The sequence below is a fragment of the Gossypium hirsutum genome, chromosome A13, assembly GCF_007990345.1.
Source record: "Gossypium hirsutum isolate 1008001.06 chromosome A13, Gossypium_hirsutum_v2.1, whole genome shotgun sequence".
NCBI classification, from domain to species: domain Eukaryota; kingdom Viridiplantae; phylum Streptophyta; class Magnoliopsida; order Malvales; family Malvaceae; genus Gossypium; species Gossypium hirsutum.
Window position 1 is genome coordinate 41,568,933 of NC_053436.1, and position 144,179 is coordinate 41,713,111.

The 144,179-nt window shown below is 35.0% G+C and overlaps 1 non-coding gene across 1 annotated transcript; it reads left to right on the plus strand.

Annotated features, from left to right (window-relative positions):
* The first annotated feature begins 29,003 nt into the window (after window positions 1–29,003).
* Window positions 29,004–29,110, plus strand: LOC121212866 (small nucleolar RNA R71). Its single transcript, XR_005908238.1, has one exon. It is a non-coding gene; the product is annotated as a small nucleolar RNA R71 (small nucleolar RNA).
* Window positions 29,111–144,179: the final 115,069 nt, after the last annotated feature.

The window sequence follows — 144,179 nt, forward strand, 5'->3', positions numbered from 1 at the left end:
GGGCCGAATAGGGTTTATAAGTTAATGGTATGCTATATATATATAGTTAAATTTGTGTATATGAAAGCGTGGTAAGTAATGTGAATTTTTGTTTGTGCATGCGAATTAGGTATTGGTATAATAAGCATAAAAGTTAGTCATGGCATATTTTATAAACATATTATGCATTGAAGTTATACGATTGTCAAATGTGACTATTAAAGAAGTAATGTTGAATAAGTAATTAAACAAATTCATTTGTTTTAATTAAGCTCATGAGAAAAGAGGATCTAAATCAGATAAGGGAAAGGAGAAAGCAATCGAGTAGCCTATCCGTAGTTGTTCAACTAAATCCGAGGTAAGTCTTTGAGTAATAGAACTTAGCTTAAGATTTGATAAACGATGATATATATTTATATGAACATAATAAATAAAATGTGACCTAATAGTTCTACTTGAATTACATATTGAAATAAATAAGTTTCTAGCATATAAGTTTAGTTATAATGAAGAATGATATGGAATACGGGTAAAGATGGGACTATGAATTGGTGTAATTACCTATAGTAAAATGATAAGGAATAAGTTACTTCTATGAGCCTTAGTCGATTGGTTATTAGAAAAGTGATATTTAAATTATGATTTGTATGTGATAATAAGAAGTACTAATATATGATGATATGTTTTAAACTATAATGGTAAGTTCTTAAGTGTTTGGACTTGGAAATTTAAGAGCAAATTGTAATAATCTGCTTAGGACAGCAGCAGTAGCGTAATTTTTGAAAATCACCATAAATTGTTGGAGTGGAATTAGAGACTGAATAAAATATGTAATCAAAGATCAATGAGTCTAGTTTCTTATAAAATAAACAGCGCAAGCAAAGGAATTTCCTATAGAGAGATATATAAAGTTGTGTGTGACAGTGTCAGAATGAATCTGAAATCCCCTATTCTGTCTTTAGAAAATCATTATAAATAGTAAAAAAAAATTATAAGATAAAATTTATATTCTTAGACTACTTAATGAGTCTAGTTTCAAATGAAATAAACCAGAACATATTTTGAAATCTGTACAATGAGGAATTTGATTTGTAGTGAAGAGTGGTCAGTATAGTCAAACAGTGAAATAGGGGAAACTTTAAGAAAATTCTGGTTTTGATTGACCACACAAAAAATCCTCAAAATTTTATTGATATAAGATATATGATTCTATTTTCGGGGAAAATTTATGGCACTTCATTTGGAGTTTCGTAGCTCTAGTTACAAATAATTTAATGATTATTGCTCAAGAAAACAACTTGTAGTGAATCTGTGATTTTGTTGTAAACATTGATGAAACTAATTGAGTTGCTTATAAGCTATTGCTGAATTGATGTACAAGATAAATATATAGGTGGTGAGGCCAAAAATGGCTAAAATTTAAATGTGTGCAAGTTATCCGAATGGCTATTTTATAAACGTAAGCAATGTATATGTAATATGTTTTGATAGTTTTATAAATTGAATGTGTGGTGACTTATTTGTTGTTTAGCCAAATGGTTGTCATGAGAAGAATGTAAGTCATGTGTGTATTTTCTTATTTAGTTGGAAGTTTATTGAAAGGGATATATATATAAATGTGTTAAAGTCGAATGATATTATGACATGAAGTTAAGGTACATGCTATATGCTTATATTCGAATGAGGTTAATGAATTACAATGGTGATAGTTTGTGTGAAATGTGGTAACATGTGATTAAATATACATGGAATTTGGAAAGTATCCGGGTTAAGACTCGCTGACTACGTGATGTGGCCTAATGGCTCTTGTGAAATGAGACTAGCTATATTGAGATACGAATAAGTTCGAATGAAGTGATACCTTATTAATGTGTTTTCGTGTTGGAAAAATCGAAGGTATGTGAATTGATGTGTATACAACTTTGTGAATTAACTATGATGATATATCCGGGCTTAAAGTCCCGCAGGCTTGGTACTGGTAACTGGATTCGGATTTTTTTTAAAACCTAGCAGGCTATGGCTAAGTGCCTTGAATTATTTCAAACCAAAGACCATTTGTATATCTTTAAGATAAGGATTTAATTAGTTTCATAAAAATTTACTAATTTGAGTTGTATTCGGTAGGATGTGCAAATACAAGGTATGGATTGCGTTTGGTCATTTATGTATATGTAATAAGGAATATGTTTGGTCCTTTATATACGTATACGAAACTTTAATACTTGTCATGATTTGATTATTTGAAATATTAATGTGAATACGAACTAAAGAACTAAGCTCCTAAATACTTATATACAATTATGTATGTGCACGAAATGAGTGCATATGATTAAGTGGTTAGAGGTATTGAAAGATTGAATTGGTAATTGGTGACTATGGAAACGGTAAGTGTACAAAGGTTAAGTATATGGTAAGTGATACTTACTTGCTATGTGAACTCGATTTCGTTTGTATTACAAATGTACTTGGGGAATCACTTATGAGATGGTTATAAGTTATATTCAACGAGTATTGACTCTATCAAAATATGGAAACCGAATGTGATTATAGTGTTATGTTTTAGTTCGACTGATTAAACTAAAAGTAGCATCGATGTTTTTAAATGCGAAGGGGTATATACTCTTAAATTTGGATGAAATAGATGAATTACATGTGCATACATATGGTTTAATCTATTTGACGGAATGGTGATATATCTTGACATTTCAAAACGTGATTTGTGTAAGGCCTAATCTTAAGCGACTTAGTAATAAATCAACAATTACGGATGATCAGCACATTAAGTTGGCCAGGTATGTATTATGTACTTGTGTAGGCTTATTAAGCCCATCGATACTTCACTTGGATTTTGTGTAAGTTATAAATGTATTTAATCCAGGAAAGTTAATTGTTTTACTTAAGACTTACTAAGCCTTGAAAGCTTACTTTGTTGTTACATTTCTCTGTTTTATAGATTATCAAATTTAGCCTTTGCTCGGGAATCGTCAACAACTCGTCACACTATCACTATCCACTGTTTGGTACTGCTATGTTTTGGATTATTTTATGGCATGTATAGAATAAGCTAGTAGCGGAATAATATTCTGGTTAATGTATATAAGCCATGCAAAAATGGCATCTTTTGAATGTGTACTTATAGAAGTTTAATTTTATCCCTGGCTGTATTTAGCATTTATCTAAATGAATGATCTTTATTTCAAGAAAAAGTTAAAAATTTTACTGTTCCGACATGAGTTACAAGTCTGGTAATACCCCTTTCCTATTCCGACAACGGTTACGGGATAGGGGTGTTACATTTTATTTGGTATCAGAGCCATGGTTTAGTCGATTCTAGGACTAACGTAGCACGTGCGAGTCTAGTTATACATGTCATATAATGATAAAATGATAGTGTGATGATTTCTGACAGAAAAAAATGTATTTTTCGTATTGTAATGAATCTCTATCCCTATCGAGCTATAACAAGCATGATGGCTGGTAATGTGTTTCAGACTCAAAGTTCAATAGGCTTGTGCCAGTGACGAGTTCAGGTTATACCTAGTGGGCTGAATGTTGGAAAACTATTAAAGTGACTAGAACTATGAAGCTTATGCTATACGGTATCCGAATTCGTTTACTAAATTAAGTTTGTTCAGGTATGTGAGTGTTATTTACGAAATGCGTATGGGAAATGATGATATATCTATGTGTTCAGTTTCCATAGAAATTTATATTCATAGAAGTGTATGTGGCACCCATGTGATTCGATCATTGAAATTATAGAAATTAAGTTGGATAGTGAAACGAAAATGTGATCTTTGTATGTGGCTATTGAACCGAAGATTGAATGGTTGATAAGCATGTAGTGCTTGTATTCGAGTAATGTTGTAACACCCTGAATTTGGGCCTAGAAGTTTTGGGCCTTGAGCATGGAGCGGTTGAAGGCAGCTTATAATATTCTGTTGTGCGTGAAAATTTCATTAATGAAGGCTTGTTTTAGTGGTTAAGTGTGCTAAGAAGTGTTGGAGAAGTCCTGGGTTCAAACCTGGACTCTAGCAAAAATTTTGGTTTAAGGTGAATCAACCCTAGGTGTAGTAGGTAGGCCTTAAGAATATTGTTGGAGAAATTGTGACACAAAAAGCCTTGTGGCTTAGTGGCAAGTAGCGTGTGGAGCATTTAAGGGGAGGCATGGGTTCGAATCCCATGGTAAGCAAAGAGCACTTATTTTGCTAACAGGGGGGCAAGAGTTGGTGTTGAATTTAAACCCTGATGATGGAGGGATCCCACATCGAGAAGCTAACATAAGAGTGGATGCGAAGCTGGCTTTAAATAGAGAGAACCATGAGGAGAGTAAGGTACCTTTCTTGGCTGATCCCTTTCGCTTTATGGCGTGCTCGTTTGGGTTGGGCGTCATTTAAGGGTGCTCAGAGCGTGGATTAACTCCAGTCTCCAATCAGGTGTGTATTTCTCACTACTCTAGCTGTAGGATGGCTACTTCGGGCCGCGATGGGTCGAAAGGAGCCATATAGGCCCAATGGGCCTACGGGCCCAATTGGATAAGTTGTTTGATTGTGTAGTAAATATTGGACTAGGCTAGGTGAATCTCATACCTGTGGCTAGATTTGGGCTAAAAGGGCCACACGAGCATGTGGGCCCATTTGGGCCGAGAAAGGGCTTTAGGCCCATTCGTATTGTTATCCCTGTTTAGAATACTTTAGTTTACCAAATTAACAAAATACCCCTGGTTTGTAAAATTACTAGAATACCCTTGGTTTATAAAATCACCAAAATACCCCTGGTTTGTAAAATTACCAAAATACCCTTGGTTTACAAAATTATCAAAATACCCCTAGTTTGTAAAATTACTAAAATACCCTTTGTTTATAAAATCACCAAAATACCCCTGTTTTGTAAAATTACCAAAATACCCCTCGTTTGTAAAATTATCAAAATACCCCTAGTTTGTAAAATTACCAAAATATCCCTGATTTGTGAAATTATTGAAATACCCTCGACCTGTAAAATTATTGAAATACCCTCGACTTGTAAAATTACCAAAATACCCTTGATTTACAGAATTATCATTTTACCCTCGATTTACAAAATTACCGAAATACCCTTGTAGGGTAGAAATACTGAAATACCCCTGTAGGGTAGAATTACCGAAATACCCTTATAGGGTAAAATTACCGCATACCCCTGTAGGGTAGAATTATCGCAATACCCCTGTAGGGTAGAATTATCGGAATACCCCTGTAGGGTAGAATTACCGAAATACCCCTATAGGGTAGAATTACCGAAATACCCCTGTAGGGTAGAATTACTAAAATACCCCTGTAGGGTGGAATTACAAAGATACCTTGTGGGGTAAAATTACCATTTTGCCCCTAAGGTGTTAAATGACTGTTTTGCCCTTGTGGCCAAGTGACTAACTCGGACTGTGTGGTTGACGAATTTGATTGTGAATATATGTTGGTATATGAATAACTTGACTGTGATTGTTTGATTCAAATATGGGCATGACATTCTGCATACATGACATGTTGCATGGGTTGGGATTTTGTACGGAGGAAGATCTAATCTGTTAGGATCGCATGGTTCCTTGACGACTGTGGATCCACCGAAGGCTTAAGAGCCGTATATTCGTACTGATTTGATAAGGTCGCACGGGTCGCCCAAGATGACTATGGACCGATCAATGGCTGAGTGTCGATCATATTTACCCGAGGCTGTGTGCCGACTATATTACCGTCGCTGATGGCTATGTGCCTAACATGATACAGCTATCGATGGCTTAAAGCCTTCTGATTATGGCTTCGTGTCAACCTACATATGGCTCTGTGCCAACCTGATTATGGCTGTGTGCCAAACGTATTTGCCTAAGGCTATGTGCAATATATGGTTATTGACGACTCTGTGTCGATCACATTTACCTGGGGCTGTGTGCCGGTTATCTTACTCTAGTTGATGGCTATGTGCCTAACATAATGCAGTTATCGATGGCTTTGTGCCACGTATTCTGTTAAGTGGCTTTGCTACATTATCTGTTTCTGGTGGCTATGCCACAAATGTCTATTCTGGTGGCTCGGCCACAATATCTATATTTGATGACTCTGTCACAATATCTAATAACTGAGTAGCTATGCTATAACTGTGGAGTGTAGGGCTAGGTGGGTTGAGCTATTCCCCACATGGAGTGTAGGGCTGGTACGGGTGGAGTGTAGCGGTTGGTTATAGGTTGGATTGGGTTGGGATTGCATTCACATTCTGATTTTAGATTCTCTTACTTGATACTGATTCTGATTTTGATTCTGTTACCAGATACTGATTCTGATTCAGATTCTGATTCTGTCACCTAATTCTGATTCTAATTCTGATTCTGATTCTGATTCTAGTTCTGATAATGTTTCTTATTCTGTAACGGGTTAAAGCCCATCTGGTACTGTCTGTTATAATGGGTAAGGCCCAATTGGTATTGAAACTATAAGTAAGGCTGGGGCCAGACTTTTAATTTTTTTATATGACTGACTGTTCCTTTTGTAGTAGGGGATTTCACACTGAGTTTTCGTAAACTCACCCCCTTTATTAACTTTTCAGGTAATTTCCAGCCTTAGACGGATCGGGGCTGCGAGGGGCTCGGAGGAAGCCACACACTGTTTATGTTACAATTTTGATTATTACTTTTAAATGTTTTATGTGGGTTGTAGTAAAGCCGTTGCAATTTTTTGGATTTCAAATTTGAAATTTTATTTATTGTTCTTATAATTCTAGTATTAGAACACGGTTTTCCAAAGCAACTACTGTTGTTCAAAACATCACGTAACCGCAATTATTTTTAAATTAAGCTTCTGCAACTGCCAGGATTTTTACAAAGTTGTTAAGAATGTTATTCAGCTGAGGTTTTCTAACAAGGTTTAAAAAGGGTGTAAGTTTTTAATTATTAAGAAGGGTTTTTAATGGAAACATGGTTTTCGAAAAACACTTCAATGTGACACGCTAGATTCGAGCCAAACTGCCAGGCTGGGTTTGGGGTGTTACAAATGTAAATGATATACTAATGTGTTATGTTATATATGTGTGTGTGTGCATTAGAATTGAGAGTTATATCCGGGCTAAGTCCCGAAGAGCATTCGTGCTGGTATTATATCCGGGCTGAGTCTCGAAGAGCATTCGTGCTGGTGTTATATCTGGGCTAAGTCCCGAAGAGCATTCGTGCTGGTGTTGCATCCGGGCTAAGTCCTGAAGGGCATTCGTGCTGGTGATGTGTAATCAGGCCTTCATGCCTAGCAGGCTTTGTGCTGGTGATGTGTATTTGGGCCTTCGTTCCTAGCAGGCTTCGTGCCGGTGATGTGTATTTGGGTCTTCGTGCCTAGCAGGCTTAATGCCGGTGATTCGAGCAAAGTTTAAGTGTTCATTACTATATGAATTCAAAGTTAAATGAAAGGACACGTTTAAAGTGTACTTATATGATGTTTTATAGACTTGGTTAAGTTATTTCAATGTGTAATAACGAATGAATATAGGCATTATGTGTGCGAATGAATTGAGGCACTGTGTGTGCGAATTCTTTAACCGAGCACTATAGTGTGCGAGATCGGTCAATGGGCACTGTGTGTGCGAATTCTTTAACCGAGCACTATGTGTGCGAGATCGGTCAGTGGGCACTGTGTGTGCAGATTTCGTTTCATGTAAGATCTCGTCTAGGACGACGACATTGATTTGTGATTGTGTGTAAGACCGTGTTTAGTACACTGGCATCACTTGTGTTAAGTTTTATGCCTATTCTACTGTATACGGGTAACTTTAAATATGATTGGATGTATTGAATGAACTAAATGTTCAGGTACGTGGAAGTTGATCTTCTTTTGGAAATAAGTTAAGTTGAATATTTAGATATGATAATGTTATAAAGGATATTCATTAGGATGTTTAAGAACATGTATACTTCTGGCCATGTTACGGCTTATATATATATGAATGAAAATATGGGTTATGAATATCTGAGTTGATGTTATGTATTTGTTTTAAAACAAGAGGACGTTATCCTAACGTAGTCGCTAGTAAGATTTTCAGGGACGAAAATCCCTAAAGAGGGAGAGAGTTGTGACATCCCTAATTTGACCCTAGTCGAGATGTGGTTTCGGGACCACAGAATCGAGTTATAAAATTTATTAAATATTAAAATTCATATCTACTATGTGTGATAGTGCATGTGTGAAATTTTGATGCTTAAATTCTGTTATTTGAATGTGAATTTTAGTCAAAGGGCTTATGTGAGACATTTGTGAAATAGGTTAGGTAAATATAAAGTGATCTATTAATGCATGTATTCAAAAATGTGGACTTGCATGTCAAAATACCCATTTTTGGGATAGTGGCCGGTCATGATATTGTTTTATATATAATATGTATTTTTGATTTAACATTTTATATTACAAATGAATTAATAAATAAAAAGGAGATATTAGTTAGTGGGAGGAGAAACCAAAGTTGGTTCATCCTTGTCCTCCATTGCCGTAGCTTAAAGTGAGGGAGAAGAAAATTTTGTTGTTCGATTTTTGGCTTAGATGATGGCTAGAATGAGGTATGTATTGAAAAATTCTTGAAAATTTATACATAATTGAGATGATTAGTTCAAATTTTACTTATCCCATAGATTAAACTTAGGTTTTTGAGGTTGGAAATTCGGTCAATAAGCTTGAAACTCATAGTAGATATTTTTTTGTGACATTAAGATGGTTGGTTATATATTGACTTATTAGCTTTGAAAGTTGAATGACATTGGTTAATTTGTTCATGTGGGTATTCGGCCTTGTGAATGTTATGGAATAAGTTTCAATTATGTACATATGTGATTTTTGAATAATCGGTCATTTATCTAGTATATGTATAAATGGTAAATTGTTTTTAACTTGAAAGTTAAGATTAGTGTATTCAAAGAGAGTTGCCGAATGTGGTCCTTGAAGATGTTTTAATGAATAAAATGCGTAGTTGAGTTATAACATTCGGTTAAGGATTAAGGGTTCTAGCAAGTTTGGTATAATGTATAGTTGTAAATCGCCTTGTATTTGACGTTTTCTTTTTTATGGATAGGAAACGGCTAATTAAGATGTTGTTGGATAAAATTCTAGTTAGGTTATGTTAAAGCATTCGACATTTCTTATAGTATTGTATACGAGAGTGGGAAAAGATTAGTAATTATTCTAAGTGAGTTATGATCTTAATAGGAGCAAAATAGAATCGGCTATAATTATGATGGAGTGATTCGGTCATTGTTTGGCATAGGTGAAACCATTATGAAATTGCTACTTTGATCTTGGAATGAAAATTTTAAATGGAGGTTAAATTTGTTTGGTTAGGGCCGAATAGGGTTTATAAGTTAATGGTATGCTATATATATATATAGTTAAATTTGTGTATATGAAAGCGTGGTAAGTAATGTGAATTTTTGTTTGTGCATGCGAATTAGGTATTGGTATAATAAGCATAAAAGTTAGTCATGGCATATTTTATAAACATATTATGCATTGAAGTTATACGATTGTCAAATGTGACTATTAAAGAAGTAATGTTGAATAAGTAATTAAACAAATTCATTTGTTTTAGTTAAGCTCATGAGCAAAGAGGATCTAAATTAGAGAAGGGAAAGGAGAAAGCAATCGAGTAGCCTATCCGCAGTTGTTCAAATAAATCCGAGGTAAGTCTTTGAGTAATGGAACTTAGCTTAAGATTTGATAAACGATGATATATATTTATATGAACATAATAAATAAATTGTGACATAATAGTTCTACTTGAATTACATATTGAAATAAATAAGTTTCTAGCATATAAGTTTAGTTATAATGAAGAATGATATGGAATACGGGTAAAGATGGGACTATGAATTGGTGTAATTACCTATAGTAAAATGATAAGGAATAAGTTACTTCTATGAGCCTTAGCCGATTGGTTATTAGAAAAGTGATATTTAAATTATTATTTGTATGTGATAATAAGAAGTAATAATATATGATGATATGTTTTAAACTCTAATGGTAAGTTCTTAAGTGTTTGGACTTGGAAATTTAAGAGCAAATTGTAATAATCTGCTTAGGACAGCAGCAGTAGCGTAATTTTTGAAAATCACCATAAATTGTTGGAGTGGAATTAGAGACTGAATAAAATATGTAATCAAAGATCAATGAGTCTAGTTTCTTATAAAATAAACAGCGCAAGCAAAGGAATTTCCTATAGAGAGATATATAAAGTTGTGTGTGACAGTGTCAGAATGAATCTGAAATCCCCTGTTCTGTCCTTAGAAAATCATTATAAATAGTAAAAAAATTTATAAGATAAAATTTATATTCTTAGACTCCTTAATGAGTCTAGTTTCAAATGAAATAAACCAGAACATATTTTGAAATCTGTACAATGAGGAATTTGATTTGTAGTGAAGAGTGGTCAGTATAGTCAAACAGTGAAATAGGGGAAACTTTAAGAAAATTCTGGTTTTGATTGGCCAAACCAAAAATCCTGAAAATTTTATTGATATAAGATATATGATTATATTTTCGGGGAAAATTTACGGCACTTCATTTGGAGTTTCGTACCTCTAGTTACAAATAATTTAATGATTATTGCTCAAGAAAACAGCTTGTAGTGAATCTGTGATTTTGTTGTAAACATTGATGAAACTAATTGAGTTGCTTATAAGCTATTGCTGAATTGATGTACAAGATAAATATATAGGTGGTGAGGCCAAAATGGCTAAAATTTAAATGTGTGCAAGTTATCCGAATGGCTTTTTTATAAACGTAAGTAATGTATATGTAATATGTGTTGATAGTTTTATAAATTGAAGGTGTAGTGACTTATATGTTGTTTAGCCAAATGGTTGTCATGAGAAGAATGTAAGTCATGTGTGTATTTTCTTATTTAGTTGGAAGTTTATTGAAAGGGATATATATATAAAAATGTGTTAAAGTCGAATGATATTATGACATGAAGTTAAGGTACATGCTATATGCTTATATTCGAATGAGGTTAATGAATTACAATGGTGATAGTTTGTGTGAAATGTGGTAACATGTGATTAAATATACATGGAATTTGGAAAGTATCCGGGTTAAGACTCGCTGACTACGTGATGTGGCCTAATGGCTCTTGTGAAATGAGACTAGCTATATTGAGATACGAATAAGTTCGAATGAAGTGATACCTTATTAATGTGTTTTCGTGTTGGAAAAATCGAAGGTATGTGAATTGATGTGTATACAACTTTGTGAATTAACTATGATGATATATCCGGGCTTAAAGTCCTGCAGGCTTGGTACTGGTAACTGGATTTGGATTTTTTTTAAAACCTAGCAGGCTATGGCTAAGTGCCTTGAATTATTTCAAACCGAAGACCATTTGTATATCTTTAAGATAAGGATTTAATTAGTTTCATCAAAATTTACTAATTTGAGTTGTATTCGGCAGGATGTGCAAATACAAGGTATGGATTGCGTTTGGTCATTTATGTATATGTGATAAGGAATATGTTTGGTCCTTTATATACGTATAAGAAACTTTAATACTTGTCATGATTTGATTATTTGAAATATTAATGTGAATACGAACTAAAGAACTAAGCTCCTAAATACATATATACAATTATGTATGTGCACGAAATGAGTGCATATGATTAAGTGGTTAGAGGTATTGAAAGATTGAATTGGTAATTGGTAACTATGGAAACGGTAAGTGTACAAAGGTTAAGTATATGGTAAGTGATACTTACTTGCTATGTGAACTCGATTTCGTTTGTATTACAAATGTACTTGGGGAATCACTTATGAGATGGTTATAAGTTATATTCAACGAGTATTGACTCTATCAAAATATGGAAACCGAATGTGATTATAGTGTTATGTTTTAGTTCGACTGATTAAACTAAAAGTAGCATGGATGTTTTTAAATGCGAAGGGGTATATACTCTTAAATTTGGATGAAATAGATGAATTACATGTGCATACATAGGGTTTAATCTATTTGACGGAATGGTGATATATCTTGACATTTCAAAACGTGATTTGTGTAAGGCCTAATCTTAAGCGACTTATTAATAAATCAACAATTACAGATTATCTGCACATTAAGTTGGCCAGGTATGTATTATGTACTTGTGTAGGCTTATTAAGCCCATCGAGACTTCACTTGGATTTTGTGTAAGTTATAAATGTATTTAATCCAGCAAAGTTAATTGTTTTACTTAAGACTTAATAAGCCTTGAAAGCTTACTCTGTTGTTATGTTTCTCTATTTTATAGATTATCAAATTTGGCCTTTGCTCGGGGATCGTCATGATAGCTTCGGTCAAAATACACTCGCGGGCATATCGACTGAGTCTCACAAATTTTCTCTCGTTCTCTATAACGATCATCCGACCCTGTTTCAACTCCAGAAATTATTTGCGCTTCTGGTCGAAAAATCTTTGGCTGATATATTTCTTATGGAACTTAGTCTGAAAGAATTCCAAGGTCACCCACTCTTTCGGAACCACTGATACTAGTGTATTCCACTAGTGATATGCGGTGTCTCACAGCAAAGATATGGCACATTTTAAGCACTCATCTGGGTACAAGATAGCTCATCAAACATACGAATAGTATTATCAAGCCAGAATTTAGCTCGCTCAGCATCATCATCATCAGTGGCTCTAAACTCTTCAGCCCCATGTTTTCTAATTTTATAAACAGGAGGCTTAAGAAATCTCAACGGATCACTCACTTGAGGTATAGCAGGTAACGAAGATGGATTAGTCAGGGGTGGAGTTTGTTGTGCAGCTGTGCTAGTCCAAATATACTGAGTAAATCAATCATTCATCATTTGGTAAAAGGCTTGTTTAGCCTCTCCCTCTTGGTTACTCGAAGTCGGTTAAGAATCAACTGGCGCTGTCCCTTGCGTGGGAGCAGGCGCTACACTCTTGACATCATTAGCTACAGATCTGTCGAGATCCATTTACTATATGAAAAAAAAATTCAAATGTTAGAAGTCCTCACACTATCGTAGTATATAATTTGGCATGTATGGCATGTATATCTAGACTCACATGTGCTACGTTAGTCCTAGAATCGACTAAACCGTATCTTTGATACCAATCAAATGTAACACCCCTAACCTGTATCCGTCACCAGATTAGTGTTACAAGGCATTACTAATCAAACGCAACTCAAAATAGACAATTGAACAATTTATACTTCGTAAATCAATCATATGAATACTCTCATCTTATTTAACATTTCAAATTTAATCTAAAATACACATCATATACCGAGCATATATCAACCAACTCAATAATTATCTTAGTGTCAAAATAATTTTATAACTAATGCTCATGTACACTTTAACAACAAATTGTGTATGCTACATAATCACCAACAATCAACTCATATAGTTATTTAATAACTATGGTATTTGAAATTATAACTATGAATCAAACAAGTTGCTTATTTAATTAATCAGTATCATTACACTCAAATAATTCATGTCATATCTATACAAATTAATAACCCAAATTCATAAGCAAAACCAACATTACCGAAGGTAATATATAAAACCCATCTCATTTCCTTATCTATACGGCTAACACAATTCATTTCGACATATTCGTAAGCTTACAATAACTAATGAATTTATATAGCCATACACATATACATATCAACCGTAATATAAGCGCATATATATATATACATGTAAAAACATATAAGAGCTCAACTAACATATCATGATCAAATACGAAAGCACACATTTCCTTTAGTCATTAATCCAACCTCCTTATATAAATCTAAGTCCCAATATGTCTGACTTCCCATAACAAGAAATCAAGTATCATACATATCATTAATATAGTCCATAAGTGAACATCGAATTTACCCCATGCATATATCTTTATTTTTATCTAGCTAATGCAAGATATATCTTAGCTCGATTAACGACCATTATATACCATATGACCGAAACACATAACAAACTTCACAAACATCTATATCTTGAATACACTCTCAATATAAGCTCAAACCAAGACCAAATATACACCAATTCATTTTTACCACATCCGAAATCATCAACCAACCCCAATACACAAACACATATCACAAATTCTAATCATCCATGGCACATAACTTAATAACCAAAATGGACTTAAACCATAATTAAACCAAAACTGAACTCAAGCATAGAAGTTAAGCCATTTTCGCATGGCTCAAATTATATATAGACCAAAATACAAAATTTCGAAAGTATAATCCAGCCTATACATGCCATAGTTCCAAAAATTCAGCTTATAAAATACTGAAGACAGTCAATAGTGTGATAGACTTTGCTGGCGATCCCCGAGCTCATAACTTGACTCCAAAATCTATAAAACAGAGGCAAAGATAAACACATACACTAAGCTATCATAGCTTAGTAAGTCATAAGCAAATAAATAATTCAATGTTAACATTAACTTAACTTAACTAACTAATTTATACTATCATATTCACATTTATTAACATGATCATAATTTCATATAGAACATAACTTCCATTTACAATTTCACATGGGCCGAATATACACTACCCTTTTACACTTATTCAAGCATCATTTCAAATATATTTACAATATACATTTCAAAGGCCGAATACACTTTCAAATTCACATACATTCTTTACTCATCTCATAAGTGATTTGTAACAAATATCAAGTACTTACTTACCTTATTTCAAGTAGGTATTAAGCTAACTCATACCTGGTCATTTAGCCTGTTTTACACATTCGATCTAACTTATCATTGCCTGATAAACCATTTGGAATTGGGTAGGACACTCGGATAATTACATATATCGCACAATGCCAACGTTCCAGATGTGGTCTTACATGTGATCACATATCAATGCCACTATCCCAGACAGGGTCTTACTCGAACACATATATCGGAGTCACATATCAATGCCAACGTATAAAAGGTGGTCTTATTCGAACAAATATATTGATGCCATGGTCTTACTCGCACATCACATATCAAAATCCTATGCTCATACGGGGCTTTCAAACGTCGTAACCTAGTCGAAACGAATTCATAAACATAGCTGCCAAGCTTGTACACATTCGGCTAATACATGTATTTATTCAAATATTCATTTTAGCATATATATTTCACATTTAATTAAAATTAGTAACGTCTATTTGCTTATAAACTTACCTTGGATGATGAAAAATCGGAACGGAATGGCTAGTTGACAACTTTAGCTTTCCCCTATCCAAATCTGATTTTCTCTTTTCTTGATCTAAATTAATATAAATTAAAATTATTTAATCAAATATTCAATCAAATTCATCCAAAAACATATAAATGGACAAATTATCATTTTACCCCTGACATTTTATACTTTTGACAATTTAGTCCAAATTGCATAAAACACAAAACATGCAAAATTTAAGTACACCCATGTTAGGCCGAATTTTACCCATGTTCATACAAGTCCATATATTTCATTTATTTCACATTTTAGTCCCTCAATTTATTATTATTGTAATTTAGTCCTAATTACTCAAAATCATCAAAAATTCCAATACAAAACATGTTAATCTATCACATATCTTTTATTTTCAACCATCAAACGATAAAAATCACAAGCTTTCAACAATGGCATAACTCAAAATATTCATCAATATCACAAATTCAAGCATGGGTCTTGTAGATAACTTAGCAACAATCTCAGAAACGTAAAAATTATCAAAAATCATGCTAGAACTTACCTTGAATCGAGCTTGAGAATGACCGAACCTAGGCTTTCTTTCTCTTTTATTTTGTTTCGGCAAGAACAAAAATATAAACACATATAATGGCTTTATAATTTTATGTTTTATGATATATTATAACTTATATTAACTTAATGTTTAATTTACATGTTTGACCTTAATAAATTTATAACAAAACCATATAATATATGCCTAATTGTAACGCCCCCACGCCCGAGACCATCACCGGAGTCGAGCTTGAGGGGTTACCGAACATAATTTATCAATTTAAGAACTTCAAATCATTTGTTTCTACATTCACAGCTTTCTAGCTACTCGCGTCACAGTTACAAGAAAAATCATATCTCAAGTTACGAAACTCGAAATCAAGATCCGTAAATTTTACCTAAATCTAGACTCATATATATATTTACTAATTTATTTCTATAATTTTTGGTTGGGCCAATTAGTACAGTTTATTAGTTAACATCTCCCCTATTTCAGGGTTCAACTGCTCTGACATCTGTGTATTACGAATCAGATATCTCTCAATACAGAATTTTAATGACTACGAGGTTTGTTTTTATTAAAACTAGACTCAATAAGGAATCTGTACATATAAATAAAAACTTCTAATTATTTGTTAAAAATTTATTATGAATTTTTAAAGTCAGAACAGGGGATCCAGAAATCACTCTGGCCCTGTTTCACAAAAGTTTAAATATCTCATAACATATAATTTATATGCCTGTTTTGTTAAATCCACATGAAAATAGACTCATTAGGCTTAAATTTCATAACTTAATAATTATTTAGTTCCATTTATACTATTTTTAGTGTTTTTTCAAATTCATGTCATTGCTGCAGCAATATTCTGTTTTAAGGCAAATTTCATCTTTTCATGAGTTGTTATGAACTAGATAACCTATTAAACTTCCATGATATCAAACATGATCTAAATTTAACCATCACCATGACTTATCAATATCAAACATGCCATACTTAAGTTTTACAAGCCATTTACCCAGATGAAAGTCCTTTGGATAGTGTGATCGAACCTTCGACCCGTCCCGATTCCCGAGCTGGCTTGTTCAAAACTACAGTAAATAAAGAGGAGGGAGTAAGCATAAATGCTTAGTAAGTTCATATGTAAATAACAAGTAACATAACAATACAAATATACCAAACAACTTTAGCATGGTACCACCAAAACATATATCACATCTTTAAACATCATTCATCATCTTACCACCTTATCGTTGTTGTATCTATTTTCAACTCGAGGGTTAAGAACATACCTGTCCAAAGTGTCCATTTCACAACACTTACCCAAAACGTCACTTATATCTTAAGTGCTCTTCCATTAAACTAGAAATTTCACTCGTTGAACACATCGGAATATAACTCGGATACATGGATAATTTGCACATAAGTGCCACATATGTAATCAAGAAATCATGTAACCCGCCCCTAAGTGAACTCGGAATCAACTCAATGAGCTCGGGCGTTCGCATCCATAAATGAACTCGGACTCAACTCAACGAGTTCGGACATTTGCATCCATAAGTGAACTCGGACTCAACTCAATGAGTTCGGATGCTCAACCATCCTAGTGACATGTCACTTGTATCCTAATCTATTCCTAAGGTTCAAACGGGCTTTTTTTCTCGATCTCACATTGTCGTCTTCCATGAAATATCGGAACCGATACTCGGTAGCAATTCATATTTATCAAGTAGTAAACATAATTTGCATATTAGTCAACATTAACCACAAAGCATAATATTTCACGATAAAAAAATCAACATATCATATAATTAACATCAATAACTTAAAAATAACAATTATGCTACATTATTTACACATGAACTTACATTGGTACCAAAATATAAAGATTTTGCAATTTATTCCACAATCTTTTTTTTCCTCGATCGCGACTTGAATCTCGTTTCTCTTGATCTATAATGCCAAATTAATCTTATTTAATACATACATTCACCAAAACAGCATTTAATACGAACTTTGGAAAAAATTACACTTTTGCCCCTAAACTTTTGCATAATTACACTTTTGCCCCTAGGCTCGGGAATTAAACTTTATTCCTTATTCTTATGTTTTACAACATGCTGATCACTTTTCCCTTCTATGGCAACATCAAATTCTCTCTCTAACATATACTTGTGACTATTAGGTATTTTTGCCGATTAAGCCCTTTTACTCGTTTTCACTCAAAACTGAGTAGCACAAGTTGTCTAACATAATTTAAAACCTCATATTCTATCATAAAACATCAAAATACACAAATTTCACCTATGGGTATTTTTCCAAATATAAACCCTAGGTTGAATTATTGCTAACATAAGCTTAATCGAGCTACCGGGATTCCAAAAACGTAAAGAACATTAAAAACGGGGCTTGGAATCACTTACTATGGAGCTTGGAAGCTTGAAACAAACCCTAGCTATGGAGAACCCTTGAAATTTCGGCCTAATGAAGAATATGGACAAAAATTGGCTTTTAATTTTGTTTTTAATTCATTTTAATAACTAAATGACCAAAATACCCTTACTACTAAACTTTCCAAAAATTCCTTCCATGTACTAATTTTGTCCATGAACTTAAAATTGGTCAAATTGCACTAATAGGTCCTTATGCTTCGACCTATCACATTTCTAAAATGTCACACATAAGTCCTATTGACTAAATTCACATGCAATCGACTAAATCGAAGCTTGAAATTTTCACACATTCATAATTACATATTCTAGACAATAAATATCACATTCAAACATTTCGGTGACTCGGTTTAGCAGTCCCGAAACCACTTCCCGACTAGGGTCAATTTTGGGCTGTCACAATCCACGTACTGGAGGCTTTGCCTCAACTTACTGATATTTTAGCAGCGTTGCTGCAACTGTGGAGCGTAGGGCTGGGTGGGTTGAGATATTCCCCACATGGAGTGTAGGGCTGGTACGGGGGCAGTGTAGCGGTTGGTGGGTTGAGTAGTCTCCCCAGATGGGTTTGCATGCATTACTACTATTGTTACCTATGTTACTGAACTGGGCCTATGGGCCACACTGTTATGTCAAAAGGGGCTAAGGCCTTGCTACTGTATTCTGAAAAGGGCTTCGGTCCACTGTGTACTGTTATCTGAATAGGGCTTAGACCCAATGGGCTCGAGCTGATTTGGGCTTTGGATGGGTTTCTGTATACACTGAGTTTTCCCAAACTCACCCCTTTTTCTTCCATCCTTGCAGGTGAGCCCTAGTTGGTGGACTTGGAGCTGGGCGGGATTCGGGGTGGCCACACGTTTTCTACAAATTCATTTTCTTCTGGTGAACTAGATTTTCCATATTTTCGTTCATGTTTTTGGGTTTTTTTTAAATGTAATAAGGCCGCTAAATTATTTTTATGGTTTGGTTTGTTTCTTTATTATTTAATTCCATTATGATAAAACTGAACTATGATAACTAACGAAATGGATTAGCTCTAGGACGCGTTTTCAAAAACATTAAGTGGTTTCAAAATAACCCGAATACAAGTAAGACTTCCGCTAAGCAAACGTTTTCAACCTTAATCATTTTCTTAAGATGGACATAACCAAACGATTTTCTAAAAAAATATACGAGATGTTAGAGTGTGGCAATGGCGGTGTGCATGTCTAGGATTGGATCCGAAGGGAGCTTGGTACTTAAGCAGTCCGACAGACTCACCTCCTCTTTTTCCTGGTTTCCTACCTGGTGCACAGCTTCCATTCACTTTAACCTACTTTTAAAAGTGTCTTTTACAACACCAACTAAGTTTTTTTCCAAACTAAGTAATACGGAATGTTTTGAACGCATCAATGTGGCGCATCAGATCCGGTCATAACGTCTAGGCCGGGTTTGGGGTGTTACATATAGTATAACATTACATACATTCATATAGTCAAACTTACCTTTCTGCAAGAATATATATTACCCTAATTCAATCTAACCATACCTTATACATGTATGTATTAAACATGTTATAACTTTATATTATCATACCAAAATATTCCATTACTAGCCATTCCAATGGCTAGATTACAAGCATCCATTTACATATCATCATTGGTAATATCTGGAAGTTCAAACGAGGACTATCGAGCAGCCCATAAAGAGCCAATGTAACAAAAAGTTCACAAAGAACCTTTAATCGGGATGCTCATAAGAGCTAAGGTGTGTCCATAACAAATGTAGGATCACAATCTATCTAGACACTCTGAAGAGCTATTATCGGGAACCTCGCAAGAACCTTATACGGGAAGCTCGAGAGAGCTTATAATGAGATGCTCATAAGAGCTATGGTGTGTCCGCAACATATGCTGGACTATAACTAATACGGGAAATCTTGTACCCATCGACTTTCATTTATTCAAATGGGATTTGACATTTATCAGGCATTATTGGATATTCAATCAATTTCACATACATGACAATTATACAATTCACATATACAACATTTAATTCAAACATAAAAATGTACATAATTTAATTACACAAACTTACCTCGATACTGGTTCGTATACGAAATCTACTAATCCAGCACTTTTTTCTTTTCCTCGATCTAACTTTGTATTTGAGTTTTTCGGATCCAATTAAGCCAAAAAAGCTTGTTTCCTCTTTCCTAGGGTTTCCATAGAAATTTTGGGGAAGATGATAAAAATAAGATGATATTTTCTATTTAATTTAATTATCATCTTTTAATTTTTCCACTTTCTAATTTAGTCCTTGCCTTTTTCTAATTTTCCATGGATGATTCATCAGAAATATCTACTAACTTTTCTTTAATGGTTTAATAATTACCATATACAGGCCTCAAGTTTTGAATTTCATAGCTATTCGGTACTTATAGCTACTAGAACTCAACTTTTGCATTTTATGCAATTTGATCATTTCCATAATTAAACACATAATCGATAAAATTTTCTTATCAGAATTTTCATATAACATTCCAATCATAATGCAGACCATATTAAAATAAATTTTCTTTTCGGCTCAGATTTGTGGTCTCGAAACCACTGTTCTGATTTTACTGAAAATGGTTGTTACAAAAAATAATGGTTTCGGGGCCACGAATCCAATGAGTAAGTTTGTAAATGTTATTATTTAATATTTACGAGTCAAATATGATATTAAAATAAATATTGAATTGGTAATTTATGCTATTTGAATGAATAATTAGGTTTAAGTGGTTTGACCCTAAAGTCAAGTGGTTTTAGAAAATGAGGTATCAAGACCTCGTTGCTATAAATGAATATTTATAGTGTGTTATTAAGGTTGTATTAAAGTTTCATTAAGAAATTTTAATGTTTAGATAGTTAATTAATTAAAAAGGACTAAATTGTAAAAGCTACAAAAGTTTATTTCTATTAATTAAATGGGTCAAATGTTATGAAAATGTGAACTAATGAACTTATGTGTTAATAACACCAATTTATTTTATAGTGGATGGCTTTGATGAGTAAATGCATGAAATTTGGTTGATTTTTGAAGGATAAATTAGTAATTTAGAAAATTATTAACATAAATTAAAAGAAAACAAAGGTGGTCATCTTCTTGCTTGATTAAAATGAGAGCTGAAAATTCCATGGGAGAGCATTGAAGGTTACGTCAAATATATTTCTTACATGCTTGTGATTTTGAGGTTTGTTTTTAGTAATTTTTACGTTTTTGAAATCATTGCAACTTAATTTAGCTAACCCGGGGTTCAATTTGTTTAATTGTTAAATATTTAGAATTTTACCATTGATGAATTTGAGATGCTTTTGAAAGTTTATGGTAGAATATTAAGCTTGGTTACTGCTAGATAGGACTATTTTGTAAAGTAAATTTTGGTAATTTTAATGTTTAAGGACTAAAATGAGAAATTAGTAAAAGTATAAGGACTTGCTGTAAATTGACAGTAAATATGGGTTGTAATAGGGTTCTAAACAATTCGGCTAAACATGAAATTGAATAAAAATGGTTAATTTGCATATTTTGGGTTTAGGGACTAAATTGTATAAAAGTAAAATATTGCGGGCAATTTTATAAAATGTTAAAAATGACTTAATTGCACAAAATAAATTGATTTTGCTGTTGGGATTAGTGAATTGAATGGAATTATTCTTTTAGATCAAGAACGAGTGGAAAATCGAGGAGAAGAGAAAATTACCAAATAACTCTTGTATTTAATCGTTGATGCAATTTAGTCTGGTAAGTTCGTATGAACTGTAATCATTATAATGTTATTTGAATTAAATGTTTACTATGTGTTTTTTAATGTAAATGAATCAATATATATGTGAATGTAACTACATTATGACGAGTTGACAAATATTGAGTCTCGGTTGAACCTTAGGAATTCTTTGGATACAAATGACATGTCATTAGGGATTTCAGGTTTTGGGTGCTGGGCTTGAATGTCCTACCGATGGTTGAGGTCCTGCATTTGTTGCAGATTCTCCACAACTCATGTGAGCAGCATCGTGTAGCTTACATTTTGACCCACAGCTAGTTTGAGCAGGCCCATTTTACAGCTCGTGTGGGCATTGATGTAAAGGAAATGTTATGATTGTATGTAAAGGCACGCTTCGTGTGAGCTTTCCTGAGTATCCGATATAATTCTAGATGGTTCAACGGATAAGAAAAGAGAATGAAACGGTAAGTTCATAATTGATATCTAAAATGATGTTTTAAAAAGAATGATGAATTAAATGATGTACTTATATATGGGAAATCTACTTATGATATGGATGAACTTATTTATATTATGGACAAGTGCACTAACTGTGATTTGATAATGTTGTTTAGGCTTATACTAAGCATTTAGATACAGTAAGTAAGCTAATGGAATGAAGCATGATCATATGGTAATGTTGTTGAATTAAATGTTCTGTTTATATATATATATTGTTGGTTTCATATGTATCATGAACAAGTATGCTAACTTGTGAGTTTGATGGTGTTATATAGGCTTTATTGATCTTATTGCATTGGTAAAGGTTTATACTTACTGTAACTGCCCGATTTAAGGCCAAAATAGAATAGTGGTTTCGAAACCATGAATTCGAGGTTGAAAAAAAAATTCTTTTGATTTAGTTTTAGTGTTTATATTATGATTGCATAATTGTGTGAAAATTTCGTTGCGAAATTTTATCAATTGGGTGTTTAATTTGACGTTTAGGACTAAATTGAAATAGGTGAAAAATGTGTGTGTTCTAGTTCATAAAGTACTTGATTGAAATGGGGGTTTTAAGTAGAGGTCCTTAAATGGCAATTAGACCATTATACTTTATATGGACAAAAATTTGGACATGGATGGAACTTTTAGAAAGTTTAGTAGTAAGGGCATTTTGGTCGTTTGTATATTAAATGAAATAAAATGGGAAAAATAACACAAAAATGTGTTCATCTTCATTTAAGCTTGGCCGAAACTTACATTTTATCCATAGCTAGGGTTTTTCCAAGCTTTCAAGCTCAATAGTAAGTGCATTCAAGCCCCGTTTTTAATGTTCTTTACATTTTTGAAATCTTCACAGCTCGGTCTACCTATTTCTACCATTATTTAGAGTTAGGGTTTATGTTTAAAAATTTACCCATGAATGATATGCATGTATTTTGATGTTTGATGGTAGAGTATGAATGTTTGAAGTTAGGAGAACGATCTTTTCTAAGCAATTTTTAGCAAAAACGAGCAAAACGACAAAATCGGTAAAAATACCTATTGTTGATAACTATGTGTTAGAGTGAGAATTCAATGTTGTCATAGAAGAGAAAAATGTTCAGCATGTCATAAAACATAAGAATAAGGGCTGAAATTAAATTTCTGAGCCTAGGGGTAAAATTGTAATTTTGTAAAAGTTAGGGGCAAAAATTTAACTTCTCCATAATGTGATTTTTGGATTGAAATAAATAGTATGAGTGTTAAATGAGCTAAACGTGTTGTTATAGATCAAGAAAGGCATGGAATCGACCTCGAACGGGGGAAAGAAAAGATTTTGGACTAAATTGCAAAATTCCCATATTTTGCACCAAGGTAAGTTTGTATGTAAATAATCCATTAACTTCATTTACATTCTCATATTTCAGCCTATTATATATATTTTAGCTGATTTTGAAGCATAAATCGATTATTGAAAGAATAGAAATAAGTAATAGAGAGAAATCCCGGTTGAACATTCGGAAAGATTGAATAATATAGATGGACTGTAGCTAGGTCACATGTATGGTGCTGAGTGCACATCATGTGTACAAGAGAGCTACGAGATACTATGTAGTAGCTAGGTCACATGTGTGATACGAGATGTATCCCATTTAGACAAGAGAGCTACGGGAGAGATAAATGTAGCTAGGTCGCGTGTGTGATCCCAAGTGAAGGACACCATGTAGACAAGAGAGCTACGAGATAAATTGGCTAGGTCACATGGGTGGTACTAAGTGTTCACCATGTGTACAAGAGAGCTGAATTATATGAAATATGATGGGTGGAGCTGTGTGCTGAAACCACCAAGTATCGAGAATTGATCCTAAGTGTTCAACGGGATGATTTTACGGTGACTTTGTAATCATGGACCTATACTTGTGATACATGAAATGTGGTGAAAATGAATTGTGATATGTATGCTAAATGAGGTTAATACAAAGAAAGTGTGAAAGAGTGAATTTACAATAATACTGTTTTGGACAGTCGCAGTAACGAGAATTTGAAAAATCACCAAAAATAGTAGGAATTTAATTAGAGGCTGAATGCGATATTAAATTAAATCTTAATGAGTCGATTCTCATGTAAGAGAAACAGACCAAGTAAAGGAACTCTATATTTTGAGATATTTATATTTGTGTGTGACTTGTTCAGAATGACTATGTGATCCCCTGTTCTAACTTTGATAAATCATTAGAAATTGTACAAACATAATTAAGAAATATAGTTTATATTAATAGATTCCTTATTGAGTCTAGTTTTAAATGAAACAAATTTCATGGCTATTTGACTTTTTTACTTGGAGAAAATCAATTCGTAGTGAACAGAGGTCAGATCCATCGAGCTGTATAACAGAGGAAGCTTTAACTAATAAACTGTACTAATTGGCTAGACCAAAAATTCTAGAAAAATTTTAGTAAGAAGTAATATGAGTCTAGTTTCAGGAAACTTTTACGGACTTGAATTTTGAGTTTGGTAACTTGAGTTATGGTTTATTTAGTGGACATGACGCAGGAGAGACAGCTTGATCAAAGTGGAGTAAATAGTGAAATTAAAAGTAGATACACTTGAGTTATTGTGTTAACATATTAGATCCTTTAATTATTATTTATATACTTACTTACTAAGCTATAAGCTTATTTTCTTTTCTCTCTTTTTGTCTTATAGTGTCGTCCAGCTTGCATAGGAGTTAAGGATCGTTGAAGATCTGCCCGCACTATCAATACTTTTGGGTATTTGAACTAAACTTTTGAATTATGGCATGTATAGTAGGCTTCGTTATTTTGTTACGTGTCATAATTGCCTAGGTTTAAAATATTGGTTACAGTATTTAACCAATTATTTTGTACAAAGTCATTGAAGTTGGCTAATATTGTTCAAGACATATGTTATAATGATACATTATCTAATTGGATGACATATTTCTATCTCGGTTTTGTTTAATGGTATGTGTTATGTTCTGGTAATACCTCGTACCCTGTTCCGGTGTTGAACATGGGTACGGGGCGTTACACTTACTCTATAAAGTTCATTATTGAAATGGTATATTATGTTTAAAGTTTATACGAGCTTACTAAGCATTCATTGCTTATGCAATTATTTTCCTTTTCTTTACAGATTATCGGAAGCTCAATCGATTGGAAGTTCGTTAGAGATCTATCACACTACCCAATGGAAGTTTGTTAGAAATTGCACTGTGCTGGAATCATCGTAGTTCGTCACTACGGTCTGGAGATGGAACGTTGAGCATAGTTCCATCGTGAGCTCGAGGTATGTTGGTTTGATGATCCCAAAGAACAGCTCCCAAGGGTCAGTGGTTAAGAGGGCCCGAATCGCATCAGCCAACTGAACTTATTCTACGGTAGCCCAGTCGATGCTGCGTCCCGCAATTAAAGGCCAGGCCCGAAGTATCTGGAAAAGTTCTTCCTGGTGCCCACGGGGAAACTGTAGGAGAGGGTGACAATTTTTTGCGGTTGGACCCGCAAAAGATGATGCTCCCTTCCGTTTCTTGGAAGCAGGGACAGCGATCTTCTTTCCTCGTGAAGACGACATTAAAAGCCTGTAATATAAAGAATAATAATAATAGGTAAACGAATTCGAAGAAGTAAAAAGTCATGAATTTGAACTAACTATTTTAGCCAAGACTACTAATATGAAGCAAGCTCAACCAAAATAACAATGAGAATGAGAATAGAAATGTAATGGGTATGAGGTTTTCCTAATCTCAATTTAACACGGAATGTATGATAACTAACCTAGGAATGCAAATTAAGTGATAGACATTGGCATGGTAATAGCATGAGAAGAAGCATAGTAATGTCATGACTAACCTAAGAATGCAAATTAAATGATAGAATAATGAGCAAAATGAAGAATAGTTCAAAAGATATGAAGATTATGTTGATACTAAGCATTAGAAATAAGTAAAATAGAAGTAAAAGGAGTAAACAAATGCTAGGGAAGAGAGATTGAGCGTCAAAAATGGAGTGGGAAGCGGCACACGGGCGTGACAAGGAGGCTATGTGGAGTTGCAGCGGCTAGGGTTAGGGTTTTTGAATGGGGAAGAAAGTGAATAGTGCAGGGTATTTATAGATTTTGGGCCACACGGTCAGGGCACACACCCGTGTTCCCCAATTTCAACCTGTGTGTTTTGTATTTTTCCTATTTGGGCGCGTCTGAAATTCGTCCCACGCCCATGTGCCTCAGACATGTGGGTTCACACGGCCGTGTCGCATGACCGTGTCTAGCTTCGTTCGCTTTTCCCACGCTCGTATGGGAAATCCCCATGCCCATGTCAATCTAACAGGTTTGACCACGGGTGTGAGACACGGGCGTGTCGCACGCCCGTGTTGTTTTGGTAGTCTCGACCATAGCCATGTCGAACGGTCGTGGCATTTTATCGTAGCCTGTGTTTGGGGAAATCCTTGCCCTGTTTTCACACGGCCACAAGCAAGCCGTGTGCTTGGCCGTGTCTTTGTGGAAAACCTGGGTTCGAGAGCTCCGTTAGTAAGTTAGATGTTGAAGACTAATTTTTAGAGAAGTTAATACAGTTACTGCTCAGGTTGCCTCTCGACAAGCGCTTATTTGTAGTCTATTCTTGACTTACCTCTCCTTGAATGATCATGGTGGTTCGAAGAGTTTATACTCCTCATTCCTGCTATCAATCTTAAAATAAGGTTTTAAATGGGTGTTGTTTACCTTAAAAGTGTCGAACTTGGGATGACTCACCTCCACCATACCAAATGGAAAAATACTTAGTACCGTAAGAGGGATTTCTTCACTCGGTGTGGTAGTGACAATGTGGGGATCAGAGACATCTAATAAGACTTTATCTCCAAATTTAAGTTGATTTGGAGAGGTATCAAGCTCGTCTTGGCGTAGTTTCGATTTATCGTGTGTTCTCAATTTATGTGTTCGCCAGTCATCTAGCTCCTCTATTTGCAGCCTTCATTCTTCATGAATAGATCCTTTACTATTGTTTGAGAGTGGCTCATGTACTTCCTTCAAACTTATCTCCTGCGAAGTGGGTTGTATCATGTGGTCAGGTTTAATAGAATGGTTTAGACGATCACCTTTAATTTCCAATGTGTTGTTAGAATTGCGAGCTTGAAGGGTGAGTGTTTCGTCTCCTACGCAAAGCATGAACTCACCTGTGTCAACATCAATAATTGTTTTAGCAGTTGCTAGAAAGGGCATTCCCAGAATTAAAGGAGTGTTGCTATCCTCCTCTATGTCTAAAACAATGAAGTCAATGGGAAATATAAATTTATCGATTTTTATTAGCACATCTTCAATAATACCCCTAGGAAATCTTATAGTTTTATCTGCTAGTTGAATGCTCATCCTAATCTGTTTGGGTTTCCTGAGACCTAGTTGCTTAAACATTTTATAAGGCATGACGTTGATACTAGCCCTTAAATCAGCTAATGCATTATTAACATCTAAACTACCAATTAAGCAAGGAATCGTAAAACTCCCTAGATTTTTTAGTTTGTTTGGTAGCTTATTTTTCAGAATAGTTGAGCACACTGCGTTTAGCTCCACATGCGATGCCTCGTCCAACTTCCGCTTATTTGCTAAAAGCTCTTTTAAGAATTTCATTGCATTTGGCATCTGCGATAGGGCTTCAATAAATGGTAAGTTAATATGTAATTTTTTTAAGAGTTTAAGGAATTTACCAAATTGTTCATCTGAGCGATCTTTCCTTGTCGCGTTAGGGTATGGCACACGAGGTTCATATTCGACATTCACCGTTTTGTTTATATTGTTATCTACCTCACCTTGACCTTTGCTTACCATAGTTTTTTCCTTCGGTTCTGGTTCATGCTCAACAACTCCTTCTTCATCTTGAATATTAATTGTGTTTAGATGTTCCCTTGGGTTGGGTTCAGTATTACTTGGCAAGCTACCTTGTGGTCATTCGGAAATTAGTTTGGAAAGCTGGCCTATCTGAGTTTCAAGCCCTTGGATTGACGCTTGTTGATTTTTAAGTGCTGTCTCGGTGTTATGGAAACGAGTTTCTAACACCAAAATAGACTTTGAAAGCATCTCTTCAAGGTTCGGCTACTTTTCCTGTTGCTAGGGTGGTTGTTGGTAGCCTGGAGGTGGTTGTGGTCTTTGATTTCCTTGACCGCTCCACAAGAAATTGGATGGTTCCTCCAACCTGCATTGTAAATGTTACTATATGGATTGTTTTGAGGTCGAGGATTATTACCCATGTAGTTTAATTGCTCGTTATCCATGTTGTGGCCATAAGGTTGGTATTCCCAATGGCTTGTTCCACCTCCACTTGCTTCGCACTGCATTACTGGGTGAACCTGCGAAGAACTAAGAAAACCATCAATCTTTTTATTTAAGAGTTCAACCTGATTAGAGAGCATGGTGACTGAATCGACGTTATAAACGCCGGCTTTTTTCGTTGGCTTTGTCCTTATGACTTGCCACTGATAGGTATTCAGTGACATCTCTTCTATAAACTCATAGGCATCTTCAGGTGTTTTATTATTGATGGTTCCACCAGCAGCTGTGTGAACCATTTGTCGAGTCAAAGGATTTATGCCATTATGGAACGTTTGAACCTGTAGCCAAAGCGGTAACCCATAGTGAGGGCACCTTCTCAAAAGGTCGTTGTATCTCTCCCATGCATCGTAGAGTGTTTCTAAATCCATCTGTATAAAAGAGGAGATATCATTACGTAATTTAGTCATTTTAGCCGGCGAAAAATATTTTAGTAAAAAATTTTTGGTCATTTGTTCCCATGTAGTAATTGACCTTTGTGGTAACGAGTTCAACCACTATTTAGCTTTGTTCCTCAATGAAAAAGGGAATAACCGAAGATGAATGGCATCATCAGAGACACCATTAATTTTAAATGTATCGCATAGTTCTAAGAAGTTGGCTAAATGAGCGTTGGGATCCTCATCCTGCAAACCATCAAACTGCACAAATTGCTGTATCATTTGAATAGTGTTAGGTTTTAATTCAAAAGTATTTGTAGCTATAGCAGGTCTAACTATGCTCGATTCAATTCCTGTTAAAGAAGGTTTAACATAATCATACATAGTGTGTGGAGCAGGATTTTGATTAACTGCAATTGTAGGAGGTAGCTGATTGCCTTGGTTTTCAGCCATCTCTTCGGTTGGGAGTTGAGTATCGTCTTCTTGCTCGTTCTCTGTGTATCTTAAGCTTTGCCTTATTTCTCTTTGATTTCTACAAACTGTATGATCAATTTCTTCGTCAAAAAGTAATAGTCCTGACGGGTTTCTTCTAGTCATAAACTATAAAACCTGCCAAGAGAAGAAAAAATTAAATTAATAAATAATAATAAAAAAATTAAATTAAATTGCAAGAAAAATAAATAGCTAAAGTAATAAAAATTGAGCGTTCCTAATATCTTAGTTCCCCAGCAACGGCATCAAAAACTTGATCGCGAGGTTTCGTGATAGGTTTTAAATATTTATAATTACTCATTCTTGAACTAATTATTATCACGATGTAGGCAAGTGTACCTATCGAACAGTAGTATAGTTTTAACAAGGCCGGATTGTCGAACCCAAAGGAACTAAAAGTACTAGTAATGACTGTCTTTTTATTATCTAACCTAAGAATTAAGAGATTTTTGTTTTAACTAACTAATTATCTAAACTAAGAACGCACAGAGAATGGAATTGGGGAATTGCTTTTGGAAAAATCGATTGAATGAAGACAATACCTAAGGAAAAATCCACCTAGACTGTACTTGTTATTCTGGCTCCAAATCGGACGATTTATTCATTTAACTTGTTCCTTGAAGATCCCTAGATTGAATAACCAAGTCTTTTCTCTAATTAACACTCTAGGGTTGCATTAACACGATCTATGGATCCCCTTATTAGGTTTCACCCTAATCCGGCAAAATCTTGTCACCCTATGTCTAGACGCGCAATCAACTCCGCTTAATTATGACAAATGTACTCTTACACAGGGTCTATTCCTCCTCTGAATAAGAGCTTATCTTGAATCGGTATCCTGGGATATCAAAACAAGAATTAAGAACACATAATTAAGAACAAGTCAAATATTTATCATACAATTTAGAAAATAATAACAAGATTCGTCTTAGGTTTCATTCCACTTAGGTATTTAGGGGATTTAGTTCATAACTAAATAAGAAAACATCTCAGAAGAATAAAGAATACAAAACACAAAGAAAAGTCAAAAATCCTGAAGGGGAATTGAGGAGAGATCTTCAGTCCTAATGATGAATTCGACTTCTGAGATGAATCAATCGACTTTCTTGGAGTAATTCCTTACCCCCTACTCTCCTCTTCTTTTCTTCCTTCTCTAGGGTGTATTTATAGGCTTTGGAATGCTTAAAAGCCCTCAAAATTAGCCTTTTCCGAATTAGACTCAACTTGGGCTCGACAGGGACACGCTCATGTAACACGCCCGTCTGCGATTACTTCAGGCCATGCTCAAGCCTGCCAAACTGACACAGCCTTGTGGTCTGCCCGTATGAGGAGGTCCAGGCCGTGTTGAGTTTGTACTTTGGCCCATTTTCTCCGTTTTTGGCCCGTTTCTCATTCTTTTCGCTCTCATATGCTCTCCTAAGTGTAAAACATGAAATTAAAGCATTAGGAGCATCAAATTAACCAATTCTAATGAAAAATATCCATAAAATGCGTTAAACATGGGGTAAAAATATGTATAAATTATGGTTTATCACATCTAATGATTTCTTTAGGGTGCAAGTCAGTGAGTTACACGACCTGACACATGGGCTTGTCCGGCAACTTCGAGAGTTACACGACCTGCCACGCAGGCGTGTGACACGGCCTAGCACACAGGTGTGTGACCTGGTCGTGTGACCCAACTTATAGAGTTACACAAGTGAGGAAATGGGTTGGGACACGGCCGTTGTCCCTAGTTCGATAGTTACACGGTCATGTGACCCATTTTTGTAAATTTTTCATCTTTTTCCTAAACTTTCCAAACTATTTCAAATTGGTCTCGAACTGTTTCTAAGTTATTTTTAGGGCCTCGAGGGCTCGATTTAGGGACAATATGCATGTGTATGAATGGTTTATGATGCGAGTGAATTATTAAATGATAAAATGTTCAAATGTTTTTGGTTGTACAATAATGCTCTGTAACCCTAATCTGCTGACAGAGGCGGGTTAGAGGTGTTACAAGAAAAACAAGCAAGATAAGCATTACAAATGTTTACTAAGCTCATAGGAAATTCATTTAACCTACCACGATAAATTTACAATTAAATTTTGAAAACCTAATGTAACAAGTATGGATATCATTTTGCATCTTGTTACATCCACAAGTACATCACTTAACACTTCCAGAAGTTAATACATTAAGCTTATAATATAATCGTTTATCTTTGATACTATCCAAAACACATTTAACCAATTATAACTCATTTCATTTTATTTTTTTATCATTCACAACCTAAAACAATATAACTTACCTTTATTCCTATTTAATTAAATGAGCTAGCTACTATAAAGTTCCCTATTATCACAATTTAGCAACAGGTGGGGTTATCACACACTAATCAAATAACATCCCCAACGATACTATTGAATCTATATAAAAAACATTCAACAATTACAACATTTATGTCATTCCATTCTCATGTATCAATTTCAAATTTAGTATACACATTATTTAGCCAATTTCATTTTATATCACATTTATTTTCATCACCTGAAGAATTATAGCAAATATGCCTCGAATACATAGGATAATAATGCTCACACGAGTTGTGAATCAGACAACAATATATGTAGGATCTTAGCCATCGTTAAGGTATACACCACCAGCACATAATACCTACTATAAAAGACCTTAATGACATGTCATTTGTATCCTAGCTATTCACTAAGTTCACACGGGCCCTGTAACACGTATTCAATCTTTTCCATTCTGTTGAACAATTTCATACACATATCAAATAACCATATACTTGTAACTTAAACCAATTGATACTTTCATAACCATTCCATATCATATAACTATTCGTATTAGCCACATATATCGTACTTTGCACTATAGTTCTTTCGATGCCAACAATTATTGTATTACAACAATTAAACTATCAAGTGATTAAATAATACAACAATAAAAAAATCATTAATAAATTAATTCTCATGCGAAACTTAAGGAACCAAAATCGACAACAAATATGAGACCACGAACTTTTAGGAAAATTTTCCTTTTTCCGTGTTTCTCTTCTGATTATTTCAAATCTCGATCTATAATATGATTTAATTAAATTAATAAATTTAAAACATCTCAAAACATCCTATGAAAATTGTAAATTAATTCAATTTCATTTTTCAAATGTGCCTTAATTTTTTTAATTTTATTCAATTTAGTCCCTATATCGACACTAACACAACTTTCATATTTGAGCTCTGATTTTTAAACCCATTTCAAATTCATCCTTAAATGGCCCTCTATTATCAATAATTATAGAAATCTCATATCAATTTTAAAATATTCACATTTTAGTCTTATTACATTTCTATGCTTAAAAACCTACCATTAAACATCAAAAACCTCAAAAACCATCAATTAAAAAATTTATAAACTTTAGAAGTTTTGAAAATAGAGATATGAGTTAGTTGGACCAAGCTGCAACGATCTCAAAAATATAAAAAATACAAGAAAGAGGCTTGAATTAATTGTCATTTACGGAGAAGAAAATGGCAAAATGTTAAAGCTCTAAAAATGGCTTCCAAGTCTTTCTCCCTTTGTTTTGTACGGTAAGAGGTTTAAGAAACAAGAAAAAAAGTAATGGACTTTAACTTTATTTTACTATTAACATATATTATTTAATAATTAAATATAATTTTACATATAAAATCCTTAAAAGAAAGGCACTAACCGTCCACTTCAAACTCAAATGGCTTAATTGCCATTTTGAACCTTGAAAATTTTTTATTTGAGTCATTTATTTGATAAAATTCTATAGCAATTAACTTTTACATTTTTTACAATTTAGTCATTTTTCCTTAATTAACTATCAGATCATCAAAATTTCCAGACCAAACTTCAATCCACCTATATAATAGCTTTGCAAATATTCAACAATAATATTTATCAGCTCAATTTATGAAAACGAGGTCTCGATACCTCATTTTCTAAAACCATTGACTAACTAACCAATTAGAAAAAATTGTTAGATCAAAATTCAATAAAACACTATTATAAACTCATAAATATTGTTAAATAATATTTACTAACATGACTATCAGAATACAGAGTTTCAAAACTGTCGTTTCTGGTACCATTAAAAAATAGCTATTACAGGGGGTGCATGGCGCGACACAACTTGGAAGTCTTCGCAAACTCGTCTTTTCATCTTTTCAGAGAATGTCAGAGTCTTCGGTTTGTGCTTAATCACCTTGATCTACCTCAAGGACTCCACAACTACTGTGAAAAGAAAATAGAAAGGTTTCAATTTTTTCAAATGAACGATTTGAAGACCTATTGATACTAACAACTGATTGCAAAGTTGATCATTCGGACTTTTCAATTCATAGATATGGATCTTAGACCTATGAATGGGGATATTCCCGAAACTCACAAAGAAAAAAGGAAGTGAGTTAGACAAAAAGAGAAGCAACTTGGACAAAAAGAAAACTACTATGAAAAGAAAATAACACACATAATTAAATATTTATAATACAATAAAAATAAACAATGAAAAATAATATTTAAAATAAAACAAAATCTAACAGAGAAGTCCTTTTTCGGTGTTGGGACAATCTGTATCGCCACCAACGAAGAACTTCCAACTGGTGTTTCAAACTTTGATTCATCGTTTGTTCCACTATCGATAAATCTGAACTAGTACTCTCGGTCAATTCCAATGATATCACCTTATCTTCGATCAGCGCAACATCCACATCACAAGCCACTTGGTGCTGAATCCGCACAAACCCCAATTTTTTTCAAGGTATTATTGGCTCGAGCTTTCTCTCCTCCATGTCGCGAGAAGCTTTGGTTGCCTGATATTTATCTTCATCATCGAACGAGAATGAGATAAACTCCTAGGTTTCTTTTGCTGACACCTCTTTGACTATGGCCATAAACTGTATTGACTCGTCTACACTTTTATTTAGAAATGGTTAAAGCTCCTCTACTTCTACTTTTACCTCTAATTCTACTACTACATCTACTTTTATGTCTACATTTATGTTAATTGGATCGAAGACATCTTCAGCTATATTCAATTAGTTCCTATTTCCAGATCCAAACTCTTGTTGACTTTCAAGATTTAAGATTTAATGAAAGATTTAATTACGGATGATTTTCGTTAATACATTGGTCCTTCAAATCGGAATTGGGTACATCATGTACAACCTCTTCCAACAGGGTATTTGCTTGAGACTTTTGTCGAATAAATTCTTCTAATTGATACTATTGTTGGATTCTCTTCGATTTAGCTTGGAATCCTTGCTCCCGACTTTCTTGTTCAGATGTATAGTCATACGAATCACAAGGAGTTTCGGTTAGATATTCAGATGTTCATAAAGGTTTCTCATGTATTTCTTTCATTGTTTCGTCTCTTCGTTGAAGCAATTCTAACATGAGTGATTTTTAGTTCTCCATAATATCCCATTTTTCGTATACTTCATGGTCATCCCATTGGTTCATCGAATCTCCATGTAACAAGCTGATTTTAGGCCTAATTAGAACAGTGGTTTCGAAACCACTAACTCGAGGTCCGAGAAATTATTTTTAATATTATTTTATGTGTTATAGCATATTTATATGATTGCATAAAAATTTTGATGAAATAATTTTAACGATTTCATGCTTAATTGCAAAAAAGGACTAAATCACATAAAGAGAAAAAGTTTTTTTTTGCTAGCTAAATTTGTTAAATAGCTAGAGAGCCATAATTAGGGGTCTTTATTGAGTAAATAGACCATAAATATGTTAGTGGCTGATCAAGGAGACAAAAATTATTGTAGGGTCAAAGTTAGGTAAAATGTTGGTGACTAATTTGACGAGAAATAAAATAAAAATAAAGAGAAAGTGATATCATCTTTTAACCTTCCTCCTCTCCACTGAAAATACCAGCAAAATAGGGGTTCTGAAAGCTTGAATTTTTCATCCATTCTTTGTAACGCCCCGTACCCGAGACCGTCGCCGGAGTCGAACACGAGGTGTTAACAGACTTAATTCATTACTTAAACAGCTCAAACAATTTATTTTTAAAATTTCCAGTCAAGCTAGCAATCTGCGTCACAGTCGCTTAAAAATTCATATCTCGAGTTCTGAAACTCGAAATCCAATTACGTAAATTTTAGCTGAAACTAAACTCATATATCTATTTACTAATTTTTTTCTAGAATTTTTAGTCAAGCAAATTAGTACAGTTTATTAGTTAAAGTCTCCCCTGTTTCAGGGTTTGACTGCTCTGACTTCTGTATATTACGAATCAGATATCTCTCTGTACAGAATTTAAATGACTATGAAGTTTATTTATGTTAAAACTATACTCAATAAGTAATATGTACATATAAAGAATAAACTTTAATTATTTTTGTAAAATTTATGATGAATTTTTCAAGTCAGAACAGGGGATCTAGAAATCACTCTGGTCTTATTTCACAAAAATTCAAATATCTCATAAAATATAATTTATATACATATTTTGTTAAATCCATATAAAAATAGACTAATTAAGCTTCAATTTCATAACTTACTCATCATTTAATTCCATTTCTACTATTTTTAGTGATTTTTCAAATTTACATCACTACTGCTGTCAGATTCTGTTTTATGGCAAATTTCACTTTACTAAGGATTTTCATGGACTAAATAGCATTTTAAACATACATAACATCAGATATGACTTAGATTGGCCATTCCAATGGCTAATCATTTACAAACCCTTTTCTTACCAAACCATAGCCATATCATAAGATCAATTACACAAAGTGAGTGTTTTGCCATACATGCCACATTCAAAATACACAAGCCATTTTATCAATTTAAGCCTTCGGATAGTGTGAATGAGTCTTCGACCTATCCCGATTCTCAAGCCGGCTTGTCAAAACTACAATGAAAGAAAAGAAGGGAGTAAGCACAAATGCTTAGTAAGTTCACATGCAAATAGCAAGTAACATAATCACACAATCTCACATAAAACATCATTTGCATAAACAACACCAAGACATTCATGTTTCATTTACATTTAATATCTTTCTACGATTTCATCATACCAAGTTTTCAACCCGATGGTTTAAGCACATACCTGTCAAATTTTCTCATTTACCACACTTACCAACATCTCACCTTCGTTTTAGGCCTTCCTCTTGTTCACGTAAGATTCACCCGTTGAACACATCGGAATATAATTCAAATACGCGGATCTCATGAACATAAGAGCCATACCCGCAGCTAGACAAACTCAATAGCCTGCGGAACTTATGTAGCCAAGCTACCATGTAACCCGCCCATAAGCGAACTCGGACTCAACTCAACGAGCTCGGACGTTCGCATCCATAAGTGAACTCGGACTCAACTCAACGAGCTCGGATGCCTAGTTACATCTCACGAACTCAGACTCAACTCAACGAGTTCGGAACTCAAATATCCTAGTGACATGTCACTTGTATTCTAATCTATTCCCAAGGTTCAAATGGGCTTTTTCCTCGATCACACATCTTTACCGTCTTCCACGGAATATCGAAATTGATACTTCGGTGATAGTTCATACTCATCAAGTAATTCACATAATTACATATTATTCAACAATAACCACAAAGCATAATATTTCATGATAATAATAAGCATCATATCATATAAACAACATTAAATTTCTTAAAATGACAATTATGTTACTACATTTACACATGAACTTACCTCGGTACAAAATTATTAACAATCGAGCCTATTCTTCGTAAACTTTGTTTTTCCCTCGATCGCGACTTGAATCTCGTTTCTCTTGATCTATAATGCCAAATTAATCTTATTTAATACATACATTCATCAAAATAGCATTTAATATGAACTTTGGCAAAATTATATTTTTGCCCCTAAACTTTTGCATAATTATACATTTTCCCCTAGGCTCGGGAATTAAACTTCATCCCTTATTCTTATATTTTATGACATGATGATCATTTTTCCCTTCTATGGCAACATCAAATTCACACTCTAACATGTACTTATGACTATTAGGTATTTTTACCGATTAAGCCCTTTTACTCGTTTTCGCTTAAAACCGAGTAGTACAAGTTGCCTAACATAATTTAAAACCTCATATTCTATCATAAAACACCAAAATACACAAATTTCACCTATGGGTATTTTTCCAAATATGAACCCTAGGTTGAATTATTGCTAGCATAAGCTTAATCGAGCTACTGGGATTCCAAAAACGTAAAGAACATTAAAAACGGGGCTTGAAATCACTTACTATGGAGCTTGGAAGCTTGAAACAAACCCTAACTATGGAGAACCCTTGAAATTTTTTCCTAATGAAGAAGATGGACAAAAATTGGCTTTTAATTTTGTTTTTAATTCATTTTAATAACTAAATGACCAAAATGCCCTTACTACTAAACTTTCCAAAAATTCCATCCATGTCCAATTTTTGTCCATAGACTTAGAAATTGGTCAAATTTCTATTTAAGATCTCCTCATTAATATTCCAAAACAATTTCATACTAAAAACTCCTAGAATGCAAGTTTTGCAAATTATTCGATTTAGTCCCTAATTTCAATTTAAGCACTTTAGGCATAGGATTTCATCAAGATATTTTCACACAATCATGCAATCATATCATAAACATCAAAATAATTATAAAATAATTATTTCTATCTCGGATTTGTGGTCACAAAACCACTATTCCGATTAGGCCTTAATTCAGGATATTACAACTCTCCCCCCCTTTAAGAATTTTCGTCCTCAAAAATCTTACTGGTAAACAGGTGTGGGTATTGGTTTCTCATAGTTTCTTCAGGTTCCCATGTAGTCTCTTCTACCCTGTGCTTTTGCCATAATACTTTCACGAGAGCGACACTTTTATTTCTTAATTGTTTGACTTCTCGAGCTAAAATCTTAATCGGTTCTTCTTCGTAAGTCATATCCGGTCGTAGCTCAATTTCTGTCGATGAAATTATATGTGACGGATCCGAACGATACCGACATAACATAGATAGGTGGAACACATCATGAATCTTCTCTAATTCAGGTGGTAATGCTAGCCGATATGCTACCGGTCCAACTTTTTCAATTATTTTATATGGTCCAATAAAACGCAGACTGAACTTGCCCTTCCATCCAAATCTAAGGACTTTCTTCCATGAAGACACTTTCAAAAATACCTTATCACCAACTTGAAACTCGATTTCCCTTTGTTTCAAATCCGCATAAGATTTTTGTCTATCTGAAGCAGCTTTCAAACAATCTCGAATCACTTTCACCTTTTCTTCGGTTTCTTTTATTAGATCAACTCCATAAATCTGATTTTCCTTGAGTTCAGTCCAATACAATGGCGTCCGACATTTACGACCATACAATGCTTCATAAGGTGCCATCTTCAAACTCGTCTGATAACTATTATTATAAGCAAACTCTACCAACGGTAAGTACCTTTCCCAACTACCTTGAAATTCCAATACGCAACATCTGAGCATGTCTTCATGAATCTGAATTACTCTCTCTGATTGTCCATTAGTTTGTGGATGAAAGGCAGTGCTGAAATTTAACTTTGTACCTAATGCCTCTTGCAACTTTTTCCAAATCCGTGAAGAAAATCTCGGATCTCTATCCGAAATGATTGACAAAGGTATTCCATGAAGTCTAACAATCTCACGGATGTACAATTTAGCCAACTTATTAAGAGAATAATCTGTACGTACCGGAATAAAATGAGCTGATTTAGTCAGTCTGTCGACTATTACCCAGATGGCATTTTTCTTCCCCGGAGTTAACGGCAACCCTGATATAAAATCCATAGTAATCCGATCCCATTTCCATTCAGGAACCATGATAGGCTGAAGTAATCCCGAAGGTACTTGGTGTTCAGCTTTCACTTGTTGACAAACTAAGCACTTTGATACAAACTCGGAAATATCTCTTTTCATTCCACTCCACCAGTACATTTTCTTCAAGTCATTATACATTTTCGTACTGCCCGGATGAACCGCCAAACAACCATTATGTGCTTCATGCAAAATCTTTTGAATCAACTCATCATTTTTCGGTACACAAATCCAATTTTTAAACATCAAGCAACCATTAGAACTGATTCTAAAATCTGATCCCGTATCAACTTCACACTGCTTTCTCTTGGCTTGCAAATCTTGATCATTTTTCTGAGCTTCAGAAATCTCTTGTAAAAACATCAGTCTTGCTCTTAACTCTGCTAGAATCGAACCATCATTTGATATCTTTAACCGAGTGTTCATAGTTCTCAAAGCAAATAGCAATTTTCTGCTTAAAGCATCGGCAACCACATTCGCTTTTCCCGGATGGTAATCAATACCAAGTTCGTAATCTTTCAATAACTCCAACCATCTTCGCTGTCTCAAATTCAAGTCTTTTTGTGACATCAGGTACTTAAGACTTTCGTGGTCAGTATATACTCGACACTTTTCACCATACAAATAATGTCGCCAAATCTTCAAAGCAAACACTATAGCAGCCAATTCCAAATCATGAGTCAGATAATTTCTTTCGTGAGATTTTAACTACCTCGAAGCATAAGCCACCACTTTTTCTTCTTGCATAAGTACACATCCTAAGCCATTTCGAGAACCATCACTATACACCACAAATTCTTTACCTGATTCGGGTTGTACCAACACTGGTGCTTCAGTTAATAACTTCTTCAATTCTTCAAAATTCTATTGACATTCTTCCGTCCATTCAAATTTAACATTCTTTAGGAGTAGTCTAGTCATAGGAGCAGCAATTATAGAAAATCCATTTACAAACCACCGATAATACCCAGCTAGCCCCAAGAAACTTCTAACCTCGGTTACATTTTTCGGTGGTTTCCAATCAACAATGGCTGAAATCTTACTAGGATCAACCCGTATACCATCACCAGAAACAATATGACCTAAAAATCCAACTTCCCGGAGCCAAAATTCACTTTTACTAAACTTAGCATACAGCTACTTATCTTTCAAAGTTTACAAAACTATCCTCAAATGCTCAGCATGCTCTGTCTCATCTTTTGAATAAATTAAAATATCATCTATAAACAGCACAATAAATTTGTCCAAGTATGGCCGAAATATGCGATTCATTAAATCCATAAACACAGCAGGAGCATTTGTCAAACCGAATGGCATAACTAAAAATTCATAATGGCCGTACCTTGTTCTAAAAGCAGTTTTAGGCACATCGGACTCTTTTACTCGCAGCTGGTAATACCCAAATCTCAAGTCAATCTTTGAAAACCATGTCGCTCCTTTTAGCTGATCAAACAAATCATCAATCCTTGGCAACGGATACTTGTTTTTGATTGTCATCTTGTTTAACTGCCGATAGTCAACACACAATCTCATAGAACCATCCTTCTTTTTCACAAATAACACGGGAGCACCCCAAGGTGAAAAAATCGATCTCACAAAGCCTTTATCAGTCAACTCTTGCAACTGTGACTTTAATTCTTTCAACTCTGCTGGTGTCATTCTATTTGGAGCTCGAGATCAGAGCTGTTCCCGATATCAAATCAATACCAAATTCTACATCCCTGACTGGAGGCAAACACGGCAATTCTTCTGGAAATATGCCCGCAAATTCACACACAACCGGCACTGATTCAACTTTCTTTTCAACTTCTTTTGTATTAATTACATAAGCCAAATAAGCTTCATAACCCTTTCTCAAATATCTCTGAAACGACATCGAAGAATTCATACTAGATAATGCCTCTGATTTGTCTAGTTCAACCAGTAATTACATCGGGTGATGAAGTATCTTCACGCGCCTTTATAGCATAAGTTATAGCTGGAGCCCTTGCTTCAGATTTAGCTGCTGAATCTCTGGCTACATTTTTGCTGCTTGCTTCATTTCCAGCTTTTCTCGAATATCTTCCCCTCGAGTCTGCACCACTAGCTTTTACATTCTGAAATTTTTCTTTCTCAGCTCTCTCTGGGCAGTCTATAATAAAATGATTCGGAGAACCGCACCGAAAACATTCATTCGCTCTACATGGGCCAAAATGATTTCTGCCACACTGCTGGCACTCAGGCTTAATTCATTACTTAAACAGCTCAAACAATTTATTTTTTAAAATTTCCAGTCAAGCTAACAATCTGCGTCACAGTCGCTTAAAAATTCATATATCGAGTTTCGAAACTCAAAATCCAATTCCGCAAATTTTCCCTGAAGGTAGACTCAAATATATATTTACTAATTGTTTTCTAGAATTTTTAGTCAACCCAATTAGTACAATTTATTAGTTAAAGTCTCCCCTATTTCAGGGTTTGACTGCTCTAACCTCTGTATATTACGAATCATATATCTCTCTGTAAAGAATTTAAATGACTATGAGTTTGTTTATATTAAAACTAGACTCAATAAGGAATCTGTACATATAAATAATTACATCTAATTATATTTGTACCATTTATGATGAATTTTTATAGTCAAAACAGGGGATCTAGAAATCACTCTGGCCCTGTTTCACAAAAATTCAAATATCTCATAAAATATAATTTATATACATATTTTGTTAAATCCATATAAAAATAGACTAATTAAGCTTAAATTTCATAACTTACTCATCATTTAATTCCATTTCTACTATTTTTAGTGATTTTTCAAATTTACATCACTGCTGCTGTCAGATTCTGCTTTATGGCAAATTTCACTTTACTAAGGATTTTCATGGACTAAATAGCATTTTAAACATACATAACATCAAATATGACTTAGATTGGCCATTCCAATGGCTAATCATTTACAAACCCTTTTCTTACCAAACCATAGCCATATCATAAGATCAATTACACAAAGTGAGTGTTTTGCCATACATGCCACATTCAAAATACACAAGCCATTTTACCAATTTAAGCCTTCGGATAATGTGAACGAGTCTTCGACCTATCCCGATTCTCAAGCCGGCTTGTCAAAACTACAATGAAAGAAAAGAAGGGAGTAAGCACAAATGCTTCGTAAGTTCACATGCAAATAGCAAGTAACATAATCACACAATCTCACATAAAACATCATTTGCATAAACAACACCAAGACATTCATGTTTCATTTACATTTAATATCTTTCTACGATTTCATCATACCAAGTTTTCAACCCGAGAGTTTAAGTACATACTTGTCAAATTTTCTCATTTACCACACTTACCAACATGTCACCTTCATTTTAGGCCTTCTTCTTGTTCACGTAAGATTCACCCGTTGAACACATCAGAATATAATTCGAATACGCGGATCTCATGAACATAAGAGCCATACCCGAGCTAGACAAACTCAATAGCCTGCGGAACTTATGTAGCCAAGCTACCATGTAACCCGACCATAAGCAAACTCGGACTCAACTCAACGAGCTCGGGCGTTCGCATCCATAAGTGAACTCGAACTCAACTCAACGAGCTCGGATGCCTAGCTACATCTCACGAACTCGGACTCAACTCAATGAGTTCGGAACTCAAATATCCTAGTGACATGCCACTTGTATTCTAACCTATTCCCAAGGTTCAAACGGGCTTTTTCCTCGATCACACATCTTTCCCGTCTTCCGCGGAATATCGAAATCAATACTTCGGTGATAGTTCATACTCATCAACTAATTCACATAATTACATATTATTCAACAAAAACCACAAAAGCATAATATTTCATGATAATAATCAGCATCATATCATATAAACAACATTAAATTGCTTAAAATGACAATTATGTTACTACATTTACACATGAACTTACCTCGGTACAAAATTATTAGCAATCGAGCCTATTCTTCGTAAACTTTGTTTTTCCCTCGATCGCGACTTGAATCTCGTTTCTCTTTATCTATAATGCCAAATTAATCTTATTTAATACATACATTCATCAAAACAGCATTTAATATGAACTTTGGCAAAATTACATTTTTACCCTTAAACTTTTGCATAATTACAGTTTTGCCCCTAGGCTCGGGAAATAAACTTCATCCCTTATTCTTATGTTTTATGACATGGTGATCATTTTTCCCTTCTATGGCAACATCAAATTCACACTCTAACATATACTTATGACCATTAGGTATTTTTACCGATTAAGCCCTTTTACTCGTTTTCGCTTAAAACCGAGTAGTACAAGTTGTCTAACATAATTTAAAACCTCATATTCTATCATAAAACACCAAAATACACAAATTTCACCTATGGGTATTTTTCCAAATATGAACCCTAGGTTGAATTATTGCTAGCATAAGCTTAATCGAGCTACCGGGATTCCAAAAACGTAAAGAACATTAAAAATGGGGCTTGGAATCACTTACTATTGAGCTTGGAAGCTTGAAACAAACCCTAACTATGGAGAACCCTTGAAATTTCAGCCTAATGAAGAAGATGGACAAAACTTGGCTTTTAATTTTGTTTTTAATTCATTTTAATAACTAAATGACCAAAATGCCCGTACTACTAAACTTTCCAAAAATTCCATCCATGTCCAATTTTTGTCTATAGACTTAGAAATTGGTCAAATTGCTATTTAAGACCTCCTCATTAATATTCCAAACATTTTCATACTAAAAACTCCTAGAATGCAAGTTTTGCAAATTATTCGATTTAGTCCCTAATTTCAATTTAAGCACTTTAGGTATAGGATTTCATCAAGAAATTTTCACACAATCATGAAATCATATCATAAACATCAAAATAATTATAAAATAATTATTTCTATCTCAGATTTGTGGTCACAAAACCACTATTCCGATTAGGCCCAAATTCGGGATATTACAACTCTCCCCCCCCTTTAAGAATTTTTGTCCTCGAAAATCTTACCGGTAAACAGGTGTAGGTATTGGTTTCTCATAGTTTCTTCAGGTTCCCATGTAGTCTCTTCTACCCTGTGCTTTTGCCACAATACTTTCACGAGAGTGACACTTTTATTTCTTAATTGTTTGACTTCTCGAGCTAAAATCTTAATCGGTTCTTCTTCGTAAGTCATATCCGGTCGTAGTTCAATTTCTGTCGGTGAAATTATATGTGAAGGATCCAAACGATACCGACGTAACATAGATATGTGGAACACATCATGAATCTTCTCTAATTCAGGTGGTAATGCTAGCCGATATGCTACCGGTCCAACTTTTTCAATTATTTCATATGGTCCAATAGAACGCAGACTTAACTTGCCCTTTCGTCCAAATTTAAGGACTTTCTTCCATGGAGACACTTTCAAAAATACCTTATCACCAACTTGAAACTCGATTTCCCTTCGTTTCAAATCCGCATAAGATTTTTGTCTATCTGAAGCAGCTTTCAAACAATCTCAAATCACTTTCACCTTTTCTTCAATTTCTTTTATTAGATTAACTCCATAAATCTGATTTTCCTTGAGTTCAGTCCAATACAATGGCGTCCGACATTTATGACCATACAATGCTTCATAAGGTGCCATCTTCAAACTCGTCTGATAACTATTATTATAAGCAAATTCTACGAACGGTTAGTACCTTTCCCAACTACCTTGAAATTCCAATACGCAACATCTGAGCATGTCTTCAAGAATCTGAATTACTCTCTCTGATTGTCCATTAGTTTGTGGATGAAAGGCAGTGCTGAAATTTAACTTTGTACCTAATGCCTCTTGCAACTTTTTCCAAATCCGTGAAGAAAATCTCGGCTCTCTATCCGAAATGATTGACAAAGGTATTCCATGAAGTTTAACAATCTCACGGATATACAATTTAGCCAACTTATTAAGAGAATAATCTGTACGTACCAGAATAAAATGAGCTGATTTAGTCAGTCTGTCGACTATTACCCAGATGGCATTTTTCTTCCCAGGAGTTAACGGCAACCCTGATATAAAATCCATAGTAATCCGATCCCATTTCCATTCAGGAACCATGATAGGCTGAAGTAATCCCGAAGGTACTTGGTGTTCAGCTTTCACTTGTTGACAAACTAAGCACTTTGATACAAACTCGGAAATATCTCTTTTCATTCCACTCCACCAGTACATTTTCTTCAAGTCATTATACATTTTCGTACTGCCCGGATGAACCGCCAAACAACCATTATGTGCTTCATGCAAAATCTTTTGAATCAACTCATCATTTTTCGATACACAAATCTGATTTTTAAACATCAAGCAACCATCAGAACCGATTCTGAAATCTGATCTCGTATCAGCTTCACACTGCTTTCTCTTGGCTTGCAAATCTTGATCATTTTTCTGAGCTTCAGAAATCTCTTGTAAAAACATCGGTCTTGCTCTTAACTCTACTAGAATCGAACCATCATTTGATATCTTTAACCGAGTGTTCATAGTTCTCAAAGCAAATAGCAATTTTCTGCTTAAAGCATCGGCAACCACATTCACTTTTCCCGGATGGTAATCAATAACAAGCTCGTAATCTTTCAATAACTCCAACCATCTTCGCTGTCTCAAATTCAAGTCTTTTTGTGACATCAAGTACTTAAGACTTTTATGGTCGGTATATACTCGGCACCTTTCACCATACAAATAATGTCGTCAAATCTTCAAAGCAAACACTATAGCTGCCAATTCCAAATCATGAGTCAGATAATTTCTTTCGTGAGATTTTAACTGCCTCGAAGCATAAGCCACCACTTTTCCTTCTTGCATAAGTACACATCCTAAGCCATTTCGAGAAGCATCAATATACACCACAAATTCTTTACCTGATTCGAGTTGTACCAACACTGGTGCTTCAGTTAATAACTTTTTCAATTCTTCAAAATTCTATTGACATTCTTCCGTCCATTCAAATTTAACATTCTTTCGGAGTAGTCTAGTCATAGGAGCAGCAATTATAGAAAATCCATTTACAAACCGCCGATAATACCCAGCTAGCCCCAAGAAACTTCTAACCTCGGTTACATTTTTCAGTGGTTTCCAATCAACAATGGCTGAAATCTTACTAAGATCAACCCGTATACCTTCACCTGAAACAATATGACCCAAAAATCCAACTTCCCGGAGCCAGAATTCACTTTTACTAAACTTAGCATACAACTGCTTATCTTTCAAAGTTTGCAAAACTATCCTCAAATGCTCAGCATGCTCTGTCTCATCTTTTGAATAAATTAAAATAACATTTATAAATAGCACAACAAATTTGTCCAAGTATGGCCGAAATATGCGATTCATTAAATCCATAAACACAGCAGGAGCATTTGTCAACCCGAATGGCATAACTAAAAATTCATAATGGCCGTACCTTGTTCTAAAAGCAGTTTTAGGCACATCCCACTCTTTTACTCCCAGCTGGTAATACCCAAATCTCAAGTCAATCTTTGAAAACCATGTTGCTCCTTTTAGCTGATCAAACAAATCATCAATCCTTGGCAACGGATACTTGTTTTTGATTGTCATCTTGTTTAACTGCTGATCGTCAACACATTGTAACACCCCGTATCCGAGACCGTCACCGGAGTCGAACACGAGGTGTTAATAGGCTTAATTCATTACTTAAACAGCTCAAACAATTTATTTTTAAAATTTTCAGTCAAGCTAACAATCTGCGTCATAGTTGCTTAAAAATTCATATCTTGAGTTACGAAACTCGAAATCCAATTCCATAAATTTTCCCTAAGACTAGACTCATATATATATTTACTAATTATTTTTAATGAATTTTTGGTCAAGCTAATTAGTACAGTTTATTAGTTAAAGTCTCCCCTATTTCAGGGTTCGACTGCTCTGACCTCTGTGTATTACGAATCAGATATCTCCCATTACAGAGTTTCAATGACTATGCCGTTTGTTTCTAATAAAACTATACTCAATAAGGAATCTGTACATATAAATCATGACTTCTAATTATCTTTGAAAAATTTATGGTGAATTTCCAAATTCAAAACAGGGGATCCAGAAATCGCTCTGGCCCTGTTTCTCAAAAATTTAAACATCTCATAAAATATAGCTTATATACCTGTTTTGCTTCTTTCATATGAAAATAGACTCATCAAGCTTCGATTCCATAACTTATTCATTATTTAATTCCATTTCTACTATTTTTAGTGATCTTTCAAATTCACATCACTACTTTTTTCTGAATCTATTTTATGGTAAAATTTACCTATTTCATGGTTTCCATGGATTAGCTAGCAATTTGACATACATAACACCAAATATGATCATAATTAGCCATTCCAATGGCTAATCATTACCAAGCATTTTTATACCACTCAATAACCATATCATAAGACCATATATACAAAATGATTATAATGCTATACATGCCATACTTAAAATATACAAGCCATTATGCCAAGATGGTATACGGATAGTGTGAGCGTGCCTCCGACCGTTTCCGATTTCTGAGCTGGCTTGTCAACACTACAAGGAATGAAAAGGAGGGAGTAAGCATAAATGCTTAGTAAGTTCACATGCAAATAGCAAGTAACATAACCATATAAGCAAACATAAAACATCATTTGCATAATCATCACCAAGACATTCATATCACATTTTCATTTATCATCTTACCATATTGTTGTTATATCGAGTTTTCAACCCGAGGGTTAAGTACATACCTGTTCAAACTATCCATTTCACAACACTTACCAGTACGTCCCTTTCATCTCGAGTATTCCTCCATTTGAGTAGAATTTTACCCGTTGAACACATCGGAATATAATTCGGATACATGGAAAGTTTGCACATAAGTGCCACATATGTAGCAAAGCTACCATGTAACCCGCCCATAAGTGAACTCGGACTCAACTCAACAAGCTCGGATGCCTAGTTACATCTCTCGAACTCGGACTCAACTCAACGAGTTCAGACATTCGCATCCATAAGTGAACTCGAACTCAACTCAACGAGTTCGGATGCCCAAATGTCCTAGTGACGTGTCACTTGTATCCCAATCCATTCCTAAGGTTCAACGGGACCTTTTTCCCAATCATGTGTCTCAACCATCTTCTACGGGATGCTGATACCGATACTCGGTAGTATTTCACATTTTCCAAGTATATCACATAATTTGACATATTATCAAACAATTGTCACAAGTATGATATTTCATAATAATTATCATATCATTTAAATAACATTAAAACATTTAAAATAATAACTATGTTACCAACATTTACATATGAACTTGCCTCGTATGCGAAAATGGCTACTTTTACCATTTCGTCCACAACTTGGTATTTTTCCCATTTTAGCCTGAATTTTAGTTTTCCTTGCTCTATCATTTAAAATATAGTCTAATTAGGACTCACATTATACAAATTGACCCAAAATCATATTTTGGAAAATTTACAATTTTGCCCCAAAGCTCGTAAATTAAACTTCAGCCTATTTTCTTATGTTTTATGACATGCTGATCATTTTTCCCTTCTATGGTAACATCAAATTCTCACTCTAACATGTACTTATGACTATTAGGTATTTTTACCGATTAAGCCCTTTAGCTCGTTTTCACTTAAAATCGAGTAGCACAAGTTGTCTAACATAATTTCAAACCTCATATTCTATCATAAAACACCAAAATACACAAATTTCACCTATGGGTATTTTTCCAAATATAAACCCTAGGTTAAATTATTGCTAGCATATGCTAAATCGAACTACCGGGACTCCAAAAACATAAAAATCATTAAAAACGAGGCTAGAACGGACTTACAATCGAGCTTGAAAGCTTCAAAAACCCTAGCCATGGTTTCTCCTTGCTATATTCGGCCATGGGGTTGAAGATGAGCGAAATTGGCCTTTAATTTTGTATTTTAATTCTTTTTACCCCTAAATGACCAAAATGCCCTTACTACTAAACTTTCCAAAAATTCCATCCATGTCCAATTTTTGTCCATAGACTTAGAAATTGGTAAAATTGCTATTTAAGACCTTCTAATTAATATTTCAAAACAATTTCATACTAGAAACTTCTAGAATGCAAGTTTTGCAAATTATTCGATTTAGTCCCTAATTTCAATTTAAGCACTTTATGCATAAAATTTCTTCATGAAATTTTCACACAATCATGCAATCATATCATAGGCCTAAAAATAATCATAAAATAATTATTTCTATCTCGGATTTTGTGGTCACGAAACCACTATTCCGACTAGGCCCAAAATCAGGATATTACAACTCTCCCCCCTTTAGGGATTTTCGTCCCCGAAAATCTTACCAGAAAAGTGGTCTTCACTTTTAATCTCATATTCGGTGCCAAAGAACTTTCACTTAGATTGTACCTCCAATACATCTCTTTAATTTCTCATATGATCTGAAAGCTTACAGTCTCAACTCTCAACTGTTCTTAAATTTTCAACCCTTCTCAGTTTCCCATGATATCATGACATAAAACCCAGATCTTAACTTGATTAATGGAGATTGGAATTCCAAGAAATCCAACAATCAAAGAGACCTGAAATTCCATAAATCTGATGAGTAGAAATTCATTCAATACCGATATGATTTATAGATCTCGCCAAACATTTAACAATAGGATACATCACATTTTCCTCTTTTCGCCATAGAAATAATTCTGGTATGGCCTCAAGAATAATCCTTCTCATTTCCATCCCAATATCAACACTAACAAGGATAATTTTGATATATCCCACTGCTCGGCTTTAACCCCTTTAACAACTCCGATTTTATGTAACATCGGATGCTCTAAACTATCACATTACCTCACTGTCTTGAAACACATCACAATTCATACAACAGTACATTACTGAAAGTCAGGAAGTCTTTACTCAATGTAGACTAGTCTAGTTCAGACACTTCAGGTACCAATATTCTCATCTATTCAAACTTTGTCAACATGTAATAAACTTTTCAGCTTTCACAAGACGAAAACCTTATCATTCGTAGTGATTTTAACTAATATCCAACTCTTTCTAATAAATATACACTTCTCGTTCAGACTATTTACTCTTTTACCAGTACAAAAATGAAATTATAATATCAGACTTGAGAAAAATAATCCTACCATAATTGTCACATGAAATCTTTCAAATAAATAATTCACCATACCGACTGAAACTCGCGCTTTTATCACTTATGCCTTTACTGATGTCAAATCCTTACACATAAATTAGAAAAAACCCCAATACTAAAATCACCACATTACCAAGATCAAATTAGAAGTATAGTCATATTTGACATGATTATCACGAGCTGAAGAATGCACTTCGAACACGAGTCATAATTGACAAATTATGGAACAAAGATAACAAGAAAACCGAATAAAGAAATCCAAGATAGAGAAACCCAGAATAAAGAAATCCAGAATAAAGAGATTAAGGATAAAGAAACCCAAGATACGATACTATGCCGGAGAATCGAAAACCAAACTCATAGAGAAAATACAGAATACCCCGATAATTCTTCAAAGAAAGAAAGTCCAAAAGAAAACATCATTTAATCCCATTGGAATCAAATATAACAAGAACAATATATCTTCTCATACGTATATATCAGATGAAGCATCAAGTAGAAGAAACAGAATCATAATATCATATGTATTCTCTCATCAATTCTTATCAGACGAAATGAAATAGAATACCCAATGAAATAGAGCAATATAAATTATAAACCAGTCAGACTACCAATGCTTTCATCCAACACCAGAATTAGAAGACATTCCCATATAACAAGAATTTTTTCAGAAGATCAATAGCCATAGAAATATTCTTGAGAACGGGTGAACACATAGAACATCTTAAAAGAGACTGCTAAATCTGTCCAGTCATAATTGTCACACTCAGATAGTTCACATTTCAAATATCATTTCCCCAACTAGTTCTGCCTTCACAAATTTCATATTAAACCATTCACTAAAGAATGCCAGTTCTGAATAAATTTCAATTTACACTTTTCTCGACCTTGCACCTGAGTAATTCGATTTACCAAAGAGAATTCCTTCTCTAACTGGGACAGTGCATAATTCCAATAATCTTTATATCAGTCCGATACTTTACTGGCTCTGACTTTACTTATCAGCTCATTTTCAATCTCTGATCATACTTATAATTATTCTATCACTGAACTCTTTGGGTTCTCAACCGGAACAAATCTCATGAAATTCCATTATAAGTACCACTTTGGTAAGGGGGAGGGGTTGTAGGACCTCTGACTCGACTTTCTTATACATACACATATGACACAACTCCCATCATCATAGCAACACCATCAAAATCATGTCATTCATTCATGTTGGCTTACACCAATTTTCCTATTGTCCCATTTAGACAATATACTTATGCATACATTCTATGTTTTCTAGATAGCTTTACTTATCCATTCATTTAATTAATTTAATTCATGCTCATGACATCATATAAGGCCAAAAAAACATAGATATTTGCATCACAATCACAACTTTCATTTCGTGCATCATCGTGTACATATCATTACAATCATATAATTCAGTCCAACAATTTAACATAGATAAGTTCATTTCATTATAATCCTTTATCTTATAAAAATTATATATCATTAGCATTCATCAACATTCGACATCCAAATCAAGACAAGGACATTTTCATTCGTATCATAATATTATGACTTTTATTCATACCTCTACTACTTTCTATTTATTCCGTTCATCTTATCAAGTAAGCCACGTACACTACATCATATGAGCATTAAGCAAATATGAATATTTATCACATATGTATCATAAACTTTTATTCATACTTTTCTGAACCGAGACTTATCATAATCATAATTTTATTCAAATACCTTCACATAACATTGAACATGGTCGGCGTAGCTCTGTTGGAGAGTACCCTGTCTAAATAAGATGGTACTCATACGCGTCGGAAGACATCACACCATCACAGATCAGTGGCATGTATAGCTAAACTTTTACACATGCTAGGTTAGTCCGAGAACCGACTAAACCTACTCTGATACCACTAAATGTAACACCCCGTACCCGAGACCATCGCCAGAGTCGAACACGAGGTGTTAATAGACTTAATTCATTACTTAAACAGCTCAAACAATTTATTTTTAAAATTTTTAGTCAAGCTAACAATCTGCATCATAGTCGCTTAAAAATTCATATCTTCAGTTATGAAAATCAAAATCCAATTCCATAAATTTTCCCTGAGATTAGACTCATATATATATTTACTAATTTTTTATAGAATTTTTGGTCAAGCAAATTAGTACAGTTTATTAGTTAAAGTCTCCCCAGTTTCAGGGTTCGACTGCTCTGATCTCTGTGTATTACGAATCAGATATCTCCCTGTATAGAGTTTCAATGCCTATGCCATTTGTTTCTAATAAAACTAGACTCAATAAGGAATCTGTACATATAAATCATGACTTCTAATTATCTTTGAAAAATTTATGGTGAATTTCCAAAGTCAGAACAGGGGATCCAGAAATCGCTCTGGCCCTATTTCACAAAAATTTAAACATCTCATAAAATATAGCTTATATACCTGTTTTGCTTCTTCCATATGAAAATAGACTCATCAAGCTTCGATTCCATAACTTATTCATTATTTAATTCCATTTCTACTATTTTTAGTGATTTTTCAAATTCATGTCACTACTTCTGTCTGAATCAATTTTATGGTAAATTTTACCTATTTCATGGTTTCCATGGATTAGCTAGCAATTTGACATACATAACACCAAATATGATCATAATTAGCCATTCCAATGGCTAATCATTACCAAGCATTTTTATACCACTCAATAACCATATCATAAGACCATATATACAAAATGATTATAATGCTATACATGCCATACTTAAAATATACAAGCCATTATGCCAAGATGGTATACGGATAGTGTGAGCGTGCCTCCGACCGTTTCCGATTTCCGAGCTGGCTTGTCAACACTACAAGGAATGAAAAGGAGGGAGTAAGCATAAATTCTTAGTAAGTTCACATGCAAATAGCAAGTAACATAACCATATAACCAAACATAAAACATCATTTGCATAATCATCACCAAGACATTCATATCACATTTTCATTTATCATCTTACCATATTGTTGTTATATCGAGTTTTCAACCCGAGGGTTAAGTACATACCTGTTCAAACTATCCATTTCACAACACTTACCAGTACGTCCCTTTCATCTCGAGTATTCCTCCATTTGAGTAGAATTTTACCCGTTGAACACATCAGAATATAATTCGGATACATGGAAAGTTTGCACATAAGTGCCACATATGTAGCCAAGCTACCATGTAACCCGCCCATAAGTGAACTCGGACTCAAATCAACAAGCTCGGGCGTTCGCATCCATAAGTGAACTCGGACTCAACTCAACGAGCTCGGATGCCTAGTTACATCTCTCGAACTCGGACCCAACTCAACGAGTTCGGACATTCGCATCCATAAGTGAACTCGGACTCAACTCAACGAGTTCGGATGCCCAAATGTCCTAGTGACGTGTCACTTGTATCCTAATCCATTCCTAAGGTTCAACGGGACCTTTTTCCCAATCATGTGTCTCAACCATCTTCTACGGAATGCTGATACCGATACTCGGTAGTATTTCACATTTTCCAAGTATATCACATAATTTGACATATTATCAAACAATTGTCACAAGTATGATATTTCATAATAATTATCATATCATTTAAATAACATTAAAACATTTAAAATAATAACTATGTTTCCAACATTTACATATGAACTTACCTCATATGCGAAAATGGCTACTTTTACCATTTCGTCCACAACTTGGTATTTTCCCCATTTTAGCCTGAATTTTAGTTTTCCTTGCTCTATCATTTAAAATATAGTCTAATTAGGACTCACATTTTATAAATTGACCCAAAATCATATTTTGGTAAAATTACAATTTTGCCCCTAAACATTCGCATATTTACACTTTTGCCCCAAAGCTCGTAAATCGAACTTCAGCCTATTTTCTTATGTTTTATGACATGCTGATCATTTTTCCCTTCTATGGTAACATCAAATTCTCACTCTAACATGTACTTATGACTATTAGGTATTTTTACTAATTAAGCCCTTTTGCTCGTTTTCACTTAAAATCGAGTAGCACAAGTTGTCTAACATAATTTAAAACCTCATATTCTATCATAAAACACTAAAATACACAAATTTCACCTATGGGTATTTTTCCAAATATAAACCCTAGGTTAAATTATTGCTAGCATAAGCTAAATCGAGCTACCGAGACTCCAAAAACATAAAAATCATTAAAAATGAGACTAGAACGGACTTAAAATCGAGCTTGAAAGATTGAAAAACCCTAGCCATGGTTTCTCCTTGCTATATTCGGCCATGGGATTGAAGATGAACAAAATTGGCCTTTAATTTTGTATTTTAATTCCTTTTACCCCTAAATGACCAAAATGCCCTTACTACTAAACTTTCCAAAAATTCCATCCATGTCCAATTTTTGTCCATAGACTTAGAAATTGGTAAAATTGCTATTTAAGACCTTCTAATTAATATTTCAAAATAATTTCTACTAGAAACTTCTAGAATGCAAGTTTTGCAAATTATTTGATTTAGTCCCTAATTTCAATTTAAGCACTTTATGCATAAAATTTCTTCACGAAATTTTCACACAATCATGCAATCATATCATAGGCCTAAAAATAATCATAAAATAATTATTTCTATCTCGGATTTTGTGGTCACGAAACCATTATTCCGACTAGGCCCAAAATTAGGATATTACACACATAATCTTATAGAACCATCCTTCTTTTTCACAAATAACACGGGAGCACCCCAAGGTGAAAAACTCGGTCTCACAAAGCCTTTATTAGTCAACTCTTGCAACTGTGACTTTAATTCTTTCAACTCTACTGGTGCCATTCTATTTGGAGCAATCGAGATCGGAGCTGTTCCCGAAATCAAATCAATACCAAATTCTACTTCCCTGACTAGAGGCAAACCCGGCAATTCTTCTAGAAATACGTCGGCAAATTCACAAACAATCGGCACTGATTCAACTTTCTTTTCAACTTCTTTTGTATTAATTACATAAGCTAAATAAGCTTCATAACCCTTTCTCAAATATCTCTGAGCCGACATCGAAGAAATCATACTATATAATGCCTCTGATTTGTCTGGTTCAACCAGTAATCACATCGGGTGATGAAGTATCTTCACGTACCTTTATAGCATAAGTTCTAGTTGGAGCCCTTGCTTCAGATTTAGCTGCTGAATCCCTGGCTACATTTCTGCTGCTTGCTTCATTTCCAGCTTTTCTCGAATATCTTCCCCTTGAGTCTGCACCACTAGCTTTTACATTCTGAAATTTTTCTTTCTCAGCTCTCCCTGGGCAATCTTTCATAAAATGATCCGGAGAACCACACCGAAAACATTTATTCGCTCTACATGGGCCAAAATGATTTCTGCCACACCGCTGGCACTCAGGCTTAACAAATCTCGTTTTTCCCACACTAGCCGCTGAAGTAGTATGAGATTTAGGACCCACATTTTTCTTCTTAGAATTTCCATATGATTGTCCAGCCGAAACCTATGAACAAGGATTCATATTTCTAGATTTTCTTGATTGCTGTGAGAATGAACTACTCGTCGGTCTTTTCTTCCAATTTCCAGTCTCAGCCTCTACCTTTTTCTTCTCTTTAAGTAGTTCTTCAGCCTTGCAAGCTCGATCAACCAGTACTACCATTTCTTTTAATTCAAGAATCCCAACAAATACTTTGATGTCTTCATTGAGTCCGTCTTCAAATCGTCTGCACATTTTAGCTTTTGTAGGAATATATTCTCTAGCATACTTACTCAACCTGACAAACTCCCTTTCGTATTCAGTAACTGTCACGTTCCCCTGCTTTAATTCAAGAAACTCTTTACGCTTCTGATCAATAAATCTTTCACTGATATATTTCTTCCGAAATTCTTCTTGAAGGAACTCCCAAGTTACTTTCTCTTTCGGTCTACTGAAGTCAATGTCTTCCACCATTGATAAGCTGAATCCCTCAACAATGATATAGCACATTTCAAGCATTCCTCAGGTGTACAAGAAAATTCATCAGATAGTCGAATAGAATTCTCGAGCCAAAACTCTTCTTTCTCGGCATCATCATCAATATTTGCCCTGAATTCTTTGGCCCCTTGTTTACAGATTCTGTCAACTGGAGTTCTGTGAAATTTCATCAGATCTACACCTTGAGGCATCGGGGGTACAGGTTGAGAATCGGGGGAGGTGGGGGAGGTTGTGCATTCGAGTTCGTACGAACGAACTCAGTATACCAAGAACTCAGTATACCAACAGTAGGAGGTGGATTTGCAGTTGGCACTACCCATTCAGCCGGAGCTGGTGCATTACTCTCTACATCATCAGCAGCAACTGGATCGGGATCCATTTACTATAAAAAAATCATTTAAAAGGTCAGAAGTTGTCACACTATCACAATATATATATCGCATGTATAGCAAAACCCGTACATACAACACATTAGTCCGAGAACCGACTAAACCTGCTCTGATACCACAAACTGTAACGCCCCGTACCCGAGACCGTCGCCAGAGTCGAACACGAGGTGTTAACAGACTTAATTAATTACTTAAACAGCTCAAACAATTTATTTTTAAAATTTCTAGTCAAGCTAGAAATCTGCATCACAGTCACTTAAAAATTCATATCTCGAGTTTCAAAACTCGAAATCCAATTCCGTAAATTTCACCTGAAACTAGACTCATATATATATTTATTAATTTTTTTCTAGAATTTTTAGTCAAGCCAATTAGTACAGTTTATTAGTTAAAGTCTCCTCTATTTCAGGGTTTGACTGCTCTGACCTCTGTATATTACGAATCAGATATCTCTCTGTACAGAGTTTAAATGACTATGAAGTTTATTTCTATTACAACTAAACTCATTAAGGAATCTGTACATATAAAGAATTGCTTTTAATTATTTTTCTACAATTTATGATGAATTTTTATAGTCAGAACAGGGGATCTAGAAATCACTCTGGCCTTGTTTCACAAAAATTCAAATATCTCATAAAATATATTTTATATACCTGTTTTGTTAAATCCATATAAAAATAGACTAATTAAGCTTCAATTTCATAACTTACTCATCATTTAATTCCATTTCTACTATTTTTCGTGATTTTTAAAATTTACATCACTGCTGCTGTCAGATTCTGTTTTATAGCAAATTTCACTTTACTAAGGATTTTCATGGACTAAATAGCATTTTAAACATACATAACATCAAATATGACTTAGATTGGCCATTCCAATGGTGAATCATTTACAAACCCTTTTCTTACCAAACCATAGCCATATCATAAGATCAATTACACAAAGTGAGTGTTTTGCCATACATGCCACATTCAAAATACATAAGCTAATTTACCAATTTAAGCCTTCGGATAGTGTGAACGAGTCTTCGACCTATCCCGATTCTCAATCCGGCTTGTCAAAACTACAATGAAAGAAAAGGAGGGAGTAAGCACAAATGCTTAGTAAGTTCACATGCAAATAGCAAGTAACATAATCACACAATCTCACATAAAACATCATCTGCATAAACAACACCAAGACATTCATGTTTCATTTACATTTAATATCTTTCTACGATTTCATCATACCAAGTTTTCAACCCGAGGGTTTAAGCACATACCTGTCAAATTTTCTCATTTACCACACTTACCAACATGTCACCTTTGTTTTAGGCCTTCTTCTTGTTCACGTAAGATTCACCTGTTGAACAATCGGAATATAATTCGAATACGCGGATCTCATGAACATAAGAGCCATACCCTCAGCTAGACAAACTCAATAGCCTGCGGAACTTATGTAGCCAAGCTACCATGTAACCCGCCCATAAGTGAACTCGGACTCAACTCAACGAGTTCGGAACTCAAATATCCTAGTGACATGTCACTTGTATTCTAATCTATTCCCAAGGTTCAAACGGGCTTTTTCCTCGATCACACATCTTTATCGTCTTCCACGGAATATCGAAATTGATACTTCGGTGATAGTTCATACTCATCAAGTAATTCACATAATTACATATTATTCAACAATAACCACAAAGCATAATATTTCATGATAATAATCAGCATCATATCATATAAACAACATTAAATTGCTTAAAATGACAATTATGTTACTAAATTTACACATGAACTTACCTCGGTACAAAATTATTAGCAATCGAGCCTATTCTTCGTAAACTTTGTTTTTCCCTCGATCGCGACTTGAATCTCGTTTCTCTTGATCTATAATGCCAAATTAATCTTATTTAATACATACATTCATCAAAAAGCATTTAATACGAACTTTGGCAAAATTACATTTTTTCCCCTAAACTTTTTCATAATTACACTTTTGCCCCTAGGCTCGGGAATTAAACTTCATCCCTTATTCTTATGTTTTATGACATGCTGATCATTTTTCCCTTCTATGGCAACATCAAATTCACACTCTAACATATACTTATGACTATTAGGTACTTTTACCGATTAAGCCCTTTTACTCGTTTTCGCTTAAAACCGAGTAGTACAAGTTGTCTAACATAATTTAAAACCTTATATTCTATCATAAAACACCAAAATACACAAATTTCACCTATGGGTATTTTTCCAAATATGAACCCTAGGTTGAATTATTGCTAGCATAAGCTTAATCGAGCTACCGGTATTCCAAAAACGTAAAGAACATTAAAAACGGGGCTTGGAATCACTTACTATGGAGCTTGGAAGCTTGAAACAAACCCTAACTAGGGAGAACCCTTGAAATTTCGACCTAATGAAGAAGATGGACAAAAATTGGCTTTTAATTTTGTTTTTAATTCATTTTAATAACTAAATGACCAAAATGCCCTTACTACTAAACTTTCCAAAAATTCCATCCATGTCCAATTTTTGTCCATAGACTTAGAAATTGGTCAAATTGCTATTTAAGACCTCCTCATTAATATTCCAAAACAAAATCATACTAAAAACTCCTAGAATGCAAGTTTTGCAAATTATTCGATTTAGTCCCTAATTTCAATTTAAGCGCTTTAGGCATAGGATTTCATCACGAAATTTTCACACAATCATGAAATCATATCATAAACATCAAAATAATTATAAAATAATTATTTCTATCTCGGATTTGTGGCCACGAAACCACTATTTCGATTAGGCCCTAATTCGGGATATTACATTCGTCACCCTTGCAAGTAAGTGATTTAGATGATTATTTTTTATAGTTTTTGTACTTTTGGGACCCTTGTAGCATAATCTAGCTAATGAGGGGACTATTTTGCAAAATGGTTGAAAGTCTAGGGTTTTTTCATGAGAGTATTCATGCAGTTTTCTAAATTTTTATGGAAGAAAATGAATCTTGGTTGTTAAATAAACAACTTTTGTGAAAGGATTTCCATGAAAACACCTAATAGGGACCATTTTGTAAAGTTTGTTAAATGGATGGGAATTGTGTGAAATAATTGGAATTTTGAGTGGCTACAAGAGTAATAAAGGTTTGGATAGGCTTGGTTATTGAGGAAATTTGATAAAAATCGTTTTACAAGCCTAGGGGCAAAATCATAATTTTTGTAGAAGTCTAGGGGCAAAATGGTCATTTTGCCAAAGTATGAATTATGGAACGCTTAATTTAATGTGATGATTAAATGAGTAAATTTTATTATTTTAGATCAATAAAATCGAGAAAGTACGTAGTTTAGGAGAAAAAGGGAATAATTAGCCATTTTTGCATTCGAGGTAAGCCTGTGTGACTGAATAAGCATGTTATCCATGTTATTGCTAATATACTTGAAATCTATCTTGTTATGATTGTATTGAATTATATGTTGATGATATTGACTATGAGAAAGTGATGCCAAATGTTAATAACATTTATGTGATGATTGAATACATTGGAAATTTGATGGAATATGATATTCCATTGAAACGAGTAAGTTGTGCGTAAATATTACAACTTTATTGTTATTATGCATTGAATGATTGATATTGCATAAAATGTTTGAATGTGACTATGAACAATGTATGATGAAAATTGATACGGGGGAAATCCCCGGTTGAACCGTAGGAATAGGTCAGATATTCATGCCATGGTACTATGGTGACATGTGCGCTAGTGTAAGACCATGTCTGGGACATGGCATCGGCCACATTTCATGTGCCAGTGTAAGACCATGTTTGGAACATGGCATCGACAATGTTATGAGAGCCAGTGTAAGACCATGTTGGACATGGCATCGACGTTGATTGAGAGCCAGTGTAAGACCATGTTGGACATGGCATCGGGGTTGATTGTGAGCTAGTGTAAGACCATGTTGCACATGGCATCGGCATGGAGACGAGAGCTAGTGTAAGACCATGTCTGGGACATGGCATCGGCCTCGACATGTGAGCTAGTGTAAGACCATGTTTGGGACATGGCGTCAACATCTTACCCTATTCTTGAGGCTTATTGAATATCCTGTAGTATTCCAAATGGTTCAACGGGAAATTACAATTTATGTCAGAATAAGAGAGGTTATAACCATGTCGTGAGTGGTACAGGTACTTACATGAAATTCATGAAATGCGTGCTCAATTTATGTTGTATGATCAGTAAGGAATGAAAATGAGTAAGCTGTGTTTATGATCTTGTTGAAAGGGTACAGATATGTACTAAAAATTCATGAGTGATGAGCTCGATGTATATTGGACTTTTGGTAAGAATGTAAATGAGTAAGTCATACCTATGAGAATGACATTGTGACGACCTTGTAAATATAAGGTCGATACCTATGGTGCATATTTATGTGGTAAATTTGATGGATGATTATGTGTAAGGATTTTAGGTCGAATTAAATTAGGAAATGATATGTTTATCGATTCACCTTGTGGCCTAATGAATATGAAAAGAAAAATTGATTGGCACAAAAGCCTATTTAAAGATAATTATGAAAGGGTAAAATTAGCATTGAAACAGTTTTGGACAGTAGTAGCAGTCCGAAGTTGAAAATCCACCAAAAATTGTGGAAATCGAGTCAGAGGCTCAATAAAATATGAAATTAAATATTATTGAGTATAGTTTCATATAGAACAAATGCAGTAAGCAAAAGAATTTTATATTATGAGAAATTTGAATTGTTGTGAGACAGAGTCAGAATGATTTCGAAATCCCATGTTCCGATTTGGAAAAATAATTAAAAATTGTAAAAAAATAATTATGGGTTATAATTTATATTATTAGAATCCTTAATGAGTTTATTTTCAAAATAAAAAAAGGAAAAATCATCTAAATTTCGTACGAGGAGATAATAAATTTTTAGTGAAGAGAGGTCAGAACTATCAGACAGCGAAATAGGGGTGACTTTAAAGAATAAACTGTACTTATTGGCTGGACTAAAAATTCTAAAAATTTTTTGGTAAGAAGGTATGTGACTCTAGTTTTAGGGAAAATTAGTGGATCTTAATTTGGAGTTCTGTATCTCAAGATATAAATAATTTAGTGACTGCAACTCTAGAGAACAGCTTGACTTGAACATAAGTATAAGTGCAAATATGGTTGTATTAACTCAAGAAGTAAGTTGATAAATTGCTTATTATTTTCATATGGTCTTACTAAGATATAAAGCTTACTCCCTTCCTTTCCTTTTATTTAGTGTTGTCAAGTTAGCTCGGGATTGGAGATCGTCGGAGGCAGCACCACACTATCAAGCCATCACCTTTGGAATATTGAAATATATATTAAGCATTTTGGAGTGAGTGGCATGTACAAGGGCTTAGTTTTTATAATATGTGTAATTATGATTAGCCGAATGTATTGGTCTATCTTGAGTTATTTGCATATGGCCAAGAGATTTGGCTCATATGGATTATTATTGTGAACCTATCTATCTATGCTATGTTTTAATGCTTGTGAATGTGTCTTAATATGGGATGCTAAATAATTGAAATGATGTCATGATATGTGTCCTTGGTGTGTATATAGATGTGAAAGATTAAGGGTAACTTAAATACTTGGAAAATAGCCTAAGTGTTGGCCACACGGGCTAAGACATGACCGTGTGTCTTAATCGTGTGGGAACAGGGCCTTAGCACACGGACGTGTGGCTTGGCCGTGTGGTTCAAATTTTTCACTGACGTCATATTCAGAGAGTTACACGACCTAAGAACACAGGCATGTCCCTGTGTCCACACGGGTGTGTGACCTTGTGTCATGGAAAAATTTTCTACGTTTTCCCAAAACTTTCTAAGGTTCTTGGTTTAGTTCCCAACTACTTTCAATGCATGTTTAGTGCTTCGTATGCCCGTGTATGGGACATTATGCGTGTGTATGAAAGGTTTTGATACGAATGAAATTTTGTAGCCCATTTTTTGCATGTTTGTGAACGATTAAGTCCGGTAATACCTCGTACCCTATTCCGGTGTCAGACACGGGTAAGGGGTGTTACACTCCATACCTCTCGGATGTATACTTGCTGGGCTTAGGTAAAAGTTCATTCAAACACTCAAGCGGCTCATATTTGTATTCATGACTCCATTGGTTTGTCAAAGCTTAGTACGACCAACTTGATTTGAATAGTTCATATTCTGAACTATAGAAATCAAAATTCATGATTAAATCCAATAATCAACAAGGTAAATAAAAATATTAAAAATAAAAATATTCAATTATGTACAAAAAAACTAAACACTATATGGCTTTTTCACCTTTCGATTAATATTATTTTACAACAATCAATCTAATAAAAATTTCACCGATGCAATCTCTTACAATAGCACCAACAACTTTACCACCTATAAATGTGTTATTGTTTATAGTATAAATATCACACCAATATATATATACTTAATTCAACGATGTCTGCAAGCATACAGGTCAAAGTGTACTATAGTAATGTTTAAAACAAAACATTGTTAAGTATTCTGAGGATCGTATATTTGGATTGCAGATTGGAAAAATTATTATTAAATCAATTAAAGAAAATAATTACTAACCTAATTGAGTCACCTAATTGAGTCATGAATTAGTAGTGTTGGTCCAAATTAATATATTAATTAAACTAATTAAATTAACTATCCTAAATTAATCTAATGGAATTTCCTATTCCTAGTGTCAACAATGCGAACCTTTATACTATGATTAATTAAATCCCTAATTATCTAATTAAATAATTAATTATCCTAGATTGATTTATTATTAACCTTAGCAAGAATACCCTTCCCGTCTCATCTACACTAAGGATTACCACCAAAGTTATCCTTCTTGTCTCTTCCTAGGCATATAGATACCCTCCCACTCTCATCGCTTGACCCAACTTATAAAATGTCTCGATATTCTATCAAGGGCATCACTCCCTAATATACTAATTGCTCTTGAATAAACAACCATGTAACAAATAAATTAGTTTATTAATCAAATCATGCAAGATATGATATAAGCATAATAGTTTATTCAATTATTCATACAAATGCTAATTGATCAAAGAAATGAAAATATAAATAAAAGAATAAAAGATAGGAGAAAGCTCATGAATATATACTAAAGCATGGATCCCATAGAAATCTCCACTCACATTTTTCTTCATATCAGAATAGAAAAGTTTTGACTACATGAACATAAAAAGAAAATACAAAGAAAATTGAATGACAAAAACTGTCTAGCGAATTCTGCCTACAATTCTGGTGACCCTAAGGTTATTTATATAGGCAACGGGATACTTGGTGACCACTCAACCCTAGAAACACTTAGATACCAATTAATGCAATATTCTGATAAAGGCTAGGGTCCAAATATGGAAATATCCCAACAGTGTTGTCCAAAGAATCAACCATATTTTGGTCTGCCTTTGTTGTGTCATTGTGACGTGAGAAGACTCCTCGTCACAACGTTGTTAACGTGAAATCCTTCATATATTCATCATGTTGTCGTGACGAGATGAAGCTCCTTGTCACAATGTCAATTGCTTTCTTGGCCTTGGTAGCTTTGTTGTTTTATCGAGTTCCCTTGTCTCATGGCCCAACCATTATTCTTTGTATTCTTGGACCTGAATTGGCATCATGCACACCTAAATAGCCCATTAGTCACTCATGAGGCCCGAGTCAGTCTTACAGGTCATCGAAATAGCAGAAAATGTGTAAAATGCTTATTTTTTCCTAACCTTCTAATACTGAAAATGCAATAAATAATTATAAAAGTGATAAAGAAAACAAGATCGTCAAGTGCTAAAATGACCTAAAAAAATTACTACTACATTTGTTGTCAGGTCAATCGTTATTCCGAAAAATATATTTAATTATTAGAGAATAAAAGTCTCTCTATTTTCAGGCAAAATAACAATACCTAAAAGTTGTATAAATAGCCTTACTAGAGTAATCTAATATAGGAAAAGAAGATAGAACCTTTGTTGAATTAGAGAAGTATTTCAAATAGAAAAACATTTCCTATTTAGACTAGGATTAGAGTGGGCGACTGGTTTTCCACAAATTGTAGTGGTAGATTGGGTATTTTTTGGCCCTTAATGAGCTTGTTTTCTAGGAATTTGAATATGTTTTATTACATTTTCACATTTCTTAAGTTAGGATTAAAATGTTGCAAAATAAGCATTTTTGTGCATTGTTTCGAGTTAGTTAACCTAATCGGGCTAATACCAGCCTTAAGGTAGTTTTAACAATTTACCTAAGTGTGAAATACACTTAATTTTAGGCCTAAGAGCATAAAGAATGGAAGCTAAGTCATAACACAGGCTTTCGGAGTTGCAACATAATTGAGCTGATCAAGGAATTCACATTCAAAGTTGTGTGTCGTGACACGCAGAAGTGTATGTCGTGACACAGGTGCAATGTGAAGCCTAAAATAAGCAAGGGCGTTTCTGTCTGCACAATACATATTTTTATGTAATTAAGGTTGGTGTTTACCCTAATTAGTGTTGCTAAACTCTCCTATAAATAGTTAATTTGGGGAAAGCTTTGGGAGCTTTTTGCCACATTAGTTTTAGGGTTTGTTTTAGTAGAATTAGGTCAGTTTAGGTTTTATTTCATTTTTTGTAAAAAGTTTTATTTCTTGTTCTTTGGCTTGGATTCAATTTGTATACTAGTCTTTGCAATTTAATATTTCAATCTTTCACAATTCCGATGAGATCTCGACCACTAGTAAATGATTTTGCTATTCTGAACATTCTATGTAACACCCTATACTCGATCGATCATCGGGTCTAGGTGCTAAATCTCACAATTAAAATTTATTACTAAACAAAATTTCTGACTTGACTTATTTACAACTTAACAACTCCAAATTTACTCCATTCATACCCTATAACTTTATTCTTACATGTTTTGAAAGTACAAACTTCAAATAAACTTTCAATTATACAAGCATTAAGGTTATTACAATCATTTTCCTTTACTGAGTAGGTATATATATACTTATTATGACTTGGAACTTAAATTTGATATAATTACACTTATTCAATCCCCAAAGCGTAGCCTCTAAGGATACCCCTCTTTGTGCATGTTACTGCTAAAACGCCATTCGCATGGACTTGGTGATGTCTGGCTTGTTCCCTCCACACAATCCTTAAGTCATCCCTTAATCCTACAATAATGGAAAAACACTCATAAGTTCGAAATGAACTTAGTGAGAATCTGTACAATAGTGTTCATAAATGACGCTTGATGTCTCAGGTAATAAAGAATTATTTGCGCATAATTAAACTCCCTGGGTAACATAGAAGGTTCTGTAATTTATTAGTGGAAGCCTTTATTTTGCAATTAGCCCATTAAAAGAAAAAATGGATGGTAATAGACATGTGTTATATGATTTTCATATTATTTCATTAAAGTTAATTTAATAAACTAATATAATATAACATATATCATAAAATAATAAGCCATGTTCATTCTATTCTTTTTAACTGAAACTAAAACAAAGAAAAAGAAAGAAAACCAAGCTAGGGTTCGGCATATATTCAAGCTCAATCAAGGTTCGTTTTTGTTCGGTTTTTGATAATTTCTACTTTTTTGAGATCGTTGCTTAGGAATCTTCAAGACCCATGATTTAGTTTTTTATTTTGATGAATATTTTGAGTTGTGCCATTGTTGATAGCTTGTGATTTTTCTTGTTTGATGATGAAATATGAAAGATATGTTTTAGATTAACATATTTTGTATTGGAGTTTTTGATGATTTTAAGTAATTAGGACTGAATTGCAAAAATAATAATTTGAGGGGCTAAAATGTGAAATAAATGAATTATATGGGCTTGTATCAGCACTAGGAACATTCAGCCTAAAATGGGTATTTTGAGATTTTGCATATTTTGTGTTTTGTGCAATAGGGACTAAATTGTAAAAATTGTAAATGTCAGGGGTAAAATGGTAATTTTCCCATTTATGTGTTTTTGGACTAAATTTAATGAAAATATGTTTGAATGAGCTTAATTTGAATATGTTTAGATCAAGAACCAAAGAAATCGGATTTGGATCAGGGAAAAACGAAAGTTGTTGACTAGTCGTCCCGTTCCATTTTACATCGTCCGAGGTATGTTTATAGGCAAATAGATGTGTTTAATTGTATATAAATGTTAAATATATATGTTGGTATGAAAAATATGAATTTATATATGCTTATGCTGAATATGAATAAGCTTGGTAACCATGTTTAAGCATTCATTTCGATCGAGTTACGACATCCGAAAGCCCCGTATGAACCTTAGGAATAGTTATGATACATATGTCATGACATAGGATTTTGATATGTGATGTGCGAGCAAGACCATGGCATTGATATGTGACTCCGATATATGTGTGCGAGTAAGACCCTACTGGGACAGTGGCACCGATATGTGGTTACATGTAAGACCACGTCTGGGACGTTGGCATTGTACGATATATATGTGATTATCCAAGTGTCGTATCCAATTTCGAATGGTTCAATGGGCATCGATAAGCTGAGATCAAATGTGTAAAAGTGAGCTAAATTGGTCAGGTATGAATTGGTTTATTACCTATTTGAAACTAAGTGAGTAAGTTACTTAATATTTGTTGTAAGACATGCTTGAAGTAAAGTAAGTGCATATGTAAATGTGAAAAAGGTATTCGGCCTTGTAAATAAATAATATGAACATTATTAAAACTATTTTTGAATATATGCAATTGGTGGTATATTCGACCATTGATATAAATATGTATATAATTGTTATACTTTCACTTATGAGTGTATGCACATAAGTGTATGTGTATTTAGTATGATAAAGATGTTTTGGCTTGGTCATTGAATAGTAGTTTGTTAATGTATCTTTATATATAAAAGTGTTCATTTGGTCATTACTATGCTTATGCATAAGAAGCTGTAAATTGATTCATGAGTATAAGTATTGTGTTCACATGATGATATTTAGCTTTGAAATTGAAGGATATTTTGCTTATATATATATGTATGTGTATTCGGTCATATAATATAAATATGTATGTGATCATTATGCTTGACCTATGAATTTATGCATATAAGAGTATATGTACTAGTTATGATAAAGATATTTTGGCTTGGGAATTGAATGATAGTTTGTTAAAATATATATATGTTCATTCGGCCATGAATAATATACATGTGAAAGTACATATAAAATACATGAATTTGTAAGCTTAAGGCTTAAAGTAACTATTATAGTATAATTTGGTTTAGTTTAAATAATTTGATTATGTAATTAAATTGTTTATTTGCTTATGACTTACTAAGCTATGAAAGCTTACTCCGTTTGTGTTCATGTTTACCTTTGTTTTATAGATTTTAGATTCAAGTTTCAAGCTTAGGAATCGTTAGAGAAGCTTATCACACTATCGACTGTCTTTGGTATTTTATAAGCTGAATTTTCAAACTTATGGCATGTATAGGCTAGATTGTAATTTGAAATGTTGGATTTTTGTTTTGTATAATTTAAGCCATGCTAAAATGGCCTAACTTCAATGCTTTATTACAGTTTTATTTGATTATGGCTTACGTTCATTTAGACATTATGCTATATGTCATGAATGAATGGTATTCATGATATCTATTTCGTGCATTGAAGTTGGTTAGTAATTTTGGATATATGCATTTGGTTGATTCGATTTTGACATATAGATAGATAAAAGTATGACTGAATTTGGTTGTTAATTTGGTTAAGGTGTTAGTCATGATTTGGTATTAAAAGTATGATAGGTTATGTTTGAAAATAGAAAAAGGTTTATTTTGATATGTCTATTACGTAGCAGATAAGATTTGTGTATGGGATATATGTTTATATTTGGTTATTGATTTATTCTTGTGAAGTATAGATTGTATCATGAATTGACTTGGAAGCTCATATAATGTACTTGTGTACTCGGTTATTTGGTGGAAATATATGGAAGGGTTAAGGTCAACTTGGTGATTCGGTACCTGTATATATAAATATATTTATATATGTATATATGTATACATATTGTTGTAGAAGATGAAATGGTTGACTCATTTATTAACTCGAAGTATATATGTAATAGGATAAAAGGTGGTGTTTCGGTTATAAAGTAAATGATGTTTGTGTTTGAGTTATAATATGTAATGCTTTAATTAGTAAAATGTATGTCAAGAATATGTGGTACATTGGAGTATGCTTATGTTATAAAATAATGATAGGTATGACTATTTGGATTCGATAATTATTTGAAAATCAATTAATGTGTACTAGTAGATCTTGGTGGCCGAATAGACATGAAATGAATATGTTTATGTATCATTTTCAAGTGGCACACTATTTGAACATTTTGGATACTTTATTTGAGTGGTTTAATTAGTTAAGTTGATAATATATTTTAGCATATGCTAAGTGAATTGGATAATTATTTATTCATGTTATGCAAATGTAGTAATAAGGCAAACGAATGTTACTATGGAATATTTCACTTATATGAAAGGAAATAATGTATGTTTGATTGTATAAAATGTGCGCATAACATTTGTTTGATAATTAAAATATTTTATATTTGAATTATTCAAATGTCATCAAAATTAAAGTATATATATTTGATAAGTATGTGAAATGATATGTATATAAAAAAAATTACTAGATGATTAACTTTATAAAGAAAGTCTGTTCTGAATTGTTTTATGATCAGTATTGCCTCGTAACCCCATTCCAATGACGGATATGGGTTAGGGGTGTTACATAAACATATATCACATATCTCATGAGCTCATAAATCACATGATTCCTAGTTACATGTCACTTGTATCCTAAACTATTCCTAAGGTTCAAACTGGATTTTTCCGATATCACTTCTCTGTCAAGCTTGCTCGTAATGTCGATCTCAATGTCCATAATACCAAATCACTTACTCATAAAGCAATCAAAGCATAACACATAATAACATTAAATAATTTGAATTCACATAATACTCAAGCATTAAAAATATAACGTAACATCACGTTATTTGTATATGAACTTACCTTGGTAGAAAATGATGAAAATGAGCCTATTCTTCATAAACCTTGTTTTTTCCCTGATCAAGACCCGAATCATGTTTTTCTTGATCTATAATGCCAAATTTAGCTTTTTTAATACACACATTGTTCGAATCGACCCATAACACATACTTTGGTAAAAATTACCTTTTTACCCCTAGCTTTTCACTGATTTACAAATTGGTCCTTCGGCTCATAAAATGAATTGCATGCATTTTCTTTATTTTCTAAGCCTAGCCAATTCATATTCCTACTCCTACCAGCCCACATTTTTCTTTATTTCACATATTTACTACCCATTTTACCACTTTTACAAATAGGTCCTTTTCATGCATTTTCATCAAAAATCACTTAGTAAAAGATGTTAAACACACATCAAACTTTCATATTCCTCCATTAAACATCAAAATACATGCATGTCACACATGGGTAAGTTTTTTAACATGAACCCTAGCTCAAAATAATGGTAGAAATAGCTAGATCGGTTGATGACAACTTCAAAAATGTAAAGAACATTAAAAACGGGGTTGGGATGCACTTATTATTGAGCTTGAAAGTTGAAGAAACCCTAGCTATGGTGAGCATGGAAATTTCGGCTATGGCATGGAGAAGATGAGCAAATTTTGCTTGATTTTTCCCTTTTTATTCTTATATTAACTAAATGACGAAAATTCCCTTAAGGCCTTTTTTTCAAATTTTTCCTATTCATGCCCATTTTTGTCCAAAATTTTAGAACTTGGTCAAATTACTATTTAAGGACCTCTAATTAATAACCCGTAGAAATTTCATGCTTAAAGCTTCTAGAACTCAAGTTTTGCAGCTTATTCAATTTAGTCCTTAACTTCAAATTGGACATTTTAGGCATAAAATTTCTTCACGAAAATTTCACACAAACATGCACTCATATCATGGTTCATCAAATAATCATAAAATATTTATTTCTACTTCAGATTTATGGTCTCAAAACCACTGTTCCAACTAAACCCTAATTTAGGATGTTACAACTCTCCCCCGTTTAGGGATTTCTGTCCTCGAAAATCTTACCATTGAAAAGGTTTGGGAATTGGTTCCTCATGGCCTCCTTAGGCACCCATGTAGCCTCTTCAACCCCATGTCTTTGCTATAACACTTTCACAGGGGCAATACTCTTGTTTCTTAGTTGTTTGACTTCCTGAGCCAAAATCTTAACCAGTTCTTCAACATAAGCCATATTCGGTCGAATCTCAACCTTTGTCGGTGAAATCACATGGGAAGGATTAGATCAGTAACGGCGCAACATAGACACATGGAACACATCATGAATCTTTTCCAATTCGGATGGTAAGGCTAACTAATAAGCAACTGGCCCTACTTTCTCGGTGATCTCATACGGTCCAATAAAAAATGACTCAACTTGCCCTTTTTACCAAATCTCAAAACCTTTTTCCATGGAGACACTTTAAAAAATACCTTATCACCAACTTGAAACTCAATCTCTTTTCATTTCAAATCCACATAGGATTTCTGTCTATTCGAAGGAGCCTTCAAACAATCACTAATTATCTTCACTTTCTATTTAGTTTCTTTGACTAAGTCAACCCCGTGAATCTGATTTTCTCTGAGTTCAGTTCAATATAGAGGTGTTCGGCACTTACACCCATATAATGCCCCATAAGGCGCCATTTTCAAACTCGACTGATACTGTTGTTGTAGGAAAATTCTACCAACGGTAAGTACCTTTCCCAACTACCTTTGAATTCCAATACACAACATCGGAGCATGTCTTCAAGTATTTGAATTACTTTCTCCGGCTGATCGTCGGTTTGCGGATGGAAAGCGGCATTAATGTTTAACTTCGTACACAAAGCCTCTTGTAACTTTTTCCAAAACCGCGAAGTGAACCTCGTATCTCTATCTAATTGATATAGGTACTCATGAAGTCTGACAATTTCACCAATGTACAAATCAGCTAACTTATCAAGTGAGTAATCAGTACGTACTGGTATAAAATGAGATGTTTTAGTTAATCTATCAACAATCGCTCATATGGTATCTCTCTTTCTTGGAGTTAAAGGCAACCCTGGCATAAAATCCATAGTAATCTAGTCCCATTTTCACTCCAGAACCATCATGGGCTGAAGGAAACCTGAAGGTACTAGATTTTCGGCCTTTTCTTGCTGACAAATTAAACATTTCGATACAAACTCTAAGATATCTCTTTTCATACTATTCACCAATACATTTTCTTCAAGTCGTTATACATTTTTGTACTGCCCAAGTGAGCTGTCAAACAACCGTTGTGTGCCTCATTTAAAATATTCTGAATCAACTTAGTGTCCTTCGGAACACAAATTCCACCACGAAATCTCAAACAACCATCGGAGTCACTTAGAAAATTCGGTTCACTGCTAGACTCACGTTGAAATCTTTTTGTAACGCCCCGTACCTGAGACCGTCGCCGGAGTCGAACACGAAGTGTTAACAAACTTAATTCATTACTTAAACAGCTCAAACAATTTATTTTTAAAATTTTCAGTCAGGATAGCAATCTGCGTCATAGTCTCTTAAAAATTCATATCTCCAGTTCAAAAACTCAAAATCAAATTCTGTAAATTTTCCCTAAAACTAGACTCATATATATATTTACTAATATTTTTTCTAGAATTTTTCGTTGAGAAAATTAGTACAGTTTATTAGTTAAATTCTCCCCTGTTTCAGGGGTCGACTGCTCTGAGCTCTGTGTATTATGAATCAGATATCTCCTTGTACAGAGTTTCAATGACTATGCCATTTGTTTCTAATAAAACTAGACTCAATAAGGAATCTGTACATATAAATCATGACTTATAATTATCTTTTAAAAATTTATGGTGAATTTCTAAAGTCAGAACAGGGGATCCAGAAATCGCTCTGGACCTGTTTCGTAAATATTTAAACATCTCATAAAATATAACTCATATACCTGTTTTGTTCCATCCATTTGAAAATAGACTCATAATTCTTCAATTCCATATTTTATTCATCATCTAATTGTATCTCTACTATTTTTAATGATTTTTCAAACTCAGTCACTGTTGCTATCTGAATCTATTTTATGGTAAATTTTACCAATTTCATGGTTTCCATGGATTAGCTAGCAATTTAGCATACATAACACCAAATATGATCATGATTAGCCATTCCAATGGCTAATCATTACCAAGCATTTCCATACCACTCAATAACCATATCATAAGACCATATATACAAAATGATTATAATGCTATACATGCCATACTCAAAATATACAAGCCATTATGCCAAGATGGTATACGGATAGTGTGAGTGTGCCTCCGACCGTTCCCGATTTCCGAGCTGGCTTGTCAACACTACAAGGAATGAAGAGGAGGGAGTAAGCATAAATGCTTAGTAAGCTCACATGCAAATAACAAGTAACACAACTATATACGCAAACATAAAACATCATTTGCATAATCATCTCCGAGACATTCATATCACATTTTCATTTATCATCTTACCATATTGTTGTTATATCGAGTTTTCAACCCGAGGGTTAAGTACATACCTGTTCAAAGTATTCATTTCACAACACTTACCAATACGTCCCTTTCATCTAGAGTATTCCTCCATTTGAGTAGAATTTTACCGTTGAACACATCGGAATATAATTCGGATACATGGAAAGTTTGCACATAAGTGCCACATATGTAGCCAAGCTACCATGTAACCCGCCCATAAGTGAAATCGGACTCAACTCAACGAGCTCGGGCATTTACATCCATAAGTGAACTCGGACTCAACTCAACGAGTTCGGACATTCGCATCCATAAGTGAACTCGGACTTAACTCAACGAGTTCGGATGCCCAAATATCCTAGTGACATGTCACTTGTATCCTAATCCATTCCTAAGGTTCAACGAGACCTTTTTCCCAATCATGTGTCTCAACCATCTTCTACGGAATGCCGTTACCGATACTCGGTAGTATTTCACATTTTCCAAGTATATCACATAATTTGACATATTAACAAACAATTATCACAGTATAATATTTCATAATAATTAGCATATCTTTTAAATAACAGTAAAACATTTAAAATAATAACTATGTTACCAACATTTACATATGAACTTACCTCGTATGCGAAAATGGCCACTTTTACCATTTCGTCCACAACTTGGTATTTTCCCCATTTTAGCCCAAATTTTAGTTTTCCTTGCTCTATCATTTAAAATATAGTCTAATTAGGACTCACATTATACAAATTGACCCAAAATCATATTTTGGCAAAATTATAGTTTTGCCCCTAAACTTTCGCATATTTACACTTTTGCCCCAAAGCTCGTAAATTAAACTTCAGCCTATTTTCTTATGTTTTATGACATTCTGATCATTTTTCCCTCTATGGTAACATCAAATTCTCACTCTAACATGTACTTATGACTATTAGGTATTTTTACCGATTAAGCCCTTTTGCTCGTTTTCACTTAAAACCGAGTAGTACAAGTTGTCTAACATAATTTAAAACCTCATATTTTATCATAAAACAACAAAATACACAAATTTTCACCTATGGGTATTTTTCCAAATATGAACCCTAGGTTGAATTATTGCTAGCATAAGCGTAATCGAGCTACCGGGACTCTAAAAACGTAAAAATCATTAAAAACGAGGCTAGAACGGACTTACAATCGAGCTTGGAAGCTTGAAAAACCCTAGCCATGGTTTCTCCTTGCTATATTCAGCCATGGGGTTGAAGATGGGCAAAATTGGCTGTTAATTTTGTATTTTAATTCATTTTACCCCTAAATGACCAAAATATCCTTACTACTAAACTTTCCAAAAATTCCATCCATGTCCAATTTTTGTCCATAGACTTAGAAATTGGTAAAATTGCTATTTAAGACCTCCTAATTAATATTTCAAAACAATTTCATACTAGAAACTTCTAGAATGCAAGTTTTACAAATTATTCGATTTAGTCCGTAATTTCAATTTAAGCACTTTATGCATAAAATTTCTTCACGAAATTTTCACACAATCATGCAATCATATCATAGACCTCAAAATAATCATAAAATAATTATTTCTATCTCGAATTTTGTGGTCACAAAACTGCTATTCTGACTAGGCCCAAAATCAGGATATTACACTTTTAGCTTGCAATTCCTTATCAACTTTCTGAGCATTACAAGTCTGTTGAAGAAAATTTGGTCTAGTTCTTAACTCGGCTATAATTGAACCATCATCAGACAAAGTCAGCCCTATATTCATAACCCTTAAAGAAAATAATGACTTTCTGCTCAAAGCGTCGGCGACCACATTCACCTTACCCAGATAGAAATCAATCCAAAGCTCATAATCCTTTAACAGTTCTAACCATCTCCGTTGCCATAAGTTCAAGTCCTTTTGAGTCATTAAGTACTTAAAACTTTTGTGATCGGTATAGACATGGCATTTCTCAACAAATAAATAATATCGCTAAATCTTCAAAGCAAACACTATGGTAGCCAACTCTAAATCATGTGTCAGATAGTTCTTCTCGTGAGGCTTCAACTGCCTCGAAGCGTAAGCTACAACTTTATCCTCTTGCATAAGTACACATCCCAAACCATTTAAGGAACTATCACTATAAATAAAAAATTCTTTACCTGACTCGGTTTGTACCAAAACTCGTGCTTCAGTCAATAACATCTTCAAATTCTCGAAGCTTTGCTGACACTTTTCCGACCAGTCAAACTTAACATCCTTTTGAAGCAATCTTGTCATGGGAATGGCAATCATAGAAAATCCTTTCACAAACCATTGGTAGTAACCGACTAAGCCCAAAAAGCTTCTTACCTCAAATACATTCCTTGGTAGTTTCCATTCGATGATAGAAGAAATCTTGCTAGGATCTACTCGGATACCATCACTTGAAACAATGTGGCCCAAGAATCCAACTTCTCGAAGCCAAAACTCGCTTTTACTGAATTTAGCATACAACTGTTTGTCTCTTAAAGTCTATAAAACAGTTCTGTAGTGCTCGGCATGCTTTGACTCATCTCTCGAATAAATCATAATATCATCAATAAACATAACAACAAACTTGTTCAAATATGGCCGACATATTAGGTTCATTAAATACATAAACACAGTAGGAGCATTCGTTAACCTAAATGGCATAACAAGAAATTCGTAGTGGCCATACCTCGTTCTAAAAGCAGTTTTAGGCACATCCGACTCTTTAACTCGCAACTGATAGTAGCCGGACCTCAAGTCTATTTTAGAAAATCATGACGCTCCTTTCAATTGATCAAACAAATCATCAATCCTTGGGAAAGGATACTTGTTCTTAATTGTTATCTTATTAAGTTGTCGGTAGTCTATACACAATCTCATAGAACTGTCTTTCTTTTTCATGAATAATACCAGAGCACCCCACAGTGAAAAGCTCGATCTCACAAAACCCTTGTTGGTCAATTCTTGCAACTATGACTTCAGTTCTTTAAACTCATTCGGGGCCATCCCTGGCTACACTTTTGCTACTAGCCCCATTACCAACATTTCTCGAGGGTATCCCCTTTGTAGCCGCACTACTCGGCCTTGTTGTAACGCCCCGTACCCGAGACTGTCGCCGGAGTTGAACACGAGGTGTTAACAGACTTAATTCATTACTTAAACAGCTCAAACAATTTATTTTTAAAATTTTCAGTCAAGCTAGCAATCTGCGTCATAGTCGCTTAAAAATTCATATCTCGAGTTCCAAAACTCAAAATCCAATTCCGTAAATTTTTCCTAAAACCAGACTCATATATATATTTTATAATTTTTTTCTATAATTTTTGGTCTATCAAATTAGTACAGTTTATTAGTTAAAGTCTCCCCTGTTTCAGGGTTCGACTGCTCTGACCTCTGTGTACTACGAATCAGATATCTCCTTGTACAGAGTTTCAATGACTATACCGTTTGTTTCTAATAAAACTAGACTCAATAAGGAATCTTTACATATATATCATGACTTATAATTATATTTGAAAAATTTATGGTGAATTTCCAAGTTCAGAACAGGAGATCCAGAAATCGTTCTGGACCTGTTTCACAAAAATTTAAACATCTCATAAAATATAACTCATATACCTGTTTTGTTCCATCCATTTGAAAATAGACTCATAATTATTCAGTTCCATATTTTATTCATCATCTAATTGTATCTCTACTATTTTTAATGATTTTTCAAACTCACATCACTGTTGCTGTCTGAATCTATTTTATGGTAAATTTTACCTATTTCATGGTTTCCATGGATTAGCTAGCAATTTAGCATACATAACACCAAATATGATCAAATTAGCCATTCCAATGGCTAATCATTACCAAGAATTTCCATACCACTCAATAACCATATCATAAGACAATATATACAAAATGATTATAATGCTATACATGCCATACTCAAAATACACAAGCCATCATGCCAAGATGGTATACGGATAGTGTGAGTGTGACTCCGACTGTTCCCGATTTCCGAGTTGGCTTGTCAACACTACAAGGAATCAAAAGGAGGGAGTAAGCATAAATGCTTTTAAGCTCACATGCAAATAACAAGTAACACAACTATATACGTAAACATAAAACATCATTTGCATAATCATCTCCGAGACATTCATATCACATTTTCATTTATCATCTTACCATATTGTTGTTATATCGAGTTTTCAACCCGAGGGTTAAGTACATACCTGTTCAAAGTATTCATTTCACAACACTTACCAATACGTCCCTTTCATCTCGAGTATTCCTCCATTTGAGTAGAATTTTACCCGTTGAACACATCGGAATATAATTCAGATACATGGAAAGTTTGCACATAAGTGCCACATGTAGCCAAGCTACCATGTAACCCGCCCATAAGTGAACTCGGACTCAACTCAACGAGCTCGGATGCCTAGTTACATCTCACGAACTCGGACTCAACTCAACGAGTTCGAATGCCCAAATATCCTAGTGACATGTCACTTGTATCCTAATCCATTCCTAAGGTTCAACGGGACCTTTTTCCCAATCATGTGTCTCAACCATCTTCTACGGAATGCCGTTACCGATACTCGGTAGTATTTCACATTTTCCAAGTATATCACATAATTTGACATATTAACAAACAATTATCACAGTATAATATTTCATAATAATTATCATATCTTTTAAATAACATTAAAACATTTAAAATAATAACTATGTTACCAACATTTACATATGAACTTACCTCGTATGCGAAAATGGCTACTTTTACCATTTCGTCCACAACTTGGTATTTTCCCCATTTTAGCCCGAATTTTAGTTTTCCTTGCTCTATCATTTAAAATATAGTCTAATTAGGACTCACATTATACAAATTGACCCAAAATCATGTTTTCGAAAAATTACAGTTTTGCCCCTAAACTTTCACATATTTACACTTTTGCCCCAAAGCTCGTAAATTAAACTTCAGCCTATTTTCTTATGTTTTATGACATGCTGATCATTTTTCCCTTCTATGGTAACATCAAATTCTCACTCTAACATGTACTTATGACTATTAGGTATTTTTACCGATTAAGCCCTTTTGCTCGTTTTCACTTAAAACCGAGTAGTACAAGTTGTCTAACATAATTTAAAACCTCATATTCTATCATAAAACACCAAAATACACAAATTTCACCTGTGGGTATTTTTCGAAATATGAACCCTAGGTTGAATTATTGATAGCATAAGCTTAATCGAGCTACCGGGACTCTAAAAACGTAAAAATCATTAAAAACGAGGCTAGAACGGACTTACAATCGAGCTTGGAAGCTTGAAAAGCCCTAGACATGGTTTCTCCTTGCTATATTCGGCCATGGAGTTGAAGATGAGCAAAATTGGCTGTTAATTTTGTATTTTAATTCATTTTACCCCTAAATGACCAAAATATCCTTACTACTAATCTTTCCAAAAATTCCATCCATGTCCAATTTTTGTCCATAGACTTAGAAATTGGTAAAATTTCTATTTAAGACCTCCTAATTAATATTTCAAAACAATTTCATACTAGAAACTTCTAGAATGCAAGTTTTACAAATTATTCGATTTAGTCCCTAATTTCAATTTAAGCACTTTATGCATAAAATTTCTTCACAAAATTTTCACACAATCATGCAATCATATCATAGACCTCAAAATAATCATAAAATAATTATTTCTATCTCGAATTTTGTGGTCACGAAACCGCTATTCCGACTAGGCCCAAAATCAGGATATTACACTTGTACTCTAAAATTTTAATTTTTCGATCATCTCGAGGAAGTCCTTGATATAGTGGTCTTGATAGCCACATCTAAAACAGGATCCGTTGTTCATCCTACACACACCAAGATGATGTCTACCGCAATTTGGCACTCAGGTTTAAAAGGTCTAGCATTACCCACACTAGCCACAGATGTAGCCTGAGATTTAAAACTCAAATTTTGCTTCCTACGATTTTCGTACGATTGCCCGACCGAAACATGAGAGCGAGAATACATATCTCTAGATTTCTTAGTTGAGAGGTGAAGACTTGCTCATCGGCCTCTTTCTTATATCTTTAGCTTCAGCCTTGGCTTTTCTCTTTTCCTTGGTCAGTTCCTTCGCTTTATAAGCCCAATCAATGAGCACAACAAATACCTTCAGCTCAAGAATACCCACTAACACTCCAATATCCTCATTAAGTCCGTCTTCAAACCTTCTACACATTTTAGCCTCCAAGGATACACAGTCCTGAGCATATTGGTTGAGTCGGACAAACTCTCTTTTGTACTTGGTCACTAGCATGCGGCCTTGTTTCAATTCTAAAAATTCCTTGTGCTTCTGGTCAATGAATCGTTCACTTATGTACTTCTTTCGGAATTCTTCTTGAAAAAATTCCCATGTGACCCTCTCTTGAGGTACCACAGATACTAGTGTCTTCCACCAGTGATATGCTAAGTCTCTCAACAAGGAAATAGCATACTTCAAACATTCTTCGAGTGTACATGATAGTTCATCAAATACCCTTATTGAATTCTCAAGCCAAAATTCTGCTTTCTCAGCATCATCCTCAACATTTGCTCTGAACTCTTCCGCCCCCTGTTTCTGAATCTTATTGACAGGGGTTCTATGAAATCTCATAAAGTCCATACCTTGTGGCACTAGGGGTACATGTTGAGGATTTTAAGTGGGTGGAAGGGGTTGAGCGTTCGGGTTCATTCGAACGAACTCCGTAAACCAGGCATTCATCATATGGAGAAAGGCTTCCCCTACCTCATCTTCTCCTCCCTAACTCACGGTCATGGGTCTACTCTCAACTGGTGCTGCCCCTTGAGCAAGAGCCGGCACATTACTTTCTACGTCATCAGCCTCAGCTTGATTGAGATCCATTACTATACAAAAAATAACTTAAAAGGTCAGAAGTCGTCACCCTATCATAACTCATTTATGGCATATATAGCTAGACTCGTACACCTGCTAAGTTAGTCCAGACCGGGCCATAAAATTTCATTCAAATTAAATTCATTCATAAATATGAAAATTGTCTCTTATATGGGCCTACGAGGCCCAAAAAATGCATCGGGAGTAGTTCAGGACTAAACTGAGAACTCTAGAAATATTTGGGAAAACTTAGAAAATTTTCATGAAATAGGGTCACACACATGTAGGTAGGCTGTGTGGTCACACACGCCCGTGTCCTCAGCCCATGTAACTCTCTGTTTATGATGTCATCACACAATTAAGGTCACACGGCCAAGTCACACGCCCATGTACTTAGGCCATGTGGCGAATTAAATTCCAAAAATTAAATGTAGACTTCACAAGGCCTGGGCACACATTCATGTCCTGAGGGCGTGTCCTTCACACAGCTAAGACACACGGCCGTGTCTCTGCCCGTGTGTTTACTACTGGGCATTCTGTTTTACCTAATTAGGGTGCAGGGGACACACGGCTAGATCACACGCCCATGGGGCAGACCGTGTGTCACACGCGACCTAGACACATGCACATGTGTCTCCCAGTGTGGACAAATTCTAGGCTAATTTCCAAGCCATTTGCCATCCTTAAATGCTCACTCACTTATACATTTTTTGACGGCATGCAACATGGAACTTTTATTCACTCAGACAGTCACAATCATGATTAATTCATGACTTTGTAATGTCCACATATCAAATGCTCAAACATCATGCTTTCATATGGCATTCCACACCAATTTCATATTAATTCATCCTTATAAACCTACATTCAACCTACTCAATCATAACATGAACATGGTCATACCTATTAGTTCCAATTCATTCATTAAGCATATGTGCCATTTATTATATCCATTTCCAACAAGCAACCACCAACCACATCACAAAGTATAAACACATTGCATGCATGCATAAATAATTAGGGCTACAACCCAAGAAGCAAATATAAGCCACATCTCGTGGCCTTATACAAAATTGATCTTAATACCAACATGAGCAAACTCATTTGGCTAGTCAATATGATACATAACAAAATGACCAAGTCCCCTATACATGCCATACTCTAAATGTTAAGACTAACTATACCCAAATGTGCAATTGATAGTGTGATCTAGTGTCCGACATCCTTCGATCCTCGAGCTCGCTTGGCAATACTATAAAGATAGAAAGGAAGGGGTAAGCATTATAACTTAGTAAGTGCATACACAAATAACATGTTATCTAAACAAGTAATTAACATAGATTTAATATAATAAACAAAATTTATAATTCATAAAATCATTTAAACTTACTCATCACATAAACAACTTTGTCATAAGTTCATCACATACCAAGGAATTACTCATGAGTTCGTTATACACCTGTATCAAAACTCATAACATAACCTCTTACTCATTCTTCTCATTGACTTACCCCTTGGGTCTTCTGTCAAGTTACTCGATAATTTACCCGTTGAACACTCGAAATACTATTAGATACACGGAAGGCTTGCACATAAGTGCCACATACGTAGCTAAAGCTACCTCATATCACATAACACATAAAAGCTCATTCTCGAGCTACTCACGGGTCTGCTCACACAAACTGTTGGTCAGGACGTAGCTACACGGGCTACTCACACAAGCTGTCAGGTATCCGCAACACATGTTGGACTTCCCAGCCACCAGTAGGATGTACAAGACTAGTACCTGGAACCACATAAACATATAGCTCATATCTCAAGAGCTCATAAATCACATGATTCCTAGTGACATGTCACTTGTATCCTAAACTATTCCTAAGGTTCAAACAAGATTTTTCTAATATCAGTTCTCTGTCAAGTTTGCTCGTAATGCTGATCTCAATGTCCATAATACCAAATCACTTACTCATGAAGCAATCAAAGCATAACTCATAATAGTGTTAAAGAATTTGAATTCACATAATACTCAAGCATTGAAAATATAACATAACATCACGTTATTTGTATATGAACTTACCTTGGTACAAAATGATGAAAACGAGACTATTCTTCGTAAACATTATTTTTCCCTCAAACAAGACCGAAATCACATTTTTCTTGATCTATAATGCCAAATTTAACTTATCTAATACACACATTGTTCGAATCAACCCATAACACAGACTTTGGTAAAATTACCTTTTTACCACTAACTTTTCACTTATTTACAATTGGTCCTTAGGCTCATAAAATAAAATGCATGCATTTTCTTTATTTCCCAAGCCTAGTCGATTCATATTCCTACTCCTAGCAGCCCACATTTTTCTTTATTTCGCATATTTACTACCCATTTTACCACTTTTAAAAATAGGTCATTTTCATACATTTTCATCAAAAATCACTTAGTAAAAGATGTTAAACACACATAAAACTTTCATATTCCTCCATTAAACATCAAAATACATACATGTCACACATGGGTAAGTTTTTTAACATGAACCATAGCCCAAAATAATGGTAGAAATAGCTAGATCAGTTGATGACAACTTCAAAATGTAAAGGACATGGAAAATAGGGCTAGGATGCACTTACTATTGAGCTTGAAAGTTGAAGAAACCCTAGCTATGGTGAGCATGGAAATTTCAGCTATGGCATGGAGTAGATGACCAAATTTTGGTGGCCACCATAGTGTTTGCTTTGAAGATTTGGCGATATTATTTATTTGTTGAGAAATGCCATGTCTATACCGATCACAAAAGTTTTAAGTACTTAATGACTCAAAAGGAATTGAACTTACGGCAACGGAGATGGTTAGAACTGTTAAAGGATTATGAGCTTTGGATTGATTTCTATCCGGGTAAGGCGAATGTGGTCACCGACGCTTTGAGCAGGAAGTCATTATTTGCCTTAAGGGATATGAATACACGGCTGACTTTGTCCGATGATGGTTCAATTCTAGCCGAGTTGAGAGCTAGACCAACTTTTCTTCAACAGACTTGTAATGCTCAGAAAGTTGATAAGGAATTGTAAGCTAAAAGAGTTCAGTGTGTGTCTAGCAGTGAACCTATGGTGACACGAATTATGGAACATTTAATGAATAAACTGAACTAATTTGCCAAACCAAATAAGTAAGACTTTCCGGCTACTAAAGATGACAATGCAACGAAAGCTAAATTTTGGCTTGAGAATACTATCAAAGTCCTTGATGACTTATCCTACACACCTGAGGAGTGCATGAAGTGTGTTGTATCACTTTTATGAGACTCGGCCTACCATTGGTGGAAGACATTTGTGTCAGTAGTACCAAAAGAGAGGGTTACTTGGGATTTCTTTTAGGAGGAGTTCCGTAAGAAATACATTAGTCAGAGGTTCATCAACCAGAAAAAAAGGAATTCCTTGAACTAAAGTAAGGTAAGATGAAAGTGACTAAATATGAACGTAAATTTCTCAGATTCAGTAATTATGGTTGAGAGTGTGTGTCTACTGAAGCTATTATGTGCAAGAGATTTGAATATGGGCTCAATGATGAAATTTGACTGTCAGTCGGTGTTTTAGAAATAAAAGAGTTTGTTATTTTAGTTGAAAGAGCTTGTAAGGTAGAGGAGTTGCTGAAAGGAAAGGGTAAAGCTAAAATTGAGATACAAGACACGAAGAAAAGACAGATGGGCAAGTCGTTTCAGTCTACATCCAAGAGGCCTAGAGAGTTCTCTACAAGATCTAAATTTTTAGCAGGGTATTCTAGCCGAAACAATGGTAGAAGATTTATGGGTCAGAAAGCTCAGACCACATCAATTGCGAGTGTTGGCAGTATTCAGCCTGATAGACCCGAGTGTCCTCAATGTGGTCGACGTAATCCAGGTCAATGTCAAGCAACTAATACTGGTTTTTTCTGATGTTGTGCTTCAGATCATTTCATTCGGGAGTGTTCCGAGATGGTTAAAAGAGAAGTAATACCGAGTGTAAGATCAGGAAATGTAACAGCCCGATTTAGGGCCAAAATAGAATAGTGGTCTCGAAACCACGAATCCGAGGTTGAAAGAAATTATTTTGATTAAGTTTTAGTGTTTATATTATGATTTTATAATTTTGTGAAAATTTCGTTGCGAACTTTTATCGATTGGGTGTTTAATTTGATATTTAGGACTAAATTAAAATAGGTAAAAAAATGTGTGTTCTAGTTCATAAAGTACTTGATTGAAATGGGGGTTTTAAGTAGAGGTCCTTAAATGGCAATTAGACCATTATACTTTATATGGAAAAAAATTAGGACATGGATGGAATTTTAAGAAAGTTTAATAGTAAGGGCATTTTGGTCATTTGTATATTAAGTGAAATAAAATGGGAAAAATAACACAAAAATGTGTTCATCTTCATTCAAGCTTGGCCAAAACTTACATGTTCTCCATAGCTAGGGTTTTTCTCAAGCTTTCAAGCTCAACAGTAAGTGCATTCAAGCCCCGTTTTTAATGTTCTTTACATTTTTGAAATCCTCGTAGCTCGGTCTACCTATTTCTACCATTATTTCGAGCTAGGGTTTATGTTTAAAATTTTACCCATGAATGATATGCATGTATTTTGATGTTTGATGGTAGAATATGAATGTTTGAAGTTAGGAGAACGATCTTTTCTAAGCGATTTTTAGCGAAAACGAGCAAAACGGCATAATCAGTAAAAATACCTATTGTTCATAACTATGTGTTAGAGTGAGAATTTGATGTTGTCATAGAAGGGAAAAATAATCAAAATGTCATAAAACATAATAATAAGGGCTGAAATTAAATTCTCGAGCCTAGGGGAAAAATTGTAATTTTGTAAAAGTTAGGGGGCAAAAATGTAATTTTTCCATAATGTGATTTTTGGATTGAAATAAATAGTATGAGTGTTAAATGAGCTAAATGTGTTGTTATAGATCATGAAAGACGTGGAATCGATCTCAAATGGGGGAAGGAAAAGGTTTTGGTCTAAATTGCAAAATTTCTATATTTTGCACCGAGGTAAGTTTGTATGTAAATAATACATTAACTTCATTTACATTTTTATATTTCAGCCTATTATATGTATTTTAGCTAATTTTGAAACATAAATCGACTATTGGAGGAATGAAAATAAGTAATAGAGAGAGAAATCCCGGTTGAACATTCGAAAAGATTGAATAATATAGATGGAGCATAGCTAGGTCTAATGTATGGTGCTGAGTGCATATCATGTGTACAAGAAAGCTACGAGATACTATGTAGTAGCTAGGTCACATGTGTGATATAGGATGTATCCCATGTAGACAAGAGAGCTACGGGAGAGATAAATGTAGCTAGGTCGCATGTGTGATTCCAAGTGAAGGACACCATGTAGACAAGAGAGCTACGAGATAAATTGGCTAGGTCACATGGGTGATACTAAGTGTTCACCATGTGTACAAGAGAGCCAAATTATATGAAATATGATAGTGGGGCAGTGTGCTGAAACCATCAAGTATCAAGGATTGATCTGAATTGTTCAACAGGATAATTTTACGGTGGCATTGTAATCATGGACTTATACTTGTGATGTATGAAATGTGGTGAAAATGAATTGTGATATGTATGCTAAGTGAGGTTAATACAAAGAAAGTGTGAAAGAGTGAATTTGCAATAATACTGTTTTGGACAGTAGTAGTGACATGACTTTCAAAAATCACCAAAAATAGTATAAAATTAATTACAGGCTTAATGAGATATTTTATTAAATCTAAATGAGTCTATTTTCATATAAAAGAAACATAGCAAGCAAAGGAACTCTATATTTTGAGATATTTATATTTGTGTGTGACTTGTTCAGATTGACTATGTGATCCCCTGTTCTGACTTTGATAAATCATTAAAAATTGTACAAAAATAATTAAGAAATATAGTTTATATGTCTAGATTACTTATTGAGTCTAGTTTTAAATGAAACATGTTTCATGGCTATTTGAATTGTGTACTGGGATAAATTTAACTCGTAGTGAACAGAGAGCAGATTAGTCGAGCTGTATAATAGGGGAACCTTTAACTAATAAAATGTACTAATTGGCTGGACCAAAAATTCTAGAAAACAATTAGTAAGAAATTATATGAGTCTAGTTACAGGAAAATTTTACGGATTTGAATTTTGAGTTTTGTAACTCGAGTTATGATTTATTTAGTGAACATGACGCAGGAGAGACAGCTCAATGAAAGTGGAGTAAATATTGAAATTAAAAGTAGATACACTTGAGTTAATGTGTAAACATATTAGATTCTTTAATTATTATTTATATATTTACTTACTAAGCTATATAAGCTTACTTTCTTTTCTCTCTTTTGTCTTATAGTGTCGTCTGGCATTGCTCGGGAGTTAAGGATCGTTGAAGATCTGCCACACTATCAACACTTTTCGGTATTTGAACTAAACATTTCTTTTGAATTATGGCATGTATAGTAGGCTTCGTTATTTTGTTACGTGTCATAATTGCCTAGGTTTAAAATATTGGTTACATTATTTAACCAAATTATTTTGTATAAGTCATTGAAGTTGGCTAATATTGCTCAAGACATGTTATAATGATACATTATCTATTTGGATGACATATTTCTATTTCGGTTTCATTTAATGATATATATTATGAGCTGGTAATACCTCGTACCTTATTTCGATGTGGAACACGGGTAAGGGGCGTTACATTTAGTGGTATCAGAGCTATGGTTTAGTCGATTCTCGGACTAATATAGTGTGTGTAAAAGTCTGGCTATACATGCCATAAATATACTGTGATAGTGTGGTGACTCTTGATTATTCTAAATTGTGTTTTGTTTTAATATAGTAATGGATCCTGATGGAACTGCGGCTGATGATGCTGCTAGTAATACGCCGGCTCCCGCACAAGGGACTGCGCCTGTAGAAAGTAGACCTGAGACATTGAGACAAGGAGATGAGGCTCAGGATGCCTTTCTCCAAATGATGAACAATTGGTATACTGAGTTTATTCGAGCAAACCCAAATGCTCAACATCCTCCACCCCCTCCCATAACTCAGACGGTTCCTATAGCTGCTCAATGCATAGATTTGGTAAGAATGAACAAGCCTCTGGTTGACAAGATTCGAAAATAAGGGGCCGAAGAGTTTAGAGCAAAGATCGATGATGATCCAGTGAAAACGGAGTTCTGGCTTGAAAATTCTACCCGTGTATTTGATGAGCTCTCATGTACACCCGAGGAGTGCTTAAGGTGTGATGTATCACTTTTGAGAGATTCAGCCTACCACTGGTGGAAGACTTTGGTAGCAGTGGTGCCAAAAGAAAGGGTTACTTGGGATTTCTTCCAGGAAGAATTCAAAAAAAATACATAAGTAAGTGATTTATTGATCAAAAACGGAAGGAGTTCCTTGAATTGAAGCAGGGCAAGATGTCTGTGGTAGAGTATGAACGCGAATTTGTAAGGCTCAGCAAGTATGCCCAGGAATGTGTGTCCATCGAGGCCATTTTGTGTAAAAGGTTTGAGGATGGGCTAAATGAGGACATTAAAGTGCTTGTGGGAATTTTGGAGCTGAAAGAATTTGTAGTATTGGTTGACCGAGCTTTTAAAGCCGAAGAATTGAACAAAGAAAGAAGAAAAACTGCTATTGAGGCTCAAGATGTTAGAAAGATGCCGATAAGCAAGTCATTTCAATCTCAATCAAAGAGGTCCAAAGAGACAAACCCTCGAATGACAGTTTCAGCTAGGGATTCACACAAAGATTGTGGTAGGGCATATTCGGGGTCTAAAGCTCAGGCTACTTCAGTGGCAAGTGCGGGTAATGTGCGATCTAGAAAGCCCGAATGTCAGCAATGTGGCAGGCAACATTTTGGTGAGTGTTGGGGAAACGAGCGAGCTTGTTTCAAGTGTGGTTCTCGAGAGCATTTTATCAGAGACTGTCCGGAGAAAGTTAAAGAAGAAAAATTTCAGAGTGCTAGACAGAGTACTACTGCTAGCAGAGGTAGACCACCGAGAAATACTGGAGGTGGAGCTAGCAGTAAAACTGTACTGAAAGATTCAGCAGCGAGATCAGAAGCTAGAGTGCCTGCTAGAGCTTATGCCATACGTACCCGAGAGGATGCATCATCTCCCGATGTGATTACTAGTACATTTTCTCTCTATGATGCTATTGTTATTGCATTGATTGATCCCGGGTCTACTCATTCCTATGTTTGTATGAATTTAGTATCTAATAAAAAGTTGCCTGTTGAGTTTACTGAATTTACGATTAAAGTGTCGAACCCCTTAGGCCAATATGTGTTAGTTGATAAGGTTTGCAAGAATTGCCCATTAATGATTAAGGTCATTATTTTCCGGCTAATCTGATGTTGTTACCATTTGATGAGTTTGACGTTATTTTGGGAATGGACTGGTTGACATTGTATGATGCCAAGGTAGATTGTAAACAGAAAACACTAGAGTTGAAATGTGAAAATGGTGAAACTCTGTGGGTTGAAACAGATGAATCAAATAAATTGCCTATGGCGATTTCACATATGTCTGCACAGAAATACATAAGGAAAGGATGTGAAGCTTATCTGGCCTATGTAATGAATACTGAGCTGTCTGAATTGAAGCTTGAATCAATACCGATAGTCTGTGAATTTCCAGATGTATTTCCAGAAGAATTGCCTAGATTGCCTCCGAACAGGGAGATAGAGTTTGCCATTGATTTGTTGCCGGATACTGCACCGATCTCGATTGCTCTATATAGAATGACCAACTGAATTAAAAGACTTGAAGGCTCAGTTGCAAGAGTTAACAGACAAGGGATTTGTGAGATCGAGTTTCTCTCCCTGGGGTGCTCCCGTATTGTTCGTAAAGAAGAAAGATGGCTCAATGAGGCTTTGCATTGATTACCGTCAGCTCAACAAGGTGACTATAAAGAACAAGTACCCGTTGCCGAGGATTGATGATTTATTCGATTAGTTAAAGGGGGCCACAGTGTTTTCAAAGATCGGTTTGAGGTCCGGTTACTACCAATTGAGAGTTAATGAGTCAGATGTGCCGAAAACTGCCTTTAGGACAAGGTATGGACATTATGAGTTCCTTGTGATGCCTTTCGGCCTAACAAATGCTCCAGCTATATTTATGGACTTGATGAACCGAATCTTTCGGCCATATTTAGATAAGTTTGTAGTAGTGTTTATAGATGACATCCTAATTTATTCTCGGGATGAGTCTGAGCATGCCGAACACTTGAGAACCATATTGCAAATCTTGAGAGAAAAGAAATTGTTTGCTAAGTTTAGTAAAAGTGAGTTCTGGCTTCGTGAAGTCGGATTTTTGGGACATATAGTCTCAGGTGATGGTATTCGGGTGGATCCGAGCAAGATTTCGGCGATCGTTGATTGGAAACCGCCAAAGAATGTATCCGAGGTTAGAAGCTTTTTAGGCTTGGCCGGGTATTATAGACGTTTTGTCGAGGGATTTTCGATGATTGCCTCTCCTATGACTAAGTTGCTGCAAAAGAATGTTAAGTTTGAATAGAATGACATATGTCAATAGAGTTTTGAAAAGCTGAAAACACGATTAACTGAAGCACCAATTTTAGTACAGCCCGAGCCAGGGAAGGAGTTCGTAATTTATAGTGATGCATCATTGACAGGCCTTAGATGTGTACTAATGCAAGAGGTAGCTTATGCCTCGAGACAGTTAAAACCGCATGAGAAGAACTATCCTACACATGATTTGGAATTGGCCGCTATTGTCTTTGCCTTGAAGATTTGGCGACATTATTTGTATGGTGAAAAATGCCGAATTTTTACTGATCACAAAAGTTTGAAGTATTTGATGAATCAAAAGGATTTGAATCTGCGACAACGGAGATGGCTTGAATTATTGAAGGATTATGAGTTAATGATTGATTATCATCCGGGAAAAGCGAATGTAGTTGTTGACGCTTTGAGTAGGAAATCTCTTTTTACTTTGAGAGCCATGAATATCGGGTTAGCATTGTCTGATGATGGGTCAATCATAGCAGAGATGAGGGCTAAATCGTTATTTCTCTAGCTAATTTGTGATGCTCAAAAGAACGATAGTGAGTTGCGAGCCAAGAGAACTCAACGCGAATCAGGTTGCGACTCAGATTTTCGAGTTGGACCGGATGACTGTTTGATGTTTTGAGACAGGATATGTGTACCAAAAAATGATGAATTGATTCAGAAAATATTACATGAGGCGCACAGTGGTTGTTTGTCGGTTCACCCTGGTAGCACAAAAATGTATAATGATTTAAAGAAGTTATATTGGTGGCCAAGCATGAAAAGGGACATTTCTGAATTTGTAACCAAGTGTTTGATCTATCAACAAGTAAAAGCTGAGCATCAAGTGCCTTCAGGATTACTCCAACCGGTAATGGTGCCTGAGTGGAAATGGGATAGGATTACCATGGATTTTGTAACCGGTTTGCCTCTGACTCCTAAAAAGAAGGATGCTGTCTGGGTAGTGGTTGATAGGTTAACAAAGTTGGCTTACTTTATACCATTACGTACCGATTACTCACTTGATAAATTAGCTGAATTATATATTGCTGAAATTGTGAGGTTGCACAGGGTACCTATGTCTATAATATTAGATAGAGATCCGAGGTTTACCTCGAGATTCTGGAAAAAGTTACAAGAAGCTTTGGGTACAAAATTGAACTTTAGTACCGTGTTTCATCCACAAACAGATGGTCAGTTGGAATGAGTAATCCAAGTACTCGAAGATATGCTTAGATGCTGTGTTTTAGAATTTGAAGGCAGTTGGGAGAAATATATATCTTTGGTTGAATTTGCCTACAATAACAGTTTTCAGTCAAGTATACAGATGGCACCGTACGAAGCCTTGTATGGTCGCAAGTGTCAGACTCCTTTATATTGGACCAAACTTAGTGAGAAACAGATTCACGGAGTTGATCTAGTTAAAGAAACCGAAGAGAAAGTAAAAGTAATTCGTGATTGCTTGAAAGCTGCTTCAGATCGACAAAAGTCATATGCAGATTTAAAAAGAAAAGAGATTGAATTACAGGTAGGTGATAAAGTGTTCTTGAAGGTGTCACCATGGAAGAAGATTCTGAAATTTAGAAAACGCAAGTTGAGTCCACGTTTTATTGGGCCGTACGAGATTACTGAAAGAATTGGACTAGTGGCATATCGGTTGGCCTTACCGGCAGAGTTAGTAAGAATTCATAACTTGTTTCATGTATCAATGCTGCAACGCTATCGTTCTGATCCTTCACATGTGGTTTCTCCAATAGAAATTGAGATTCGATCGGACTTCACCTATGATGAGGAACCTATTAAGATTTTGGCTCGAGAAGTAAAACAGTTGAGAAAGAAAAGTATAGCTTTAGTGAAAGTGTTATGGCAAAGACATGGAGTAGAAGAAGCTACGTGGGAACCGGAGAAAGCCATGAGAAAACTGTACCCAAATCTCTTTACCGGTAAGATTTTCAGAGACGAAAATCCCTAAAGGGGGGAGAGTTGTAACAGCCCGATTTGGGGCCAAAATAGAATAGTGGTTTTGAAACCACGAATCTGAGGTTGAAAGAAATTATTTTGATTAAGTTTTAGTGTTTATATTATGATTTCATAATTGTGTGAAAATTTCGTTGCGAAATTTTATCGATTGGGTGTTTAATTTGATATTTAGGACTAAATTGAAATAGGTAAAAAATGTGTGTTCTAGTCCTTAAAGTACTTGATTGAAATGGGGGTTTTAAGTAGAGGTCCTTAAATGGCAATTAGACCATTATACTTTATATGAAAAAAATTAGGACATGGATGGAATTTTAAGAAAGTTTAGTAGTAAGGGCATTTTGGTCATTTGTATATTAAGTGAAATAAAATGGGAAAAATAACACAAAAATGTGTTCATCTTCATTCAAGCTTGGCCGAAACTTACATGTTCTCCATAGCTAGGGTTTTTGCCATGCTTTCAAGCTCAATAGTAAGTGCATTCAAGCCCCGTTTTTAATGTTCTTTACATTTTAAAAATCCTCGTAGCTCGGTCTACTTATTTCTACCATTATTTCGAGCTAGGGTTTATGTTTAAAATGTTACCCATGAATGATATGCATGTATTTTGATGTTTGATGGTAGAATATGAATGTTTGAATTTAGGAGAACGATCTTTTCTAAGCGATTTTTAGCGAAAACGAGCAAAACGACATAATCGGTAAAAATACCTATTGTTCATAACTATGTGTTAGAGTGAGAATTTGATGTTGTCATAGAAGGAAAAAATGATCAGCATGTCATAAAACATAATAATAAGGGCTGAAATTAAATTCCCGAGCCTAGGGGCAAAATCATAATTTTGTAAAAGTTAGGGGGCAAAAATGTAATTTTTCCATAATGTGATTTTTGGATTGAAATAAATAGTATGAGTGTTAAATGAGCTAAATGTGCTGTTATAGATCAAGAAAGGCGTGGAATCGATCTCGAACGGGGGAAGGAAAAGGTTTTGGACTAAAGTGCAAAATTTCTATATTTTGCACCGAGGTAAGTTTGTATGTAAATAATACATTAACTTCATTTACACTTTTATATTTCAACCTATTATATGTATTTTAGCTAATTTTGAAACATAAATCGACTATTGGAGGAATGGAAATAAGTAATAGAGAGAGAAATCCTGGTTGAACATTCGGAAAGATTGAATAATATAGATGGAGCGTAGCTAGGTCACATGTATGGTGCTGAGTGCACATCATGTGTACAAGAAAGCTACGAGATACTATGTAGTAGCTAGGTCACATGTGTGATACGGGATGTATCCCATATAGACAAGAGAGCTACGAGAGAGATAAATGTAACTAGGTCGCATGTGTGATTCCAAGTGAAGGACACCATGTAGACAAGATAGCTACGAGATAAATTGGCTAGGTCACATGGGTGGTACTAAGTGTTCACCATGTGTACAAGAGACCCGAATTATATGAAATATGATAGTGGGGCAATGTGCTGAAACCATCAAGTATCGAGGATTGGTCCGAATTGTTCAACGGGATAATTTTACGGTGGCATTGTAATCATGGACTTATACTTGTGATGTATGAAATGTGGTGAAAATGAATTGTGATATGTATGCTAAGTGAGGTTAATACAAAGAAAGTATGAAAGAGTGAATTTGCAATAATACTATTTTGGACAGTAGCAGTGATGTGAATTTGAAAAATCACCAAAAATAGTATAAATTTAATTAGAGGCTGAATGAGATATTGAATTAAATATCAATGAGTCTATTTTCATATAAAAGAAACAGAGCAAGCAAAGGAACTCTATATTTTGAGATATTTATATTTGTGTGTGACTTGTTCAGATTGACTATGTGATCCCCTGTTCTGACTTTGATAAATCATTACAGATTGTACAAAAATAATTAAGAAATATAGTTTATATGTCTAGATTACTTATTGAGTCTAGTTTTAAATGAAACATGTTTCATGGCTATTTGAATTGTGTACTGGGATAAATTTAACTCGTAGTGAACAGAGGTCAAATCAATCGAGCTGTATAATAGGGGAAAATTTAACTAATAAAATGTACTAATTCGCTGGACCAAAAATTCTAGAAAACAATTAGTAAGAAATTATATGAGTCTAGTTACAGTAAAATTTTACGGATTTGAATTTTGAGTTTTTTAACTCGAGTTATGATTTATTTAGTGAACATGACGCAGGAGAGACAGCTCAATGAAAGTGGAGTAAATATTGAAATTAAAAGTAGATACACTTGAGTTAATGTGTAAACATATTAGATTCTTTAATTATTATTTATATATTTACTTACTAAGCTATATAAGCTTACTTTCTTTTCTCTCTTTTGTCTTATAGTGTCGTCCGGCATTGCTCGAGAGTTAAGTATCGTTGAAGATCTGCCGCACTATCAATACTTTTTGGTATTTGAACTAAACATTTCTTTTGAATTATGGCATGTATAGTAGGCTTCGTTATTTTGTTACGTGTCATAATTGCCAAGGTTTAAAATATTGGTTACATTATTTAACCAAATTATTTTGTATAAGCCATTGAAGTTGGCTAATATTGTTGAAGACATATGTTATAATGATACATTATCTATTTGGAAAACATATTTCTATTTCGGTTTCATTTAATGATATATATTATGAGCTGGTAATACCTCGTACCCTATGTCGATGTGGAACACGGGTAAAGGGCGTTATAGGCAATGCCCCTGCTAGAAGTAGACCTCAGAGAAGTTCAGGAATAGGAGCAGGTAGAGGTTCATCTAGAGATTCAGCAGTGAGACCAGATGTTAGAGCACCTGCAAGGACCTATGCTATCCATGCTCGTGAAGAGGCATCCTCCCCCGATGTAATTATAGGTACATTTTCTCTTCTTGATGTTAATGTTATTGTTTTGATTGATCCGGGTTCGACCCATTCCTATTTTGCATGAAATTGATGCCTAGTATGAACATGTCCATAGAGTCTACTAGATTTGTGATTAAAGTATCAAATCCATTGGGTCAGTATGTATTAGTAGACAAAGTATGTAAAACTTTCCCTTTGATGATTAGAGGTTACTATTTTTCGGCCGATCTCATGCTATTGCCATTTGATGAGTTTGATGTGATTCTTGGTATGGATTGGTTGGCTGCACATGACGTGATAGTGAAATAAGGAAAGAAATTCATTGAGTTGAAATGCGAAAATGGTGAAATTCTTCGGGTTAATTCAGATGAGTCAGATAGTTCAATTGCCATGATTTTTGTTATGTCTGCTCAGATATTCTTGAGAAAAGGATATGAAACTTATCTTGCTTATATGTTGAATACTAAAGATCCAGAGTTGAAAATTGAATCAGTGCCTGTGGTATGTGAGTTTCCTAATGCATTTCCGGAAGAACTACCTGTTTTGCTTCCTATCAGAGAAATTGAGTTTGGTATTGAATTGGTTCCGGGTACAACACCCATTTCTATTGCTCCTTATAGAATAGCTTCAAAGGAATTGAGAGAATTGAAAGTTCAGTTACAAGAAATAACAGAGAAAGGCTTTGCAAGACCCAGTTGTTCACCATGGGGTGCACCAGTGCTCTTTCCGAAAAAGAAAGATGGTTCGTTGATATTGTACATAGATTATCGGCAACTTAACAAGGTGACTATTAAGAACAAATATCCACTGCCTAGAATTGATGATTTTTTTATCAATTGAAGGGAGCTACTGTGTTCTACAAGATAGATTTGAGATCCGGATATTATTAGTTGTGAATTAAAGAGTCAGATGTTCTAAAAACTGCTTTCCGGACTAGTATGGCCATTATGAGTTCCTTGTGATGCCATTTGGCTTGACTAATGCTCCTGCCATTTTCATGGACTTAATGAATCAAATTTTCAGACCTTACTTGGATAAATTTGTAGTTTTGTTCATTAATGATATCTTGATTTATTCTCATGATAAGACGGAGCATTCAGAGCATTTAAGAATAGTTTTACAGACTTTGAGAGATAATCAGCTTTATACGAAGTTTAGCAAAAGTGAGTTCTGGTTACGGAAAGTTGGATTTCTTGGACATATAGTCTCAGGTGAAGGTATTAGAGTTGATCTGAGCAATATTTCAGCCATTGTTGATTGGAAGCCTCCCAGGAATGTATCAGAGGTCAGAAGTTTGCTTGGTCTCGTCGGTTATTATAGACGATTTGTAGAGGGATTTTCCATGATAGCTACTCCATTGACAAGATTTCTACAGAAAGATGTTAAGTTTGAATGGACTAAAAAGTGTCAGTAGAGTTTTGACAAGTTAAAGGCATTGTTGACTGAAGCTCCTGTCTTAGTACAACCAAAACCGGGTAAAGAGTTTGTGATTTATAGTGATGCGTCCTTGAATAGACTAGGTTGTGTACTTATATAGGAAGGAAAGGTAATTGCTTATGCCTCTAGATAGTTAAAGCCACATGGGAAAAATTATTCGGTACATGATTTAGAACTAGTTGCCATTGTATTTGCGTTGAAAATTTGGAGACATCACTTGTATGGTGAGAAGTGCCAAATATTTATTGATCATAAAAGTTTGAAATACTTGATGACTCAGAAAGATTTGAACTTGAGGCAAAGAGATGGGTAGAGTTGATTAAAGATTATGAACTAGTGATCAATTATCACCCGGGTAAGGCCAACGTAGTTGCTGATGCTTTGAGTAGAAAATCTTTATTTGCATTAAGAGCTTTGAAAACTAGTTTAACCTTATCGAATGATGGTTCTATCTTAGCCGAGTTAAGAGCTAAACCAATGTTTCTTGAAGAAATTTGTGAAGTTTAGAAAGATGACAGTGAGTTGCAAGCCAAAAGAGCTCAGTGTGAGTCGGGTATAGAGTCAGATTTTTAGATCAGTTCTGACGGTTGTTTAATGTTCAAAAATCGGATATGTGTACCAAATAATGATGAGCTTATTCAAAAGATTTTATAGGAAGCACATAACAATTCCTTGTATATTCATCCAGGTAGTACAAAGATGTATAATGATTTGAAAAAAAATGTATTGGAGGGTAGGAATGGAGAGAGATATCTCAAAGTTTGTTTCTAGATGCTTGATCTATCAGCAGGTAAAAGCCAAACATCAGGTACCTTCAGGTTTATTACAACCTGTGTTAGTTCCTAAGTGGAAATGGGACCAAGTTGCCATGGATTTTGTGACAGGATTGCTGTTGAAACTGAGAAAGAAAGATGCAGTATGAGTTGTGATTGATAAGCTAACGAAGTCGGCTCATTTTATTCCAGTTCGTATGGATCATTCACTTGACAAGTTGGTCGAGTTGTATATTTCAGAGGTAGTCAGTCTACATGGAGTATCATTATCGATTGTTTTAGATAGAGACCTGAGATTCACTTAACGGTTTCGCAAGAAGTTACAGGAAGCTTTGGGCACAAAATTAAGTTTTAGTACAGCTTTCCATCCTCAGACCGATGGTTAGTCAGAGAGAGTTATTCAGATACTTGAAGATATGCTCAGATGTTGTGTCTTAGAATTTCAAGGTAGTTGGGAGAAATATTTTTATAGTTACTAATAAAGTTTGAAAATGACACCTTATGGAGCTTTGTGTGGACGTAAATTTTGCACACCTTTGTATTGGACAGAGCTCAAAGAAAATCAGATTTACGGGGTTGATTTAGTTAAAGAAACTAAAGAGAAAGTGAAAGTTATCAAAGATTGCTTGAAAGTATCTTCAGATAGATAGAAGTCTTATGCAGACTTGAAAATAAAAGAGATTGAGTATCAAGTTGGTGACAAAGTGTTCTTGAAAGTATCCCCGTGGAAGAAAGTCTTTAGATTTGGCAAGAAAGGCAAACTAAGTCCACGTTTTATGGGGCCGTTTGAGGTGACTGAAAGAGTTGGACTATTAGCATATCGGTTAGCTTTACTACCAGAGTTAGAGAAGATTCATGATATGTTCTATGTGTCCATCTTACGTCATTACCGTTCTGATCCTTCATATGTGATTTCATAGACAGAGATTGAGATTCAGCAAGATATGACTTATGGTGAAGAACCGGTAAAGATTTTAGCTCAAGAGGTCAAGCAAATAAGGAATGAAAGTATTTCACTTGTGAAAGTATTATGGAATATTCATGGGGTAGACGACGCTACATGAGAGCCTGAAGAGGTTATGCGAAAATAGTATTCAAATCTTTTCATAGGTAAGATTTTCGAGGACGAAACTCCCTAAAGGGGGAGAAATGTAACATCCCAAAATAGGGCCTAAACAGAACAGTTCTTAAACAGAGCAGTGGTTACGAAACCGCGAATCCGAGATAGAAAAGTTTATTCTGATTAATTTTTATAATTTACCAAGTGATTAGATGCATGTGTTAAAGTATCGATGGAAAATTTTATAGATAGCATGCTTAATTTGCCTACTAGGGCTTAATTGCAAAAGTTGATAAAAAAGAGTTTTAAATGCTAAAAGATTAAGTTTTAGAGTATAATTGAAGTAGAGGTACTTAAATGGAATTAGACCATTAGGTTTTCATTGACAAAAATGTACATAGATAAAAATAATTAAAGTTTTAATGAATGGTATTTTAGTCATTTGGTAATTAAAGAATTAAAAAAGGGAAAAAGATGAAAAAATGTGCCCATCTTCTTCATTAGGCTGAAATTTCAAGGGTTCTTCATAGCTAGGGCTTTGTCAAGCTTCCAAGATTCATAGTAAGTGATTCCAAGCCCAGTTTTTTATGTTTTTTACATTTTTGAAGTCCCGGTAACTTGATTTAGCTTATTCTAGCAATAATTTAACCTAGGGTTCATATTTGGAAAAATACCCATCGGTGAAATGTGTTTATTTTTATGTTTTATGGTAGAATATGAAGCTTGAAATTATGTTAAACGACTTTAGCTAAGCGATTTTAAGCGAAAATGAGTAAAACGACATAATCGGTAAAAATACCTAATGGTCATAAGTACATGTTAGAGTGGGAATTTAATGTTGCCGTAGGTAAATAAATGATCAATATGTCATAAAACATAAGAATTAGGGATAATGTTTCATTTCCGAGCCTTGGGGCAAAAGTGTAAATGTGCAAATGTTTAGGGGCAAAATCGTAATTTTTCCAAAGTTAGAGTTAAGGACTGTTTTGATAAATGTGAATATTAAATAAGTTAAATTTTCTATTATAGATCAAGAAGAATGAAATTCGAGGTTAGACCAAGGAAAGAAAAAGGTTGAGGATTAAATCAAAATATTTGATCGTATTTTGTATCAAGGTAAGTTTGCGATAAATAAATACAATGTTTTATTATTTATAATTAATAATGTTATTTTTCAGCATCTATATATTTATTTTGTAACTTTATTCCTTGATGATTCAAGTAAGAATTGATGGAGAAATGATACTTAAAAGTCCTGGTTGAACCTTAGGAATGTGTAGGATACAAATGTCATGACATTAGGGTTTAAGGGTACCAAGTAAGACCATGCCAAGGCATGGCATTGGTAAGCTTTACAAGGCAAGGAAATCATGTAAGACCATGTCAAGACATGGCATTGATAAACTACTATAAGGCAAAGATCCCATGTAAGACCATGCCAAGGCATGGCAATGGTGAGTTCATAAGGCAAGGATACCACGTAAGACCATGTCCAGACATGGCAATGGTAAGTTTAAAAAGGAAATGTACCTGATGTGAACAAATCATGATAAGTTTTATAATTTATAATTGATCGTTCTTGAAAACTAACTATTATCACGACAAAGGCAAGCACATCTTATCGAACAGTAGTATAGCTTATGGCAAGACCGGGATGTCGAACCCAAAGGAACTAAAAGTACTAGTATTAACTTTCTTCTTATTATCTAGCCTAAAAATAAAGGGATTTGTTTTATCTAAACTAATTACTAAACTAAGAATACACAGAAAGTGAATTGGGGAAATAAGTTTTGGGAAAACTGAATGATTTGGACAATACCTAAGGAAAAATTCACCTATACTTCACTTGTTATTGACTCTAAATTAGACAATTTATTCATTTGACTTGATCCGTAGAAATCCCTAATTTATATTATTATCTCTCTCGAGACTAACAACATCTAACCCTAGGTTGATTAATTGAAATCTCTTTCTAATTAAAACCCCTAGTGTTGCATTAACTCGATTTATGGATTCCCTTATTAGGTTTCACCCTAATCCGACAAAATTATGTCACCCTATCTCTAGGTGTGCAATCAACTCCGCTTAATTATGTTAGATCTACTCTCAGACAGGGACTTTTGCTCCTCTGAATAAGCACATCAAAACTTGAATTAATATCCTGGAATATCAAAGCAAGAATTAAGAACACATAATTAAGAACAAATTAAATATTTATCATATAATTCAGATAATAATAACAAGATCCGTCTTAGGTTTCATTCCCCTTAGGTATTTAGGGGATTTAGTTCATATTTATGAAAGAAAACATTTCAAAAGAATAATGATAACAACACATTAAGAAAACCAAAGAACTCTTGAAGGGAATTGAAGGGAGATCTTCAGTCTTGAAGGTGAATCCGGCTTTTGAGATGGATCAATCAACTTTTTTTGAGTAATTTCTTGCCTCCTACTCCCTGTGTCTGTTCTAGGTACCTCCTGATGTGTTTATATAGGCTTTAGAATGCTTCAAAACCCTCAAGAGTGGCCTTTTCCAAATAGGACTAGACTTGGGCTCGACAGGGACACGCTCATGTGACACGCCCGTGTGCAAGTGCTTCAACCCATGTTTGAGTCTGTTAAATAGACACGGGAGTGTGGTCTACCCGTGTAAGGAACTCCAGGCTGTGTTGATTTCCCACGTTGGCCCATTTTCTCTGTTTTTGGCCCGTTTCTCACTCTTTTTACTCTTTTATGCTCACCTAAGTATAAAACATGAAATTAAAGGATTAGGAGCATCGAATTCACCAAATCTAAGGATAATTCATCCAAATATATGCTAAGTATGGGATAAAAATATGTATAAATTACGGTTTATCAGTACCCGTGTATCCTTAATATTCCAAATGGTTGAACAGAAAATTCAAAGAGTGTACCAAAGGGAATGTAAGATAAGTCCATGTTCGAAAGGTTTAGGTTATCTTGATAATTCATTTAGAATGTTGTTATTTATTTACATGCAAAACTACTAGGCTTTATGCTTACTCCCTTTCTTTTCTCTCTTTTTTATAGTATCACAAAGCCAACTCGAAATATCGTAAGGACGTCAAAGATGTCTTCACACTATCAACAAGCTATCTCAGTATTTTGTGACTAGAAATACTTTAAGTTATGGCATGTATAGGGACTTGGCTATTGTGTCTATATGTCCTTATCATATGATTAAAGAATGGCATGTGAATACTTGGTAATGATTAGCTTATGATATAGTTAAATAAGAACATGTTTTGGTATTATGTATGCCTAAATAAGGTTTGATGCAAAGAAATTATGGAGTAAGAATTGGCCATGGAACAATTAGAAAACAGCAGTAGTGACGTGGTTTTGAAAAATCAGTAAAAATTGTAGAAATGTAATTAAATGGTGAATGAGATATATAATTAAAGCTTATTAAGTCTATTTTTATAGCAAAGAAACAGAGCAAGCAAAGGAAGTCTATATTCTGAGATTTTTAAATTTTTGTAAGACTGGTTTAGAGTGACTTCGTGATCCCCTATTCCAACTTTGGAAAATCACTAGAAATTGTACAAAAATAATTATAAGTCATAGTTTATATTTGTAGATTCCTTAGTAAGTCTATTTTCATTAGAAATAAACAAAAACATTATCTGAATTTTGTATAATGAGATAATCAATTTTTAGTGAAGAGAGGTCAGGTCCGCTGAACTACGAAACAAGGGAACATTTAATGAATAAACTGTACTAATTGGCCAAACCAAAGCATTATGGTAAGAAGATATATGAGTCTAGTTTCAGGAGAACTTTAAAGATTTAAATTTTGAGTTTCGTAACTCGAGTTATAATTAATTTAGTGACTATTACGCAGATGGATAGTTTTATTATGAATAGTGAAATAAATTATTTTGATTTGTGTAAGTAATCGGAAAATTTTTAATGTTCCTGGTTTGGTCACAAACCGTTCCAATTGCACGTTTTAAGGCATCGAGTGCCCTTTTTATGGATTTATTGGATGAATACGAGCGAATTAAATTTTAAAAGTAAAATAAAAAATAAAAAATAAAAAAATTTATGCCCCGAACAAGTAAGATAAGTCTAGTAACGCCTCGTGCTCGACTCTGGCGACGGTCTTGGGTAAGGGGTGTTACATTGTAAAATCTAGATTTATAAAAAATCTTATATAAAATATGATGTAAAATCTAATTTTATGTTGTTGGTTGTTAGAAGAATCAAGCTAAAATTAGCATATGGAATGTATATAAATACCTTATATGGTGGCTTTGGAAAATAAACTAGAGATTGAATAAAATTTAATTTGTTTTCTCTTATCTTGTTCCATATGCTATACCATTTGCTAGACCATTCTACCATTCGATTTCTTCTTATTTTTGGTTTAACTACTTTGTAAGCTCTTCTCCTTTTCACCTATCACCATTTCATTCAAACCCACTTTCAAATCCCACTTGAGTATGATTAATTCCATGCTCAACTAATTTTCTTTTAGCTTTAGCGTGGATGTCATTCCGACCAAAAAAATCGTGAGATATGAACCCATGCTAAAAACCTTTTCAACATGGTATTCACTATTTATCCGGTATATGGGATAGTCACAACCGTCTCTTACAGTTAATTCAATTTCAATTCAAAAAGCGTGCATTGGGTTGGAATTGTTTGGTGTATAGTTGGGAAAATGAGACGATCATCTGCTGAGTTTAAATGCCCGTGAACAAATTGGCGTATTCAATTGGAAAAAGCTAGATAGATTCTGCAAAGGGAGATAGTGATTGAATTTAAACTACCCATGCGGTTGAGGCTATTAATTCGAGTTGGGCTTTTCAGATCGTAAGGCTGTCAAGATCTTAAATTGCGAACGCGTGTTAAGTGGTTAGATAATCGGTAAGGTTGGTTTGTAGGTTGTAACAACCCAATTTTCAATAGTGCTGGAAATAATGGTTTTGTGACCACAATTTCGACGGGCGAGTTAGCATTTTAATATTTATTTAATGTTTATGAGTATTTAATAAGATTATATTAAAATTTTGTTAAGAAATTTTAAGGTTTAAATTGTTAATTAGATAAAAAAACTAAATAGAAAAATATGTAAAAGTTTATTTCTATTGTTAAAAGGATCAAAGGTCTGTGAAATTTTAAACTAATTTACTTGGATGGTAATTATACCATATGACATGTTAGTGGATAGTTATGGACAAGGTTTAGTTGAAATTTCAATTAACAAAAGGGGAAAATGGTAATTTAGTATAAAAATTAAACAAGCTAAAATCATCATCTTCTTCATTTAGACATACAAAATTGAATTCACCATAAGAGGGTTGAAAAAGCTTCGGCCAAGCATAGTCTCTCATGCATGGTATGATATTTTGTCCCGTTTTTAGTAATTTTTCCATTTTTGAGCTTGTTTTAGCCTAATCTAGCTAGCCTGAGGGTCAATTTGTAAAATTCTTAAAAGTTTAGGGACTTTCTATGGGTGAATTGAATGTGTTTTGAACTTAATTAATAGATTATTATGGTTGGTTGCTTAATAGGAATATTTAGTATAGTAATTTTAACTAGTTTGTTAATAGTTATAATTTTTAAAGTGGCATGGTTTAATTGCTATTATTCAAATGTTTAGGGGCCGTAGAGGGGCCATCAGAATTTGGCACTAGTGTTTTTTACTGTTGTTAAAATTTTGTCAATTTTGGACATAAGGACTAAATTGAATAAAAGGTAAAAGTTTAGGGTAAAAGGGTAAAATGTATTAAATGGTTAATTGCATTAATGTAAGTGCTTTAAGATGTTAAATTGGGTTAATTGAATTAATTTATTATATTTATATCAAGAAACTGATCAGTCTCTTGATAACCAGGGAAAGCGAAAAGCTATCGAATAATCGTCATCACGTAATATTAGCTACCGCACGTTGTACATTTGTATTATTATTCCTATGTTTATAATAACTTTTACTTATTACACATTTTATTAAAATTAAATATAAGTTATTATTTATTGATTGATTGGAAAATAAATAGTAAATGAATATAGTAGATACGAGATGTACTTTATTTAGCAAGCCTTGAGCTAGTGATTGTTTAGCAGGTCTTGAGCCGATGTTTAGTTAGCAAGCTTTACGCTGGTGATTTTTTATCTTCCTTTGAGCCAGTGATTATTTAGCAAGCCTTGAGCCGGTGTTTATCTAGCAAGCTTTGACACGATGATTATTTAGCAAGTACTATGTACCGGTGATATAGACAGCAATGATGGCTTGAGATCCTACATGTGTTGCGAATACTCTGAAGCTTGTGTGAGTAGCATCGTGAGTCAGTTAAAGATCTAAAGTTAACTCGAATAAGTATTATTATTTTGAGTATCTTAACTCGAATAAGTATTATTATTTTGAGTATCTTAAATTAGATGTTATTATAATGATGATTTGATTTATAATCGTTTATCATGTTGTATATTAATGATATAAATTATCCAGGTTTAAATGTTTCGAAAAGTTGAAACGATGGTATATAGTAAGAATTTTTAGTTACATGCTTTGTATGTTTTGTAATTAAGTAAAAGGTATGTGATGTTTGTTTTATGAACTTACTAAGCTATATGAAAGCTTACTTTGTTCTAGTTGTATTTCCTTGTAGGTTATCAGACTTTTTCTGTTGAATGGAAGTTTTTCAGATCACGCTCTCCTGCAATTTATTCGGTAGTTATTTGTTAATTTTGCTCTGGTTATAAATGGCATGTGTATAGGATTATGTTATGTCAAGATTGTGAATGCCTTGTTATTTTGATTGTAAATGTCTTTATGTGTAAAGTTGACATATGTTTTGCTGAAGGTAACCTTTAGTAATGTATGTTAATAGTCATTTTTTGTAATGGTACTTAGGTTGGCATATGATGTCAAGCTTTGTTCTTAATGTTGTTGGTTCATGATACTTAAATGGATGAAATGAATGGATTTTAGAACTTTGTATGCAAACTAATTTGGTATGAAATGTGATTTTTGGTTTCGTAATTGGATTGTGGTGTCATTGAGGGCACATTGGTTTGGCACTTACGTTGTATGTTTTTGCTATGTTTTGGATTTGTTTGAATGCATTTAAAGGTATAAAAATATTTGGTTTTAGGTTTGGTTTGTTACCCAAGTAATATGTGAAATTTGCCTTGATTTTTAAGTCATTTTTAGGTACACACAGCCTGGGACACGGGCTATCACACGATCATGTGTCTTGTTATCTTCCATTGTAGGGTGGTTAACATTGGCACAGTCAGTTACATGAGCTAGAGACACAGTTGTGTGACCCTTAGTCACACAAGCACAATGAGTTACATGACCTAGGGCCACAATCGTGTGACCCTGAAGAACACAAGCATAGTTAGTTACACGGTTTAAGCACACAGGCATATGTCGGTAGCCACACAGCCACGTTTGAGGCCAGATGGGCTAGCCCTTTTTCACACAGCTGTGTGATCCCTGTTTTCACTTTTCACTTAAAATTTTGTAAAAGTTTCAATTTAATCCAGATTTGATCCCATCTTGTTTTACATGTTCTACAAGCTCAATTTAGGTCCCAAATTGTTTGAAAAGCATGGAAATGATTGGTGATGAATTATTTTGATTATTTTGATTTAAATTATGAATTATGTTAAAGTTTTATTGTTGTAATATCTTATAGCTCGGGACAGTAACTAGACCAGGTATAGGGTGTTACACAAGTCATACCAAAACCAACCACACAAGGAAAGGTTGGTAGTTAGGGCGTCATTGATCGCTATAACCAGCTTATCGTTTGGAAAAGAAAATCTACTTTCAAGGATTGATTCGCTTTCGGAGTGTACTGAGATTGAGGCTAAACATTCACATATCGATTTATAAATTTGATTTAATTTCCTTTTTTTTTGAAATCATAATTTTGTTACTATTTTATATTTTTTCTATTATTTTCTTTATCAACTAAATTTCCCCCTTTTATTTATTTTACAACTTTGCACACACAAGTCGGGGGCACAACAGCTGCCTAGAATCAGAAATTTGGTCGCGTAAATAGGAAAATTAGTAATCCTAGTCCCTTTGGGATCGACCCTATTTCTCTATACTACTATTTAATTAAGTTAGAGCATAGGAAATTATATTTGGTGGTTTCGACGTCCATCAAATTTTGGCATCGTTGTCTTAGACTGGAAATTATTATAATTTTCATTTATTTTACTCATGACCAAGTCAAAACCAAAAACCTTAAAGTTTAAACCAGAAACTAAGAAATTAACTCGAACGCTATGAAAAGATGATATTCAATGAGGAAAATAACTGCAACTGAGAGAAGGCGAATATGAACACTACCTTACACGGAAGAAATAGATGACACACTCAATGAACCAGAAGAAATGACGAATCAAACCATTCGACAACTCGTTGTGGCACAGGATAAGCAACATCTGTTATGCATAACTTATCTGACGGAAGGAACACTATTTAAATTAAAGTCGGGCTTAAATCATTATTTTCACACTTTCCGTGGTTTGAAAAATGAAAAGCCCCACACTCAACTTAAGGAGTTCTACATGGTTTTCTTAAGCATGAAACAACAGGGAATAATCGAGGATCAAATTAAACTTCAAGCTTTTCCTTTTTCGTTAGCTGACTCTGCTAGAGAATGATTATTTTATTTACCTCTAGGATCTGTTAATACATATTCTGATATGTCTCGCTTGTTTCTTGACAAGTTCTTCCCAATAGCTTGAGCAGTCGAATTGAGGAGAGGTATTCTCAGAATACAACAAAAGGAGACCAAATCACTTTATGACTATTGGGAGCAATATAAGAAGTTGTATGCAAGTTTCCCACAACATGGCCTACATGAACAATCATTCTTCAATATTTCCATGAGGGGTTACTCCCTATGGAAATGAAGATGATTGATGTCGCTAGTGGAGGACACTTGTTAACATGACTCCTCATAGAGAAAGGGAATTAATTTCGACCATGGCTGCGAATTCTCAACAGTATCGACCAACTATAGAACCTATGATAAGTGTTCATGGGTTAAGTACTTCTATCCTTAGAAGATAAAATTAATAAACTCACTAATGTAGTTCAAAATTTTCTTGTAGGACAAATGAACCCAACTCGGTTGTACAGGATTTATGCCATGCATGATCATCCAACTGAATTGTGTCCAATTTTACATGAGGACACAACAACACAAGTATATGTCATTCGAAACTTCCCAAGCCCACCTCAAAGACGTTATGAACCACATTTGAATACTTACAATGTAGCGTGGAGGGACGACCCAAATCTAATTTATGGATCAAATCAATGTTACAACGAGTCGTACCAAGCAAGGCCACCTCTGCCTCAATAGTATCAACCCCCAAAGTCATCTATTGTACCCATAGTAAAGAGATTAGTTGTTAGCACTAAAATATTTCAACAAAAAACTAAAGCCCACTTATAAGAAATGGATCAGCAAATAAGTAAGCTTAAGCTTACAATTATTCATTTGGAGACCCAAGGGAAACTTCCATCTCAAACTGAGTTGAACCCACGACAAAATGTGAGTGCTATGACCATAAAAGATGGAACATTTTTGGAGCCACTACCTGGCACAAGTCGTGATCACAACATTGAACAAGAAGAATAGAAACTTAAACCAGTAGCTCCCACAAAGTCGACACCACTTAAACCACTCGTGGTACCACCTATATTCCCTAGAAGGCTCTCTCAATGTAAAAGGGAGTGAGAAGAAAAGGAGATCATTGAGATGTTTCAAAAGGGAGAAATTAATATCCCCTTGCTCGATGTGATAATATAAGTTTCACACTATGCAAAATTCTTAAATGAATTATGTACTGAAAAGAAGAAACTTCAAGGTAACAAAAGGGTAAATGTAGGAGAAAATGTCTCTGTGGTTTTACAAAGGAAAATTTGCCCAAGTGTAAGGACCAAGGTATGTTTTCTATATCTTGCAAAATAGGTAATGTTGGCATAAAGAAAGCCATGTGTGATTTAGGTGCCTCTATATCAACGTTATGTCTTTATCTATTTTTAAATTACTAAACATAGGTCCTTTGAAAGAAATAGGGGTGATCATTCAATTGATAGATAGGTCAGTTGTGTATCTTGAAGGGGTGTTGGAAGATTTCCTCATCAAGGTAAATGAACTAATTTTTCTTGCAGATTTTTACATCATTAGCATTGAGGATGACAACTCAAAAAATTCTTCTGATATTCTACTCGAGAAACCATTTTTAAGCACTGCACGTACGAAAATTGATGTTTAAAGTGGAACACTCACTATGGAGTTCAACACTGAAGTGGTCAAATTTAATGTTTATTTGACAATGGGTCGACCCAATGCAATTTCAAATGTCTCTAGTATTGATATTATTGAACCATTAACAAAGTTGCATTTTGAATATCATAAAGAAGATAAATTACAAACTGTGCTATGTAAGAATTTAGATCTTGATGCTATGGAAGAACATGAAGAATTGTTTATGATCAAAGAACCAATACGTGAAGTTGTCATTCGCATAGAGGCATTGAAATTAGAGCTCAAACCGTTACTAGAACTGTAACAGCCCGATTTAAACCCTAATCAGAACGGTGGTTTCGGGACCACGAATCCTGGTCAGAAAAATATTTAAAAATTATTTTCTGTGTTTATTTTGTATGAATTTGAAAATTTGAATTTGAAAATTTATCAAAAATTATGTAAGTTGAATTAAATTTCATATAAATTATGTAATTAAAGATTAATGAGTCTATTTTCATATAAAGGAAACTGGGGGAGCAAAAGAGTTGTATATTATGTGATATTCTAATTTTTGTGAGACTGTGTTAGAATGAATTCGAGATCCCCTGTTCTAACTTGGAAAAATTGTTAAAAATTGTAGAAAACTAATAATGAGTTATAATCTATATTCTTAGAATATTTGATGAGTCTAATATAAAAACGGGAACATTATCCGAGTCTCGTACTATGAGATAAATAAATTTTAGTGAAGAAAGGTCAAAGCTGTTAAACAGCAAAATAGGGGAGACTTTGAATAAACAACTGTACTTATTGGTTGGACTAAAAATTCTAAAAATTTTATGGTGGAAAGATATATGAGTCTAGTTTCTGGGAAAATTTACGGATCTTAATTTGGAGTTTCGTAACTCTAGATATAAATGATTTAGTGATTGTTACTCAAGAAAGCAGCTTAACCAAAACATGTGTAAATGTACAATTGGGTTAGTTTTACTGTGGAAACCATGTTAGTAGATTGCTTATTATTATTTCATGTGAGCTTACTAAGCATAAAGCTTACCCCCTCCTTTCTATTTCTTTTAGTGTTGTCAAGTTAGCTCAGGGTTGGAGATTGTCGGAGGCAGCATCACACTATCAAGCCAACACCTTGACAGTATAAACACATATGCTAGAATTATCAAGTGAGTGGCATGTATAGGGACCTAGTTTTATAACATGTATTATTATAATTTCGTCAAATATATTGGTCTTTAGTGAGCTAATGATTCTGACTTATAAATCTAGCTATTTATGTTATGTTTGATATTGGTGATGTACATATGCATGGTTGGTAATAAGTTGTTTAAGTTGTTTAATTAATGAATTAAGTCCGTTAACACCTCGTGTTCGACTCTGGTGACGGTCTCGAGTACGGGGCATTACATTTAGTGGTATCAGAGCTATGGTTTAGTCAGTTCTCGGACTAACCTAGCATGTGTAAAAGTCCAACTATACATGTCACCGATCCGTGATAGTGTGATGTCTCCCGACGCGTATGAGAGTCATTTTGTTTAGACAAAGGTACTCTCCAACCGAGCTACACCGACCATGTTGAATGTGATGCTAAAATATTTGAGTAAAGTATAGTCATGACGAACTGAAACTTGGAAAGGTACGAATGAGGATTCATGAAATGTGTACATGGTGAAAAGAGTTTATCTATGATTAATAGATAATTCTATGATGTATATGATCGATATATTTGAACAAATGCATGTGTTTGAGTAACTTATCAAAAATATTGATAAGATGAATATTCATGCATATTGGTTGGGATGATTATGATTGGTAAGCTCGTATAACTTGAGTAAATGTATTAAATTGCTTGGACTGATATATATGATTGTAATAATATGTATATGATGATGTGTAAGATGAAAGTTTAGACTGTGATATACTTATCCATTTTTGTTTGGCCCTTATATGATATTATGTGCTTGACTTGTCTGATTTAATGAATGCATAAGTAATATTATCTAGGAAACATTGAAATACATGTATAAGTACACTTGTTTAAATAAGGTAACTAAAAAAGTGAGTGTAAAATCAATATGAATGTTAGTTACTCAAAATGAATGACATGATTGAAATATGATTGCTATGATGAAAATTGTGTTACATTTGTATATGAGAGTTGAGTCAGAGGCCCTACGACCCCTCCCCCTTACCAAAGTGGTGATTTATAAGGGAAATTCCTGAGATTGATGTTGAATGAGTTTCCAGGTGAGAAACCAAAGAGTTCAATGATGAAATGGTTATAAGCATGATTAGAGATTGAGAATGGGTTAATAAGTACAGACATGAGCTAGAAAGATATCGGATTGACCGAAAGATTGTTTAACTTTCGCAACATCGTAGTTAGTGAAAAAGTTAATTTTGGTAAAATGATCTATCCTGGTATGATGTCGAGAAATGTATTGATTGCAATTCCCCCATGAACTGGTTTTCTTAGTAAAGGGAATATTATGGAATTTGGGATGGTAGAAATAGTTAAAGGAATAATGTTTGAAATAAGGAAATGTTCCCTGATCTTAACGTTAGACGAATGTGTTGTTAGTCTAATTGGATTATAATCTGCATGGTTCTGTTTTTCTCTAGTATTTTGTTATATTCCGCCTGTTGGGAATCGATGAGAAATTGTGTAGGGTGCCAAGATTCTATTTCTACCGATCATTGCTCGGATTGATTTTATATATATATATGAGAAGCATATAGTTCCGGTCATATTTGTTGTCAGTGGTTTGGAATGATGTTATTCTGGATTTTTTTTTCTTTGAAAAAACCATTGGGGTCTTTCATATTTTTATAAGTCTGGTTCTCGGTCTTCTGATACAGTGCTGTAAATTGGATTCTCGTATCATGGATTTCTTTATCTTGGATTTCTTTATTCTTGGCTTCTCTGTTTTAGATTTCTCTATCTTGGTTTTTCTGGATATTTTATCTTGTAACTTGTTGATCATGGCTTGCATTTAGAGCATGACCTTCAGCTTGTGATTGATGTATATAAAGAACAAATATGACTATACCTCTGAATTGATCCTGATAATGTGGTGAAATTTCAAGTCCCAATGTGTATGGTGGATTTCTTTTCTCAAGTAAGTTAATCAGAGTTAATGTATTCAGTTGAGGTATCAGTATTACTTATGCTAATGCATTTGTTATGGTATTCGATTGGCATGATGAGTGAATTTGGAATGATGCATGTTGAATCATTCTGTTGACTAGAAGAGAGAATTTCTTGAAATATCAATTATGGATGAATAAGGTCGACTTGATTATTCAATCTGAATGGAGTATATGTCTAGAATTTAATGAGATGTGCATGCTTGAGAATAAGATTTTATTTCCTCACGAGTAAAAAGATGAATAGTCTAATTAAGAAGTGTATGTTTCCTAGAAGAATCGTATACAATAAGAAGATCTGATATTGATAATGTGAAGATAATCTGAGTATTAAAAAAAATGTTGAAACGATCATTGTTTATCTTTGAGTACAAATTCTTGAAATGTTGAAAGTTTAAAGATGTATAGCAAGAATCATTAATTATTTCATGTCTGGATCATTCCTATCCTTGAAAGAGAAAAGTGATATGTAGCGTTGTTAAACGTATTGAGACGTGTAAATTATGCTGGTATACCCAAATGTCTGCTCACTAGATTTATAGAATTTCATGTCTTTATGAATGTTGGATATCATGGAATTTTAATATCCACAAATCGGATTGAGATCTGGGATTCATATCATGATTTTTTTGGGAAAGCCAGAGGAGGCTCTGAAATGAAAGGTAACTAAGAGTTGAATTGGACTGTGTCGAATTATAAAGAGTATGAGGCCGAGATGAACTGACTAGTTTTTCTATTTGAATCCAAAAATATTCTGGTGCGAATGTATATGTAACATGATGGTTTGGATCAAACTTTTGAGTACATGAGCTTTCTGGTACAGATTAAGTTTTGGTGAAAGTATTGTAAAGTGAATACCTCTTATGATTTTTGTATGTGAAATTTAAAGAGATAGGCAGTAAAAGCACAGCTTGAGTGAAAGTTCTTTGATATCGACTATAGGATTGAGGAATCCAAGTGAAAAACCACAACCACTTTCCTGGTAAGATTTCGAGGACGAAAATCCCTAAAGGGGGAGAAATGTAACATCCTGATTTTTGGGCCTAGTCAGAACAGTGGTTTTGGGACCACAAATCCGATGAGGAAAAATTCATTTTATTAAATTTTTATGGTTTATGATTTCACGGAATGATTTCGTGAAAATTTCGTTCAAAAATTTCGACGTTTGGGAACTCAATTTGGTCAAAAGGACTAAATTGTAAAAAGTGCAAAAGTTGAGTTCTACATGTTAGAAGTGTCTAATTGTTATGATTTTTTAAATTAAATGTCCTTAAATGGTAATTAGACCATTTTGAAGTTTGTGGACAAAAATGGACATGGTATGATAGGTTTTTAAAAGTTTTTCATTAAGGGCATTTTAGTAAATTGGTAATTAAAATGAATTAAAAATGCCAAAATAAGCCAAATTTGCTCATCTTCTTCTCATGGCCGAATTTTTCATGAAAAACACCATGGCTAGGGTTTTCATGCTTTCCAAGCTCATTTGTAAGTGATCCTGAGCCCCGTTTTTAATGTTCTTTACATTTTTGAAGTCCCGGTAACATGTTCTAGCTATTTCTACCATTATTTTGAGCTAGGGTTTGTGTTTAAAAATTTACCAATGAATGATATGCATGTATTTTGATGTTTAATGGTAGAATATGAAGCTTGAAATTGTGTTAAACAACTTTTGCTAAGTGATTTTACGTGAAAACGAGTAAAATGACATAATCGGTAAAAATACCTAATGTTCATAAGTACATGTTAGAGTGAGAATTTGATGTTGCCATAGAAGGGAAAAATGGTCAGCATGTCATAAAACATAAGAAAATAGGATGAATTTTAATTTCTGAACCTTGGGGCAAAAGTGAAAATATGCAAAAGTTTAGGGGTCAAAATACAAATTTGTAAAAATATGATTTTTGGACCCGTATGAATAATGTGACTAATTATTAGGCGAAATGTGATATTATAGATGAAGGAAATTGAATTCGGGCTTAAATCGGGAAAATATAAGGTTATGGACTAAAATGGTAAATTACCGTTTCTGGATCGAGGTAAGTTCGTGTGTTAATAATAATGCAATACCATGCATGAATTGTAATTCTCTATTGATATGGCATAAATTGTATGAGTTAATATGTTTAAGAGAAGTTGATGGATGGTATGTATGATATGGAAAAATGTAATGCTTGTTGTGACATGTGAAATTGAATGGCAAATTATTGTTACATGACTTGAGTGTTAAATTACTATTACCTAGGTTGTATCAATTGCTACACGGCTGTACCTGATGAGATTTCAACAAGTTTGTACGTAAATAATTTATCGATTCTTTTTATTTTCTTATATTTTGTTATCATATGAAATGTGGCTGCCTATAGAATGACTATTTGTTGTAAATTGCAAATTGAAAAAGGACTATGAATAAATTTGTAACATGTTGGAAATTGAGGAATTTCCCGGTTGAGCCTTCGGAATAGAAATGATACAAATGATCTATTGTGAGGTCGCATGTGTAGTACTAAGTGCAGGCTACTATGCGTACCCGATAACCTCGATCACGTGTGTAGTACTAAGTGCAGGCTACTACGTGTATCAGATGGTTAGGTCACGTGTGTAGTACTAAGTGCAGGCTACTACGTGTACCGGATAATTGGTCGCATGTGTAGTACTAAGTGCTGGCTACTATGCGTACCAAATAGCTTTGGCTATAAGTGTGAAAATATGTGCAGGCATCTGAGTATCAGTTATTATTCCGAAGAGTTCAACGGGAAAATCGATTAATTAAAAAAATACATGTGAACATGATTATATGATGAATAAGTGCAGGTATATGTTTAAGAAAATTTTGAGCAATATGATCGATATTTGAGTGAACTTCGATAAGACAAAATAGATAAAGTGAAATTCTGTAAGAGTGAATTTTAGTAGTAAAACAGTGTTGGGCAACAGCAGTTGTGTGAATTTGAAAATTTACCAAAAATTATGTAAGTTGAATTAAATTTCATATAAATTATGTAATTAAATCTTAATGAGTCTATTTTCATATAAAGGAAATAGAGGGAGCAAAAGAGTTGTATATTATGTGATATTCTAATTTTTGTGAGACAGTGTCAGAATGAATTCGAGATCCCCTATTCTAACTTGGAAAAATTGTTAAAAATTTTAGAAAACTAATAATGAGTTATAATCTATATTCTTAGAATATTTGATGAGTCTAATATAAAAAAACGGGAACATTATCCGAGTCTCGTACTATGAGATAAATAAATTTTAGTGAAGAAAGGTCAAAGCTGTTAAACAGCAAAATAGGGGAGACTTTGAATAAAAACTGTACTTATAGGCTGGACTAAAAATTCTGAAAATTCTACGGTGGAAAGATATATGAGTCTAGTTTCTGGGAAAATTTACGGATCTTAATTTGGAGTTTCGTAACTCTAGATATAAATGATTTAGTGATTGTTACTCAAGAAAGTAGCTTAACTAGAACATGTGTAAATGTACAATTGGGTTAGTTTTACTGTGGAAAGCATGTTAGTAAATTGCTTATTATTCTTTCATGTGAGCTTACTAAGCATAAAGCTTACCCCCTCCTTTCTATTTCTTTTAGTGTTGTCAGGTTAGTTCAGGGTTGGGGATCGTCGGAGGCAGCATCACACTATCAAGCCAACACCTTGACAGTATAAACACATATGCTAGAATTATCAAGTGAGTGGCATGTATAGGGACCTAGTTTTATAACATGTATTATTATAATTTCGTCAAATATATTAGTCTTTAGTGAGCTAATGATTCTGCCTTATAAATCTAGCTATTTATGTTATGTTTGATATTGGTGATGTGCATATGCATGGTTGGTAATAAGTTGTTTAAGTTGTTTAATTAATGAATTAAGTCCGTTAACACCTCGTGTTCGACTCCGACGACGGTCTCGGGTACGGGGCGTTACATTTTCAATTAGAAAAAGCTAGTTGGATTCCATCAAGGGAGATAGTGATCAAATTTAAATGACCCACGTAGTTGAGGCTGGAAATTTGAGTTGGGACTTTCTAGATCACAAGGTTGTCGAGATCTTAAATTATGGACGTGTGTTACGTGGTTAGATAATTGGTAAGAGCTGATTTGTAGGTTGTACCGAAACCAACTACACAAGGAAAAGCTGGTGGTTGGGGTGTCCTTGATCGCTATAACTAACTTGCCGCTTGGAAAGGAAAATCTACTTTTAAAAATCGATTCAATTTCGAAGTGTACCAAGATTGAGGCTAAGCATTCACATATTGACTTACCAATTTGATTTGATTTCCTTAATTTTATTTTGCAATCATAATTTTGTTTTTATTTTATTTTATATTTGTTTATGTTATTTTCTTTATCAACTAAATTTCCCCCTTTTATTTATTTTACAGCTCTACACGCACAGGTCTGGGCATGATAGCTACCTAGACTAAAAAATTTGGTCATGTAAATAGGAAAATTAGGAATCCCTATCCCTGTGTGGTCGACCCTCCTACACTATACTACTATTTAATTAAGTTAGAGCATAGGAAATTATATTTGGTAGTTTCGATGCCCATCACTTTCCAAGACTCTTTCTAGGTTGCTTAATCACTCTCTAAACGAGTCTCCATATATCGAGAAATCATCTATGAAAAACATCCAACCTGTCTTCCAACATGTCAATGAAAATTGTTGTTATGCACCTCATAAAAGTAGTTGGGCGTTACATAGCCCGAAGGGCATCATTCTTAATGCATATGTCCCAAATGGGCATGTGAATGTTGTTTTTTCTTGATCGTTCAGATGTATTTGAATCTGATGATACCCCGAATACCCATAAAGAAAATAGTAATACTCTCTTACGGCCAATCTGTCTAACATCTGATCAATGAAGGGAAGCGGGAGGTGATCCTTTCTGGTTGTGTTATATAGTTTCCTGTAATAAATACATTCCTGCCATTCGATCCCTATTTGATTTGGAATTAACTCACTTTTCTCATTTTCCACAACAATTAAACCACCCTCCTTTGGAACCCACTGTGTTGGACTTACCCATTCACTATGAAAAATGTTGTAAACTATTCCATTATCCAACCATTTTAGTAGCTCTTTTTTCACCACCTCTTTCATTGTTGGATTAAGACACCTTTGCACATCTCCCACAAGCTTCTTTCCTTCCCCTAATCAAATTTTATGTTAGCATAATGTTGACTTATCCCCTTGAAGTCAGTAATCATCCATCCAATTTCTTTCTTATGTTTTTTTTAAAACATCCAATAATGCAATTTCTTATTTTACGAATAGATGAACAACAATAATTACAAGTAAGGTGTTGTGATCCCCAAATACCCATATTTCAAGTGTGCAGAAAGTGGTTTCAATTCTAGAGTGAGTGATTTGATAATTAATGGGACCATTTTATCCGGTGAGTCTTCCAATAGGCCCAATGGTTCCTTACAGTACTTCCACCAGTCGTCAGCAAGTTCATCTTCCATCACATCTTCCTCATCTAATGTACTATTGTTACTATCACTAAACTGTTCACTCTTTTTTCTGAACCATTGTCATTTGGTTATAGATCAATCTACTGATTAAGACCCATATTTCTTCCAACTACTTCGTCTTGAATCTCTGCTTGGCTTTCTTCCTTGATAACCACTATTTCATTTATTGATTCCAATTTCCTAATTCTTTCCCAAGTATGATCATGGGTTGCTTTGGTCCATAAGCTATCCCATTCTATAATGTCAAATTCCCTTTTACTTTAGTTGTCTAAACCTCCATAAAAATGTTACAATTGTAGTGTTAGACCAATACCACTTCCAAGTACTCTCCGAAGAATACTTTTAAACTTTTCCCATGCATGACCTAAAGTTTTTGTTAGATCTTGTACAAAGTCGAATAACTCATCGTAAGTGTGGAGAACTGCAGTTATTGGTATGGTTCTACGCCAGAACAACTGTACAAATTCTTCTAAAGATGTAATGGTTTCTAGTGGTGAAGCTTCTAACCATGCCTTAGATTTACCTTTAAGTGCAAAAGGGACTAACAGTAGCTTAATTGCTTCATTTAAAACTCTATCATATGCAATCTTGCTACATAGATGTTTGAATTATTTGAGAAATGCCACTAGATCTGAAACTTCACTGTTATCAAACTAAAGATTCGTTGAAACCCATTTGAATAGTGTTTGGCTGATCTTGAATTGGGGTTTGCTAATAATAGGTATCGAAATTCTATGTTTGAGCCAACTCATTTCAAAAGGTGTTTGTCCAAACAGTATTGTTATTCTACATATAAACAAAGCTTTAGCCAATTAGTCTATAATAATAGTGTTAGAAAAATAAACAAATAAATAATTTAATACAGTATCTATAAATTTTGGTTTTCCTAATTAGCCTACTAGCATGCAAAATTAACAATCGAATCTAATGTTGAAACCTCCCCAGCAACGATACCAACAACTTGACTATGCCCCGACATTTATGCACAGGGGCTTGTAAATCTACAATTAAATGTAAGGATTGAAGTGCGGTATCTACAAATATACAGGTCAAATTGTAATATAGTTTTAGTCTTTATAACGAAACACATAAAACTATTCTGAGGATTGTACCCAAGGGAGACTTGACTAAAATAAATTGTAATCCGCAAACTAATAAGTCTAACTAGTAACAACATATTAATTATATTATGACGGGCAAATAATAAAGGGATGATATAACAAAACATAAAACAAGAACTAAAGAAAATAATCAAATTCCAACCAATTAATGTGGATAGAAGATTAACTCATTTCCATGTTCGTGGTTAACTTTAGATTCAAGTTTTAACAATTTAGCTAGCAATTAACCTAATTAATACCTTCCAGCCTATAATTAAACTAACTATCAGCTTAAATTACTTATCTTTCGACTTGATAACTTAAATCGGGATAGATTAAGTGTTCCTCAGCAAACTATACTTTCGAACTCATCTACCTAAGTTACTTTCTAGGGTCGTCAATCCTAGGGTTTAATTTTGCTTAACCTATACAAACTAAATTGGAGTAAACCTTCAAGACTTAGTCAATCACTCCCACATCCACTGGTCAATCTTCCTAAGGATTTCAATTCATGCTTGTGCTAGATACAAATTTCCCTAATTGAATTTTAAACATTCAATTGAAAGTAAAAAGAAGAAAAAGGAAAAGAGAAATCTAGATTCGAAGTTGTCTGTCGATGATTGATCCATAAAACTTGTAGAATATACGTTGATTTTGAGTGTAACACCCATTACCCGTATCTGACATCAAATCAGGGTGCGAAACATTATCGGACTAAAACTCAAACTGTAATGCCCCAAATCTTTAATAATTGTTTTCGTATGGTTGTGACACACAACTGTGTATCTGCTTCAGTGGTTAAGTGTTTTGGGAAGTGCCTGAGAAGTCTTGGGTTCAAGCCTAGGCCTTTGCAAAAATTTTGATTTTAAGTAATAAACCCTTTCTTTTAGTTAGTAGGCTTATAAACTAATGTGAGTGTTGCATGAAAGAAAGGGCCTGCTGGTCTAGGGGATAAGTGGTGTGTCACTGTTACTAAAGGTCTTGAGTTCGAGTCCTACTACCCACAAGGTGTGTTTATTTTCCTGCTCTGCCGTGTGGGAAGTTGAGGTTGACCGAAACTCTAATACTTGAGTGGAGTTTGAATTCGGTGGTTGAGAAGATAATGGTGGAGTTATTTTAGGAGGTTTATGTGGGATTTGAAAGTGGTAGAGTGGTGCCAAAATTGGCTAGTAAGTGCACAGAAATTTCAACTGAATTAGCCATTCTCTCAATTGTTAATTTTGTCTATTCTTTCCACTTTGTGGCTTCTACCAAATAGTTCACTATTGCTTCTTTACTTTTCTTTGTTAAGCCCGTATGTTGATTGACCATTCGAGTATTCTTGTGTTGCATTTTGTGCTCTCTTTTTTACCAACACTTTTTTCCTCCCTCCACAACCCATTAGTGAATACCCTTGTTTCTTCTTCCTTGCCTCAAATTGATTTGCTTTGGCTGAACCTCTTCTCTTATTTTTTTCTTCCCCTCATTCAAGGCTTCTGTATTAACTAATCCCCACTCTTTTCCACACTGTTACCTTGATTGATTCCTTCTTACTCTTTTTCCCTCTCTTCATCTTAGTATTGTAGCCGAATACCTTCTTCTCTCCTTCTATACTTTCAGTTTTAGACTATTGATGTTCAACTAATCAGGTGTGAAGGTACATGGTTATTCCTTTTCTCTCTCTTTCTCTCTTCTGTTTCACTAATAGTTTCACTAATATGGGCATGAAAGCTACAAGTGTTCCATTTTGCCTCTATCGTTTGTAAACTTCTGGCTCTCATGGGTGTAGGCCGAATATTCTTCCCCTCTAGTCTGGACATTACGTTTTCAGTAAGTGATTGTCCAAGTAGTTCAAACTATTCTATTGTTTGATGGTTGATAAGTTTTTTTAGAGTGCAAGAAACCCCTAGAGCCTTGTGATTAGATATCTTGCAACATTTTCAGGGTGATCGATCAAAGCGAGTGATAGGTAATTTCTTGAGCAAGTGTTAGCTAGGGTTCTTTTCAATTCGTTGGAGAAGTGTTTAACTGAATTTCTGATTGTGATAGGTTTGGAATACTCGTGGGCCAGTAACGCATTTTTACAATCAGGTGTAATCACACTGCCATTATCATAAATCAGCAAAAGCCAGAATAGGTGATCGTTGACACTATACAAACTTGTGCCCGCTCATGTGGTAGTTCGAACGCATAAACGTTGGCGTTTGATCGTAAAGGCCACCGTGAGTGATCTCATGGGCTTAGGCCAATTTGGGCCATATTGGGCTGTAATAAGCCGTGCAGGTCACACACACTTGTAGGCCACGCACGACTAAACCACATGAAAGTATGGAGAATATTGGGCTGTGCTATGTAGTTCACATGGCTAGGGCCACTTTTGGGCATAGTGGGCCACACGGACGCGTGGGCCTACATGGGCCCCCATTATGGGCCTTGGGCCCATTTTTACTGTTTGACTGTTAAGGTTGCATGGGTCACTCGAGACAACTGTGGACCTACTTTTAGGGTCAGTAAGCATACCTCGACCCCAAAATTCATAAATGACTATTATGCCCCTATGAGGTAAAGTGACTATTTTGCCCTTATGGGTTGTATGATTGTACTACGCATGCCATTTTATATATATGTTGCATACATGCATGATATTGTGATGTGTTGCATGGGTATGGGTTATTATGATTAGAGGAAGTGTACTATTCTGGCAGCTCTGCTGCACTTTCTGTTAGTGTCGCAACCGGTGCTATTTTTGGTGTGTAGGGATGGGTGGGTTGATTTTTTCCCCACATGGTGTGTAGGGTTGGACGGAGTGGTGTGTAGAGGTTGGCTGGGTAGGATTTCTGATTGCATATCTGTACTATGACCGCTACTGAATTGGGCTAAGGCCCACATTGATTCTGATACTGTAATGGGCTAAGGCTCTAACTGAAATTAAACTGTTACTGAAGCGGGCTTAGGCCCAGTCTGTAATTGCCTACTGTATGACTGACTGTTGTTAAGAGATTACACACAGAGTTTTCATAACCTCACCCTTTTTGATTTCTGCGCAGGTAATCCTTAGGCGGAACGGTGCTGCGAGGGACTCAAAGGTGGCCACATAACCGCATTTGCTTCCCTTTTTAACTTTTAATTTTTAAGTAATTTAATTTGGGTATTTGTTTGTAATAAGACCTCTTTAAGTTTTTATTTTAATTTGGGATTTATAACTTTGATTCATATCTGCTAAGTAGTAGGCTACGGGTTTTAAAATATATATATAAACGTTTTCCAAAACACCACGTTTATGCAATATATTTTGAAAGCTTCCACAACGAACATTATTTTAAAGTGTAATAACAATCTAATAGGATCATTTTAATAAACCGATTTGAGTCTTAACAATGAACAAGATATCCTAAATTTTTTTTAAGAGCGCAAAGAAGTTTTAATATAGAATGGGTTTCCAACGAAATTATGTTTTTCAAAAAAACCCTTCGATGTGACATCGCAGATTTGACCATAATGTCTAGGCTAGGTTTGGGGTGTTACATTTAGTGGTATCAGAGCCAGGTTGCAAAACTCGGCTGTGAATTTGAGTTTTTCTAAAAATATAAAATTTCCAAAAAGAACTGTTTCAAATGGTTGGAAAGTATTTTTGAAGTGTTTCTAAATGTGTGGTTTATCGAGTCTTTGGCACCAATTCTGTAAGTTCTCTGAAACTACTATTTGTTAAATTGAAATACTGAGATTACTGTAGGCAATAGGCTGTACTAAAATATTCTATTTAGGGTAACCTAAAACTGTAGTAAATACTACGATCTACAAAAACAAAACTCTGAATTACTGATAATATTTTCCATAAAATATCCGTTAATAAAAATGGAACTGTAAAACTGATGCATAAAATTGTTAACACAGATAAAAGCATAAATTGATAATGAGCAAGAGAGGTACTCATGGAAGAGGTACAAAAGGCCAAGGCGGAGGCCGTAGAGGTGCTCGGGTCGGGTCTTCGTCATCAGGCCACATGGCTAACGTTGAAGCTAGAGAGGCACCAGCTTCACTTGTGACTGAGACGGGGTCTTATAATTGTGTAGCTAGGGATGATGCACTGTCCCAAGCTATGTTGCGAATTCTGGAAAGGGTCTCTGGGCCCAATACTGGTATTATGGACCGTAGGTCGGTTACAGAACGACTTCGGTCCAATGGAGCTGAGATTTTTAGGGGCATCACTAGAGTTGCCCCTAATGTGGCTAAATATTGGATTGAGGCCACAAAGAGAATAATGGATGACCTCAACTGTACCCCTGAGCAGAAACTAAAAGGTGTGGTGTCACTACTGCAAGATGAAGCCTATCAGTGGTGGCTTATAGTTAAAGAGGGTACTCAGCCCGACCAGTTGACTTGGGAATTTTTCAAGTTTACCTTCCAGGGAAAATATGTGGTCGCTAGTTATGTGGATGCTCGGATGAGGGAGTTTCTGAATTTGGTTCAGGGGGATAAATCTGTGGCTGAGTACGAGGCTAAATTTTTGCGACTTAGCCGTTATGCGCGTGGGATAGTGGCTACTAAATATGAGTGTTGTGTTTGATTTGAGGACGACCTCAGGGATGATTTAAGTGTTTTGATAGCTCCACAGAGGGAGTGAGATTTTGCTATATTAATGGAAAAGACGAAGATCGCTGAGGACATGAGAAGGACGAAGGTAGGAACAATAGGGATTCGGAGCTCTCAAGTTCATTTATGAGGCCTAAGAAAAAGGCCAAAGTTGTTGGCCTGGTCAAAGTCGGGGTCCCTGTTGCTGCTATTGGATCGTAACCCTCTATTGAATATGGGAGACGCCATTAGGGCGAGTGCTAGAGAAGGACCAGTACATGCTTTAGGTGCGGATCTTTGGATCACCTTATCAAAGATTGTCCATGGAGGACTGAGCAGATGCAAGCTACTAGTTTGGGTAATTTACAGTCGCCAAGGGGTGTTCAGCAGCCACCGAGAGGCAATGGCTAGGCCAGAGGTGGTAATGGTATGGGTCGTGGTCAGAGGGCACCGAGCAGAGGTGCTGGTGGTACTGAGGCAAGGCAACCAGCTCTGGTTTATGCTGCACTTCGTTGGGAGGACAGAGACGCTCCAGATGTTATTACGGGTACGTTCTTTATTCATAATGTACCTTATACTGCACTGATTGATGTTGGGCCTACGAATTCTTATATAGTATGTATTGTATCTGAAACTTTGGGTATAATGGTTGAAATTACTGCAAATGAGGTCACTGTGTTGAGTCTGTTAAGGCAGTCTGTGAGGGTAAATAAATTGTTCAGAGATGTGCCTTTGGAAGTTCAAGGAACTATCTTTTTGGCGAACTTAATGGAACTCCTTTTCAGAGAATTCGATTTAATACTGGGAATGGCCTGGTTAGTTAAAGATCAGGTGGACTTGGAGTGTACTACCAAACGGATGGTACTAAAAAATGCGGAGGGTGACGAGGTAGTGGTAATTGGAGAGCGTCAGAATTATCTGTCGAATTTGATTTCTGCACTAAGGGCCAAGAAGTTGGTTTGTGAGGGTTCTGAGGCGTATCTAGCCTACATCGGTATTTCTGATCTTGAGGTTTCTTCTGTTAAAGATATTAGAATAGTTAAGGCCTTTTCAAACGTGTTTCTTGATGAGCTATCGGAGTTACCTCAAAACCGAGAAGTTGAGTTTGGGATTGAGCTCCTACTAGGTACAGCTCCGGTGTCCATCACCCCTTATAGAATGGCATCGAAGGAGCTTGTGGAGTTAAGGCTTAGATTCAAGAATTACTGGATTGAGGGTTCATCCGCCCTAGTTTGTCTCCATGGGGAGCACCAGTCTTATTTGTGAAAAAGAAGGATGGATCCATGCGTATGTGCATTGTTTACCAGCAACTAAATAAACTAACTGTTAAGAATAAGTAACCTCTACCGAGGATTGACGATCTATTCGACCAGTTCTGTGGTTCTTTAATTTTCTCTAAGATAGATCTTCGATCTGGGTACCATCAACTAAGAGTCAAAGAGGTTGATGTTTTTAAGACAGCATTCAGGACTTGTTACGATCATTATAAGTTTCTAGTGATGCTATTTGGACTGACAAATGCACCAGTAGCTTTTATGGATTTGATGAACCAAGTATTCCAGCCCTATCTAGATCGGTTCGTAGTGGTGTTTATAAATGATATTTTGGTGCATTCAAAAACTAAAGATGAACACGATGCACATCTCTGAATTGTTCTGCAGATTCTGAGGGAGAAACAACTGCATGCCAAGTTCAGTAAGTGTGAGTTTTGGTTACGTGAGGTAACATTTCTGGGTCATGTGGTATCTTCTGAAGGGATTAGGGTTGACCCTCGAAAAATTAAAGTTGTTTTGGATTGGAAGCCACCTAAGACGGTATCTGAAATTTGAAGTTTTCTGGGTCTGGCAAGGTATTATAGACGGTTTGTTCAGGGGTTTTCATTAATTGTTGCACCTCTGACTAAGTTGTTGCGTAAGGGTGTGCTGTTTCACGAGATTGATGCTTAGAAAAAATGTTTTGAGAAACTTAAGAAAGTTCTTACTGAGGCCCCTGTCTTGATATCTCCTCACCCAGAAGGAGCTAAATCTTAGGCAACATAGATAGATTGAGCAGCTTAAGGATTATGATTGTTCAATTAAATACCATCCTGGTAAAGCTAAAGTGGTGGGTGATGCACTGAGCCGTAGGGCTATGACATATCTGAGGGCAATGTTTGCTCGTCTTAGCTTATTTGATGATGGTAGTCTGTTGGTTGAACTTCAGGTTAAACCGATATGGATTGAGTAGATTAAGGGTAAATAGTTAGAGGATGAGTCACTGGGTCCTCAATTCTGACAAATTGTGAGTAGGGAAACTTCAGATTTTGGACTGAATAGTGAAGGGGTTTTGTGTTTTCGTGGGAGAGTCTATGTGCTGAGGGATACTGATTTGAGGTGGTCTATACTAAGAAAAGCGCATAGTATTCCTTATACCATGCATCTCGAAAGGGAATAAGATGTACCGAGACCTTCGGCAGTTATATTGATGGCCAGGTCTTAAGTGTGAAGTTATTGACTTTGTGAGTAAATCTTTGACTTCCCAACAGGTTAAGGCTGAACATCAGTTACCTTCTGGATTGCTTCAGCCAGTTAAGATTCCACTTTGGAAGTGAGAGAGAGTAACTATGGATTTCAGAAGTGGGCTACCCTTAACACCTACTAAGAAGGATTCAGTATGGGTCATAGTGGATCGATTAACCAAATCTGCCTATTTCATACCTGTTCGTATTGATTACTCATTGCAGAAGCTGGTTAAACTGTATGTGTCTGAGATAGTGTGATTGCATGGGGTACCGATTTCTATAATATCTGATAGAGATCCTCACTTTATGTCTCGGTTCTGGAAGAAGCTGCATGAAGTATTGGGTACAAGATTGGACTTCAGTACTACGTTCCATCCTCAGACAGATGGTTAGTCAGAGAGGGTGATTCAGGTACTAGAGGACATATTAAGGAGTTATGTGATAAAGTTCTAAGGCAGTTGGGAGGATTATTTGCCTTTAGCAGATTTTGCATATAACAATAGCTACCAGTCTAGCATACAGATGGCACCTTACGACGCATTATATGGTTGTAGGTGTCGTACTTCTTCGTGTTAGACTGAGTTGGGTGAACGGCATGTTCTGGGCCCTGAGTTGGTTTCTAATACCGAAGATAAAGTTAAACTAATTTAGGATCGAGTGAAGGCAGCATCAGATAGACAGAAGTTGTATGCGGATCTAAAACATAAGGAGATTGAGTTTTCTGTAGAGGACTTAGTGTTTCTCAAGGTCTCGCCATGGAAGAAGGTACTGAGGTTTGGACGGAAGGGCAAGCTAAGCCTTAGGTTCATTGGACCTTACCGCATACTGAGACGTATGGGACCAGTTGCCTATCAAATTTGTTACCTCCAGAGTTGGACCAGATTCATGATGTGTTCCACGTCTCTATGCTAAAGCATTATTGCTCTGATCCAACACATATTATCTCGACTGAGGAGATAGACGTTAGTCTGGATCTAACTTTCGAGGAGGATCCAGTTCAGATTCTAGAGCGTGATGCAAGATTGTTAAGGAAGAAGTCTATCCCACTAGTTAAGGTATTTTCGCAAAATCACAGCTCAAAGGAGGCAATATGGGAACCCAAAGAGGCGACATGACAATAACACCCTTATCTATTTTAACCAGGTAAATTTCGAGATTGAAATTTTCTTTTAGGGGGTAGACTTGTAATGCCCCAAATCTTTAATAATTGTTTTCATATGGTTTGACACACAACTATGTATCTGCTTTAATGGTTAACTGTTCTGGGAAGTACCTGAGAAGTATTGGGTTCAAGTCTGGCCCTTTGCAAAAATTTTGTTTTTAACTAATAAACCCTTTCTTTTAGTTAGTAGGCTTATAAACTAATGTGAGTGTTGCATGACAGAAAGGGTCTGCTGGTCTAGGGGATAAGTGGCGTGTCACTGTAACTAAAGGTCTTGAGTTCGAGTCCTGTTGTGCACAAGGTGTGTTTATTTTGCTGCTCTACCATGTGGGAAGTTGAGGTTGACCGAAACTCTACTAGTTGAGTAGAGTTTGAATTCGGTGGTTGAGGAGATAATGGTAGAGTGATTTTAGGAGGTTTATGTGGGATTTGAAAGTGGTGGAGTGGTGTCGAAATTGGCTAGTAGGTGCACAGAAATTTTGACTGAATTAACCATTCTCTCAATTGTTGATTTTGTCTATTCTTTCCATTTTACGATTTCTACCAAATAGTTCTCTATTACTTATTTGCTTTTATTTGTTAAGCCCATATGTTGCTTGACCATTCAGGTATTCTTGTGTTACGTTTTGTGCTCTGTTTTTTACCAACACTCTTTTTCTCCCTCCACAACCCATTGTTGAATACCCTTGTTTCTTCTTCCTTTCCTCAAATGGGTTTGCTTTAGCTAAACCTCTTCTCTTCTTTTCTTCTTCCTCTCATTCGAGGCTTCTGTATTAACTGATCCTCACTCTTTTCCACACTATTACCTTGATCGATTGCTTCTTGCACTTTTTTCCTCTCTTCATCTTAGTATTGTAGCCGAGTACCCCATTCTCTCCTTCTATACTTTTAGTTTTGGACTATTGATATTCGACTAATCAGGTGTGAGGGTACGTGGTTATTCCTTTTCTCTCTCTTTCTCTCTTTCGTCGCACTAATAGTTTCATCTAATATCTGCCTATTTTATTGTTGTCTGAAAGGTACAAGTGTTCCACTCAGCATGTTCGGTCTCATCTCTTGAATAGACCAAGATGTCATCAATGAACACAACTACGAACCGATCCAAATATGGTCTGAAGATCCGATTCATCAAATCCATAAATACTGCCGGGGCATTAGTGAGCCCAAACGGCATCACTAAGAATTCGTAGTGACCGTACCTCGTTCTGAAAGCAGTTTTGGGTACGTCTGAATCTCGAATCCGCAACTGATAATAACCCGATCTCAAATCTATTTTTGAGAACACTGAGGCCCCCTTTAGTTGATCAAACAAATCATCGATACGCGGTAATGGATATTTATTCTTTATCGTCACTTTATTCAGTTGACGATAGTCAATGCACAACCTCATGGTTCCATCCTTCTTTTTACGAACAATACTGGTGCACCCCAAGGTGAGAAACTTGGCCGAGCGAAACCTCTATCCGTCAATTCTTGCAGCTGAGCTTTCAACTCTTTTAACTCGGTTGGTGCCATACGATACGGAGCTATCGAGATCGGCGTAGTCCCAGGTACAAGCTCAATACCAAACTCTACCTCCCGAACAGGTGGTAAACCCGGTAATTCTTCCGGAAAAACATCCGGGTATTCACAAACCACCGGCACAGATTCGGGTTTCTTTTCTAATTCTTTGTCACCAAGTACATACGCAAGGTATGCTTCGCACCCTTTTCTTACATATTTCTGTGCCAACATTGCTGATATAACAGCTGGCATCCCCTCCAAGTCCGCGGACTCAATTCGGACTACTTCGTTACTTGCGCACCTCAAATCAATAGTCTTGCTCTTGCAATTCACAATCGCATCATGCACGGTCAACCAATCCAACCCAAGGATAACATCAAATTCATCAAACGGCAAAAGCATCAAGTCCGCTGGAAAACAGGAACCTCGAATTGCTAGGGGACATTTCTTACACACTTTGTCGACAAGTACATAACGACCCAAGGGATTTGACACCCGAATTACAAACTCAGTAGACTCAATAGGTAAAGTCTTACTGGATGCTAAGGTTTCACATATGTAAGAATGAGTAGAACCGGGGTCAATCAAAGCAATTACATTAGTATCAAAGAGAGTAAAAGTACCAGTAATAACATCAGGCGAAGAAGCATCCTCGCGGGCACGTATAGCATATGCTCTAGCAGGTGCACGAGCCTCGGATCTGGTCGTAGCATCTCTAGATCCTCTCTGACCACCACTAGCATTGCCCATATTTCTAGATGGTCTACCTCGAGCAGTGGTAGCACCCGGTTTCCCACTCTGATTTACATTCTGTTCGGACAGCCTCGGGCAATCTTTAATGAAGTGGTCCACTGATCCGCACTTGTAACAGGAGCGGTCATGGAATCTACAACTCCCCAAATGCCATTTACCGCAATGTCGACATTCCGTTCGGCCTCGACGTTCATTCCCAACACTGGCGACTGAAGTGCCTCGTGTACCCACAGGGGGTCGATCACGATCTCGTCTAAAAAGGCTCGAAGTGCTTTTAGACCGGCCCACATCATCTCGAAATTTCTTCGATGCCTGTTGAAGAGACTTTCCCGAGAATCTTTTACGAAACTCCCCGGTTCCCACATCAACTTTTTGTTTTTCCTTTCTAAGCTCTTCGGCTTTACAAGCTCGCTCGACAAGTACTACGAACTCTCGTATTTCAAGAATGCCAACGAACATTTTTATATCTTCATTCAGCCCATCTTCGAAGCGTTTACACATGACAGCCTCGGACGAAACACATTCCCGAGCGTATCTACTAAGTCTAACAAATTTTCGCTCGTAATCAGTAACTGACATAGAACTTGCTTAAGCTCGAGAAATTCCTTCCGTTTTTGATCAACAAATCTCTGACTGATATACTTTTTCCGAAACTCAGTTTGGAAAAACTCCCAAGTTACTTGCTCCCGGGGCACAACAGAAGTCAGAGTACTCCACCAATAGTAGGCAGAATCACGTAGCAAGGAGATAGCACACTTTAGGCATTCATCGGGTGTACAAGATAGCTCATCGAGTACCCGGATAGTGTTGTCCAACCAAAATTCAGCTTGCTCGGCATCGTCGCTATCCGTAGCTTTAAATTCAGTAGCCCCATGTTTTCGGATTCGGTCAACTGGGGGCTTATTTGACCTTATTTGGTCAGTTACCGGTGGTATTGTAGGTGCGGGGGTGGTGTTTGTCGGGAATGGAGGTTGTGGAACAGCCGTGTTAGTTCGAATGTATTGGTTGAACCAATCATTCATCACGCTATAGAAAGCTTGTCTAGCTTCATCATTCGGGTTACTCGCATTAGGTTGAGAGTCCACCGGCGCTGTCCCTTGTGCGGGAGCAGGCGCTACACTCTCAAGATCATCAGCTACCGCTCGGTCGGGATAGGGATCCATTACTATAAATAAACACATTTGCAAATGTCAGAAATCACCACACTATCAATTAATCACATAAAATGGCATGTATAGCTAGACCCCAACACATTACGGTAGTCCTAGAATCGACTAAACCGTAGCTCTGATACCAATCAAATTGTAACACCCCGAACCCGAGACCGTCACCGGGGTCGAATACGAGGTGCTGACAGACTTTTAAAAATTTTTCCAGACACTGCCCAGTCTGAGTACTAGTCGCTTCAAAATTCATATCTTGAGTTTCACAACTCGAAAATCAGTTTTGTGATTTTTCCCTGAAACTAGACTCATGTCCCCACCTATATATTTTTTTCTAGAATTTTTGGTCGAGCCAATTAGTACAGTTTATTGGTCAAAGTCTCCCATGTTACAGGGGTCGACTACACTGACCTCTTCCCATTACGACTTGGATATCTCTCTGCACAGAGCTTCAATACTGATGCCGTTTGTTTCTATGAAAACTAGACTCAGAGAGGAAACCATGCATATATGGTATGACCCCTAATTATCTCTGGTCAATTTATAGTGAATTTCCAAAGGCGGAACAGAGAATCCAGAAACTGTTCTGGCCCCGTTCCACAAGAACCCGAATATCTCTTACTGTACTGTTCATATGATTGTTTCGTTACTTCCATATGAAAGTAGGTTCATCAAGGTTCGATTACATAATTTATTCACTATTTAATTCCACTCCTACGAATTTATGTGATTTTTCAATTCTACACCACAGTTGCTGTCAAAATCTGTTTTCAAGGTAAACTTTACCTATTTTGTGGTTACCATGGACCAACTAGGGTTTTGCCATACATAGGTCCACATGTGATCATATTTAGCCATTCCAATGGCTGATCATTAGCCCAACACTTCCATTTCAATCCATAGTCACATCGTGAAACCATATATATACATACATAAACACAAATGGTCTAATGCCATACTCCACTTCTACAAGCCATTTTCGCATGGCTTTACACACATACATCACAAAAGAACTTAAACAACAGGGGGTAGTCCTATACATGCCATATCCAGAGTTCAACTAAAGAGTACCAAAAGAGCTTGATAGTGTAGATGACTTCGACTTCGCTGATCCCGAATCCGATAGCTAACGAACAAAATCTATAAAACAGAGAGCCAAAGCAACCGGGTAAGCATTTTAAGCTTAGTAAGTCTCAAGTAATGAAATCGGCTTTAACTACAGTATTACATTCATATAGCTAACTAAGTCACTTTAATAACACACATTTACATAATCATACTTCATCAACATATATACACAAGGTATCAACCTTTCTAAAAGCCGAAAAATTCGTTAGCCGATCACACGAATACTATTTAAAATGAATCGACTTTTCCAATGCACATGCAAACATACCGTATCGTTCGGGTTGGTCGAGCATATTTATTAAATTAGTTACAGCACAAAACGCTCACATTCAAACCCAAGTTTCTTCGGTATTTAACCGAATACAGCCGCAAACATATTTGCCTTCGGGTCTTAACCCGGACATATGAACTCGCATAATTGCCTTCGGGTCTTAGCCCGGATATATCATCCCGCATAATTGCCTTCGGGTCATAGCCCGGATATATCAACTCGCATAATTGCCTTCGGGTCTTAGCCCGGATATGTCAACTCGCATAATTGCCTTCGGGTCATAACCCGGATATATCAACTCGCATAACTGCCTTCGGGTCTTAGCCCGGATATGTCAACTCGCATAATTGCCTTCGGGTCTTAGCCCGGATATAATCCAATGTTCATGCACACATATGTCAATAATCATAACACATCCATATCATTTCTTCGTTACTAAGGCTCAAACACAAAACATTTATTAAACCTTTCAAATTTCGGCTCAGTAGCCGCACACAAAGAGCATAATTTCAATTGGCTTTATAACATAGTCTCTAAGCACATTCGACTATCCGTCATAGTATGACTATTCATTTCAATATAATTCAAGTAGGGTCATTACTCGAAGACTTACCTCAAATGTCGTCGAACGACTTCAACGGCTATTCAATTACTTTTTCCTTCCCTTTATCGGATCTAGTTCCCCTTTGCTCTTGAGCTTAAGTTCAACAAAATTTAAAATAGTCATTAATCGACTATTCAAGTATTACTTTCAGAATAATATATATATTGATCCGACTTTCACACACATAGATTATAGTAAGCTTTATATTAATCAATAAATAATTCATCGGCAAACTTTCATTAATGTTTACAACAGAATCACATATTCACTACGAGCTGTTTTCCTGAGCAGTAGTTACTAAATTACTTATAACTGGAGCTACTAAACTCCAAATCACTTGCCGTTAATTTTCCCTGAATATAGACTCGTATATCTTCCATCCATAAAATTTTCAGAATTTTAGGCTTGGCCAATCAATACCAGATTTTTCTTAAAGTTTCCCCTGTTCACTGTTTGACTATTCTGACCACTCTTCACTACGAATCCAATTTCTCACTTTACAGAATTCAAAATGTGTTGTATTTGATCTCATTAGAAACTAGACTCATTAAGGAGTCTAAGCATATAAATTTTATCTTATAATCATTTTTGTACAATTTATAATGATTTTCTAAAAACAGAACAGGGAATCCAGCAGTCATTATGACTCAGCCCCACGATGCTTCAAATATCTCAAGATCGGTAACTCTTTTGTTTTTATAGTTTCTTTTGTAAGAAAATAGACTCTTCAAGCTTTAATGACATAATTCACTCAGCTTCTAATTCAACTCCTATAATTTATGGCGATTTTCCAAAATCACCTTACTGCTGCTGTCCCCAAACAGATTATTACCAAATCAAATACTAACATTAGCATTTCACCTTAATAGCTAGCTTACCAAGCCTTGATTTAACATATAATTCACACATATCACATTCAGCTATATATATATACATTTATCATATTTATTATTAACAAGGAATGCTCATGACAAATTTACTCCCAATCGCATCTCAAAATTCATCAAGCTTAGAACACATTTACTAATTAAATTCGGTAGTTTTATCACTTTGCTAACCACTTATACATATAATTCAATTCAACATTATAACCCATTATCACCCATTTAGCCGATTATAGAGAATTAAACATAATATCTCTAGGATATACTCTACATGGCCGAATACACTACATTAATTTCCAACATTACCTATGTAATTACCTATAGGTTCTTATACCTTAAATTCACACATTTAGCCTTTTAATGCCTATTGATCAATCCTTTGGTCCTATCAAGAACCATTTAACATGCAAGGAACATAATCATAGAGGAAGAAATTTACATTCTATATAGGCTCAATCTTTGACCGAATGTACTAGGCTCCTCTAAGCCACTCATCCAAAAATCTTTACCCCATTCTAGTCACTCTCCCATTGTTCCATACAACATGAGATAACCCCTAATTCCAACACTTAATCATTTGGCATATTGCTCAATTCACCATAAGAAATCTCAACTTCCTTGACATTACCAAGAGTGCATCCACCATTGAACTTAGCATATTATAAAGCCAAATCAACAAATTCAAAGCTTACCTCCTAATAGCTAAAGATGAATGCCGAATTGCTCTAGGTAAGTTTTCCCCTTCCTTTTTTTCTCCTTGTTTCGGCTTGAGGGAGGTATGAGAAGAAGATGAACACCATCCTCCTTCTTCTCTTTTATTTAATTCCTTTTATTTCAATTATTAAATCATATGCTAATACAAAATTATTTTAATTTTTGAATTAGTGGAGCATATTCCTTCCTTGGCCGGCCACTATATTTAACATGGGTAAATTGACATGCAAAACCACTCCTTTCAATGCATGTACTATTAGACCATTGTAAATTAGCCTCTCACTTTCCAACAAAGTTTCATATAAGTCCATATAACAAAATTCACATAAAGATGATCAAATTAATGCATGAAACTTTCACACATGCATTTACTCACATTATAAACACAGAATATAGCTTTTAATTATTTATAAGACTCGGTTTAGCAGTCCCGAAACCACTTCCCGACTAGGGTCAGTTTTGGGCTGTCACAAATCAAATTGTAACACCCCGAACCCGAGACCGTCACCGGGGTCGAATACGAGGTGCTGACAGACTTTTAAAAATTTTTCCAGACACTGCCCAGTCTGAGTACTAGTCGCTTCAAAATTCATATCTTGAGTTTCACAACTCGAAAATCAGTTTTGTGATTTTTCCCTGAAACTAGACTCATGTCCCCACCTATATATTTTTTTCTAGAATTTTTGGTCGAGCCAATTAGTACAGTTTATTGGTCAAAGTCTCCCATGTTACAGGGGTCGACTACACTGACCTCTTCCCATTACGACTTGGATATCTCTCTGCACAGAGCTTCAATACTGATGCCGTTTGTTTCTATGAAAACTAGACTCAGAGAGGAAACCATGCATATATGGTATGACCCCTAATTATCTCTGGTCAATTTATAGTGAATTTCCAAAGGCGGAACAGAGAATCCAGAAACTGTTCTGGCCCCGTTCCACAAGAACCCGAATATCTCTTACTGTACTGTTCATATGATTGTTTCGTTACTTCCATATGAAAGTAGGTTCATCAAGGTTCGATTACATAATTTATTCACTATTTAATTCCACTCCTACGAATTTATGTGATTTTTCAATTCTACACCACAGTTGCTGTCAAAATCTGTTTTCAAGGTAAACTTTACCTATTTTGTGGTTACCATGGACCAACTAGGGTTTTGCCATACATAGGTCCACATGTGATCATATTTAGCCATTCCAATGGCTGATCATTAGCCCAACACTTCCATTTCAATCCATAGTCACATCGTGAAACCATATATATACATACATAAACACAAATGGTCTAATGCCATACTCCACTTCTACAAGCCATTTTCGCATGGCTTTACACACATACATCACAAAAGAACTTAAACAACAGGGGGTAGTCCTATACATGCCATATCCAGAGTTCAACTAAAGAGTACCAAAAGAGCTTGATAGTGTAGATGACTTCGACTTCGCTGATCCCGAATCCGATAGCTAACGAACAAAATCTATAAAACAGAGAGCCAAAGCAACCGGGTAAGCATTTTAAGCTTAGTAAGTCTCAAGTAATGAAATCGGCTTTAACTACAGTATTACATTCACATAGCTAACTAAGTCACTTTAATAACACACATTTACATAATCATACTTCATCAACATATATACACAAGGTATCAACCTTTCTAAAAGCCGAAAAATTCGTTAGCCGATCACACGAATACTATTTAAAATGAATCGACTTTTCCAATGCACATGCAAACATACCGTATCGTTCGGGTTGGTCGAGCATATTTATTAAATTAGTTACAGCACAAAACGCTCACATTCAAACCCAAGTTTCTTCGGTATTTAACCGAATACAGCCGCAAACATATTTGCCTTCGGGTCTTAACCCGGACATATGAACTCGCATAATTGCCTTCGGGTCTTAGCCCGGATATATCATCCCGCATAATTGCCTTCGGGTCATAGCCCGGATATATCAACTCGCATAATTGCCTTCGGGTCTTAGCCCGGATATGTCAACTCGCATAATTGCCTTCGGGTCATAACCCGGATATATCAACTCGCATAATTGCCTTCGGGTCTTAGCCCGGATATGTCAACTCGCATAATTGCCTTCGGGTCTTAGCCCGGATATAATCCAATGTTCATGCACACATATGTCAATAATCATAACACATCCATATCATTTCTTCGTTACTAAGGCTCAAACACAAAACATTTATTAAACCTTTCAAATTTCGGCTCAGTAGCCGCACACAAAGAGCATAATTTCAATTGGCTTTATAACATAGTCTCTAAGCACATTCGACTATCCGTCATAGTATGACTATTCATTTCAATATAATTCAAGTAGGGTCATTACTCGAAGACTTACCTCAAATGTCGTCGAACGACTTCAACGGCTATTCAATTACTTTTTCCTTCCCTTTATCGGATCTAGTTCCCCTTTGCTCTTGAGCTTAAGTTCAACAAAATTTAAAATAGTCATTAATCGACTATTCAAGTATTACTTTCAGAATAATATATATATTGATCCGACTTTCACACACATAGATTATAGTAAGCTTTATATTAATCAATAAATAATTCATCGGCAAACTTTCATTAATGTTTACAACAGAATCACATATTCACTACGAGCTGTTTTCCTGAGTAGTAGTTACTAAATTACTTATAACTGGAGCTACTAAACTCCAAATCACTTGCCGTTAATTTTCCCTGAGTATAGACTCGTATATCTTCCATCCATAAAATTTTCAGAATTTTAGGCTTGGCCAATCAATACCAGATTTTTCTTAAAGTTTCCCCTGTTCACTGTTTGACTATTCTGACCACTCTTCACTACGAATCCTATTTCTCACTTTACAGAATTCAAAATGTGTTGTATTTGATCTCATTAGAAACTAGACTCATTAAGGAGTCTAAGCATATAAATTTTATCTTATAATCATTTTTGTACAATTTATAATGATTTTCTAAAAACAGAACAGGTAATCCAGCAGTCATTATGACTCAGCCCCACGATGCTTCAAATATCTCAAGATCGGTAACTCTTTTGTTTTTATAGTTTCTTTTGTAAGAAAATAGACTCTTCAAGCTTTAATGACATAATTCACTCAGCTTCTAATTCAACTCCTATAATTTATGGCGATTTTCCAAAATCACCTTACTGCTGCTGTCCCCAAACAGATTATTACCAAATCAAATACTAACATTAGCATTTCACCTTAATAGCTAGCTTACCAAGCCTTGATTTAACATATAATTCACACATATCACATTCAGCTATATATATATATACATTTATCATATTTATTATTAACAAGGAATGCTCATGACAAATTTACTCCCAATCGCATCTCAAAATTCATCAAGCTTAGAACACATTTACTAATTAAATTCGGTAGTTTTATCACTTTGCTAACCACTTATACATATAATTCAATTCAACATTATAACCCATTATCACCCATTTAGCCGATTATAGAGAATTAAACATAATATCTCTAGGATATACTCTACATGGCCGAATACACTACATTAATTTCCAACATTACCTATGTAATTACCTATAGGTTCTTATACCTTAAATTCACACATTTAGCCTTTTAATGCCTATTGATCAATCCTTTGGTCCTATCAAGAACCATTTAACATGCAAGGAACATAATCATAGAGGAAGAAATTTACATTCTATATAGGCTCAATCTTTGACCGAATGTACTAGGCTCCTCTAAGCCACTCATCCAAAAATCTTTACCCCATTCTAGTCACTCTCCCATTGTTCCATACAACATGAGATAACCCCTAATTCCAACACTTAATCATTTGGCATATTGCTCAATTCACCATAAGAAATCTCAACTTCCTTGACATTACCAAGAGTGCATCCACCATTGAACTTAGCATATTATAAAGCCAAATCAACAAATTCAAAGCTTACCTCCTAATAGCTAAAGATGAATGCCGAATTGCTCTAGGTAAGTTTTCCCCTTCCTTTTTTTCTCCTTGTTTCGGCTTGAGGGAGGTATGAGAAGAAGATGAACACCATCCTCCTTCTTCTCTTTTATTTAATTCCTTTTATTTCAATTATTAAATCATATGCTAATACAAAATTATTTTAATTTTTGAATTAGTGGAGCATATTCCTTCCTTGGCCGGCCACTATATTTAACATGGGTAAATTGACATGCAAAACCACTCCTTTCAATGCATGTACTATTAGACCATTGTAAATTAGCCTCTCACTTTCCAACAAAGTTTCATATAAGTCCATATAACAAAATTCACATAAAGATGATCAAATTAATGCATGAAACTTTCACACATGCATTTACTCACATTATAAACACAGAATATAGCTTTTAATTATTTATAAGACTCGGTTTAGCAGTCCCGAAACCACTTCCCGACTAGGGTCAGTTTTGGGCTGTCACAACTCTCCCCCACTTAAGAAATTTCGTCCCCGAAAATCTTACCGGTGAATAGCTAGCTTATGGGTGAATAGCTATCATTTGTGTACTTCCGGCTCTTATGGGTGTAGGCTGAATATTCTTCCCTTCTTGTCTAGAGATTACGTTTTCAGTAAGTGATTGTCCAACTAGTTCAAACTGTTCTGTTGTTTGATGGTTGATAAGTTTTTTTGGAGTGCATGAAACCCTTTGGGCCTTGTGATTAGATCTCTTGCAACAGTTTCAGGGTGATCGATCAAAGCGAGTAATAGGTAATTTCTTAAGCAAGTGTTGGCTAGGGTACTTTTCAATTCATTGGCTAAGTGTTTAGCCAAAGTTCTGATTGTGATAAGTTTGGAATACTCGTGGGCCTGTAACACATTTTTGCAATCATGTGTGTAATCACACTACCATTATCATAAATCGACAAAAGCCGGAATAGGTGATCGTAGACACTATACGAGCGTGCGCTCGCTTGTGTGGTAGTTTGAACGCATAAACGTGGGCATTTGATCGTAAAGGCCACCATGAGTGACCTCATGGGCTTAGGCCGATTTGGGCCATATTGGGAAAACAAGTGCCGCGCGGGTCCCACGAACTAGTGGGCCCCATACGGGTAAACCACATGAAAGTATGGAGAATATTGAGCTGGGCTATGTAGTTCACAAGGCCAGGGCCATTTTTGGGCATAGTGGGCCACACGGGCACGTGGGCCCACATGGGCCTGTATTGTGGGCCTTGGGCCCATTTGTACTGTTTGACTGTTAAGGTTGCACAGGTCGCTCGAGATGATTGTGGACCTATCGTTGGGGTCAGTAAGCATACCTCGACCCTAAAATTCATAAATAATTATTATCCCCCTATGAGGTAAAGTGACTATTATGCCCTTATGGGTTGTATGTCTGTACTGCACATGCCATTATATATATATGTTGTATACATGCATGATCTTATGACGTGTTGCATAGGGATGGGTTATTATGATTGGAGGAAGTGTACTGTTCTAGCAACTCTGCTGTAGTTTCTGTTAGTGCCACAACTGGTGCTATTTTTGGTTTGTAGGGATGGATGGGTTGATTTTATCCCCACATGGTGTGTAGGGTTGGACGGAGTGGTGTGCAGAGGCTAGTTGGGTAGGATTTCTGATTGCATATCTATACTGTGACCGCTACTGAATTGGGCTAAGGCATACACTGATTCTGATACTGTAATAGGCTAGGCTCTAACTGAAATTAAACTGTTACTGAAGCAGGCTTAGGCCCAGTCTGTAATTGCCTACTGTATGACTGACTGTTGTTAAGAGATTACACATAGAGTTTTCATAAACTCACCCTTTCTGATTTCTGCGCAGGTAATCCTTAGGCGGATCGGTGCTGCGAGGGACTCGAATGTGGCCACACAACCGCATTTGCTTCCCTTTTTAACCTTTAATTTTTAAGTAATTTAATTTGGGTGTTTGTTTGTAATAAGGCCTCTTTAAGTTTTTATTTTAATTTGGGATTTATAACTTTGATTTATATCTGCTAAGTATTAGCCTATGGGTTTTAAAAAATATATATAAACATTTTCTAAAACACTATGTTTATACAACATATTTTGAAAGCTTCCACAACAAACATTATTTTAAAATGTAATAACAATCTAATAGGATCAACATTTTGCTAAACCGACTTGAGTCTAAACAATGAACAAGATATCCTAAATTTTCGTTAAAAGAGCAAAAAGGTTTTAATATAGGACGGGTTTCCAATGAAATTATATTTTTCAAAAAAACACTTCGATATGACATCGTAGATTCGGCCATAACGTCTAGGCTAGATTTAGGGTGTTACACAAACGAACATTCAAAACCGAGACATGAATTTCCACTCAAATTTTAAAAATTTTCATAAACATTCATATCATCCCTTAACTAGCCTATGAGGCCCAAAACGTGCTTTGGAAGCGTTTCGGGACTAAACTAAGAACTTTCAAATTTTTTACAACACTTAGAAAATTTTCATGCTGTAGAAGGTTACACGCCTGTGTGGGTAGGCCGTGTGGTATCACACGCCTGTGTGGCTTTGGACACGCCCGTGTCCTCAGCCCGTGTAACTCTGCCCGTGTAACTCTCTGTTTATGACATCATCAACAAATTAGGGTCACACGGCCAAGGCACACGCCCTGGGCAGACGCCCATGTCCATGGAGCATGTCCTTCACACGGCTGAGACACACGGTCGTGTCTCTGCCCGTGTGGCCAATTCAAAGCTAAAATTTACAGTACAGGGGACACACAGCCATATCACACACCCATAGGGCAAGCTGTGTGTCACACACAGCCTAGACACACGCCCATGTGTCTACCCGTGTGGACAAAAATAAGGCTATTTACCAAGCCTTTTTGCCACCCTTACTTGCACTAACCTACACAACATCAAACAACACCAAGCCAAGCATATACACACTACCAATTCAGCAACAACCAAGGCATCCACACATCAATTTCAAGCTAATTTCTATCAATGCAACATCTCATACTTATCATCACAAATCATGCAATAACCACATCCATGGAAGCCATCATCATTTGTATATATACTTAACCAATATTAGCCAATACCAAATGGTCATTTACAAAATGAACCAATTACCATTACAAGCCAACACATTTGGCCAAATCAATAATGACACATATCGCTAAAAGACAATCTAACACCCCTAACCCGTAATCGACATCGAATTAGGGTTACAAGGCATTACTAGACAGACAGAACATTTCAAACCAATTCAAGAATCAAAAATATCATATAACATCATTTCATAAGCAATCATCTCTTAAGATGGTCTACAAGACCTAAAATGTACTTTTAAGAAAGGTCTGGACTAAAACCAACACATTCAGAATTTTCAGAACTTAACCAAATCTTTCAAAACTGTTAAATTCACACGCCCGTGTGACTAAGCCGTGTGACACACACGGGCACTAAACACGCCCATATGATCCAACCGTGCTAAAACGAGGTCCTATATTGACTTTTTCACACGGCCAACAGACACGCCCGTGTACTATGGCCGTGTGATACTTAGCTAGCTACTGATTTTAGCCCACGGCAATATGACACGCCCGTGTGTCCAGACATGTGATTCTTAGAAGAGTATTGCTTTTCTTACACGGCCACAAGGCATGCCCGTGTACCCTGACCGTGTGGCACCAAGCAGCTTGGTTAAAGCCAATTTGCCACCGCTTTTTGGGTCCAATCTTACAAGCAACAATATACAACATTCATACCAAAATTTCCAACCAATTCCATGCTTAAGAATGACCAAAACACATTAGAACTTAGTACATTACAAATATACACCAAAACTATACACAACTCATCATTGTTAGCCAACTCCCATGGCATAATATATACACATAAAAACTTATATACATAAACCTTCTAGCCTATACATGCCATACTTTAAAATATTTACACTTTCAAAAGTACCAAAATGAGATCGATAGTGTGGTGACGGTCCTAGACTATCCCCGAGCCTTCAGTAGCTACAATAACTGTAAAACAGATAGTAAACACACAGAGTAAGCTACGAAGAGCTTAGTAAGCCAAATACAATTGGTCTAACTACTAAAGTATATAAGTACAATTCAACCATATAAATTCATAACCATTTCATAGAATAATTCATAAACTTAACCATGCTCCTTTGTTTGCATATATGACATGCTTCATTTCCATACAGATTTTGCAAAGACAAAGTTTTTCATATTCAGAAATCTAGTACGATACAAACGTACCTGCATAGGTTATACATTTCATATACTCAACCTCAAATTTCGTACGATATCATCAAACGGGTCAGAACCGATACAGATGCTCATAAACAAGTACAATGCCGACGTCCCAGACGTGGTCTTACATGTAATTCAATATCGATTCCTCTGTCCCAGATAGGATCTTACACGAAATCAGATACGATGCTGATGTCCTAGACATGGTCTTACACGTAAATATCAATCAAGGCCTGTGTCCTAGACACGGTCTTACACGATGTCTCAGACAGATGTAAACTTTGCTTAGGAACATACAGAGCTTTTGAAATATTATCATATTATCACACTTTACTCCAAAGATATTCATCAGGCTGTAACATCTCGAAATAGGGCCTAAATGGAATAGTGGTTGCGAAACCACAAATCTGAAATAGAAAAGTTTATTTCGATTAATTTTTATGATTTACCGAGTGATTAGATGCATGGGTTAGAGTATTGATAAGAAATTTTATAGATTGCATGTTTAATTTGCCTATTAGGACTTATTTGCAGAAGTTGCTGTAACAGCCCGATTTAGGGCCTAAACGGAACAATGGTTTTAGAACCATGAATTCGAAGTCAAAAAATTTATTCCGATTAAGTTTTAAGGTTTATTTATTGATTAAAATATTGTGTAAAAATATCGTTAAGTAATTTTACTGATAAAGTGCTTAATTGGACTTTTAGGACTAAATTGCGAAAGTTGCAAAATATGTGTTCTAATTCATAAGTACTTGACTAAAATGGGGGTTTAAAGAGGAGGTCCTTAAATGGTAATTAGATCATTATATTTCGTTTGGACAAAAATGGGTATGAATAGGACAAAATTTTAAAGAAAGGCCTTAAGGGCATTTTAGTCATTTGGTAATTAAAAGAAGTAAAAAGGGAAAATAAAGCCAAAATTGACTTATCTTTCATGGAGGCCGAAATTAGCATGGGGGAAGCCATGGCTAGGGTTTTCAAGCTTTCCAAGCTCAATAATCTCGGAAAACGATATTTGAATCTAGAATGGCAGAAAAATCGAAAATTGGGAAAGTTGGTAAAATGTCCATTTTAGTATCGAGGTAAGTTCATATGTATAATAAGCATTAATTTATGCATGTTTCAATGTAAAATTGATATATTTACTATGATTTCCGAGGTGTTGAAAGTAAGTATAATTATGATGATTTAAATGTTCAATATTAATTCGACATGGAAATGAGAAAGTATGTAAGTTGGTATGATAATAATATTGCAATAATGTTGTAATTTATATTTGAAAGTTAAATTTAGTGAATTAATTGAATTATGTTAAATTAAATGTTTATGGTGCAAGTTTATGAATTGATTTAAAAATATGTCTATGGTACATGAAGTGCATTGAATTATCATACATAAATGTGATTTCTAGGATTATGGATATTATGAGCAATTGTAAGTTCATATGATTTTTAATAATGCAATGTGTAATTTAATGTTATTGCCTTGATATTAAATGAGATGTAAGTTTATATGTAAGTAATACATCAATTTTACTTGTATTATGATATTTTATAATAATATTGGAAATATGTTTGTTGATAATTACTTGATTGGTGAAATTGTTGGAAAAGAGAGAGAAATCACGGTTGAACCTTCGGAAAGATTGGATGATACAGATGGTATGTAGCGAGGTCACATGTATGGTGCTGAGTGCATATCTTGTGTACAAAAGAGCTACGAGACATTATGATGTAGCTAGGTCGCATGGGTGATATTATGTGTACAACATGTAGACAAGAGAGCTACGGAATATATGTAGCTAGGTCGCATACGTGGTTCCAGGTGAAGGACACCATGTAGACAAGAGAGCTACGAGATAAACTGGCTAGGTCACATGGGTGGTACTAAGTGTTCACCATGTGTACAAGAAAGCCGAACTATATGATGGGTGGAGCTATGTGCTGAAACCACCAAGTATCGAGGATTGATCCGAAGTGTTCAACAAGAGACTTACTATGTACTGCTTTGTGAGTTTTGTGATGAATAAGTGCACGAACTTGGTTATGTGAATGATGTGTTCATTAAGTGACAGGGATGTGGTAAGGTTATAAACAAGTAAGTTATACATGAGGATGATTTTATGGTGACCTAGTAATCGTGAGCCTATACTTGTGATGTATGAAATGTGGTGAAAATGATTTGTGATATGTATGTTAAAATGAGGTTAATACAAAGAAAGCGTGAAAGAGTGAATTAGCAATAAAACTGTTTTGGACAGTAGCAATGATGTGACTTTGAAAACTCACCAAAAATAGTAGGAATTTAATTAGATGCTTAATGAGATATGAAATTAAATCTCAATGAGTCTATTTTCATATAAAAGAAACATAACAAGAAAAGGAATTCTATATTATGAGATATTTAAGTTTTTGAGAGACTAGTTCAGAATGACTATGTGATCCCCTGTTCTGACTTGGAAAAATCATTAAAAATTCTAAAAAAATAATTAAGGGATATAATTTATATTCTTGAACTACTTAATGAGTTTAGTTTCAAATGAAATAAACATGAACATCCTTTGAATTCTTTACGAGGATAAAATTGATTCGTAGTGAAGAGTGGTCAGAATAGTTGAGTAGTGAAACAGGGGTAACTTCAATGAATAAACTGTACTAATTGGATAGACCAAAAATTCTGAAAATTTTATGGTAAGAATATATGTGAATCTAGTTTCAAGGAAAATTAACGATTTGTAATTTGGAGTTCTTTAGCTCCAAAAATAAATAATTTAGTTGCTGGTAT